General features: G+C 39.5%; 2 protein-coding genes across 2 annotated transcripts in view; one reads left to right on the plus strand and one right to left on the minus strand.

Annotated features, from left to right (window-relative positions):
• Positions 1-32870: 32870 nt before the first annotated feature.
• On the plus strand, positions 32871-106347 carry MAST4 (microtubule associated serine/threonine kinase family member 4). The gene is made up of 26 exons (XM_009884229.1): positions 32871-32958; positions 44178-44247; positions 47412-47432; positions 48184-48262; positions 53044-53201; positions 55187-55262; positions 56659-56868; positions 59882-59983; positions 64053-64185; positions 68424-68491; positions 70886-70971; positions 78117-78325; positions 79057-79195; positions 80717-80849; positions 81562-81727; positions 84766-84867; positions 88844-88966; positions 89211-89323; positions 91770-91897; positions 92000-92226; positions 93650-93850; positions 96674-96903; positions 98729-98851; positions 100608-100744; positions 101442-101623; positions 102464-106347. The coding sequence occupies exons 1-26, from the start codon at positions 32898-32900 to the stop codon at positions 106345-106347; spliced, it is 7161 nt and encodes a 2386-aa protein (XP_009882531.1). The 5' UTR covers positions 32871-32897.
• An 8436-nt stretch (positions 106348-114783) lies between these two features.
• The window catches only part of CD180 (CD180 molecule), a 5123-nt gene continuing 246 nt past the window's right edge, over positions 114784-119660 (minus strand). The window contains exons 2-3 of the mRNA XM_009884230.1: positions 117196-117362; positions 114784-116509 (exon numbers count right to left, since the gene is read on the minus strand). Coding sequence (XP_009882532.1) covers positions 114784-116509; positions 117196-117362 — 1893 coding nt within the window. The remainder of the gene's footprint in view (positions 116510-117195; positions 117363-119660) is intronic.

Raw genomic sequence — 119660 nt, forward strand, 5'->3', positions numbered from 1 at the left:
CCTTTTTTTTTTTTTCACTTTCTTAAAGACACTTTCAGCTTGCTTTCAAATATTTGACCTTTTATCCGGAGCAGATATACTTTATATGGACAACTCAGGATAGCCTACTTTGTTCGGTGTTCTTAAAGAGACAGGTTTGTGTAACTGCTTTTTTAAACAGGCTAGCTGACGTTTGTTAATACAGGAACGGCCTTTTTAGTTTTGTAGCATTTTCAGTATTGTCAAAAGGGGGAAAAGGTTTGGAAATAGTAAATGCTAAGTAAAAGGTAAAGGGTTGTGCCGTCAGTGGACAGAAGACTGATAAGCTTTGACTTCTTAGTCATTTTTTTGTGCCGTGATATCCTTTGCAGTTAAGTGTATGCCTCTATTGCAGGGAGTAGCAAAAGTTTGTGGAAGTTTGTAACTTTGTTCACTAGCACCCCGTATGCCAATTTGAGGCATACCAGTTGTGGTGTTAAATTATGATATGCTTCGTCTGTGAAACTACTTTTGAGTATTAGCTTATGCATTCTTCTGCTGGGTGCAAAGCTGGCAGAAAGCAAGCAGGATAGAGTTCTAGCAGAGGTGGCTGTTCCTAAGCCTTAAGTATTTATGTCCTGATTTTCCTATTTTAACTTTCTGTCATTCAACAGACAAACATTGTTTCCTTTTGAAAAATATCAAGTGGCCTATTTCACATCAATGCAAACCTTTTTCTTCAGTATATGTCTGTTCTTTATGTGTCTAACATGGGGTAACTGTAACTGCTGAGTTACTTTATAATTAATTATTATCCCTCTCTTGTAAATAATTTTTTTACTTTTATGTGGCATCAGCTGAGTGTCCAAATAGGCCTTATGCATTTTTCTGTTGCAAACACGTCTGTGTTTAAAGAGGGGAACGCGCTGGGGCTTTGTCAAATTGTCTTCACTACTCAAGAAGGTTTGCACCTATGTGAAGGCCTAAAAATACCTTTTGTGAAGTGTATGGCTGCACGGTATGTTGAAGAGAGAGATTTGGTAGACTTCACAAGAAGCGTGAAACAAATGTGTACCACTTGCTTTTTTGTTTTCAATATTTGGATGCCTTCCTGCTTTTTAAACACATTTAATACTATACTGGGTTTCTTGAAATATTTGAGAGAATTTTTAAAGCAGCATTGAATACTGTCTTAGCATATTGCGTATACGACATGTCAGTGAACAGTACATACTACAAATGCAATTGTATACCCTCCTTTCTCGGAGTGGTTCTTTCATCTGGATAGGGGAGCTCAGCATCTGCTTCATTGCTGTGCCCAGGGAAAGGCTGACCAGCCTACTTCTTCAGATCTTTTCTTAAAGGTGGACCTGTCCCCTGCACCTCTATACTCCTAGTTCGTCTGCTAATCTAAACGACACATCCCAGAGTGATAAAACTGTCAGAAGAAATAAAACCAATATGGATACTGCAGATTCTCCTAGTTCTGCTACAGAAATGGGCTTGGGTTAATTAAGGTACCAGCTGGGTCTACATGTTCTGAGCTCTATCTTCATCTGGGCTATCTTCACAGGCTCATAGTCAGCCATACACCCAACTGTTACATGAAAAGACTGGAAGAACAGCTGCTTACTTCCCACAGGGTGCCTTCCATTTCTCAAAGAGTGCTGCTGGGTAGTAGTAGCTACTCATGTTTTGTATAGTTTTCCAGGCATTTTAGAGGACCAAAGAGTAGGCTATGTGTAGGCTTGAAGTGAGTCTAGTTCCTGTGGTCTGAATCTCCTGGCTGTGCTTAAGTGAAAGTTTTGGGTCCACTGATTCAAGAGAGTTGTTTGGTTTTTTTAATAGTAACACCTATGAAACTGCTGTCGAGCTAATGACAAGCCTTGGTGCTTCATGAAAACTTTACAAGGAACGTTCACTGTTCTTTCCAGTTGTATCCACCGTTGGCTTTGGGACTTCTTGTCAATGTGAGAGCATTAATTTTAGGTTTTCGATATTTTTGCCTCTTAGGTATGTTCTTTTTGCCTATGCGATAAGGATTTTTGTGGCCTGCTAGGCCCTATTCTTTCTATAAGCACTGTCCTACTGTCATGACACTTGGAATGATAAGAATTGTCTGGTAGTATGAAGAATTTTCTTTCATTGTACAGATTTACTTGATGTAGGCATTTAATTCTGTTTGAGGTTCTAAGAGGTAAAGAATGAAGAGATAGTCTGTTCTCCTTCAGGTTGCAGTGTTGAGCCTGGCAACTAAGTTACAAAATGGACATAAAACTTAGTTTATGGTCTTATTTGCTGACTGAAGTCTTTCATTAAGATTTTTTTTTACTTCTGTTTTCCAACAGTAGACTTAGCTGAATTTCAATTGCAGCAGCTCTTTCAGGGAGTGATATCTGAACAAGAAATGTCCCAGCCCGACTTTCAAGTCATGGAGTGGGTTTTCAGGACTGGTGGGTAGAAAAATTCTCTTCAATTATAAATTGGAGGCATTTGGTATTCAAATCAGTGAGCCTATAAATGACATGGATTACACCATGTGCTTTTACAGAGAGGAAACATGTATACCACCATGTGTTAACCTCTTTTTCTATTGCCATAGGAGTGCGGATCCTTCAGAGTACTTAACTTCAGGTTCCTGCCTGAAATGGCATCATCTGGAGTAGAGAACTAGAGAGAGAGAGGGTGTCTCTGTCTATGTGTGTACATTTATATAGATCAATGTGTAGATTTACCTATGGATAGTGTGCGCACACTTTTTTCATATGGAAAAATCACTAGATACTTTCTGCCTCATTCTGTGCTATGTATAGTTCTCTTCTGCCACTTTTGCTCTTCTGTCTCTGACTTTGTCTGCGTATCTTTTACAAACTTGTCAAGCCAGTGAGTCTTTTTGTGTGTGTGTGCTTGTGTGTGTGCTTTTCTCTTGCTTCTTTGCGGTAGTTGCACTGAAACGATATTTTTGCAATCGTTCTTCCTTTGAGTCAGAGGGTGGTTTTTTTGTTTCCAAAGGCATGGAATTATGAATGCTTGCCCAACCGCTTCTCAGCCAAAGTAGACTCCTGGATGATTTGTGTTGAAACTTCATGTTATTTGTGTACGGTCACTGAAGTGATATTGAGACTTTCCTGATACGGGATTAAAATAGTCATCAATCATCAAGTAGTAATCCATATATTCTAACAGTTCATAACCATTTCTGAAACATTAAAAACAAAGGAAAATTATAACTTTTATTGGAAACTCAGAGAATAGAGTTGTCAAACTTTGCTGTAGTTTTATTACTTTTGGGACAACATGTTTCCTGGAAAATATTGAGCAGGCTTTTTGAACTTCTCCGACCTGGTAGTTTAAGTAGATGCAGTGATTTTAAAGTTGTGATGTAAACTCTTGCTATTGGTTCTTGCATAGATCGTGGGTTTTTTCCCTTTGCCAACATAGTGTTATGTGTAAGTATACTATAAATTTAATACTAGGCATTAAAAGTGGTCCTGCTGGTGACATAAGAAAACCAAGCACTCTTATTAACATAAAAGCAGCCACTGAAATGAACTATAATTGTGTTGATGCCAGCTGAATCTGTCGGTGCTCCAACGTGGGTTATTTTACTTTTGTTACATAGGAGTAAACATCAGTTAAAAGTTTAAAAAGGATTGGTTTTTGCTGTATTTATTATTTTTAATGTATGTTTTGGAGTGTGGTGATTTGAAGAGCTTTCCTTCTTCATTTACCTTAATTCGTACATGCAAGAGAGAGGGAGCTGTTATCCTAATAGATGTTGAATAAGCTTAGAGAGAAGATAGTTATCACAAAACTGGGGGTAGTAAGAAATACGTCTGTGCAGGCTATCTGTGCTTTCAAAACACATTGTAATTGAATATGTTTTGTTAAAAGTTAATCTGTTGGACTAATGATCCCACTGCTTTCTGTGCTACATAGTGAAGTGTTAATGTATCTCGGTGATTATATTTCCTTTCATTCACAGTGAGGGCTGTGTGTTAGGGGGATAGTCTTTCAGTCTCACGTCAAAGTGAATGTGTTGTTTTTATTCTGGTTGGTTTACTTGGCCAGTCTTTTTGTTCAAGCAATTAATGTATTTCAAGTTCTTCTTACAATGTGAATGTTGGCAACAATCACTTTTCTCCAATGAGCCATCATTGTTTCTTAGCTTCAGCCAGACTGGTGAGGATTCATCTGGTCATATTCCTGTTTATTGCTTAGTTTTTACTCTTAAAAAAACCCCATTTTGTTAGAATTAAGTCGAGATCATTAGGATTTGACCAAAGGATCTTATTGTAGAAAACTTGAGGAAAGGCTGGAACATGCTGAAAGAAGCTGTAATTTTTAGTAATTTTTTTTTCACCGTTGTGGTTAATGTCTGCTGTTACACAGGAGAGAGTCTTTGTCTTTCTTACCCAGGGAATCAAAAGGACGGTAGTCCAGAGGTCCCTTCATGAGCTGTGTTAGTTGGGACACATCACATGATGTGGGCACATTACACAGAGATTCAGTCCTCCCACTCTGTTTGAATTGGGCTTACATCTGCTATTGATATTCTGCTGAGCCATTACAGTTCTTGCTGTATTAAAAACTGATACTTCTCAAATGTAATTTTTAAGCACACAGGAGCTCGCTCATGTGATGGTTAATAGTTGCCTCTTCTGCTGCACCTTCTGTCAGACAGCTCCAAACTTTCTATTCCGGTTTGAGGTGAAACAGGACCAATTTTCTGTTCAGTAACTTAACTTTTTAGCTAGGCCTCTACTAACTACTGAAATTAACACCATATTGTGCAGGCACTGTTTACTCTCAGAGTGATAAGACCGATGTTTATAGCTGATGCCAGGGAATGGTATGCGGAGAGGCTCCTGCTTATACTTACTGCTGTAACACCCAAGGCCAGATAGCCGGGTTGTTTGGCCCGTTGGAGGGTCGGAAGCGGAAAAGTGTAAAGGGTTCACACCTGTGGGGGGGAGCGGACAGGACAGGTGACCCAAAACTGACCAGCCGGGTATTCCATCCCATCTGCCTCATGCTCAGTATAAAAGGTGAGGGATCAAAGGGTCAGCTCTCTTTCTTCAGTGGCCGGCATCCGAGGAGGACTCTGTTCATCTGCCTTTGATCCCGATCTGGAATCCAGTTCCCATCAGTCACTGAATCCAGTCTGGGACTTCCCCAGTGCCAGCTGGTGTCGTGATTGTCATCCTGGGAGCTTGATACAGTTTTGTATATATTTCATTATTTCCTTTGTTGTTATTATTAAGTAGTTTAGTTCCTTTTAAGTTGGTTTCTCTCTCTCCCTCCTCCCCTTCAAGAGAGAGATGGGGGAGAGCATCTGTCGCTTGCTCCATTGGCCAGTCTGTCCCAAACCATGACACTTGCAGTAGCAGTAAGCTATGTATCTGCTTGTGTGGCTGTGCGTACTGATTGTTGGGCTTGTCTCTGGTAGTTCTTTGTCAAAGCTGGATGTGGTGGTCAGATACATGGATTGTAGGGTGTGTTCCTTGTGAATTTGTTACACGTGTCAGTATGCATGGCTTACAAAGTAGGAAACATGAGCAGTAATGATTTGGTTAGTAATGAGACATGAAATCATTCAATATTTTGAGCCACTGTTTAGAATATGAAGATACTGCTAGCTGATTTAGGTTGAATATTTTTAATGAAGCTTATTAAATGTGTCACACTAATAATGGTACAAAACTGTTTAAAGTTGCATGCACTTCTTCTGTGCATATTGCCATATTATTTGTAGGCTCTAGACCTGCATCAGGATGTCACATTACATGTGATTAGAAAAAAGTTCAATAGAAGGTAGACTCGTTGCAAGGAATGCTGTGATGGCACCAGGACACATGGCTATGTGCTGTACTATATTTCCCAACCTGAGGGACAACAGAAAGTTTACTTATCTTTGATTCAGCTTTTTTCAACAGGTATGTCACATTCAGTGACACCTCCTGGATTTTCTCTTGGGAACCTTTCAGAGGTTTTCTGCCTCTGAACCTTTGGAAATTCACTAACTGCAGTAATTGTGAAATTTTAAAGCACCCCCCAATAATATGTGGTATTAATATGTAAAATTGTGTCTAGGTATAATATGCAAGTGTCATATATTGGACTCTGAATTTCATCTCATATGGGAGTCTACTGCACAACACTGTGCATAGGCACTTGACTTAATTTTTCATGTGACTTAAATGTACATGGGTAGAGACATTTAAGGAGATCATTCTCACTTAATATACTTGGCATTTTTCTGTCAATTTCTGAGACCACATACTTGTCGGCACTAATGTTTCAGTCCTTTTTTTTTTTTTTGTAGCAGTGCATATTCTATATACTATTGATACATATTAGTATTAGTTAGATCTATTTCAGTAGACTCTTCCACCTCAATAAAGCAGAGATTAAAAAAAAAACCCCACACTTCCAGTGCAGCCTTAAATCTCGTGGTAGGTCAGTTCTGTGATTTTATTTAAAATGCTGAAACCAAATCAAATAGTAGTGAATTAGAAAACTCCTTTTGGCATAGTTCCCAGTAAATATAAGCATATCTCAGAACTACTGTAAACCGGAACAATTCCCAGATTCATCTACCCAATAGAGAGACTTCAGAACTACAAACTGTGCATTATTGGTATTCCTGTGACTGACAGATGAGTACAAAAGTATTGGGGTCATGCCAGAATAAGCATAACAGCTTTTTTACCCTTTCTTTCAGTTAGCAGTAGTCATCCCTAACTACTTGTTTAGGAATAAGGAAAACCGTCATGCTCTATTGTTCTTGAAATATTATAATTCGTATTGTAAGTAGAATCTGTTATTCCCATGAAATACTGGCATGTTCAGTTTGGTGATTAGAAAGTAAAAACTGCTGCAATTTCCTTATCCCACCCATTCTTTTTTCTGCATATGCAGTAATTATGTAGATGTTCTAGCATGTAATAGCCTGCTTTTGATCTCTATCATTTGGCTTTAACCTAGGTTTAAAATCATACGTTAAAGAAAAATTGTTAAAAGGTTACCCACCAGTGGATTTTTTTTTTTTTTTCCCCTCCCTCATGAAAATGGTGAAGATGATGTCAAATGAGGCACTGTTTACTGGTAGGAAAATGGCTATTTATATGTGATCAAAGTGTCTGTCTGTCTCTTCTAACTACACTGGTTTAAAACATAGTTGTTAACTTCCAAATAAATTATGGGGAAAGCAAGGATACATATACTCAAGTTTTATTAAAAAAACCCAGTTTGTGTAAGCATTTACATGTAAGCAATTTTAAAAATATCTGTTAATGCTGGGTAGATTATGGTAGCCCTGTGTAAAGCCACGAGTGGTGATTATTGAAGAAATATTATTCCTAATGCTGCTTAATTTGCTGAAACAATAATGCAAAGTGTTACACGTTGAAAGAATTTAGTTTTAATAAAAATATGTATACCCTCCGTCCTCTTAGCGCTTGATTATGGTATTGTATTGCAGAGTTTAAAATAATTTTTTTCTCTCAAGGCAATCAGGTGGTTGTAAAACACACTTTGTTTCTTTTGTGTGCGTCATTAAGGGAACGCATCAGTCTGAAATTTTTTTTTGTCTGACAAAATTCCTATTTTTTGTTTTCAGGGGACTTGCATGAATGTAAACTTACCTGTTGCAGGGTTGGAGAGGAAGTGTTATCAATATAATTTTTCGTGTTTATTGGTATATATGTATACTCCTGTACAGACTGAAAATACACACACATAAGGGAGCACAGACATTGTATACATAAATACTCAAGCAGTAACTGTAAAGTAATACTTGAGAAGGTGAACGAGATTGATACTATGAGGTTAGTTCAACAATCAGATAAAGTTATTTTTCTTACTTGTGCTTTATTCAAGGGCACATCTTGGCATAAATAGGATAGATGCTTTTCCATCTATGAAGGTGTTTATGCTGTTTATAGTGTGCATTTGTGCTATAGATTTTGCAAATTCCCAAATTACAGCCATTTATAATCTTGTTTCTGGGAAATGTGACTTGTCTTCCCAAATTGAACAAGACTTGGTTCTTTTCAGTCACTGGAAGAAGCGGCTTTATTTCTTTCGATTTTTTTTTTTTTTAACTTGGCTAATTAAAACTGGTATAGTGTTTACATTATGAAATACCATGATGCCTATCTCTTTTTCCCTTAGGAAATAGGGGAAGGATTCTCTTTATAATAACTTCGTGTGTGTGTGTGTGTGTGTGTAGGTAATTCTATGGATATAAGTTTCGTCTAGAGCTCAACTTGAGAGAGCTAATAAATTAAAAGTTACTTTGTTTGAATGCTGGTACTTGTTATCTGTGATTGTTTTAAGTAGCACTGAAGATGTTCATAACTAACAGTAGTGGAGGATAGACTTTATTTTCCCTAGCTGTTTCCCTGCATGCATATGGGAACACTGCGTAGTCAGTCTTCCCTTTCTGGGCTGCTGGGCCTCCATCCTGTATGAGATTTGGCGCAGGCTTCTGAACGGAATCCTGCTTCTCACAAGAGATAGGTTTGCACATGTAGAACAACTTGCAGTGGTTTTTGACCCTTTGCTTTTTTTCATGCATACCCAGGAGAGAGGAGTTAATATAATATTAATTTTATTGAAGCTATCCATCAGAGATGGATTTCTATAAGAAGCCTTTACATTGTTTTTGAAATATATTTAAATATGATGCTTTTATGTATCAGTTTTAAATCCTAAATCTAGCGAAGATGGATACAGTAGTTTGAACTAGCTGAGTTTCCTTTGATAAATCTGAGTATAATGAATCAGCTTCTGATTCAAATTCTTCTTATTCCTGAAATTCTCTTTGGGCCACTGGTATTATCACTTCCTGGATGAGCTGCTGGAATTTTCTGGAAAGTTGTTATATGGAAACCTCAGAAGTAGAAAAGAAAAGAAAGGTAGTCCTAAGAATAGCATATGTTGTAAGTTATGTACTTTAACCCCTAAACCCTCCCCTCCTCAAGTCCAACCCAAACACTAATGAAACATGAGAACTTGTTGGTGTGCCTGATGGATGCACAGAAGTCTCTGTAACTGGGAGGCAGGACCTTCTTTCAGCCAAGAGGTGGTGGCATTCTGGCTAAATGTCCCAGAGACGGCACTGCAGTGGCTGCAAGAAGCATCTCTTGCACTCTGGATAGCTAAAAAAAAGTGAGGGAAGGTGATCCCAAATGGAGTTCAGAAAGTGAATGAAACATGAGAGATGAAAATTTTCCAGGAGGATTGTAGATGTAGTGCTGTGATTTAGTGAGAGGACATGAAACCATAGAAAATGGAGCTTCCCTGATTCTTCTCTTGACAGAATTATTTGTAACAGACACGTCATTTAATTTAAGAATATATAGCTTAATATCAATGAGCCCAGTAATCTAGAGTGAAATTGTGCCTTCAGTCATGGGTGTTTCCTGTTGATTACAGTCCATGCTGACTGAGAGAAGGCAAAAATCTTATCAGACTTTTTAGTTGATAAATATATCTTTACAGATTTAACAAAGTTCAAACATAAACATAATGCACCAATCCTTGATGAACCAGAAGTTAGAAACTGATGATAAGAATAAATCAGACTTATGTTTCTACCAACAGATGCCTTGGTGTTTACCAGAATTTGTTGTCAAGACAGTTTTCATAATGTAAATCAACACACAACTTTTTTATTCCCTTTTATGGAAACTGGAAGGGTCGTGCTTGAGCGTTAACTCATTCATCTGACAATGCTGTTCAGTGAGAAGCCATAATTAAGTAATATACCCTGTGATAATAATGTTAACTCTCTGAGTTAACCAGTAAAAAGTATATTGTGTACATTTGTTTTACAAATACGCTTTTTCAGTGCGTTTAGGCCTGTCTAGCTTGTTCTTATGCAGGGGTATGTCAAGGGAATTTCCATAAGTGCTGTAGTAGTAGAAGTAAAGGCAGTCAGTCAAGTCCAATATGCTCTATTCACCTTGTCTATGAACACCCCACGCAAAAGGATGATTATGTCAGTTCACTGTACCATCAGGTCTTACCAGAACATCTTCCTTTTGCTTCCCCCACAACATGGACAAAGAAAATATGTAACACACTTCATAAGTAAGCTTGTATTTTATTTTTTTTTCTTACCTGAGGCTTGGTGATTTGGCTTCTTCCCTGGCCCTTCTGCCATGTTTTGATGATTGAACTGTTGTGTTTGGAGGCATCTGCTCCCCATCTGTGACCTATGACTAATGAGACAACATGAGTTCTGTTGGGAAATACGCTTCTATCTAGTTTTTTCCCTTACTGCTTGATTGTGCCTCACGTGTACTAGTCTGTCTTGCCAAATGTCAAAATATTATAATTTTTTGCAAGGCTTTGATTTCTATTGGTGGAAGAATTTTCAAAACAAAAAAGAAAGAAACTTCTTCATGTTTATTTTTTTCAGGGTTGAAAATTAGATTTCTTCACTCTTTTTTTTTTTTTTCTTGCGTGTCTTCCTCACACTGCGTTTTTTTCCTTTTCTGTAAAGGAAATGTTTCAAAGGAAATACAAAACATACTCTAGTATATGAATATACTGGGTTATTTTATTAAGTATGCAAATTGTTTGTGTAGGTCAGACCTAAGCATTCAGTATTATCTATAAATTAATACCTTTTAACCATCATGTGCTTCCTTCTTCTGATTCATAAATTACAAGGCAAGAAGAAACCAGTAGGATCACCTACACTGACAGTCTATAGGAAACAAGACACAGAGTAATAGCGTTAGAGATTTAGTAATTTGGCCCTCCCAATCAAGGTAATGTGTTTAACACATTGACAAGTTTGAGAAAACCTGAAAGGTTTGCCACCGTTCTAGTGACTTTTCTTTTGATTCTTGTTGTTCTTGAAGTGAGCTGTTTTTTACCACTACTAATTTATTGCTGATGCTATTGTCTCTCCCACAAACCTTAGTAATGGCCTCAGAGACATTGAACCAGTCTTTTTATAAACACAAAAAAATGTTCTGTACATTCTTTGGGACTGTGACAGCTTAAATCCAGTCCAAGGGTCAACAGATGGATATTAATAGAAGGAAACAATCTGAAGAGACGTCCAAAGGACTGTCTGTGTTTTCTGCCTCAGTTGGTATGGAAAAATGAATTTTCCCTTCAAGTCATACTGAAGGAACAATATCATTGTGTTTTCTAAAAGGCACCTGCCCCAGGAAGTTGGTCTACGGGCCGATAGCATGGTGTGGCTTCTCTGCATGCTGGGAGTGCTTGGCCCAGGTCCCTGTGGGAGTGTTGGGTGTGGGTGGATGGGAGGAGAACATGGGTGGGAGGGAGTCATGTGCTGCTTGTCCCTCTTGGATGGACCAGACTGTCTGGAAAGAGGGAAGTGTGTGGGAGTTGTATGAAGGAACATGTACGGCTGAGGTGCTGCTGGAAGACTGTAGTGCAGTGGGAGGCAAAAGTGAACCATTGTTCTAGTTCATGTAGACTCTAAGAAGTGATCCACAGAGCTGCTCCCAGGTTTCATATTGTAGGTAAATAGATTATTCCAGAACATGGTACAGGAATGAAGTAAAGCGCATGCAGTACAGACAATCAGGTCAGGGTCCAGGAGCTAGAATATCATATGTGGCAGGAACACCCAGTGTATGCTAGAAAATCCAGCACCCTAATGAAGTGAGACGTTACTGAACATAGTTTTAGTACGCGGGTAGTGTATGCATGTAGAATATTAGAATATCTGCCAAGTTTTAGATGATTTGAAGTTACATTTTAAGCATTATTCTTTTTTTACACAAAGGTGTTGCTTTTCTAATAAAAATACACATATTAAACATGCATGTAATAGAAGATACAATGATCTTCATAATTTTGTAATTACCCTATTTTATGGATAAACGTTTGTATGAAAAAACTTTTTTTTAGTTATGGACATTGTTAGTGTCAGAGGAGGGATTAGAATTTCAGAACTGGCTCATTGTTCTGCGTTACGCAGTAACATATAATGCCAAGCAGCCAAAAGCAAGGATGGATAGACAGTTTTCATTCTAGTTTTTGTACACATTTACCGATATTTCACCTGAACAGTTTGTGCGGTAAAAAATAATTTGTTTTCTTGTCTGCAAACTTTGTATTTTTACAAGACCACTTTTCTGATAGATACCAAGATTCAATAAACATAAAACTCATAAACCGTGAGTGGATGACTTCACTTGTCACTAGATGGTAGTCATCCTGAGGGAAAAGGCAGCAAATATTATCAACATAACTATTCAAGATAAGTGAAAACAAGTAGGTATAGTACTTCTACTTCAGATACAGTGGAAGTCCAAGTAGTTAAAATACAATACTTTATAATATGATTTGGAAGGAATGTGGTGCTTTATATTCTTAAGATAAGAAGTGTGCACTATCGATTTTTTGTTTTTAAGGCATTTGTTTTTTTAGTTGTTACTATTTTGAGAACAACTCCCATTAATCTACTGAATTCTGCATTTATTAGGCAATGGATTCGTGTAAGTCCTGTCAAAAGTAAGCGCTACTGCTGCCTCATAAAAATCTTATAGAACAAGGGAAACTGATGTGGAAGGTAAATTTGCTCTTGGCTTTGCCACATCACTACGACTATGAGGGGACCGAAGTAGATTTTGGACCAGTCTCACATTTTTTTCTTCTTCTTGAATCCTCTGTCAGTGGTGTTCACAAGGCATAAGATGTGTTCCAGACAAAAGTGAAGACTGCAGAAATGGGGGGTTTATCCTTTCTGTACATCTCTTCTTCAGGCATACTTCTGCTGTGATGCAAATAGAAACCTTAAATTAGCTAATGAGCTAATGGTCCGGATGAGTAGTAAGGTGATTACTCTTCCTGGTGGCCAGAAAACTGTAGCACACCCTTTTCTGTCACCTTACTTCGTCCACGCCCTATTCTAACCTGTTGGAGATGTTTGTCTCATCTACATGTTATGCCTGGGTTTTTGGACAGTGTAAGCTCTTTCCAGCAGAGGCTGTTTGCTGTGTTCCTATGATGTCTAGAACAATGAGGACTCATAGCACTATTTTATCTATGAGTAATCATGCTTCTCACCACTGGGATCTTTGCATGTTGGACCAAGTGGTTTTATTCTTGAGAGCAGAAAACACGGGGTTTTCTTGTTTATGACAGATCTTCCCTCAAAATAGTTTTTCTTCAGAAGTCTTTGAACAAAGCTGACCTACTCCAGTTTTCCATAGTTTCTGCAAATTGACTTTGTTGCAGCATAAAGGAGGAAGGCTGCAGTCTGAAATCACTGTACTGTTTTGAACAACACCAAGAAAAAAATCCAGTCATCACTTAGTTTTAGATAAAATATAGAGTAAGAACATCTAAAATTGTTATTTATTCCAAAGAGTTTTTCAACCAAAAAGGGCCATTGTGTCTACCTGTAGTGGCATAGTTGGTTTGGTTTTTTTTTTTTTTTGGCTGGGAGGAATATCACATGGCTGTAGGGACATACACAGAAGTACCTACGATTTTCTGTTTTCATACGTCCTTCTAAAAGAAAAAAGATGTAGAAAATAAAAGCTGCAGATTATTTGTTCACATACTTGCTGCATTTTAATATTGGAATAGAAAATGTGTAACAGTGTTAATGTATTTGGTGAGTTTAGGGGTTACTGAGATTTTCAAGTAAGTTCCTAATGTATGATTAATTTAAATTGTTTTGATTTTTTTGAAGTAAGCTGGAAGGCACTTTACTGTAATACTCTTAAGACAATAGTTTTGCTTAAGGCTTACTGGATTTTTTTTTCGCTTCCCTTCTCCCAGCACTGAATTTACGTAATGACAATATTGAACTATACCAAGTACTTTTTCTGTTGAAAGTATTTGTATGTATCTTGAGGGTATGATTTAGTTGCTTGAATGTGAAAATCTAAATTCTAATCTGTACTGTGGCCACACAGTACTTGTTTGCCTCAACAAAATCAGTGAACTTCCATGCTTCTCTTGGCTTAATCAGTGGTGATAACCTTCTGAATAGGTTATCAGTATAATTTACCTACTTTTTATACTTGGCCTGTGATTTGATAAGAATTTCATTTGTTTAACTGGATGATTATGTATTGGTAAATTTAATCTCAAAACATCCCCATTGCTCTTTGTTGTCAGTGGTGATAAGACCTCTTGAATGATTGATTTGTGTATACTTAGTATGTAACAGACCTATTTTTGTTAGTTTGGGTAGTTTTCAGTAGCTTGATTCCATTGAAAGACATGTTGGTTTTAAATTAAGCTATGGTAGAGAAAAGCTTAAGGTAAACCAGGAGTTTGCTTAATACAAATACACTATCAAAATAATTAAACTTCTTCTTTAGTTAGCTTGTTGATATTTTAGAAGAACAACCCAGGACTGAAGAAACCACATTCAGTTGGTCTGGGTTCCTGAATGTTCTGTCGGGTTTTTTGCAAGTGCGTGCTTGACTACCCTTGCATTTACCAAATGCAGTGATCTGTAATGGTCTCACGTGGTTGGCAGCCCAGATTCATCTGCAAAACAGCACTGTGCCCTGCAGCACCATACTGGGGTGTGTGCTTAGCTCTGACTCAGAGATCATCATCATTTCCTGCAGCAGCTAGTTAGCCTAATGCTGCGTAGCCTGAGATGTGTCAAAATCGCAGCACGAGGTGATATGGCTACAGGCATTTGCACTATTAAAGCTAGACTTGTAAAGGATATGACGAGTAGCTTTGTATCACTGCAGCATGATTCCTGTCTCAACCACTGATGAATGACATGTTTCTACTTTTCTACAGTGATAACATGTGCTGGGAGACATTGGTGAATAGGAAGACCAGAATTTGTCCTTTAGAGAGAGTGACTACGTTATCTGTTTTAAAGATACAGCTAATATAACATACTGAATGGTCAGAATATAAAAGCAGGATATTATTTGCCGGAGTTATTACCATAACTTGTTTTTAGAGCCCTGAGTGGGTGATGTTTTAGTGGCTATCCGCTGAGCTGTAATATCAAACATATGGGTATCAGTAATGTAATGTTCAGTCCAGCTTCAGTCTTACAGAAACTCTTGGGAGTTCAGGAGATTTTTGCAAAATGATACTGTACCTCTCCTATGTTAAATACGTATGAAGCTGCTATTGTGTTTGAGTTTGTCTACTGGGGAAAAAAAAAACAATAAAGAAGAATTAAGACAGCAAGGTATGCTATTTCTCTGAAGAATATGAAGAAATAAAGAATGTGTCAATCAGTAAACAGTCTCTGCAATCATGTGAAATCTAATGCAACACTTTGGAAGGAAGAGATGATCAGATTACATTGCTGTTTCACCAGATTGTGGGAGGAAATACGAACTGTTGAATGCTGGTTTACCAATTAGAGTCTTGGTTTTTTTTATTGGTCACTTTTTAAAGTTTCATTATTGTTACTTTTCTGTATCAGCTAAATTTATGCTAGTCACAATGAGGCAAGAGATTATACCTCCCTATAAAAACAAGTCAGAGCTCTGTAATCAATTTGAGCTAGGTTAAGAAAACAATCAGTCACTTTTTAATTGGTCACACACCCATATATACATCAAACTACTTGTCTAGCCCTTCTAAATTGTGTGCTGCCACTACCTGCACAGACTTTCTCGAGGTTTTGAAAGACTGAAAAATCATTTTGATGTAATGTTTAGGTATGCATTTGTGAAAGGCAGATTATTAAAAAGCGTGTGATTATGTTAACATTTGACTTATGTGAATGTTTTATCATTTAATTTATGTCTTCAAAGGTAAAATCTGTTTATATGGGTAGTGGTAATTTTGCAGTTACGATTTCAAGAAGGGATAATCCCAACAACTGTCTTTGCTCTTTTATATTCAAGACATTTGGGGAAGTGACTTTTGCTGACATTATTTTGTCTTTCATATGTATGCCTACATTTCAAGCTGAATGTAGTTGTTTGAGGTTATTTGTAATGATTATTTGAAAAGCTGAGCTAGAGCTTATGTTAATAGAAAGTCTAATGTTTCATTAAACTGAACCAAATTAAAGGTTTGGGGCCTTTATTTTGCAAAATCCAGGAAATTAAGGATTAATGTTCAAACTGTGAGCATGTTCTTCCTTACTACTGACACAGTTAGAAGATCACAGAATGCTACGTGTTGTAGTTCCTCTTGAACCTGTCTCTATGACATCAAATGGACAGTATGTGGAAGTTGTGCCAAAGCAGGTTTTCAGTGGAAGAGAGTAGTTGTGCGTTAAAAGAACTGAATTGATCTTAAATTATAGATTCAACTTTCAGTTCTCTTCCTCCACACTGCTTAAGATGACTGGTAATTTGCGAGACTGCTTTCTATGGTGGAATCACTGGTGTGAATCTCAGAATAATAATGATGACGGTATAACCTCGTGGCAGTACAGCTTACAGAAATGTGTGGGCAGTCTTGTTTTTTAGCTTGTCCACATAAGAGTTAATTGCTAGCATATTAGTATGTCTTAGAGAATTTGAGGAATGTAATGTAATGTGGTGGTACTTCAAGACATAGTTCAGGAAGGGGGGAAATTTGCTCATTGTGGATCCCGTGGTACTGTTTTAATGACAATTCAAGTGTTTCTTAGGTCTAAATCCAATGTAAGTCATAGGGACAAATTCTAGTGCAAAACAGTTGTGGAAGCAAAAAATGTGAGATTTTGTCTAATTTTGCCTGTAAGTGCATTGTTCGTGTCTGAGATAGCAGCCTTTGTGTAATTAACAGTTTGTAAAGAGTGAAGACTTACATAAAATTCCTTTTTTTGTAAGAGAGTTCCATCTCCATTGCCAAAATAGGGCTTGGAACACGAACTTCCAAGAAAATTGCCAAACAAACCCCTAAGCAAAAAATTAAAATCGGCAACAACAAAACCCTACTGAAAACTGGGAGTCTTGAGTCATTGTATGAATCTGGAAGCTAGAGCTTGAAGAATAACTGCACATGCTACATCATACAGTTGTAACAGTTGACAACACACTCACTTTAGTGTGCCTGCAGTCCTGCTTGTATTGGAGCAGATGATGTTTAAACACTTCTAATATAGACGTATGCAGCCCTGTGTTGCGTAGTTTTACAGGCAATATTTCCTGTAGCATCTCAGGCTGTTCTTGTTACTGCCAGCAGCACTGCTAGATCTGGCACCTAGAGCTATTGCTGTTCTTGTCAGGTAGGCTTTCATAGCTGTGGACAGTAAATTAACTGATGTGTTCAAAATTCAAATGTTAACTATAATTATCACTGCTTGCTTTTCTGTCTCCACTGTGGATGTTGCTTTACTAGTAATTTTATGTAGTGCTTCATTCTTGACACACCAGGGTGAATTAAGTCTTCGTTGTGAAATTTTTCATCTTCACAGTATTGGCTCATAGCTATTTACACACTATAAGTCATATCCTTGCACTCGTTTTCTTCCTTTTCTTCTTTCTTCTACACTGAGTCACTGACACTTGCTTTCATGAATTCCCTGTGACCTATTTCTATTTGTGAGCAATTAGTACATTACTTTGGTAGTAAAATACTCCTTTCCTGGTAGGGATATTTTTACAGGGCAAACTATATGCAAAAATCTGTTTTCATAAATTGCTTGTATACTGTGCTGTGTTTAAGATGGATGTAGTCTTTTCTCTGTATTCTTGTGGGATATTGTATCATTGTATAGATTTAAGTCTAGTATGGGAAAGTATACTAGGGATAAAAGTTAATTTTAAATTGTCATTTTGCCTTGTTTCTGTGTTCTTGGATTTTCATGAGAAAATAGGGTGTTATTTGCCACTGAAGGGATCAGGAGAACTATAAATGAGAAGCCAAGGTTACTTGGTCCTGAAAATTCCAAGTTTCACTAAAACATTACTCATGGAAAGAAAGCTGGGTAAAGACAAAGCATGGATGGATTTTGTGGACTAGATTCATTCCTGGAGCTACACTTCATTTCATTAGGTCTGCTTGTAGACTTGTAGTGTTGAATGCATACTGGGGTTTTTTTGCTAGAAAAATGCTACTCATTTTCCAGTTTCACTCAGCAGATTTTCATGAGACATAACCATGTGGATGACTTCAAGGTCAGACTGTGTTATAGTTGTGCTGGGCCACCGTTTGTGGAAAAGAGCTTGAAGTATACTGTTGCAGAGAAGAAAACTTCCCATCTCCCTGGTAATGCATCATCTCTTCTCAGAGCCTGTATGAGAGATTGCAATCCAGTACTATTGTGTTTTGGTCTCCAGAAAACCTATCTTAGATAGGTTAAGGGATTCTGAAGTTGTACAATATTTCTGGTTCAGAGATTTGGATATTTGGATTATTAAAGTGACATAGCATGTCAGGGGGAAGGGAACGTTTGGTGGCATAACATGAATGCTTAATCAGTACTTACTTGGGACAGCCTAGTAATTTGTTTCTGACCTCACTGTTTGAGTAATCCAGTCACTTGAAATATACTCCACTAAAACTTTTTTTAATACTGCACCATGCTATTTTTAATAGTGTAAATGTGCATGTACATATAAGTGTTAGGTCTGTGGCAGCAAACTGAAACACGTAAATCATCTGATCTTTCCTGGCTTGTGTGGTGCTTGATGATTAAGCATTACTTAAAAAAAAAAAAAAAAGAGAGCAAGTGGATGTCAGAGCCTTGTGTTGTCATACCTGCTGATGACTACCCCTGGAGATGTTTGAATTGCTTCACTGGAGATTATTCAGACGTTTCCAATTACCTCACCATGACTTTGCAGCAAAGCAGTGTGATCTGCATGTGTAATAGATTGCCTTCCTCAGTAGGTGTACTGCCGTGTGGAGCTGAAGTTTGCTCCCAGATCTAGTCCACACAGTGGGTTTTGTACAGGGGTAATTATATGATCTATAGCTACTCAGTTAATTTTGCTGATGTAGCTTTGTTAGTACACAATTAGAGTTGAAAAAGACAGTTTGTATTCTCATGGTTTATTTTTGTTTCCATCTGGAAAAATCTGAACCAGTAAAAGACTTCTACTCTATGGTGTAACTATGTCTGTAGAACGGGGAATATGCTCATGTAGCTATACCAGTATAGGTACACAGCTAACTCTTAAGTGTAGATACTGTATATCTAATAAAAAGTTTGTGTTGGGAAGAAGTCATTGATGTAGTTTCCATAGTTTTGTAAATGGTGTCAGCTACGTGCCAGCACATATTTCATTTTTTTTCTATTAAATTTGTCATGAAGTTTTGTTAAGTAAAAAATAATAAACAACAGTTAGTTATATAAGCTCAGTTTTCATCTGGGAAAAAAAAAGACGACTATGCATACAGTTTATTTATATTGGTTATTTGTTGTTTTGCTATTAAAGGGATGTAGCTGTGTTTGGGAACTCTAAGGGCAAAAAGACTAATTTGTCATAGTTCCATATGACTTGCGGGGAATGTCACCTTGCTGGCTGCACGTATGTGTCCGGTGGTGTCTTGATGTTGTGATCATGGAGTGTTTGGTCACTTACATTTCAGCATGACTTTGCAGACAGCCGGTTCCAACTGAACAAACAGCCTCTTCATGAAAGCCGCCATAGCTGGCATTAATTGATATGATGCCCTCTTCGGCAGGCTCAACGGACACCAACAGTTAATGGGCACAGTGAAAGGATTTTTTTTGTTTTCCCCCTCCCTGGGAGAGTAATGCTTCTAGATGCTTAATTATGATTTAATTAAAAAACTTTTGGTCAGCTGACAGTGGGAGGGAAGGAGAACATGGGTCTCAGTAAAGAGAGGGGGTCTTTTGTTTGCAAGCTAAATTTCTGAGCTGCAGTCAATGTGTGCACGCTCAAATGTGGGGCACCGATGGTGCTGCCAGAGGTCTTTGGGAACAAATGTAGTTTTGAGGTTGAATGCCTCCTGCTTAATTGTTTGTATTCAGGCTCGTAACCAGTAAGGGACATAGTTTTCAAACATCCATGTTTTGTCCTAAATAGTGATTTTAATTTTTTTTAAGGTGTTTTCTTTATTTCCTGAGTTCCAATGTATTTCATGCTTAAGTCCCACTTACTACTCATCTTCAAGCAAAAGACAGTACAGAGTATTAGTTGTGATGTGTTTATCACTTGTATGGAAGCTGTGATACTTACATAATATTGCCTCTTGCCTTTTTAAAAAGTTCAGAAATAAAAAGGAACAAGACCATTTTCCTGTTATTTGCATTAATTCATTTGAAGAAAGGGTGCAAACTTATCTCATATTGCTTAGTTTAAAATTAGGCATTTATTACAAATTTTTGACAACTCTCATATATGTAAGAGGAAGGGAGAGGTAAACCACTGCAGTTAATGCCAAAGTGCATATAAGGCATGAAGCTCATTTTTCTCACGTGTCAAATTCTCAGTAGGCAACTGTGCTTCATCGTGTCGGTGCTTTCCAATCAGTGGATGTGTATCCTCACTTCTGGTTCTCAAGAGGTTAAATAATGGCAGTGCTCAGGACTTTCCGGTCTTACTGGGAGAGTGTGTCTGCAGGAGACTAACATCTTTGAATGCTTTTCCCTCCCCCCCCTTTCCCCTGGGCTGCAACAAAAGGAAGTCGGTTTTTGTTGTTGTTTCAGAAACTACTTTCAGAAGCTTTCTACTGAATTAAGTTGCTTAAGGTGCTAGCTTGTGCGGCTATACTATTACACCACTGTTCCAGCTGTTTTTAAAGATCATGTGGCAATTGGGCAGCACGATATGGGAGGGGGAGGCTTGCAGATGCCCCTTCACTAGGAAGCACTCATGTCCCTGCTTCTGTTTTCATAACTGTGTGGAGCATTTGCTTCTTAAGTGCTGACAGGGCTTATGTATTTAGGTGGGATTAACAGTGATTTTGGTGAATACAGGTGAACCCCGCTTATGCCCCTGTGTGTGTAGGCTATCATCTCTTTGATAACTCTGTGTTTTTTCTTGAAAATGTGAAGGTTATAGAAAAGGGAGTTTTGGTGCAAGATGCATCAAGATTTGCTGCGGTAGTATTCATGAACCTTCTTATTCTATTGTCTTATAGCTAAAATTTTAGCCAGTTTTGTTATCATTAAAGTTATTTGGGCTCATTAACCATTGGCATTAACTGAACTTTTGATATAGAGTCTTGTATATGAGCTTTTTGTTGTGTACTTGGCCAGATGGTCGACCTTGGGGATGTTTGTTTATAAGTGTTGAGGATGATTAGTTGAGGAACTTCTAAGACTTTCTCATGGATAATGAGGATTCTATCCTTGAGCCGTATGAGAAAGAACTCCTAATCAAGGAAAGCTAGTATTCTTATTATTCTTGAAATGAAACATCCTGGAGCATACAGACCCTGAAAATGCTACTAATTTACATGTTTTGAAACTTGGCAGAAAAGTGGAAATTGTGAGTGTCGTAAGCTGATCTACCTTCATTATAATACTAAAAATCATGCCCATAGGTCAAAAAGACCCTGGCACAGAGGAATACCTTTCCCCTCAGCATTTGTAATACCTATAACTCAATTGTGCAATCATATGTGAATTACTAACCAATCAAATAGAGATAGGAGGTACTAATATAACAGTGATATTGTAAAATGTGCGTATAAACTGCACGGAGAGTCCTGTTCGGTGTGTATGATTTCTGGAAATACTCCACCTTGCACCCTGGCCAGAATAAAGCAATGTCTTGGGAGAATCAGAACTTTCACTTTTTTGCAGTAACAATTCCACAAGTGATTTTTCGGGTGATGAAGGCTGAGTTCTTGCAGGGGTGCCTCACGCTGAGCTGTGAAGTGGAACTGGGCAGCTCCCCCATGCTGAAGAGCAGCTATGGCAATTCTCTGGCAGACAGCTCTCTTACCACCTCATTAGGAGTCCAGCAAGGTCTGGGGCAACTTCACTGGAACTGTGGGCGAGTGTATCTATGTCATCCAAGACGCTGGAAATATGGTGTGCTTGGTATGCTTATGGCACTTTTTACAGGAGAGATGACGGGCTCTTTGTAATAGACTGGCTGCCATCTCTGCCAGTCATGGTGGAGGTGTCACCAACTAAGTGTCTCCAAACAGAACAGTGGCATTTGAGAGCTGCACTAGCGTCATGCCTTTGCAAAATGTTTGTGTTAAAAATCGCATATGCATCTTTTGGGTCTAAGGCAAAGATTGTCCTCTGAGTAATGCAATTTGAAACAAATCATAGTTGAGTAATTTGCTTACGCTTGTTCTTAAGGCAAAAGATGAGTTGAGGATATTTATGAGAGAAGACAAAGAAAAGTATGTTTTTATAATTTTTTTTTCTTATTTTTCCTTTGAGTGAGTTTACAAATTTGTATTTTAATATCATGTTACTTCTTTCAGATTTTTGTCCTATTAAACTCTATTTTGCTTTTCTCCTGTTTAGTCCTGGTTGTGTAATGCTGTGAAAAAGGTTGCATTGAAGTACTGAATAATGAAATGAGGCTCACTCAACATTTTTCAAAAATTTAGTTCAGTAGTAGTCTATTTTCTATTCTAGCATTCCCTTGCTGTAGATCACCTTCTGCCAGAAGGTTGAAGTTATATACGTACAGGCACACACACGCACCACACATGTGGCTTGCTTTTTGGATGTTATTAGTTACAGATGAGTTATAATCTTTATCTTTTTTGGTGTGCATTAACTAAAAAGTCTGCCATTTTCAGAAGAATCATGACTCAATAAAAGGCAGGAGTCTCCCGGGAATATGCATAAACAATAAGCTAGGAATAATCAAAATATTTTAAGATCCAATACAAGCTATAATTTGCACAATTGTATTTTTAAAATAGGAAAATGAAGACACAGATGGCTTCTAAAGTTTTCAGCAACTTTCTCAATGTCTTAGATCCTTTCTGGCAAGGGAGAGTAGTTATTTAGCAGTTAGTCTGTAGGTGTTTTAGTATCCAGTCAGAAAATAAACAATATGAAAAAGTAGCTTTTAGCTTTAGGATCCTGCCCAAGTAGGAATAAAAAAAAGTTCAGACTTTTTTGTTGCTAGTAGATGTGATCTGGGAATGTCATTTTTCTTCAGTGAGGTGCATTGATCTGGCATTGCCTTACCTGTTCACCCCTTGCATCTTTGGTAGTATTTACTAAAGGCTTAAAGACAACACAGTCCATTTAGACACATTTGGACAACACAACACATGTGCTCCCTCATAGTTTTGGGAGGTTGACAGCTACCAAATTTAGCAAGGGAGGAAAGAAGCAGTTCTGTCTAGACTCACTAGTCTTTCAAGTAAAAATGAATTGTTACTATTTAACTATAGGAGAAAGGAGTCAGGTATAAATATAAATTATTTTAGGGGATAAACCAGAAGAGAACTACTGGGATTGAAAGTGAAACCGTGTAAATTCTGTCTACTTCGGCAGCTCCCAACTTCATACCCTTGAATTTTAGGATATGACTAAATTAGTTGTACTTCTTCAAGATTATTAGGAAAAAAGAGGGGAGGGGGGGTGTTAAAAAAAATAAAATTCTCCAAACTGTCCTAAGAATTGTGGAATAATGTGGGGAGTAATATTTTTAGGAGCTTGTCTTTTAGTGGCTTTTCTCATGGGGAGAGCCTCTGGAGTGCAGTGCGGAGCAGACAGTGTTTCGTGTGATAAAGGATACTGTGTAGACTTTTCTTTTAATAATCCTCTGATTCTTTTTATGTAAAAGTAGCCTTGGCAACATAAATTATTTTGACAGGTACAAACAAATGGTGGTTGAAAAGAAGATGAAGCACAGCTTCTGTAGCAAGAAGCAGAGCAGACTAAATAATTTCTTCTTTCCTTCACCCAACTGGAAATAGATCGGTCATTTTTGAGGTGTCTCCTAGACATCTGCTGAGGCACCAGACTTTCTAGGCATGTATAACCAGGTGATAATTTCCGACCATGGCAGACTTTAACCCTTTGAGACTTTTATGGAGTTTTGACACCATGCACACTCTTGGCCAAGAGAAGCACCCCCATGCTGCTTGGGGAATGCTTTCAACGCTATGAGGAGATCTGTCTGGCTTATGATCCTGGCCCCCTAGTTCCATGATACATGGTGAGTTATGAACAGTGGTGCTTAGAGCTGTGGTTGTTGGGAACAATCATCAGCAAGGAAAAAACAAAGAAAGCCAAGAACTGGTAGGTCTAACTGGAAAACAGAATGAGAAGGCTCAGGAGAAGGTGGACAAGATTTCACTGTGATAGGTGTCTGGGTAAACAAGTCTTCTGTCTGTAGTTTGAAGACACTCCCATGTTTTATCTTAATTCTGAACTATGCTGGCCTCAGTTTCAACTGGAGTTACAGAAAGCTCAGGGTACGTGCTTAGCTCCCTTGCAGTACTGAAATGGCCTGGGGAATTGGCTGCGGTTAGTCCTAGAGTCTGGATGGATGTTGTTCAAAGGAAATATGACTGTAACAGGACCCGTTTGTTTATTGGTTTTGTTTGGGGTTTTTTGAAGGGCTGGACTGGGTAAAAATTGCCAGTAGATGAGCTGCTCTGTTCAGTGTAAGTGTGGAAAAGGCTTTTGCTCTATACATTAGCTTCAGCTGGGGGTGGGAGGATAGGTAAGGAGGAGATCCCCCAGCTACCTTCTTGCCTGAGCCTGACTTCTTGGTGTTGTGACCAACAGCAGCAACCACAAGGCACCAGCCTAGCTCCTAAAATGGGGACAGAGCCAGTGGCAAGCACTGCCTGTGACAGTGTCCATGCTACAGCCTGGCAGACAGCACTCCAGCCTGGGTGGAGTGGAGGGTCTGAAGGGAGCAGCAGCAGTAAATGGCATCCAGCAGCCTCGACTCGCCTCCCTCTGCTCCCCACAATCCCCCAGTTTCTCCCAAGCTGTTAACAATGAGCAAGGGGGCAGAGTGAGAAACATCCTGTCCTCAGCCTGACCACCACAACATGATAAGAAATGTCTGGCTGCATCCTCTTATCCCAAGAGATGCACCCGCACCTTGTAGTCTATAGTCAAAATTTGGAGTGATCCGGCTTAATGGGGAAGTGCTGGGGATGGCCAAGAGCTCAGTGAGACCTGTGTTTTAAATCTCCTGTCTGTGCCGCAGCCTTGATAGGCATGCGCTCCAGTAAATAGGGTATGTCCTGTCTAATGCAAATGGTTTCTGCAAGGTTATCTACCATGAAAGTCAAGGCACTTCATTTGGTTAACATCTACAAACTATTGATGCTTTGATCGGTACTGGGACCTGTATTATTCAACATTTTTGTTGCAGACATGGACAGTGGGGTCGAGCGCACCCTCAGCCAGTTTGCCGATGATACCAAGCTGTTTGGTGAGGTAGACACGCTGGAGGGGAGGGATGCCATCCAGAGGGACCTGGACAGGCTGGAGAGGTGGGCCCAAGCCAACCTCATGCAGTTCAACAAGGCCAAGGGCAAGGTCCTACATCTGGGTCAGGGCAATCCTAAGCACAAATACAGGCTCGGTGGGGAATGGATCGAGAGCAGCCCTGAGGAGAAGGACCTGGGTGTGCTGATTGACCAGAAGCTCAGCATGAGCCAGCAATGTGCGATCACAGCCCAGAAGGCCAACCGTATCCTGGGCTGCATCAGAAGAAGTGTGGCCAGCAGGACAAGGGAGGTGATTCTGCCCCTCTGCTCCACTCTCGTGAGACCCCACCTGGAGTACTGCATCCAGCTCTGGAGTCCTCAACATAAGAAGGACATGGACCTGCTGGAGCGTGTCCAGAGGAGAGCCACAAGGATGATCCGAGGGCTGTAAGGCACTGGAACAGGTTGCCCAGAGAGGTTGTTGAGGCCCCATCCCTGGAGGTGTTCAAGGCCAGGCTGGATGTGGCCTGGGGCCACCTGGTCTGGTGGGAGGTGTCCCTGCCCATGGCAGGGGGGTTGGAACTTGATGATCTTCAAGGTCCTTTGCAACCTAAATCATTCTATGATTCGATGATTCTAGGATCTCACAGGTGTGATGTATGACACTTCTTTTTTTTAAGGTAGCACTTGTTAAATATTGTAAACCCATCACTGTGGCTCCTGATTCTCCCCCCTTCCCCCCAGCCCTGAGATGTTTCTGCCTGTTTTTTGTATCTCCTGAATTATGTATAATAATGGTAATCATACTAAGCAATGATTTAGGCCAGCCCTGTGTATTTTTCCTGTACTTCTGGTACGAGTTTCCTGCTTATCTTTCTATTTTGAAAGAGTAATATTTGCACATCGAGGAATTTAGTTAAATACCTCAGTATGATAGCAAACGTGCTGTTTCCCTAATAACTTGGTTTATGTCCCTTCCCAGAACACAAATGAAATCAAAAAAGAACTTCGAGAAGCAGTGGGATTCAAATGAACCCATCAGCATATTCTCAATAGGTTGTATGATATGAAGACTCAAAAACTGCATTTTGTGGATAATGAAGCAGGATTATGCAGTCGGCTGTTTTTATGATCCTGAGCATTCTTTTTGTCTGTTCTCTGCTGCCTGCTCACTTTGTATGCATTACAGACTTTATCCTGTATATAGCTATTTTATTAATATTGTACCACTATGGAGTTAGTAGTTAGCTTAATACTCTTTTTTTATGTTACATAATTAAATATTTATCTCTATAACAGTTTAAACCTGAATCAGTTGTTTTAGGAAGGAACAGAACAGATAAAAATTCACCATCTTAGTTCTGTAGAAGTAGTTCAGATTTCTCTAAACTCTACTAATTCTGTCATGTGTGAGAAAAAGAAAAAATTATGGATCAAAATTGCTTAGAGTAAAAGTGAGAGCAGTCACTGGAGTTGAATACACAGAACACCTATCTAACTCGCTAGTACAATTGAGAAGGCTTAATGAAGGACCTGTTTATTTGTTTTGTGATACACTGGAGGGATGGAAATTGAGAGGCCTTCTACAGTGCAAGAAGTCTGTCCTTGTGACAGTCTTCCTGAGGTCTGAAGAGCAGTGATTTGGCAGGTATTTTTGCAGTTCTGTGATTTTTTTTTTTGGCAGATATTTTTGCAATGATGCTGTCTTACATGCATTTGAACCGTTCAGGCAGTTCATGCAGAGAGTGATCATGCGTCCAGTTGGTTGCATTTTAAGTTTTATTTTTGCTGTAGATTTTTTTAGAAAGATGAAGAAAAAGGCTGAAGTTTCCTCTTTTGTGTACTTGAGGAAGGATGAAGTTTTGGTGGCACAGTGGCATGCTGGTATGTGGTAGTAATGGCAGGGGAAAAAGGCGTTGAACACAAATGGGTGACTACCTAGAGAGTGCCCTTAGCTTACTGTCCATGCCTACTTGGCCAATAGCTAAAACTGAAAGGCTCACTGTAGTCTTGCAAAGATTCAGGACAAACTCTGCCAAACTAGCACTTCCAGCAGCTGCGTGCTTCATCTTGGTGTGTTGTATTCATTATGTTTTGACAGCACTCTCATCTCTTCAGACTAAAACTGGCCTCACTTAAATTGCCTAAGCTTTGAATACAAAAGATTAAAACCTGACTGCCTACATTACAACAGTTAAAATTTAAATCCCAAGTCCCTTTTTTTCCAGCTCCTTAAGGACTTATATGGAATAATTCCTCACAGAGAGTGGGATGTATAATAAATAGAATGTTTGGCTGTATGTGGAATGTTTCAGATAAAGGATATTATATATATGTCATTATATAAACATTGAAAACACATAGTAAATATGGCATAAAAATAAATATAATATAAAAAGAATATATAAACATTGAAAGCCGTTAAAAGAGCAAAAAGAAAATTACGGGTGTTACCAATGGTATATTTTAATAGCATTCAGATAGTTTGCATGTTTCTCTCAATGATTGTAGCATCTTGAGAATTTACCTACTTCAGTCTAGGAGGTAGCTCTCACAATCGTATACCTTTGCATACTTACTCTTCAATCTCCCTTAGTTACGGGATAGAACAGGGGAGAAACAAATAACACTGAATGGAGCCTGTGGATTTTGCTTGTGTAACCCTAATTCCCCAGTATTCAGAGAGGAACAGAGTTGGTTGATCTTCTTTGATAATGCAATCTAGGTGTGAAACTACTATTAACTGCAGGCCATGTGTTACTTCAGCTTTCTGGATCAGGAGATGCTTCATCAAACACAAGCTTAAAGGCTTGTTTTGACAAGGAAGTCACTGCAGTATCAGTGTGTGTCTTCATGGCAGCTGTTTTTTTGCATTCGTTTGAGTTAATGTCCCACAGAACTTCCCTGGATTGTGGAGAGCTTGGACACACACATCAAACTGCTTTTTAATGCAAAACGATTCTTTTTCTTTAAGAACAAAACAAGAACAAAAAAAAACCGAAAAAACCCCAAGCTAAATTTCTTTAAATGTTTTAATTTTTTTAAGTTGGTGTGTGTACTGTTGACTTTTCAGTGTTGCTGTTCATGAAGATAGTAAATAAGTATGAAGTCATAGGTTAGCTAGCTCCATAACAAGTTAAATATAACTGAAATATAACTTAAGTTTAACTTTCCTGTATAAACAAAGTGGCCACATCTCAAGTCTTGCTAGGGACAGCATGTTCCTCCTGAGGTAGTTTTCAGCTGTGCAGTTTTAACACTGGAGAAATTATAACTAACTTTCCTATCATTAGACCCTTTATGGGAGTGCTGGTCTTGCATTATTAGTCTCTCTTGTGTCTACATGGTTAGGCTTTGCATTCTGGGTATGGCAATGGCGTAATTTCTCTGCATTTCTACTAGCAAATAAAACATTTTGTTTGCAGACTCTCTTAAAATAGAAGTCCCCTTTTAATCTGTACCTTCAGCTAAACTACTGTATTACACTGATACCAAAATTAAGAAGCTGTGTTGCAGAGTAGTGCTGTGCTTAGCATAGCCTGTGAAAGGTGGTGAACTGTCGTAATAGCTTACAGCCAAATCCATCTTCATTACAAGTGTAAATATTAATAATTGAGGATGTTGAAATGAAATCATTATAAATTATTAAAGCAGATGCCAAATTTCCCGTGAAAAGCATGGCAAGTGGTAATCTTTGTCAATATAGCCTTCTTTCCCTTGCTCACACATTAGCCTTCATTGTGAGGAAGAAACTTCCATTTCAGGGCATAAACCTCTTGCAATTTTTGCTGTTTCTTGATTACTCTATCAGGAAACTTGCCTTTAATATTTCAGTTCTTTATGCTGAAATACCGCCTGTACTGTCTGTCCTAGAACAACTTAATTCCTGCTTTAAGTTTTTATTTTATTTAGTGTTTCAAAGAGCTTGTGGAGTGTAGCTGTATGTTAATGGCCATACTGGTACTTTTGTCTTGTGCTTTGCTGGTTTCAATCTAGCAGTTATCATCTCTGCTCAAATGGCTTTTTCCTGATGTGAGAAGAATTGTGGCTTTTTAAGGAGCAAGGTAATAAAGATTTGTGCAACTGAGTTGCATCTTTCAGCCTTTCACCCTTGCTTTGTGAGTAAAAAAGTTGAGCACTTCTTTTGTAGCGTCCTCTATCTGTTTTGTCCTAAGTTCTTCTCATGGGAAGCGTTGATCATCTGTAGTAGCTGTAGGAGAAGTGACTTGGGGTGTAATGTGTTGGGTATGATAGTGGAGTTGGGATGAAGGAGGTGAGACATGGTGAGAAGTCAGGTAAGGGAGGAGAGGTGCGAGTGGGCAGGAGTGTCGGTGGTGGAGAGCAGGAGGTAAGGCAGAACCTGTCTGTGGGTATTTGGAAACCAAATATGAAATTATGAATTGGATTCCAAGATAAGGAACAATGCCAGTAGTCCAGGGCACTGCTGCCGTGGTGTAATGCCAACTACTTCCAGATAGATAGTCATCCACGGCTGCCGCTTTAAGTTGTCGGCAACAGACTAAAGTCCAGGAAGGATCTTCCTGGGGCAGAGAAGACAACAAAGGGTAAAAAATGTAGACTTCCAATTTTCTTCAAGTTTTGTGTGCACCATAAATTTAATTATTGTTTAACATGACTGATTTTTTTTTTCTTTGTTCTCCTCTACTGTCTTCTCCTTGGAAAAAAGATGGTTTTCTGTCTCCTTTTTTTTTTTTTTCAGTGCTCTAAACCCTGTGTCATATCTGCTGCCTGGCTTGCTAGTTTCCTCTCTGTGCCACGCAACCTGATCACAACATGAAATTCAAGGCTTAGAGAATTGCGTTTTCAGAGCGTAGTTCTCTGTGGTTTACCAGGGTTTATGTTTCCCTAAGTTACAATCCCTGTAGACTGTTCCTGTACTGCTATAACTTTCCTGCAGACAAAGAGGCTTTCTTTCAGGGCTGTGTCTTATCAGTTGGTTTATCTTGTCAGATTTGAATGGGAGAGGGATACTTTTATGAGGACAATAGAAGGGGAAAGTTACTTGATGTGTTCAGAGATCGAGGAAAAACGATTTTGTCTGCAGAATGGCTTTAACTTCTGAGATTCTTTTGTATACAGAAGGTTGCCGTTTCAAGGCTAAATACAATCCAGTAAGTAGTGCTTTGATACTTCCTTAGTGTGATTCTGCTTCCCATTTGTGGTGTTCTAGCAGCTTAGATCATCTTTCAGGGTTCCGTGAAGATTTTTTTTTTTTTTTCTCCCTCGCCCACAAAGAGCCTTTTCTATAATAGCATTATTCTGGGGAAGGAGTTGTGTTTCACAGACTATGCAGGTGAATAACATAATTTCAAAATCTTTGTGAAACAGAACTGAAAAAAACAAAGCTACAGTGAGAGCTCTAGGATGGATTTGTCCTTTCATGCAGTGATGCATCTTACCTTACTGGTAAGACAAATAGAGGAGTCTTCATATTTTTATTTTCTGTTTCCTAATAGAACATTTCATTTGAGTATGATAAAAGATAAATTATCCATGCAGCTGCAGCCACATCTGAGCAAATAGCAATTTTTTTTTTATTATTAATGGCAGTTGGGGTGAAGGTTTTCTCATTATGTAAAATCTTGATATTGGAGGTAATGCATCAAATTCCCCAGAAATAATTCTTATAAACAGCCTCCCAAAAAATCAAGATAACTTGGATTAGACATCTTTGATAATGATTTGTGAAAGGTGTTGCGCTAACTTCGCCTGAAGAACGTGAAGTTTGAATTTTAACGTAAAAGTGAATACAAGGCAGTTGGTTATTTACATAGGAAATTCTGGCAAAAGTGATAAAACTCTGAATTTCTACAGATAAGTATTAAAATGTATTCCCTCCTTGTGATCGGAGATGTAGTGATCTTTTAGGTCCAAACTTTAGACACACAAAGCTGCTTTAAAGTCATGTAATGGGGTCTCTTAACTGCAGCCTGCACCACAGGTGCCATAGTGATACCATCGCATCATCATGGATAGATGCAGGCTGTGTGTCCTTTAACAAATGTCTAATGAGTACCAAAAGCTGGATCCAGTTTTAGATTGAGAATTGCAAAGGAACAGTCATTCAAGCTTTTAAAAACAAGCGTAGCAGATAAAGTAAAGGTTGTCATAGTATAGTACAAGAAAAGTTACCAAAAATAGTGACATGTGTCTTAAATAAGTTTTGACTTTTCCAGCGCTCCGAATGTGAATCTTGCAATCATTTTGTGCTTTTTTTCTTACATAGATCTACAGAAGTGATAAGTATGTACTCATGAGTTAAGTCATCATTTAATTGGTTATGATAATTAAGCAATATGGCAAGTCATTGTGCAATTCATGCAAATGAAATTTGCATTTACCTATTAAACAGTTGGGAATGGCTGTCTTGCTGCTTCACAAAGCATTTTTCAAGGGGAGACTGGTCTTAGTGTTTGACCTTTTTTGCATATTGCAGGTATCTTCTATACCGCTTTTATAATCAACATTTCCTCTGCCTTTGTTTTTCTTTTTTATTTTCCTTGTTTTCAGTATTATTTTGGATTACTTTTGCATCTGTTTTACTTAGCTGTTTATGCTATTAAACTCCGTCCTTTCTTTTGAATTGTATTCAACTTACACGTTATCAGGACTAATTAGCCTTGCTTTTTGGCTTTTATATAGAGACCATAATGTTACAAAATTCATTGTTTGATAGATCTTCAAATATAATCTGAATCTGCTTCTGTTGGAAACCTACTGTATTAATGAAATGGTTTTATGTATGAATGTTTCCCCTTCTAGTGCTTTTGAATTTTTCTAAACCTTTATGGAAAAAAAAATTCTGATTGCATTGCTGTAAACATTAGCAAATGCACTTAAGTTTATACACAGTCTGTTTGACTTCAAGATACTATTTTCCTGTTGGGGATTTATGTTTGAGAGAATATTTGTTTATAGTAGAAAGAGGAAAAAAGAAAAAACACTTCTGCCTAACAAATACTTAAAACCTGTATAATGTATTTAAGAAACATATCTCCTTTCTGAAATTTAATGGATGCGTTAATTTACTATTTATCTCACCTAATGATCTTGAGAAGTGGGAAATTAGTGGCTTCGCAGATGAAAAATGTATGAGTAAAAAAAATGCATTCATCTTCTTAGGCATCATCTGTTCATTGACAAAAGGCACAGATGTGAAATTTATCTCAATAATGAGATTTATAATTATTGTATCATCCTCAGATTTATAAATCATTGCTCTTTGTGGCATGTGATTTGGAGCTGCAGTTCATGCAACGGAAATAGGTTTAATCATTGAGTGGTGATTCTAAGCTTGACACTGTTTTTCACATTATGCTTGTATATCTTTGTGTATTGTGAAAAGTGTATGGCAGAGAAACAAGCTCCAGTCAGGGAAGAACATTTTGTAAATGACTCTACAGGGGAATGCTGGTCTTTGCACGGAACGGCAAACGTGCAAGCCTGAAAAGAATCCATGGTGCATTTTCTTTGGAAACTGCTGTCTTTGCCATTATCCAGTATGATAGTAGACTTCCTGGACATGCCTAAAAAAACAAATTAGCTCTGATTTTTAATACGGGACTGGGAAGCAAAGGAACTAAGTAGCAGAATCTCAAAATGTCCGGATGTAAGTGCTGTATTTCTGATGCTAATGTTTTCTCTCCTCTCTTTTTGCCCACAGTTGTAGAACAAGCAACAGGAAGAGTTTGATGGGCAATGGCCAGTCTCCAGCCCTGCCTCGGCCTCATTCACCGCTCTCAGCTCATGCAGGTAATTTTATTTCTATGCTACTACTCCTATTATTAAGTTATTAAAATTTCTATATGAGGAAAGGAAAGCAGGCCAATTCTTTATCCCACTACTCTTCTTTCCACTATTTGTGATAGCAAAAAGTTGCATATCATTCCATCCAAATTTCTGTTATGTTTAGATCCATAAATACTGTGTTAGGGTGAGAAGCAGTCCACAAATACCTAACGTGGATCATGTACCTATTTTTTATTTCCCCACCTGACATTCTAATGCATTTTCTCCCCCACCCCCCACCCCCCCCACCTTCCCTTCCTGGTCCTAGTTCAGCTATAAAATAGCTTGCACACATGGTAAAGGTAGTGGAATCATTGAGTAGGGTTTTATATGCTATTCCTAGTGCTTCTGATCCCTAGGATTTGTGGTGTTAGGCCCATTGTTGGCAATTTCTGTGCTTCACTTTACACAGCAACAAATTGATGATAATTTTGTTTTGCTTCTGAACCACTTCAAGATTTAATGAAAGTCCATAAATAAATATTTTATTGATAATGATGGTCTTCATTTTAAAAAGCAACATTTTTAGCATATCAAAACACATTTCCTCAAAGGTTTATTGTCTCTTTATGGGTTTTGGGCATTGGCTGTAACAACATGCCAAAATGAAAGCCCCCCACCACTTCCTGTGTTGTCAATGACACTGAATACTTTGGAGAACTGTTCTCAGATGGATGCTAAAAGAGAAGGTGCAGAGTTGCAGTTGAATTTTTGAAGAAGATGGTGAGTGTAGTAAGGCATTTCCAGTTTTCTTGTGGAAGCAACATTATAAGAGAAAATACGGTGGTGGATTTTGCTTTGAGCAGCAGGCTATCCACAACCAGGAATCCAGACAGTGTGAAGATTTGTGAAGACTTAAGGCAGCAGAGCATTTAAAGAAAAATATGGTGAAGACTATTTTAAAACTGAAATGTTGAAATGTATGGGATCCCTTTCTGGATCCCCCAACTGCAGAAGTTGCCATTTGGAACAGGGGATCTGTGGTCACCATATAAAGAGGCTTTAGTTGTGCTGTGCTGACTTGATGCGAGCAATAGCAATGCCTGGTGTGAGAACTAGCACGTCTTCTGCTATGAGTGACTATAGCATCTGTTTGGAAAGTGATGGCTTAGACCAATGATGCCTAACAGTCTTCAGAAGTATGGAGTGACCAGCGTGCATTAACCGGGACTTGAATATACATAGTGTATTTAATAAATGCCAAAGAGTTCCTGTCTGGCAGTGGATTTGTGCTTTCAGCAAGTTGCTTCATCTTTTTGAATCAATTTCTCAAACCATAAAAGGGGAATAAAACTGCTGATGTCAACAGCTGTTGACAAGTGCCTGTGAAGGTGGAAAACTGATACTGTAAGGATTAAGAACAGCATAAGCTGTTCTTTTCCTTAACCTCAGCAGTATGTACTGTGTATTCAAAAACCTATTGTGGAAATTTGGCAACTTCTTCAGTTACCCAGGATACAGTAGGTTCTCTTAATGCTGATACATTCTCCCAAGGTATGTGTGCCGAACACTTCAGCAGCACTACAGAATCTCATATATGTGATGAAAATTTGCATGTCTATGGCTGGCTCTGTTATTAGCTTGCCTCTGCATAGTTAATTACAGTAAATATTCACGCGACCATTGGCTCCTACCTCAGCTGGCTAGTGTGCCTAGGCTAGTCCCCTGAAGGGGCAGTTTGAAGTTAAAGTGTGCTCAGAGTCACCCTTGAGAGGTTTTCTGCTTTGTCTAGTGATCAGTTAGGTACTGCCTGGAGTTTACTTGGTAGGTGAAATTTTTCTTTTTCATTTTTAATTTGTACTTTGAATAACTGTGAATGTCATCCCAATTCACACAAATGCAAATTTTGTGGTTAAAAGCACAGCAAAGCCACACAAGTTACGAATTTCCATCTACATATACAGTAGGAGTTCAGCATGTTAAGTGTTTAATGTATATAAATACTTGGTAACATCGATCTTAATAGACATAGTGGATTTTTAGTGATGTTGAGTTCTTGTGTTGTCAGAGCCAGCAAGTCTTAACTACACTGGTGTCTGCACACTGAACTTGCCTACCTGCTCTCTATGGTGACCTGTACTGGAGGCCTGGTTTCTTGTGAAGTGCAACAGAGGAGTGTCACAAGGGACAGCATGTGCTGTACAGCCTCTTGGGTTTATTCCTGTTGGCAGTCCTTGGCTGTGAGGGATTACTCTAAGTCAGAGAGGACTCTTAAGTCTCAGAGGGACTGGAGATGACCCTCTTTAACACCTTCACATCTTTCTTATTAGTGTTTACTGTTGGGGGAGGAAACAATAGAAGCAGAAGAGGCAGAGGGGAAACAAAATAGTTTCCAGTCCTAGAGGAGGATGGAGCTAAATGTGCAGCAAAGTATTGGGTTATTCATTGGACTATCCTTGGCTGAAACATGGTAGTAGCATGTATTTTTTGCAAATATGTGCCAGTGAGATTGTGCAGAATATGGAGGACATTGGAGAGATCCTGCTTTAGAAAAGTTTTTCTTGCGTATTGTCAGAGTTCAGTTTCATGCAAGGAATCTGCCCAGGTGAGTTCAGGTGCAACGGGTTAGGCTGCTTGGATGCTAACAGCTAATGTACCTTCACATGACATTGCACAGTTGTTTGCCACTGGGCTGTCAAGGGAAAAGACTGATTCTTGGATCTGCCTTTCAAGGGGCTGAGTCTAACTGATAATATAGCTGAGAACTGGAGCTATTGAGGACTCTTTCTAAGGACAGGTGGGATCGAAACATTTAGCTCCTTCATGTCGCACCTTTTGATGGGTCATTCTTTTCTCACTCAGTTATGTGCAGCAGTCACCCTGACTGTAGGAGAGAGAGGTTGCAGCAAACCCAGGCTGTCAGCTTTCCTAGCTTCATTCAGTCCTGTTTCATCTTCTCAGCATCTTTATACATGCATTGGCAGCTATTCTCTTTCCACTTCTCTCCTGTTTCTGTTGTGTCTGTCTCCATTACCTTGCTTCCTCCTCCAGAAAAAGCCTAAAATGCTTCTGTGAGCCTTTAAAGAAATCAAAAGCACCTGTGAAGACATGTGGGCTCTGAGAGTTCCACTCTACTACATGCTCTAGTCCTCTCTCTTACCTTCCACGTTCCTTTGGGGACCTCACGGACTCTGTTCAAAATACAGAATTTTCTTCGGGTTCTGGAGCAAGGAGAGCTAATTGGTCCTTTGTAGTACTTCAGTAGGAAGTTGAGCTATTTTGAGTGTAGAGAGTCAGAACATGTTCATCTGTCATCCAGCTGGGGCGTGGCTCAAGTAGAAGTCTGTCTTGTTTTTCCCCTTTCAAATGTGACTTGAAACACAAGTTTGGGACTTACTTTAATATGCTTGGACACGGAGATGTATACTTAATAGCATTTTAGGCCAGAAATTATGATACTCAATTATTTCTGTCCATATGCTGCAAGATTACATTTTACTATCTCTTCATGTCTCAGAAAGTTAACTGAACTTGTCAGGCTGACATCAGATTGCCCTGCCATGGCCTATCTTCTGACATAGTTTTAAGAACAATCACTTTTGCTTCAAGGTGAGAGATAGGAAGGGAGATCTGAGGCAGCTTTCAAGGTCTGTACATACTCTGGACATACAAAACCCACTTTGCTGTGGTTTTGGAAAGGAAGTGCGCAGAGGTTCCTTGTTGGGCACCTTCCTGATTGCATGAAACAGGAAAATGAAGGACATAACCTGCTGTGGTTTGAGGAATTCAAATGGAAAGATGGATAGATTATGCATGACACTGATTGATTGCTCACGCCTTTTAGAAACCATTTTGGCTTCTGGTTTTGTACTATCAGTGCTTTTCTGCCAGATAGGCTTCTCTTAGGTACAGCATCTACTCTGCTCCCTACTGGCAGGATACTCCAGCCATCTCTGGGTGGAGCCTGCTGTTGCCCTTACTGAAAGTAGTTCCATTGGATGCTCTTATTTAAGTGGACTAGGTTCTTGACTTCATGTTTGTACCATCTTAGTTGTTATTGCGGGTCCTTATCTCTTTATTATAGGCTATTCAAGCTGAAAGGAATCAAGATGGACAGGCTCTTCGAAATCCATCCAGAGGGATCGATTTCTATTAATTATCATCTTGGTAATCTTTAGAGTTATCCTGCGCCCTTCTTTTGTGGTCCTAATAAGATTCTTGGCGTTGCTTGGGAAGTCAGTGCCTCAGAGGTATCTGAAGTCAGTATTTTCGTCCCTTGTGAGGACACCCTTGGATCTACAAACAACCTGTACCCTGCTACATTAATTCATTGATTATTGGGACAACAGGGAAAATAAATACTTAGTTACCTTTGCCTGTATCTCATACCTGCAGTGAGTTTTATTTGGTCCACTAGTTTAGGCTGTTGGTTTTTTTTTCCCCAAGACCTCACATCTCTGAGGGCAAAAGAGTGCTATGCATCCTCTGTGTCAGTTGAAGCACGGTGCGTGAAGGCATGTTATGAGTCTCAAGGTGGAGCTCTCTTAGTCAAGAGTGCATTGCATTAGCACTCATGCCAATATCCTTAGCTTTGCTCAAGAATGTTTTCATCTTTGCTATCTGCAGATATCTGCAGAGGTCTGGCTGTACCTTCGGAAAAAATGTGCCATTACTTCAGACCTCCTGAAGAGCTCAGGTTGGTGCTAGGTAATCGTAACAATCTGGATTGGAGTTAGCCAAAACAGATTGGATGTGAATATTGCTCTATTTAGCAGAAAAGCTTCTTGAATGTAATCATAATTCTTCAAGGTGCATTTTAGACCCACATTCTTCCTCGTAGTCCTGTTTTTCTCCCAGATGCAGTCTGAACTGAAGGCACTGGCTGTTCTCTGGTTTAGATAGACAGTCTTTGAGGAGGATGAGTGGTCCAAGCTTAGAATGGTGATATTTGCCCCATATAAGAAAGTCATACAGAGGTTTCAGGCAGATTTTCTTCCCCCCTCCCCAGTTTTCATTGTTTGCTGTGGAGGTAATAGAGGGTTGTTCCTACTCAGGAGTCTTTTGTTAATCTTTACAGAGGCAAGCTGAATTGGACAAACACTGAATATTTCCATAAGGCTTTTTAACCATTAGCCTTACCATCTCAGTGATTCTCAGATTCATGTGGTAGGATGGGAGGGAGCTTGGGAGGATGGTAGGATGCTTGGGAAGTACACAGAGAGGTGTATAGGGCCTGAGACAGGGTTAAAAAGGGGATAGGAAAAAGACAATATATACAGCAGATACATAATATATCTTTTATATGCATTAATTACTAATACAATACACGTAATGCCCTTTTCCTCTGCGCAGAACCTGTAGCTACCTGTGGAAATAATTTGTGTTTGTGGAAAGTCAGATTTTAGTTTGCAGCTTAAGTCTCCCACTATGGCTTATGCATACATTTAAAGATCACAAAAGATTTCAAGAATAATACCAGCTTCCACTACGTAGTCTTTCACTTCCTTGTGAAAATAGAATACAAATCTATACCAGGTCATTTCTTGGGGTGCAAACCTTCATCATTATTAGTAACTGTCTTAGGTTAGTTGTTTGGACATCCTTTGCCTTTAGTGTCCTGTTTGGAAGCTGTTAAACCTACTGAAAGTTCCTTTTAATTTTTGCATGAACTGTGGGTACATTCAGAATTATGGGGAGCGAAGGGTTGCAGCATCAGCTTGGACAACATCTGGTGCCCTGGTCATTAATGGGCTTTTCCAGCTGACTGCCTGCTGCTGCGTAGGCAGGTCATCTGCACCACCCAGCCTGCAAAGTGCATGATTATAATTTCAGCAAGTCAGGGCATTCAGGTGTCCCCACCTCAGTAGTCACAGGAGCTTGTTCCTGTGGGTGATGCTAACCCCTAATGATTAATAGTCACATGTGGTGCTGTTTCATTGTATCTGCTGTAGGAACAAGATTTAGGTATTAGGAGCAGCGCTGTAGATCTTACTTGGCGGTATTAGAGTAAAATGTTTCAGTGCTGGGACAGGAATTGCAAGATAAGTAGGAAATTGTTTAAAGGGAAGAAGACGGGGGTTGTGCTAAAATGAGAAATATTTTGAAGTGGGAGTGGAGGTTATCAGTAGAGCCCTCAGGTTTTGGTGTTGTGGCCAAACCTTTTTAATCTTCTCATAAGTGACATTGGCATAAAATTGCTCTAGCTGATGTAAATTTGGAAGACATCGAGTATGAAACAGCTTTGGGAAACTGTTGAAATGACTGAATGATCTTGAGGACTTGAATAAAAGAAGTATAAAGTTACATAGCAACATGCATTATTTTGTGCTGGAAGACCAGTAACAGAAATGTCTGCTGTAAGCTGTGGACTCATCTATCATAAGGAATTTAGGGAAGGACCTGGCTGCATTTTCTGGATTGGATGATGTTTGCAAGGACAAGTCTAGTGTATCTTTGAAAATCAAATCTCCAAAGATGTATAGGGGAAGTAATTTTCAGTTGAATTTGGGAAGATTTCATGCCACTGTACAATGTCCTGATTAGATATCGTCTGGGATACTGTGTGCTTTTATGGTTGTACATGGTCAGATGGGATCATGCGAGAAGCTGGTAGGCTAGAATGTGAGAGCTTTTTGTGTAAGACTATTCCTTGCTCGCCTTACCAACAGGAAGACTAAACAGCCTGTATTATCTTCTAAATCAGTCAGAGGTGTTTTCTTCATGGAATGGGAAGGGAAGTACATGCTGACCATATATACCAGGACGTGAGAGTTCCTGAAGCATCATTCACTAAGCATGGCAGGGACAAACATGATGTTTCCCGTTGGATTCAACAAATTTATGAATGGGATTACATGATGCAGTTGCCTAAAGCAAAATTTAAGGCGAAGGAGGTCTTAGCTCCACTTGTAATCCTTTCTCTAGGATTTTTTAGGTCCGCCTGGACCTTTCTAGGCAGGTACTGTTAGCATATTGACTGCTAATATTCTGCTCTCACTACATTAGGATTTACTGCCTGCCTTAGGTAGTTTTGTTTATAGATGTACTTCAGCTAGCTACACAGGAGTATAGAAATGAACAAAGCTGTTTCCACCGTATATTTTAGTTGCGTTAGGCTTTGAATCACATTGGAGGCATTTGTGTGTGTGCATCAAGTTTAGTTAGTTTCCCTAGATTTTTAACTTTAATCCTGTGGTTTTTGTCTTGAGATAGGTGATAATGAGTACTGGCTTACTACAGTGTACTTGAAGCAAAAAAGAATTCTTTTCATGTGCAGCTTCTCTACTGTTCTGCTTTAGCTGCAGTCTGCATTGACTAGATTTTGGGGAAAGGAGGGCTAGGTTTGTAAATGAACAAAGCCTTAGTGTGTTTTCATGGTGAAATACGGGAAAGCTGAAAGCTAAAGATTAAAGCAGGGTTCTGAATATAATTTTTAAAAAGAAAACACCTTTAAAGAAAGGAAAATAATACACTATTTCAATTATTCTGACTGTTGTCACATGTATAGTAGTACATGTTTTGCTAAAATAAAACTTTTTATTCTGTCTTGCTTTTGAGTAAAGTAGAACTGTTATAGCCATTTCAGAGCATCTCCTACTGGTTTAGGGACAGGAGAGGAAAGCGTAAGTGGTAAGTTACATGCAGATACAACCGACTTTTAAATTAAATTGCATTAGAATGTAGAACTGCCAGTATTTTAGTAGTAGTCAGAACATGCAAAGAATCCTAGCAAATGGATTTAAGGAGCGTGCAAACCTTCCTTGCTGTTACTGGGGAAAGTTGTTTGCTGGTGTGAAGCATAATTAATCCAGGTTTTGAAATAGCTTGAGCTCCTCACCTCTGAGTCAATCTGAGTGAAAAGCACCTGCAGAAGTATTCAAAATGATTCTGTTGCCCACCTGTGTTTTCTGCTGACTGGCACTGTTTGTGATAGTATGAAAGTCAGACCTGTAACTGTTTGTGGATGGTTTCTTGTGTGTTGTTCACTTCACAGTGTGGGTTCACCACCAAGTAAAGTGACACAGAGGAACGTGTGACCCATTGTTATATTATATTACTGTGGTGCTGATGTACTGTGATTCATTTTAAAAGACCATCAAATAATGACATCAAGACTTCAAGCTGGATTTGTCTTTGATCCATCAGAATTTGGGATAACAATTGTCATTAATCTGTTATTCTCTCAGTACTAACAGAAATCTTTGCATCTGAAACTCTTTATTTGTAAGTAGGCAGCTATTAAAAATACATTAATAACACAGTGACTGTAACATATGCCTTTTTAAAAGATTTAAAACATCTTCCCGCTGTGGCAGACACAGGACTTCTTGAAGCTACTTACAAAACAATCCCAATTTAATTAGTCTCAATATAGTTTTCTTAACAATAGCTGCTTGCAAAATGAGCTACCCTATGTGTAGTCATGAGGTAGGGTATTGTTTTGGTGTGTTGGTTGCCCATGCGATTTGTCTCCCAGAGGATGCTGGAGTTAATTACTTACCTAATGCTGGACCACCAGTCAGGTTTACTTTAGCAGGTCAGAAACATCAACCGTAATCTCAGCAGCATAGACATACTCTAGGACTAAAATGTACAACAGCCAATAGATCACAAAGAACAGCAGGATTTGACTAATAAGCAAGCACTGCACATATGGACAGAGAATTAACTGGCACTGGTTTTTATTTGAAAGTCTCCCAGGTATTGACTTGCAGATGGGTGGATGAGTGCCATGATGGATAAAGGTCACGTATAGGACTCTGCTTCTAACCTATCTTGCTTTTCTGGAACACCACACCTAAAATCCATAATAGCACTAGCTGTTCCTCCAGTCATTTGGGGTTTGGATTTTCATCCTCTATTTCCAGGCTTGTCTGAGTTCTTAGACTTCTAGATAAACCCTCAGGGTTTAGTATCCAGGTATTATGTATGTGGCTTTACCAGTTTTGTTATTTTAAAAGCTCTTTTGCTATTGGAAATTTGTTTTCCTAATAGCAGGATCTGATGCTCTTCCTGAGTAAGACTTTGACTTCTTCAGGTTTTCTCTGTAAGGAAGTGACCTTTGATTCTAGCAAGGTAGCCTGCAGCATTGTGACTCCTCAAGCTATAAAATTACTGCATTCTTCCACCATATTTTTTGCTTCTATGTGAAGTTTACACATGTGTTCTGACTAACTAATGGAGAGTTAGGCATGTCCTTGATGTGTGTTAAATATGTGTATATATCCATGTATAACTTTAAAATAGCTATCAAAGGAAAGGGATTTGTTTACAAACCCCCATATGCTGGTTTGTCAAATTATTTCTTGTCAAAAGATGTTTACATCTTGTTGCATTAAGCCTAATTCTCTGGTTTTCTGCCAGAGATTGAGGTAGCTTCTTTATCTTTTTTTGGTCTTATCTAAGTCCACGAACACTCCAAATTAAGCTGATATTTTTCCAGTGCAGTAGCTAAAGTTTGTACCCATGTTTTTATCTGCATAGTGTTACAATTTTTTTTACCTTATCTTTATTAAGTAAGCTGTCATAGCAGCAAAAGAAATCCAGTTAGCTGTTAAATTAAACGAACTGTTGCTCATAGTAATTTGGTGTTTGCAGTTCATGCAGGACAAGAATAAATTGTGTTGGTCACCAAATAAAGATTCAAATCTGTGCCAAATGTGTAGCTTCTTGCCTTCCCCTTCAGGGAACAAAAATTCTTACCACCTTGCAATTACTGAGGCCCTCAGAAGTGCCTGAAGGGTAATGAAGAAGCTGGGGTCTTGAGGGGGAGGAGAGAATGTCAGAAGGACATAATTCAGCTGTGGTAGATAAATGGGAAAAAAAAAGTTGGAGGTATTGGCCAGCGAGAGTGGAATCCTTGTCTCTTGGGACCGTGGGAAGAGCAGCTGCAAAGATGTGATTTAAGCAGAGCTCAAAAAGCATCTTGCTTCTGTTTCTAGGAAAAAAAAAAAAAAAAAAAGGCAGGGGTGTGTGTGTTCTCTGCATTTGCTACCTGATGGCTCCATGATCATGCTTTCTTGTATAGAATTAATGGGATCTGTTAAGGACATCACTGTGATAAATTTTTGAATTAACATTGCATTTGAGTAGAGATCTAGGCCACTTAAAGTCCTTTTAAGTACACACTCTTTTGTACTGGCTTTTTCACATGCAGGTAGTAATTTTCTCCTCAGAAATTAAATTTTTATTCTAACTGGGTACATAGAAGCTTTTTTTATCTGTTGCTTAATGTTGTGGACTCATTTTTGGCCAAAAATAAAATGCTACAACAAATACATTATGTTTTCTTTAATGTATTGTTGTTGCAGCCTGTTCGCTATTTAAGGAAAGATTGATTTTTAGATGTATGCCAGTGCTACTTTAAATCAAACCCTTTTAGCTTTTGGTGGTTTTGTTTGTTTGTTCAGGGTTTTTTTGTTGTTGTTTTGGTTTTGTTTTGCGGTGTTTTGTTTTTTTTTTTTTTTCAGGGGTCGTCTTTATTTTTTTTCTTCGGGTACTGTGTCTCCTCTAGTTGTAGGTGCTTAGGGGTAGAGGTGGCAGGAGCGGCTTTTGGCAGCTGCCTTCTTTCTGCACTTGTGCTTGTCAGCAGGAGCTCGAGTGCTTTAATATGAAGAAGTAACAGACCCTAAAGTTACAACCTGTTCACAATGTGCAGTTGCTTCTTGTCATCACAGAGGATGGTCACCTTTCCATGCTTTGGTCTAACAAAACTAAGGGAAAAACATTTCAGTGTGTTTTGTCTGCTTGTTTGTTTTGGAGCTTGGGAAAAAAAAAAATTACAATGAAAAAATCACAATAAAATTCCTGTGGAAATGCTGTAGACACTTTGTATAAGGGCTAAATCACGTTGATTATGATTTTTCTATCTTTCAAATGTTTTGTGTGATTTTTTTTTTAAGAAAAAGCCACGCCTTTGACATTAAAAATATGTTTATTTCAAGCTAATATACTGTTTTTTTCAATTTTAATTCTCAAATTTGAGAATTCTAAAATTAAAGGGCTAAATAGAGGTTTTTCTATGAATTATAAAATCCGATAACTAAAAATCAAATATAAATGAAATGTGAGTTGAAATAAGACTCTGTTTCACAGTTTATTTTCTCAGAGACTGTGAGAGAAGAAATTGGTTTCTAACCTGCCTGGAAATGCTTGGATTAGTATGTCTGAATGTTTTTAGTTGGTTGGTTTTTTGTTTGTTTTTTTTCTCTAATAATTATTTTTTTGTGTATCACCTCCAACAGGAAACAGTCCTCAGGATAGCCCTAGGAATTTTTCTCCCAGTGCCTCAGCCCACTTTTCTTTTGCACGAAGGTAAGAGGTTGTTGTAGTATGCAGCATGCATTTTGCATAGAGGAAGTGTTGCTGAACTCAGATATTAAAAGATGATTGCAAATACATCTGTCAGGTCTATCACATAGAATGACAAGTGTTATCTCACTTATGAACACTTTCCTAAACCTCAATTGCAACAAAGTTGTACTGGATGATTGATACAATGCAATCATACCTTTTTGAATTTAAAAAAAAATACATATTTTTTTAAATGACATAATTATAGTACATCTATTTCAGACACACTCTCCTCATCCAGTGAGATATGGGGAAATTTTAAGCTACATCTGCAATTTTTGTGTTTGGTTGTTTTTTTTTCTTGACATTGAAAGAAGTGTATCTCTTAAAGAGCACTATTATAGAGGTCCTGAGTTCATGTCCTGATTTTACTGGCAGCAGGGATACCATCCCCATACCTTTAATACCGACCTTCACCTGTTTCACTATCTATACCACTGAGACAGTGAGCTCTGTCATAAAAGTGTTGTAAGGATGAATTAATGCTAGTAGAATTTTTGAAGATCTAAAGTGAATTTGAAGTCATCTATGAAGTAAATTATTATTAAATGAACTGTAACCAAAGTTGATAGCATATCCTGGGAGACTGCCTGTTCGTGCCAGTGTGGTTCCCTGTCACTTAACACCTTGTCAGCCTACCTCAAATAAGTTCATTAAGTCTAAGCCTGGTAGGCAGAGTTCATATGTTGACCCAAGAACATATACACAAAAAATGAAATAGGAATGCTGTGGCTTTCTTTGTCATTAAATAGTGCCAGACGTGTAACTGTTGCATTTGCAATGAGACGGCACTTGCCACTGTGGTTTTACTTCCTTCAATTTGGGAGTTCAGTAAAGTAGTACACAAGCTCTCAAGAGTAAGTGCAAGGAAATGGCTTATCTCTTTTTAAAAGCTGCAAAGGAGAGAAAACTTCACTTGTGTATTTATTTTATCTGAATCTAATTCATTTGTGATAGTAGATCTTGTCAATCTTTCTAATAGCATGATGTCACTTCTTTAATCAACACCTTAAAGTTGAGTGTTTCTTTTGCATTTACTTCCTCTTGGTAGTATCTTTAAAAAAAGGAAAGTTATGTCTTCATAGGTTACTTTTGTTTGTGAGCATATTTTCAGAAAGATTCATTAAATCCAGAAATAGCTTATAATGGAGTAAGCATATGTGAAAGACCAAGCATAACTTAGAAATACAGCAGGCAGGAAGTAGTTTTCCTTTCCCACCCATAGTCAAGAGAAAGTTTAAATCATTGTTTTTTGCAAACCTTAAAATTCAGGAGGAAAAAGTGAATTTCTTTACCAGTGTTCCATTTGGATTTTGATCATTTTTAGAGCCCTGTAATGGGCTCTAAATAAATTCTTCAATTAAAGGAACACTAACACAAGAAGTTTCTGTGATTTCAAAATATTTCACCACTTCAGGTGGACTCAGGGAACTTCATTAGAGGAATTTTCTGTGAAAGCTGATTTTGTTCTATGTTTATAGTGAAAATGCCTGATGACACTTAAGTTTAGAACAGCATTAATGTAAAATTTTCATATGAATTTGGTATGTGTCTTGTGGTTGTCTTCATATAACCTGTGATAGGATGCATTTTGGTAGTAAAATGACTTGTGGTTAATGAGAGCAGTTCTCAGACTTGTGACTTTATAACTTTTCTGTTATGTTTTGTAAATTTACTGGTGATACAAAGGATGGGAAGGACAGTGTGTGTGTGATAGAGAAGGCTGAGGGAGCAGAGGCAAGTTGATATAAGTGTATTGATACTCCTTTTCCATCCACTGCCCCCAAGTCAGTGGGGATATCAAAAAGCTAGGGAAGCGTGAGGAAGGGAGGGAAATGCAAAGGAAGTGGTTTGGAAGCCTCCTGTGGGAAAGGAGGGCTTCCCAGCATAGCTGTTTCTGTCCTTGAGTCATCAGCTGCTGGCAGTGCCACGGAACAGTGGCAGTAGGAAGGTGGCCCTCCTCCATGCTGCCAGCCGGTGCACCAGGCTGTAGGCAGCCTTCCCCCAGGCCCTCATCAATGAGCAGGAGCATCACCTTCCTCTGCCCACATCTGGTGGGGTGATCAGTACCCAGGAATAGCCTGTGTCTCTGGTAGGCACTACTTAGGCCTCTTGTGCTGGTACATGCAAGTCCAGCATCTACAAGCCCATGGGTAGGTGGTAGATCCTGCTTTCCAGAGCTACTGGGAGGTGGGTAGGACTGCACTGTAGGGCAAAGACAAGCGGTGTATGAGAGTCCAGGGGAAAATGCTGTAGGGACTTCCTACCCTTTTTTTTCCCTTCTTCCCTCATGGATTCCTCCTATTTTCCCATCTTTGCTTCCCAGATAACTTTCCTTGATATCCCATCCCCACCCTTGATGGCCCTTCTGTGTGAGAATTGCTGTGTGATGCAGGAACCCTGTTCAATATGAGGTATTCACTGAGGAGGTACTTTCTGTCTCACAGCTGCAGAATATATGGGTCTCACCCATATTTAAATACCTTCCAAGTTCTTGTTCTTTCAACTGTCAACATATTTAGCTTGGGCACCTGAGCCAAAACGAAGGAAAAACTCCTTTTGGAATTGTTCATTTGTCTGGAGATAGCTCATGCATACCTGCGGGAAGGGGAGAAGGGAGGAGAATTAATGAGTTAAAAACAAAATTTTGGAGGAGGAGGAATTTTTTTCCAGAGTTCAGTCTTTGAAACAGTCAGCAGTCCCTCTTAACACATGTTCTCTTTGTATTTTAACAGTAATTATGTACTGTAGTTTCTTTTCTCACACTTTATGTATTCAGAGTCCCAGAGACTTGGGTTGAAGCTTGTGGATCAATAAATGGGAATAGGAAATAAGGCATTAGAATGGAGAGAAGCAAGGGGGTTTTGAGATCGTTAGCTTGAAGGGTAGGGAAGCTGCATCGAGAGGTTTAACATTCCTGATTTGGCATGACTTCTGTTCTCTTTTGTGGAATTATACTTTTTCTGTAAATCTGACTTGAGAGATGATATTTGTACTGGCTGTAAAACAGAGCTTCAGTTCTCCTTTCCCCCACTATCATATTGTTTGTTAATAAAAACCTGTCCTGTTATTTATTTATGTATTACTTTGCTTTTTTTAACATATTTGATACAATTGTACTCCAGTCATGGGCACCGAAATGACAGGTAAGTGTTGCCTCCTCAAAAACCCAAACACAGCTCCCATAGTTGTTTTTCGGTTTGTCACTTTGAATGTTCAAGTTCCATATTGTCAGTGTGTAGCTAACCTCAAGCGTTGAAGAACAGAAATTGGTTTTGGTTATGATTTTTTTTTTTTTTTATTATTATTCTGAGTAAGCATGATTTTTGCTGCAAAATTATTTTTCCTGATTTACATATCTAACATTTAATAAGTTTGGTTTTATGCAATCATTCTTTGCAGCTATTTGACATTAGCCTGCTAGTTTGCTGGTATCCTGTACTGATGTCACTTAAGACGGTGCTACACTTGTATTTCAAGCAGACTGTGGTGGTTATTCTGTGGTTCAGACCATTGTGTGTGCATTTGTTCACAAGTTTTTAATTTTCTTCTCATTAATATTCTTCTGATGGACCTGGGAGTTGAGAAGACTCCCTGTGGCCCATTTATATGTGTATTAGTGAGACACCAGTTCTATGGAGCTGTTCGTTCACTTTCTGATTGTTTTCTCTCATAGATTTTTAACTAGAAAAACAGACTAAAAAAAATAATCTGTAAGCCTAAGTCATCCTTGCTGAATGCTTGTTTATTGTGGTCCCCTGTGAAAGTTTACTCTTTATTAAAACCCCAGTTTGTATCATGCTTTTGGAATGCAGTTTTACACAGTAATACTTCCACAGATGTTTTTTATATTAGGATACTGCAGTGTTCATTTGACTAACCTAGGTTTCACAACAGGACTGATGGTCGCCGCTGGTCTTTGGCTTCTCTCCCTTCTTCTGGCTATGGTACAAATACGCCCAGCTCAACTGTTTCTGTAAGTACCCACTTGGCTGTGCTGATTGCTATTCCATGCCTTATGTTCCCAAACGTAGCTTGTTTCCCTTAGGAGAAGGCAATGTAGGTTTTGTTACTGTTGATAGACTTTGAATTAATATGGGATACAAAACTGCTTTACTTCACTGAAATAGAAGAAAACTAAGCAATGTGTGCTTTGCTTAGAGCTATTTTCTGGCAGCGAGTGGTGTTTAACTGCCCCCTTTTCATCTATGGTCAGTAGAAGGGGCGGCATACTGCCTTAACTATATGGTAGTTAGATATCAAGCCTTGAGTGAGGCTGCCTTGATAAGGAAAAGCAGTAGAGGCCACTCTATGACATGGTTCATCCATCTTAGGTTAGACTGCTATCTTATGGTGGGATGAATCATGCATTTTCCTGTCTTTTTTCTTTGGTGATAGTGAGATGTTAGTGCATGATAATAGGTTAGATATTTAGCATTTTAGATGGCTACAGTTAGAATAGAAGAATCCTTTGGAATACATGATAAGATACGTGTAAATCTAAATTGTTAATTTTTGCCTGCTAGAGCAATCTTTTTGATACGATTTTGTATCAGCCCCCCTGCCATGCAAGTATCATCTGACTCGTGATGTGCATGAGATCCTGCTTCAATACTTAGGAGTTAAGCAGTGGGAGAAGTATGAATCTGTATTTTTGCACCTTATGCACACATCTATACTAGAGAGGAAGTACCAAGTCCTGTTACAACATGGAACTGAGCTGTCCGTTGTGATAGTCACACCTGAGAGACTGGTGAGATAGAGCTGTGGAGAAGGCCTGCTTTGGAAATAGCAAGTAGTTGGCATTTTGACAGTTACATTACATCTTCTGCAGTAAAGGGATTGGTCCTTGTAGATCCAACTATGACTCTTCAAATTATTTTTTTTGTTTTGTATCTTCAGCCTTTTTTTTCTTTTAACCTTAAGTGTTGCAACATTAAAAAAGCACTTTTTCTCTTCCCCTGGATGTGTTCCGTTTCTCTTGTGAAATAGTTGAGTTCCACATCCTATACACTGATGAAATGCGAAGGTTTTACGTTATGATCACCTCATTTTATTTTTGTCCACAAAGGCTTCTGGAAAGTCAAGTCAATTCTGGCTGATTTCAAACCAAGTTGAGGGCTTTCTTGTGTCTTAAGAACTGTTCCTCAGCAGCACTGATTTTTGACCTCTGCTTTCCTTCCTGTGTAGATCTTACTTTTGCCAAGCAAGTTGCTTGGTTTCACAGTAATTGCCTAACCACTTTACATAGTGCATGTTTGTACACCTCTCATTATAACTAGATCAAATATGCTGTGCTCTTCACTTAAAATATATTGACGTAAAGGAGGTTACATCAGATAATAAGTAATTGCCATAGCAACCCCATCATTGTTAAAAGAAACAGGGTTGTGCTAGAAAGGAAATGAAAAGCTGTGTCAGAAACATATCAAAACACAGTTTTAATTTTCAGTGTGTACTCATGATTTTTCTTTGACATATTCTTCAATTTTAAAATGGTAATTCCAGTTCATATACTTCTTTCCCACTTAAGTTTACTAACTACTGTATACGTGCTGGAATGTGGGGCAGTTTTACATCATTTTTGCATTTCTTATGAAAAAATACAGTGCTGTCATTTATGGACTCACATATCTTAACCTCTGTAATCAGTTGTTATCCCTTGATTTTTCCTGACTAGATCACATCATGTGAATATTAAAATTGATGTTTTCCCTAGCATTGAAGAGTTTCTGACTTTTGGAAAGAAACCTGTTTTTCCAATAAATAAGTCTGAATTTTGTTGAAGAAACCAGCAGTAGAGAATTTCATGCCATGTATTTTTTTATGGTTAGGTTTGTTTCATTTCCTCAAGAATTCTCTGCTGCTGGTGAGCCCTGCAAAAGCACTGGGACAACCTCTGAATTTTAAATTTTGCCACTATTTCTTTACTTGTTAGTAGATATGCTTTTCACTTTATTTTTTTTTTTTTTTACCCACTGGATGATACATGTGAATCAGAAAATGAAAACTGGAAGTGTTCCCATCTAATTGGTTTCATGTACTTTTTCAGCATCTGAAACAGCCAGCACTATGCAACCTCCTCCTCCACATTCTTACAAATTCTTAGAGCCAGTGAGACACCTTTTCATACACAATAGCCTAAGTGTACATACAGAAAACTCCTTTTTTCAGTGCTGGATAAATTATACCAGAGATGTATCAACTGGAGATCAGAAGCAGTTTTTACACATCACAATATAGCACAACTTTGATCTTTACAAGCAATTGAAAGTCAAAGCAGGGGCAGAAGAGTCTGTGTTAATCACGATTATGCTCAAGTGAGTGTGGCTCACCATTTCTTGTTAGCCTGTTTTTTCTTTTTTAATATATATACACCAGTTTTCACAGCCAAGTTGAAATTAAATGAAAGTATTTCCTGCTAAGATTATTCGACTGAAAAGAAACTGTGTTGTATACTAGCAAAGTTGGATCAGATTGTGGCAGTTATGAGATGCAGTTGAGCTGATTGTCTGAGTTTGGGGTTACATTAGCTGGTGTTTGCTGCAAATTTCCCTTTCTGTGTTGGAAGAACAGTTAGCATTGCCATGATGCACTGTAGTTGTGCATATTAAAATATGTTGACTCTTCTGTGGTTATTGGAGCAGCTATTCTAGAATGCTAGGAGAGCTAATTTTTTTAAGTTTTGCTGTGAGAATTTGGATTTGTACAGAAATCGGAATCCAAACCTCCAAGAAATTGCAGTCTGTGCCTGTGATGGTCCTGATACAGCTAAGAGTTGTTAGCAAAAGGAAGATTCTCACTTTAATCCTATTGGATCTAGACTCTGTGACACCTGATATGAGGAAAAGTGTGATATGGGTTATTGTCCTCCTGATCTTCCCAGAATCCCCTGAAGCTGAAGAGGTAGAGATTGATTTCATAGAAATAGCCATCTGCGATGGTCTGTATTGAGAAATTTTCCTCTGCTATAGTATCTTTTATCTTATGGAGAGTGGCTGTAGGAAATATGCCTTGAGGTTAACTGCAGCTAGCTGCCATAGTGTGAAATAAGGAAGAACTCACCTATGCTGTGTGCTGAATTATGCATGGTAATGTGCTAAGGGTGAATTTCATAAATGAGTTACTCTGACTTGACAAGTTACTACCTATCACGTAAACTGTGGCAAGTTCTTGGTGTGCATGCTTCTTAGCCTGCAGCAAAGCAAGGCAATGCAGTCTTGCTAACTTTAACTTCTTCTGATGTGATGCAGCCTTCCCATGTAAACCAGTCATGTGCGAGTTAACCCTTCCCAGCAGTGGGTTTTGTTCTTTTTTGCTTTTAGGAGATGACTTCATGAGATCTAGTGTGATAAGTAGTCTTTTCTTGAGTTCCTAGGAATTAGGATATATTCAGCCTTTACCACACAAGTTGCCAGGAAATTATGAAGACAGTCTAGTTTCTGTCATCCATGCCAGCCTGGATATTACCTGCTGACCTTAGCAATGTAGGGCAATGTTTGTACAGTATGAGGGTTTATTGATTTCCCTCACTAGGGATGATATAGCAAAGAAGCACTTACTGTGTTGGCTTCCCATAAAAGAGCAGCCAGGCAGGGGCCTTGGTGTCCTATATGAGAAGGCAGATTAGAATAATAATGTGCGCACAATTGGCGTATAGAAGAAACTAATGTTCTTGAAAAAGTCAGCTGCAGACTGAGAGCTTCAGAACGATGTACAAGTTTTTGGACTTCTTCCCCTCCGCAGGTAAAATAAAGGAAACGTATGCACGATACCAGCAGTTTTGTGCAGTCATACAAGCATACTTGTGAACGAGCTATCTTGGAAACTAGTTTTGGTACCAGAAACAGTGAAGCATTTCTCTGTCTACACTTGTCAGTCCAGCTTAGCAAGGCCAATGCATTGAACTATGTACATGTTCTTTACAAGGACAGGAAGTCCAGGCTCAGAAGTAGTTTTACAGTTCTACCTCCAAACATTTAGTGTGGCTCAGATAGCTAGCCGTGCTGTGTAAAAGACAGCAAAATATGGTAGTATGATATCTGCACCGCTTTAAGTAGTGCGGCTTTATACATGCAGTTTTGCAAGGCACTTTTGCAATTTTGTGGTAGTGCTTCCAATTTCATACCTGTCTGTATCTTCCAGTTTTATATGAAGTGGATGGTTTGAGTATAATGCCTTTCACTTTTGTCAGCCGTAGAACCTATCTTGATAAATTCTTAAGTTCTTTCATTTCGAGTGTACAGGGTTTTATAAGAAAATAGTGTATGAATTTTTCAGCAAGAATTTAGATTATATTTCATTTTCTTTTAAAAAGCATCAATAATGTCTTAAATATGGAGAGTGAAGTACTTTCATTATGTAGATTTACAATTTGTTGTGGCAGTAAGTTGTACTCTATGGTTATTATACTTACTCTATCCTACTCAAACAATTTTCAGCAGATCCTGTTTTAACTATTCCTACATATTAGTGTGTATTACTGACATTAGATATTATTTTTGCCTTAGAGGAAATTTGAACTTTTGAAATGCAATGACTCTTCTGGTACTGAAGTAGGGTTTTTTATACTTACTCTATATTTACCTCATTAAGTTGAGACTAATAATTTATTTTATTCTTTTAAATCAGTAGCCAGGCGTGGGAAACAGTAACCATAATTTTTAAATCAAACGGCTTTATTCATCAGCACTAAATATGGTCTTGAAAATGTTTTTTCACTCTGATAGAACCTTGTGTTCTGTTCTGCTCTTGCAGTCATCCTGCTCATCCCAGGAGAAGCTACACCAGTTACCATACCAACCGACACCTGATGAACTACATTTTTTGTCTAAACATTTCTGTACCACTGAGAGCATTGCCAGTGATAACAGGTGCAGGACCACTGCAATGCGCCCTCGGTCCCGAAGTCTCAGGTGAGTTTGTCTATCTGGAAATAGGGGTTGGATCTAAATTCACATATTCTGGAGCATCGTAGTTTTGTACACTGGGGACATTCACTATTCTTGAAATTGCTGAAGTATAATACAAGTATGCATCTGAGGCTGAATTATGAATAGTCCTTTTAAATTCTTGCTACTGGTTTTCATCATAGCTTTCTTCAGTGGTTAAAATTGTAAGCTAGGTATTAATGAAGGCAACTAACCCACATGAACTGTCTTGATGAGCTAGTCATTATTGATCTGACTGTAGCTCTGGTTCTCTTCCAGAGTCCAAACTGTTCACAGAATAATGTCTGCATTTGCAAAACTATTTTGAAATGTATTTCTATCGTAGAGCTATCTGGAAAGAAATGTAATAAAGAACAAATAGCTGAGGGGGGGAGGGCTATGCACTCGTTTATTTTCTTTAACCAAAATGAACTTCAGTTTCTTGTTTCCCAAAGCCTAGGCCTCTGCATTTCATATGTAGTGGCCATTTGTGTAAGATGTGTTTTATCCAATATCAGTTCTAAACTGTCAGAATAGTTTAGATTTGGAAAATGCAGATGAACTTATGGGTAAGTTTTCAAGAACTGAAAGGGGGGAAAAAAAGTATATTTCTAATAGCCATATTGATATTTTCAAAAGTTTAAAATAGTTTCACAGGTATACAAATCTTAAGGATTGAGTTTTTTAGTGCAATATATTTTAACTCTGCTTTTTTCTTATTTTAAAATCTGTGTCGACTATTGTGACAAATGTAGTTGCTACCTACATGAAACTGTACAACCATTACCAAGAAAAAAATCCCTTTTCTTCATTAGAAGATTACAGATTGAAGCTGTATTGTATTTATTGCCACATCTTTAATTTCAATTCCTGTTATGCTTTTAACACTTAAAGCCTTCCATCTGAACTCACAGAATGTGTACAAATGCTCCAGGAAAGAAACAAGAGCAAAACATTTTCAGGAAGGGGATTATGCTGCAGAAGTGTTGTGATGAAGTTATGTACCCACCCTGTCCTCAGTGGATGTGCCTGTGGATGTCCGTAACGGATTGTCCGTATCAGTTAAAGGACCCACCATTGTGCTATCTTGGGACAAATTTTGGTGTTCAATTTTGCCTGTTGAAAAAGCCAAAAGCCAGTTCTTCTGCTCATGCAAGAAACCCCTATGAGCATGGTGCGATAAAGTCACTCCTAGAAGACAGCATTCCCTTTGTTGGGGTCTTTTTACTGCTTCACATCTTTTACACCAGTCTGAATGGGCCAGTGTCACCAGCCCAGGAAAATCAGATGGAGAGTTTTCAAAGGAATTTATAATGGACAGTAAGGCTCATGATAGCAAAAAACAGTTTTGTAGGTTAGCTGAGGCTATGGATACCTTTTTGGATTGTTTTCCTGCAAGTCTCGTGCTTTTCTTACATGCGCAGTACACCAGCATTGATGGAACTCATGCATATGTATGGCGTTATTTGTCGGAAGTTGCTGCCTTTATCTGCTCTTCAGATTGAAAATAGATTGTTTTGATTTTTGTTTTAGTGATCTTTAAAAAAAAAAAAAGTCATCTCACTCTTAACTTTTTCACTTGGAGCTAACAGAGTTCTTGGTCAAGTCTTGCTATTTTGGTAGTATGCAACCTTCAAAAGGGCAGGTACAGCCATAATTGACGGTTAAATATATCTGTCTTGCCCTTCTGCAAAAAAAGGTGATGTTCACAAGTGTTGCAAAACTGCCTGTATCCTGGAGCATAGTTATAAACTAAGAAAATAGCATAGCAGTTAGATGTCAAACACATGAAATAGTCTTCAGGGCCTGGTCAGAAATAGCAGAAAAGAACCAAGTGTACCACTGATGAGAGAATGTACCTTTCCAATGAAGCCTATGTGGACTTTTTGTTGCAAATAAACTGTACAAAAATATAATAATTGTAGTTCATGCTGAGACAAGTTTAAAGGGATAATTTGCTTTGCTTACAGCCCCGGACGTTCTCCTGCCTGCTGTGACAATGAAATAATTATGATGAACCATGTCTACAAAGAAAGGTTCCCAAAGGTAATGAATTATCTTTAAGATACCCGGTATCTAAATTGATAGGCTACATAGGTTTTAAGTAAGTGGTGGTTTTGTTATGGGAACTAATGATCCAACCCTGTAATGGCTTTCATAAAGCATCACCAAGCTCCTATTACAAAGATAAAATCACAATAAAGAAAGTCCCTGCTGAGAACTGGACATTCATTTGGCAAAGCTGCTGAACTGGTTTCGAGATGAATCATGCTGGTAATATATTCTGCTGATTAGAAGCCAATGGTACATTCAATTTCAATAGGTGTGTACTTGGGGCAAATGTATACTGAATTAGTAAACAAAAAATAGTTTCTGTTGCCAAATGTTGTGCAGCATCTGCTGATATACCTACAAATTCTTTCCTTTGCTAGCATTTATTCCTTTTCCCAAACACTCATTATATATGTATTTTATTTGTGAAGATCAATACACAGTTGTGGGGGTTTGACTACAAGATACTCATGAGGACACATTGCTGTTGTGTCCAGAGGTCTGAGACACAAACGACTTCCTAGGTGCAGGTGTGTAGCTCAGAGTGCTGCGCTTTCGGTTGCTCCTAGGATTTTGATGACCCCTGGAAAAAAACATAAAGTAAAACTGATACCGTTCCAAAAAGTGCCTAAAAAACAGAAGACATTTCTTCATCTTTCTTTGGAGAAATATGAACAGAGATTTATCAGCATTTGCAGAGCAATTGAGCAGCAATCTGAAGCATGGAACAACCCACTCAGTGTTTGAGATATGAACTAGGAACTAGGGGATTACTTTTTAATAATAAAGGTATCTTTAAAGGTTTTTTTAAGCATCTGCAGTTTTGTGAGAACCAGACAGTAAAACAGACACATCTAGCAACCTGCAGACATACCTGTGAGCTTGTGGTGCTTTTAATCAGTCAATGTTTATTCAAACTTTGACCAGTGAAATACTTCCGTGGTATAACCTGTATGAAAGGAAGGAAGATATTCTGGTCTGTAGTACCTGCGTTTTTAGCAGAACAAAGGAGACCCCTTGTGAGCTCTCTTTTTCTTTTTTTAATTATTTTGAACTTGGACTTAAAGTTCTACAGTCATGTGTGTTCCTTCAGTCCTGTTTAGTGCTTATCACAAGATTAATGCACAGTTAGTCACCAGTAGCAGACAAAGGTGAGGATCTGCGTAGTGGAACACTGATGCAGTTGCTTTTCTGGACTGGTAACGCGGGGAAACATTGTCTGTCACTTTGCCATTGTGTTTGCTTGCTTTTTTGCTTCAATCACTTTACACAGTCCAGTTTAGGTAACTTTTTAGGCAGTACAGAAATGTTGCAGAATCAGAAATGAGCTTTGAGGCTGTTAGTTTTATGTAAAGCCGTTACAATGTATCGTGTATGTGTTTGTCTACAGGCAACAGCTCAGATGGAAGAGAGGCTTCAGGACATTATAACAAATCATTCTCCAGAGAATGTCCTGCCCCTGGCAGATGGAGTGCTCAGCTTTACCCACCATCAGATCACAGAACTGGCTCGAGATTGTTTGGATAAATCCCGCCAGGGCCTTATCACATCACGATACTTCCTTGAATTACAGCAGAAATTAGACAAATTGCTGCAGGAGGTATGAGCCATGAGACTGCTGTTATGTTTTCTTGAAAAATTGATTAAATCTGTTTGCCTAAGAATTGTTGTCTTGAAATAATCATGGCTGTTCACTCAAATAATTGTCAAAGTGGTATTCATAGCAGTTTTAGTCTACTTAGTGACCGCTACAAAGATTATAAGGCATCCTAATATACTAGTCTGGAATAGATGGATCGTAGAGATTTTAGAAACAGCAGCATTTTGTCATGCAGTGCAAGTTGTAAATTGCTTACAAATGCATGTGCAATAAGCCCTAAATGAGGAGGCTTGCTATTCCGTTTACTGTGGATAAATGAGGAAACATACACACTTTCCACTTTATCAACCCTGCTAATTGCCTGCTGTGTTGAGAAAGCAGACAGCAACCCTTAATTTTCTATTAGCTAGAGGTTATTTAATTATTTAAATATTTATAATATTCCTTTCATAATTAACATTATTTCTGTTAATAAACAGTTTATTTCTAAAAGTGTTGAAACTTCCATAGACTAATCAGCTAAATGAATTAAGAACTTGGAACTTGACAAAATAAATGCGCCGTGACATAAGTCACTGCAGTTTATGAATGTATCATTTTTAAAACAATGAGTACAGCATGTAATGTACTCATTTGTTTGTGTGGGATTAGATAGCACATTATGAACCAAAGTTAATGTGATAGACTGGCAGATTTGATATTGACTTGAAATTTTCCAACTGAGAGGTTAAGATATGATGCCTGCTTAATTTATGTCTTGTCTTCTGCTTTCCTTTGAATGCAGGAGTAGTTGCTAGAGGTTTTGGTTGAATTGTTTTTTTTGTCCTATGCTGAGTTTTTGTTAACTTCTTTTCAGTAAATAGGTTTCCTGTAATTACTGTATTTTGAACTCTTTCTCTTCATAAAGCAATGCAAAACTTAAGACATCGGTGATATATTTCTGGATTATTGAAACCCTGTTTTTTGTGCAGAGAAAATACATAGAGTTTGTGTACTAATCAAAAGGAAGTTTGAACTAGTGACCTTCTTGTGAAATGCTTACATTTTTATGATGCCAAAGTGCAGGCGGAGTTGGCTAGTTGACTAGAGATGTCTGACTGTGAATTATGTATGGTAGTGATAGTGTCAAAATACAAGGAAACATGTCTAAGCTAAGATTCACTGAACCACTGTTAACAAACACTGCTAATCCCTGTTAACAATATATCCCTTAAAATGGCTACACGTTAAGTAGAGTTTAGAGTACTCATTCACTTAACACCCTTTTAAAAAACCTCCTCCAAGTTATTCTCTCATCTGTGTATAAAGCAATGTGTTATTGAAGAAAAAAAAAAATACACATTTTTGTCATGTTCTATGATGGTGATTCTTTATTTTGTAAAAATTTACTGTTCTGCAAAAACATAATACCTTAAAAATATTCAGACTTAACTTTTGAGTCAACTGCGTAATCCCTGTTGACAGTAAGAAAACATTCTCTTTGAACAACTTGGTTATGGGCACTCAGTTTTGCTTTAGATTCATGTGATTCATTTGTTGTTAATTCCCATCTGCAATGTTCAGTAGAAAGCTGCATCTCCTACTGCTGCTTGACATGTTGTGATTACTTTGCATAACGAGGGGAAGACTCCCTTGAGGTTAGAGCAGAGTCGTTCAACCAATGTATTTATAATTCTAAGGCTAAGGTCAGGTGGACCTGAATGCTTTCCTGCTTCATTCCTCTTAAACATAACACATTATGTTTTTGTTCTTTTGTTCCCATATGCACCTGAGTTTTCACAAAACTGTACGAAGTGCTTAAATTTTGCAGGTGATTAACATAGACAGGTGTTTGGGTTTTTTTACAAAAGAGTTTTCTTCGGCTTTGTTGATAGTGTGCAGAACAAATTCTTATGTCCAATTAAGGGTCTTCTGAAACCTATTGCAAAATGCTAGGTCATGTTTGTGCTTTTTTCTTTTTTCCTTCTTTAAAATTTAAACTTCACAGATTAATTCTTCTCAGGTGTTTTTTAAAATTGTAGTGCTTATATTAAGAGCAATATGTAGCTTCATATTTTCATAGGGCTTTTTTACTTCAAAAAATCTAAGATATATATTGTATGAAAAGTACTTATTTGTTAATCACTTTTTAAATGTTAGTTTCTTAATTCTCTTTGTGGTTTTGAATAAGCAAGAGATGATGAAGAACTTAAGTCTACAGTTTCTACTATTCAGAACAAAAAAAATGCTTTGGTATTTGACTGAAAGGCTATTAATATATTGTAATCAGAAGGAAAATGATACAGTTTCTTGCATTCATTAGCATCCTTAAATTATATAGTTTTTTTTGGTGGAGGGGAACATTCGAAACAAATGCAGTTCAGACCATTGTGCAAATGTTATCAAACTTTCTAGAAGTATTTTTTTGTATGTATTCTTTTATAGCATTCCCCTCCACTTTGTTATAATCTTTGTAGGCCTGTTTTTTGTTGTCTTCCTTTCTACGTGCACCTTTATATGGAAGCTCTCTGCACGTATAGTTTTATATATATTTATGTAATTTTAGTATGATGTATGACCATAGAAAATCAGTATCAATTTAGCATTGATGTTGCTTATGTTTATTAACATATTATTAAGGTTACTTAGGTCAGTTTTCATTTAATCCTAAAATTATTAACAAATTGAGACACAACTATACATGTAGAAAGAGACATGTTGCATTGGAATGTAGTCAGTCCCTTTTGCAAAACTGTTTTTTAAAAAAGTTTAAAAAAAAGTAGGTATTCTGTCCATTGTAGGTACTTCTATTTTGTTGTTACAGTGTTAGAATTATACAAATGGGGTTACTTCAATTTAAAATTACAGCATTGCTCAAATCCTTGTTATTTCTGCTGGCATCTTGAAACTGATGTGCTGTTTGTCTCAAGCACATGCTTCAAACACTCAAAGGTGTTCCAGATATCACACAGACTTTCCTGAGTAATGCATCGAATGTGATTTGTTTTGTTACCACTTTATTTTTATCTTTTAGGCTCAAGAGCGATCAGAAAGTGGAGAAATGGCATTTATTAAGCAACTTGTCCGAAAAATCCTGATAGTTATTGCTCGTCCTGCTCGCTTACTGGAATGCCTGGTAAGGTCACGCTTACTATGAGTAGGTTTTTCACTTGTTAGTGTGGGAAGGTTTCTGGCTTAGTATTTAAGGCCCTTTACAATCATTTTTTGAAACATATCAAACACTGGGGTAGATCTTCATTGTTCGTGGGATCCTTTCTGCTTTTATTTCAGGAACATGGGACTGGCAGGGACCTCCTGCAGTTGTGTTTGGTTCCCTGCTATTGCAAGTACTATATTATAGAGTCCCTTTCATCAACTGAGAAAGCTCCAGTTCAAAACCAGTTGGATTTTTCTGTTGTTCTGTTAGACGTTGCTATTGCTTGGAAAGACTGTTCCAGAGTCCTAATTGCTTGGTGTTTTTTCCCGTTGTTGTTGTTCTTAGCAGTTTCATAATTTTGTTTCACTCAAGAACTGCCAGAGCTATAAGCAGTTTGCAGTCAGCTCTACAGTACCTGATACGGTAGGAACAACAGCAGAGGGATTAGGGTATGTGGATATACAGATAGTTGGACTCATACTGGGGACCAGAAGGAGCAGAAGAGTTAACTTATTTATGCATGCCCATAGCACTGATGTTGCCAGACTGGGCTATCTAGTGCGAGGCCATGTGGGCGTGTTTCTGCTTTGCCTGCCCATGCTGTGGGAGCTGGGGTGGCTCAGGTGCGGGAAGTTGCTCCTACGCACAGAGCCAATGTGCTTCAGTTGTTCAGTGGAACTAATAAACCCTCGCAGAACACAGTGTACTCAGGAGGGTGGTGTAGACACCCAAATACCATGTAAGAGCCAGCCTGAGTCCCATAGGCCTGGCAGGCAGCCCGAGCTGACTTTGTTGAGCCACTGTGCTTGCCAATAGCAGGATCACAGTGTTGATGCTACATACAGCTATTTGAGGCTGGCAAGACTTATGTGGAAGCCACTAACCTGCTGCTAGACTCAAGTTATGCCTGAAAGTGTCATAACTGCATTTGCATGGCACTGAATCTGAGCTAGTAAGTCTTTCCAACCTGATTTTGGCTCTGTGCTGTGTCTCGTCATCTGTGGCACAGTTAATCCACAACCTGGCTCATTTAGCCCTGGGCATTTTGAGAGCTGCCTCTGTTTTGTTTTGGAAACACCATGTCTGTGTTCCCAGTTGCAGTTTGTTCATGATTTGCAGTTCAGAAGGAATCTAAAATAAGGTATGTGCTCTGAATCAGCATGAAAAAGATGTTTAAAAAAAAAAAAGGCAGGCTTTAGGGAAGAGGGTGCCTTAGCACGTCCTGCCTCTGCCAGTGAATCCAAACCTGAGCTACTCCTTCACCCCGAACCCTGAAATGCTTATTCTGTATCTAGTGTGATCTCCCTGCTCCGTTCCCAGGGTTCAAATATCTTTCTCCAGCTCTTCGCCCAATGTCTCATATCTTGTTTTCCCTTTGATCTGCATCCTTCTCTATCATCACGCATCAAAACATGCCCTTAAATACATCCTGTGGGCTTGACAGACCAAGGCTTCTTTACCACACTTTGCCCTTCCCTTCCATGCTTGCTGGTTCTCTCCCATCTGCTCCTGCCCCCCCCAGGACTATCACTGTCGTTTAGCTTTTTAATTCAAGTTCTCATTTGCCCATTAGTTCATTCTCCCTGAATGCTAAGTTTTATAACTAGCTGGTCCAAATCTCCATTCACTTAGTTCTCAGTTTCTGCCCCTGGGTTTTTATCCTAGGCTACTTGCTTTGTTTACCACACTTCAAGCAGAGAGCTGTTGTGCATCCTGTATCCCTCTTTTTGCTGGGCCTCCTGATGAAGTGGAAGGGCAGTGTTGCAAGACCAGGAGATGACTGTGTCTCTTAGTTGAGAGTTTTTTTGCACAGTATGTTTCTAGAAGCGGGTAGCTTGAACAAATTTAGGCATACTGTCACGAAACAATACATTTCTTATGCAAGAAGGTGTTAAAACTACTCCATTAATGTCAGTGGAATCATATAATCTCACAGAAACAATACTGTTGTTCTTCCATAGCCTGCCTCTGGAAACTTTTGAATAATATTGGCTGATATTTTAGAATGTCTGTCTGAAGTAGATACTAGGTATGAAAGACTTCAGCCTCTGTAAGAAAGTTCAGAGCATTGTAGGAAATAAATCCAGCACTTCTGTCATGAGGCATTCAGATACCATGCAGTAATGCTGTCAGTTTTCTGATGGTGATCTTTGCTCAGGTGTCACATGGTATGTGAATTCCTGTTTTTATTCGCTTGTTAACCATATGAATAAAGCTTTTTCAGTTTCATACATGCCAAGAGCTACTGCCAAATACTGATAGATTTTTATCCATTTGTGCATGGAAAATGAAACACAGGATTGGAAGATTAGGAAATAAATTTGTTGCTTCTAATTATTTGCATGTGTGTATGTATATATGTGCGCATGTGTATATTTAGATAGATATATATACACACGTATTCACATGATTAAAAGTATCTGTTTTGAAATTACCTTGACTTAACTAGATAGTGGAGGAGAAGTTGTACATCTGCCACGGCAGCAGGTAAGGAGAAGATGATGTTTTCATGATGAAGGTGGATAGGAGGTGTTGGCACACAGTATCATGTCATCGTGTCCTTCAGTGCCAAGGAGTAACATATAAGAGATACAGCTGGGGACAGCATGTCAGATGAGGAGAGTAAGGCTAAAAGAGAATCTAATGCTTAATTACTGTATTCAAATGTTTAGGCAGTTCAGCAGTATCCTGAGACTTTGAGTTAAATAAGCGAATTTGAGCAGTTCACGGGCTTGTGGTAAATCCTTTGGAGTACACTGGAGATGATGGAAGTTATTTCATGACAAAAGAAAAACTGAGATTGTTTCCACAAGACTGAAAATTCCGAAGACATTTCATTTGACACACTACAACTCTTCCTGGTAGCCACAGCAGTTTGGATGCTTCCAAAATGAACATGATACCTGATTTCTCAAGCTATCTTCCAGGCTGGGACGTTGAGTTCCCAAGTCCTGGGTAGCCTGAGACAGGAGCCTTGTGACCCAGCCCGCAGATTAAAGCCGCATGGAGTTATGGCAGGCCACAAAATGACTGGTAGGGAAGCTAAGCAGCTCAGCAGTCTGCCTGGTTTCTGCAGATGTTTTTCACAGAACTGACTTACTCCAGCAGAAAGTCTGTTTTGTTACATCAATATTTCATGACTCTGACTGGCTCTCACTCTATTAAGCATTGCACATGTTGTGATATATGGTTGGCACAAACGTCTTGAAGAATGTAATAGCTATGTGGGAGATGCTATGGTATGAATTCATACTGGTAGAGAAAGTATTTAAAAAAAAAATACAACCTTTTAATAAACTTCCTTGTTCCTTTCAATGTTTCCCTCTTTTTATCATCAATGAAGGTAGTAAAATAAATGTATTTCCAAGGGCCTTGGGGTATAGGCAGGGTTTTGAGCTTCTATTTGTTTGTTCCTTTTTGAGGCTTGCCTTTTAGGCATGGTATAAATGATAGTAATACAGTTGGTTCCCAAAGGAGGATGTTTCATTTCTAGATTTGGAACAATTGGATCAATGAAGTTCAAACGTTGTTTTCAGCAACTTATGATTTTGTCTTTGTTCTAAAGTTAGTGATTTATTTAATTGTTTTTTTTCCATAAAGCTTAGTGCATATATATTGATTAAAAATACTTCAAAATTTAATTTAGAAGTAAAAGTGGAGAGCAGTATATTTACATAGTTTCCTTATTTCAGTAGTGGATTTTTATACGCAAGCAACTGCAGGAAGATAATCTTCTGTATGTGAAATCTTATCACTACTGGTTGTAGGTCATTTCACTCTGAATATTATGGGAAGTTTTGAGGCCAAAGAGCTTACTAGTCTTAGAAAGTAGTACTCAAATAATGGTGTGAAATTTCATTGCTTACAGCATGTTACATTGTATCAGAGTTGTAATAGAATAATAGACTACTAGTAATAGAATAAAGAGGTATTGTTTTTAATAAGGGCAATGTCAAATATTTGCAATAGAAGAAGCAAAGGAAGTTTTTATGTTGGGCTTTAAGAATTCAGTTTCTAGAGAGAATGATGGCGATTCTTTTTCTTCCAGGAATTTGATCCCGAAGAGTTTTACTATCTTTTGGAAGCGGCTGAAGGCCATGCTAAAGAGGGGCAGGGCATTAAAACAGACATCCCTCGATATATTATTAGCCAGCTGGGCTTAAATAAAGATCCTCTGGAAGGTGAGTGCATCTGCCAGTCCGGCTGTAGGCTCCTAGATTCTTCCTTCTTGATGTGTCTAATCATTCTGTTAATCTGTGTGTACCTGAAAAGGGTCAAAGTAAAGATGGTAGCAGAACAAGCATTTGTTAACCCTCACAGTTCTCTTACAAGCTCAAAGGCATTAAAAGGGCCATCTGAGATTTTTCTGTTGTGAACGTCACTTACAAATACGCTGTGTCAATGGTACTCGTCATCTTCTTCCAGCCTGGCAGTGCAACTTCCTTATTTCAGCTCTAGCCTAAATGAACTGGTATAATTTGATGGCTGCTGGTATCCAACCATAGGTATAAATGAAACTGGGCTGAGCTGTTATTTGCCCTTCAGTGCCCCCTGACTCCCCCATCTTAGAGTCCTTGAGAACAGTATCTCCCATTCCTATTAAAAATGCAAAGATTTATTTTTCTGGGTAGTTTGTGTGTCCATGTTGAGGACTCTTGTAGGGAGAACTTGGGTTCCAATGGAGGTATTGTCATTGCATTTTTTTTTTTGCCTGATTTTTTTTCTAAGGACAGTGTTGGGAAGACTGAAGTTACTTCTCTCTCCTAACTAGACCATCTTCTCTTCCCTCCTGAGACCAAGTTCTATCACTGGTGACAAATGGAAATTGATTCATTGCGTTCAGTGCTAGTCCTGCAATTTGGAAAAATTGGCAGAAATGCCATCATTGGAAAATGAGTCTAGCTAGTGCCTTTTAGCTTGCCTTCTGTGTTACGACCCAGGACAAGAGGGACCTCTAGTAAAGGATGTGATAACACAAAAGAATAGCAAAAAACTGTGACAAACTTTTTTTTTAACCAGTTCTCATGATGCAAGATCACATTTTCTTAAATCAAAGGAGCAGATACTGTGCATGAAAAGAAAATTCTTTTTTGTTCAACTTCAGCAGCTTGTGAAGTTCAGCACTGCCAGATGTTGTCAGGAATTTTGTTAGATCCAATTCAATTAGATTGGATATTGTTACAGATGCTATTAATGTTATCAGATTTAAAGAAAGTCAAGCCTATTACTAGTCTGCTTCCTATTTTCACAGAAGAACTTCTTTATCCAAATTTAGTATTATTTTTATCTGAGATATAGATTAAAGCAGCTTTGATGCTTTTTGTTTGGATTTGGAGTGCAGCAAGGATGTCAGACAAATTGGGGAAATGTACATAAATATTGTTTTCCATGTGGTACTGGAAAAAATCAAGAAGTAGCTTAATTCTCTGCAATATAAAGATGTGTCTGCTGGATTTGGAGAGCTGTTGGTCTAGCTTAGACTGATAATTCATAAATTCTTCACTGATAAAGTATGCAAGGTTTAATTTGGAGTGTGGGTTGATGGTTTAATATTATTGACCCTGGTTCTGCCACTTGAACCTTATCTCTGACTCTTTCTGGCCACTTGAATAAATGTGTTCCTCAGCGTAAGTCAAGAATCTGACACTATCTAAGTTTAATAAAATCTTCGAATTTTTTTAGTTTATTGTAAGAGAGGTCTAGAAATAAATGCTATATACAAATAAAGGACACTGTTTTCTCAGGTGAAATATTTATTTTATGTGAGTGTACTTCATCTAGGACACATCTTGTAATTACATTTCATAAATTGAATGTTAATGAATGTAACATTTTGAAGAATTCCAGGATAATTGAAATGTGTTTTTTTCAGGGGGAAAAAATGAGCTGTGTGTTATTTCAGAAAATACTGAGGGGTGTATGATGTACGGATTACTGATTATTTTTTTTTTTTTGTTCAAGTGGAGATTTGGGCAGTTGAATTATTTTGTATCATTTTAAAGGTTAATGTACATATAGATTTATGATCAAATAATTCAGGCCATCTGATTTGTATTAATGCTTTCCTGCCTCCCTACAAAAAGTTATATTTATGAGCAGTATAAATCACTGTGCAATGACTTCTTAAATGATCTGGTTTGGTTTTAAATCGGTGCCTCTATATACAAGGGTATTTCCTAAGCAAAAATAAGAGAACGGCACTCTAAGTTTATGCCGTGGAATAATCGTTTACAAAGAGAATTATTTGGAAACACTGTATTCATTGCTATAAAAAAAAAATTGTGAAGATCATCCTCCTGAGAGAGCTTTAAATTCCTTGTATGCAAACCCAGAAAATATTTTAAAATATTTAAATAGCAGAAGAAGCAAAACTTTCAAAACAAACAAAACCCACCTCAGTAACACCACTTACCCTGCAATACAGGATTGTATTTTTAACTAATTTTGTCTGCAACGTTTGTAAATGTTCATGCAAAAGATTTTTCTTCCTCTGCAGAGAAAAGCAACCTACTTCTTTAGACCTCTCTCTACTTATCTCCTTTGTTTGCTGCCATAGCTGTAGTGTCCTTTCTTTGAGTGAAATGATGCATGCATTACTTGGAGATAATGCTAGATAAATTTATACTGTACTGAAAGCAATACCACAACAGATTCATCATTTAGCAGAGACTGGTGGCTGCGTTTCTGAAGAGTTCCCCAGGGAGAAATTTTTCCCCATGGTTTTTAAATTACCATCTTTACCTTTTTGAATCATGAGTCTTCAGAAATGGTTTAAATCAATGAAAGAAAAAGGGCAGATGTTTAATGGTATTTAGATGAGTTTTAAAAATCTCTTCAGGCATTGCAAAATGGTTCCGTAGCTCCCTGTTTTGAAAGCTGACTTTTTGTTCCGTTCCATTACTACCTACTGCTTGCAAATAATATTTATTTCTCAGATAATGGTTATTTTGCAAAAGTTCTGTTTAAAAATGGCTCATTTTAATTTGCTATTTATGAAAATAGTATCAGTTGAGAAGGCTGTCAAAGTATATTATTCTAGCTTGCTTGGTTCTCACCCATATATTAAAGGTTTCATCAACTCTTCTATTATAAAACCCCACGTTCACGAAACTGTGACTTTTGACAGGGAAATCCAGTCCAGTTCTGAGTTCGGTCTATATCATTTTAGCCTAAGCTCTTTTCTTTTTTCTTTCTTTTTTTTTTTTGAGATTTGTTTGTTCTCAGTGGAGATGTTTTTCTCTGTTTATTGACTTCAGAATTTTTGGAATGTTTTTAGCTTTTCTAACAGTGTAAAGATAATTTTGTTTTTTGGAGTGACACTTTCATTACTTCTGATTCTAACACTTTACAAATGTTGTGTTTTGGATAGTGATTACAAATGCGAGTTATTCCTTAAATCTTTACCTGTTCCAACAGAAAAATATCTGTGTAGTTAATTTGCTCTTAATGATTAGAGTGTCATGCAGAATTTCACTTGTGATAGTCACTTATTATACAGAAAAACTCAATTTAGGTATTCTAGGTGAATATTCAGTTATTTTTCATAGATTCAGTTGACAGTCCTGAGATAAAAATGCACCTCACAATTTGAAGTGGTCTTATCTCTGATCCCCAGCAGATAATTAAGATAAAATGTGCGTCTTTGGCTATGTGGAGTATATAATTAACTATATATATTATTAAAGTAATACTAAGCTTCCCAGGGTCTTTTCAGCTACCAGCTGTCCTGTTTAGCTTTTATTACCTGGATGAAAGTTACTGGGCTGCTGAAGAGCAGGATAGCCTTAGGAGCTCTGCAGCATACTTCGACCCTGGCAGAGACAAGCAGATCAAGTTGTAGACTCCCAAAATCTTAGTTTCCCAAAGAAGTCATCTGTATTAGTGACTCCATAAACAGTAAATTTCTAAGAAAATTACTTTTAGCTTGTTCTATTAAGCATATCAGCATTTCAGTGTAGAAGATGCAACCTATTTGGAGTCCATCTGTGTCTAAACTAGAAGCTTTTAGCTTTGTGTAGGAGCCCAAGAAGAATGGGGCCTACGATTAACCCCTCAAGGGCTGAGATCCTCACGAGTTTTAGCAGATGAGTGCTGTCTTTCCCTTAATGCTTATATCTCACGTGGATCTCAGAATTTCCACATCTCAGCAGTGGTAACGTTATTGCTCTTCACTGCTCCATAGCTGTTTGAATTCTTCAGTGGAAGATTACCTAGGCATTGAATAGCAGGTCTTCATCTTCCAGATGGGATTTTTTTCTATATGCTTGGTGATACCCTAAAAGTTATTTGGCAAATACTACAGATAGGACTGCATGTTTATTAAGTATTCCAGAAAAGTGTGACTTCTTGGATTTTATGTGCTTCATTTAGTTTTGTATTTGCTGTAGTTTACAACGAAGTTTCTAATCTTTCTTTCCAGAAATAGCTGAGCTAGCTAACTGTGACAGTGGGACAGCAGAAACTCTGGAAGCAGATGAATCAATAAATGTAAGTTATCCTGTTCGTGCGTTTGCTGAACCTGAGCAAGGAAAAATAAATGTGTTGTGTTTCTTCTGGCCCTGCCCTGTTATATTTTCTCCTGGTATGTGTAAACAGATTTAATAGAACAGTGGTTACTCCTCAGACTAACTGTGGTGCTCAGCAGCCAGAAAGCTCACAAAAGTATTACAACAAAACTTTCTACCTATTTTCCTAGGTGTTGCAGTATCTTTATCTTCCACAAAGCTAGTGTTCACCATGTGGCAATTGTTTCACCACAAAATCCACATCTGCTTCCTTTATTTCTGTTTGTTTAGTGTATTTATTTCTCTTTTAGAAGGATTTTTAAACTGTTTCATAAAAAATGCAGTATTTAAAACAGATTTTAAAACAGTCCATGTGCAGAGGCAGCTAGTGATCAAACTGAGAGCCTCTGGACAGATCCAGCAAAGAAGAAAGAAATGAACAAGTTAGCAAATAGTCTGGATTCAGAAAATTTGTTTGCAGTCTGGAAGATTGTGCATTGTTCTTCTGAATCTGTGTTAGAAAATATTTGTCTGCAATAACGGGTATCTTACGGTAGTATTTTGTCAGATGCTTGTTCAGGTTGGCAAAAGAAATACACGTTGGAGGAGTCAGTTGGGCTGAATATTGAGGGCTTAAATGCTCTCAAATTCTTGTTTTTTAAAGTTGGTTCTTATACCTTGGATTTCAGTGAACAGAGTAGGTAGAGTTCTAACAATATAGTGTCAGTTTTCAGTGCAAGTGGATAGAAAAAGCAGATGCAATTTTACGGGATGCATAAGTAATTCAATGGTACTTTACAGGTATTTACAATGTTAGAGTTTAAAATACAGGCATAGGATATCTGTTAAACTAGTTCTAATATGCTACAGGAAAGACATCATCCTCTGGTACGTGTCATATATCTTGAGATAATTTCTGCCTTTCTGGCAAAATGTCACCTATAAATGCTTCCAGAGTTGTGACATGAAGTGTGTTTCTTATTTGCTGCTTTTGTTCATGTGCATTTAAAATACTGTGTTAGACCTGAGCAGTATTTAGTGGAAGGGTACTGACAATTAGAGAAAAGACAGAAAGAATAACTAAAGACTTACAAGAAGTGCTGAAGTCCTTAGGAGCATCTAACGTGCAAACTGACTTAGCAATGGCTAAGAAATTGCAATTGTAAAGTTATTTGTGTTGTGCAAATGTTGAAGAAATACAGGAAGGATAATGAGTCTAATAAAGGGATGTAAGTAGGGGTGGTGATGAAATGAAATCAGTGGAAAAAAAATACAGGGTGAATATTTGGAAACATTTTCTCAAAGTGTAGCTGTGGAATAAACACACATGGGAAGTGACAGGAAGCACAACTTAAAAGTAAAGTACAGGACCATTCAGAATCGTCACAAATACACAGTTAGGAAGAATCCTGTACTGGCAGGCAAGTGGACTAAACAGTTTAATAAATTACCTCTCTCTGCTCCTGTGTAGTTCATTATATTAATATATTCACTAATCTTCTTGCACTGGATTTTCTTTAGCAAGCATTTAATTGAAAATGTTCCAACCAGGTCTACTTTCAACGTTAACTATTACCAAACTGCCTGGATAGGGATCATAGAACTCCTTGGAGATTTGGAAAACATCTTGAAAAGAATCTTGTGGGTTTGGAATACTGAATTTACAGTCTTGTGCCCTCATCATCCCCCCTGGACCTCAATTCTAATTCACACTTATATCTTCAAGATTAATTAAAAGTTAAAGCTAGAAAAAAGGTTGTGCAGTACTCGGGGCTACTCCATTTTGAAAATGTTCTGACATACAAGTGGGAGAAAGTGACTTCTGTAATGGTAGAATTACTACATTTATCTCCCATATTTTTCTCTTTCATTTTGTGTCTCTTTTCACAGTCTGTCCTAAGTTATATCACAGTTTCTCCTAACATTATTTCAAAATGTGCAGAAGTTTCTTTGAATGAATGAGAGCTCATCTACATTTTGATAGCCTCTACGAGGCTGTACTACCAGGGTCAGATTTACTAAAATGGGAAGGCAATGGCGAACAAGTACCTGGTGGGATTCACAGAAGTCTGTAACTCCGGATAGGAATTGCCAGTAACTCCTTTATCGGAAGCCTTCGTGCCTGTTCCTTGTAGCCTGTGCATGTAGATAAGTGGACAGATAGCTGTGATGTGACAGATACCTTTTTGATGAAAAAGCAGCTTTACTTCAGGAGTCCCTTTGGTCCCTCTCTGTGCTATCTGTGTGGCTAACTGACCAGAGCTTTTAGCTGGTTCATCAGGGTGTGACAGCCTGGTGATAGTTGGGTTTTTATTTTTCCCTGATTTTGAAAAAAGTACTGTATTAACTTTGTTCTTTCTCCTCTTTTACTTTGAAGAGCTCTAATACCTCACTGAAGCTGCAGAGGAAACCTCGGGAAAGTGATTTTGAAACAATTAAACTGATTAGTAATGGAGCTTATGGGTGAGTAATCCATGAGTGCGACAGCTCTTTTGCATTTTATTTTTGCTTAACTTCCCATTATTTCTTATTGCAAGGATGTTTATGTGAGGGAGTTTGTTTGCACTGCTGCTTTTCTCATTCTGCTTTCCCGTTTTGTTGCTAATATTTGAAGTTCATAAGAAAAACTTTTTTGAAAGCCTGCTAGGTAATAATGAATTACTGTGTGCTGCAGTAAATTAAAATACTGGATATTACATCACACAGATTTTTCAGAAGTAGGTATCATGTAATGCCAAAGATGAAATCTGAATAAATCAAAAGGCAGATTAAAAGCCACCTTTATAATACTGGAAACAGCCTGTGCTTATGCAGATGTGAAACAGAATAAAACTGCATCTGTAGGGGGACACATTGTTAAAAACAAGTGCTCACTTGACCTAAAAATATTGGTGAAGTACAAACGAATTTCCTTAAGTAGGGCGAAACTGTTTTGTTGCTTCTCCGTGGACACTCTTCTATCGTCAAGTTTTAACCAGTTAGCTTTTAAGGAATTGCTGTTACTTGGTTGGTTCCTGGGTACTTGGAAAATGCACAGCTTACTGCCTAGTGGTATGTGAGTCATCTGGAGATACGCTTGAAGACCAAGAGAAAATTATGTTGGCCTGGGTCTTAAATGAACACAAAATATTTTCTGAAAGTACTGTGCAGGGATTGTGTCTATTGGCAGGCAGAAGTCTGTCTTCAGTCACCTTTGCTGATGAGATACTATCTCCTAGACCCTTGCTTGGCTCTTTCTCTGCACTGAAATGTATCAAGGCAGGAATCGTTGGTCTATGCAACCTGCAGGACTAGGAGGGGTGTATTGGTTCAAAAAAGAGGTTTCTGTCTTGAGGTGAGGGGCCCATTGCCAAATTGGATGGGATCACAGCACAGCAGTGGGGAGGGCTGTGCTGCTTTCCAGCACAGACCCCATTAGACTGGCTGTACTCTGGGATACCTCTGCTTGAGGTAGGAAGCAGCAGCGATCTGATAGGACTGAGCACTCTTTCAAGAGACCTTGGACATAGAAGAGAAAGCACGTTCAATCTACCTACTGGAGTTTTGCATGCCGTTTTAATGGCCTGAAGCTGATGGGCACAGTAATACTCTCTGATCATATTTAGCTAAAGGTATCCCTGCACTCTGGGACAGGAGGCATTTAGTACTGCCTAGCTGGTCATGGTAGCTTGTGTGGAGGCTATTGCTTGTGTCCAGACCTGCTTACATAGCTTAGCAAAAAGCCTGAAGGAAATAGCATAATTCGCATTAAAGTTACGTAAATATCCAAATACAGCTGCTCAGTAGTCAACTTCTGCACAATTCATTTTCTGAGAATTTCTCCCTAGGCAAACTCATTACTTACTGAATGTCAGTTTCCCCCAATTACTCCAGTACTTCAAAAGCCTTTCTTCCACCAGTTAGCAGTAGCTGCTGCTCACATCCCTGGCTGTATCCCTTTCTCGTTCCCTTGGCAAGTGATTAGTCCCCTCCATTCCTCCTTTCATCTCCTACCCAGTCTCCTCTTTGTCTTACTGGAGGAGGTTAAGAACAACTGTGTGGGGTGGGTCCCTGTCAGAGAAAAGGGTGTCTGAGTCACTAGACCTGCCCAGCTTCCCAGCAGTTTCAGGATGCTGAGGGATGGGGAGAGGAGGGAGCAGCTGCGGAAGGACATGCGGCAACCAGCAGTGTGAGTCTGGCTACCTGCAGTGAGAGGTTTGGTAGACCTATGGCTCTTGCTTCATAAGTGTTACAGTCAGAAGGAGGCTTGATGAGCCATTAAGAAGTACAGACTGGAGACAACTGTCCATTTGAAACCAGAGACAAGTAAGGATGAAAATGCTGGAAAAGAAAGTATGAAAAGCCATGGCTTTCTATGGCACATACAATGCAGGCATGTAGGATTTTTTTTTCCTCATGTTTGTGGCAGGGAAAATCAATATTTATGAAACACCTTTTTAATGCCAATAATATGCAAAATTGGGAATATAAATGTTATAAAGATTGGGTAAGACCCTGATAAATTTATGAGGAAAAGAAGAGCTGATAGAGGATGAACAGCTTGGAGTGTATCCAGATTCTGAATGAATCATTGTTGTCTTTAGCAAATGTTAAAACAGGAGTAGGCTGGCAGGTTGTACTGTGGTAGTATTAGAAGTGGAAATTGAAAATCTCATCAGTTTAGTAAAGTGCTATTACTTCCATCCTTAAGCAAACAATAACAAAGTAGATTTTGTTGGTTTAGATTTTTGTTTTACATTTTTACTCCATAGAAGAAAAATTAAGAACAAGACAGAAAACAGGTACAGCCCCTTACTAATCAATGTAGAGGGAAAGGAACACACTCAGTGAACTGTGAGACAATAAACTTTTAAAAGTATTTGCTTACTTTTAGACATGATTCTTAGCACCTGGTCACTTCCCCCCACCTACTGTGAGTTGAGAAGGCTTGTGCTCCTAAATTCTCTAGGATATCACTTTTTCACAACTATCTGTATGCTTGAAGGTCTCCACTGTGGTATGTCAGATGAGTGTGACTAATACCGACAGACCATTTTTTGATCTTTGTTTTTTTTCTGTTGGCACCCAGTGCAGTTTAAAGGGGAACACATCACGATAACCTAAATGTTCTTTAACCCATGTACAAAATGGAGTGTAATAATGCAATAATACCTGTTCCGTCTGTGAATACAAAGCAGTAAACTGTCCCATAGGCATTTATTGCAGTTTATTTATAAGTAGCTGAAATAAAAGTTGTTGTTATGCTACAAGGATTATTTTTTTCTCTTCTATGTTTTTCAAGACCATTATTTTTTTTTAAATAACCTAAATACATGTGAATTCTGCCTGGGCTTCATTGATTTACTTTCAAAAATATGTCAGTGGGCATATTTTGTGATCTGACATTAAACATTCAGTATGCTATTGTAATATTATTATTTATTTTGAGGTTATAATGGAGGGTTTAATTCTGAACCAATCTTAAAAAAAGATGTACATTCTGCTGTCTTTGATTTTGCTGTGGTGGTTTTGCCTTCGTTAGTGAAATGGAAAGCTTTGATTGCTTGACAGGGTAATTGCTGGTCTTGGCACACTGTAGCAGAGATTTGTCAGATATGTTAAACTTGATGAGTTTAAATATAAACTATTGGTTTTATGAAGGTTTGAGTAAATGTCTTAGCAGTTCTCTGCTCTTAATTGATTGGGTAAACTCATTTGTAGTGCAATTAAATGACTGTATAGTAGATGAGGTGTATCAGGCTTTTGGGAATGCCTAGGAATATACAAGAAGTTAAACAAGCTGTGAATCAGTAAACATGTAGGATGCTAGCCAAGTCATTAATGGTTTCACAAGCTGTCTCTCTGACTTTTTTCAGCCAGCCAAAACTTTTCATACTTCCAAATTTTAAACTTCTACTGCAATCACAGCAACATTTTTCCGTATTCCAGCTTGCAAGACATAGTAGTAGTCTGCTCTTCAAGTTAGCTTCAGCCTGGTTTACCGAACCAGCTCAACAAAATAAAGACTACATTTGATTTCAGGAAAGCGAGATGTTAGTTCGGTTGCTCCTCACTAATGTATAACTGTATCTGCTTAAAGCAAGTACACGATACCACTTCTGCGCCCGCCTGGACTGCTTTTAGTTCTACAAGGATGGTAATATCAATATGTACATGATATACTGGCCAATGGTGGTGTTTGATAAATTTCAAAACTCAGGCCACGTTGGCTTGAGCAGCTGCTGCCCCTAACCTGTGAGTACTCATTCCTGTCCCTTCTCCACTTGGCTGACAGTACTTGCTCATGTGTAGTTGCACTGGGAATGGGACTAAGAAAGTTACCCAGCTGCAGAGTAACTCCCTGTCAAGTAATTCATATCAGCCTGGCAGCCACCAGTTCAGAAGTGGAAGACGATAGGGTCAAGTGTGGCTTTACCAGTTCAGAAGTGGAAGACGATAGGGTCAAGTGTGGCTTTGTGTGTTCACTTAAGTAGCACCACCTCTGAATGGACCGCAGGTCTAATAAGCTGTATTCCTTTCCTTCTTTTCTGTTTACCCGTGTGGGTCACTGGTCTATACAGTGTAAGAGGCTTTGATTCCTAGAAGCCCATAGCTTTGAAGAGCAGTTTAGAAAGTAGAGGTTGGCAGTTTGTATGCTAGGGATTTTATATTCATCATTCATTGTGGGCTTACTCAAAATGATGAACTTTGAACTCAAGCACTTTATTGCCCTCCACTGAGCCTCCCTTCCCAGAACAGCATAGGCCAAGTGCCTTATCTTTCATCTGTAGCTAATATATGTGTGATGATCTAATATTGTCAGCTAATGCAATCATCTTGGTGGTAGAGAAAGGTTGTTACTGTGTTGAAGGTCTTGAATTCTGCCCTTCCTGAATGTGCAGGAGCAAACTGGTGAGGAGCTCAATTTCTCAAGTGTTTCTTTTGCAAATACAGAACAGTTTACCCATAGGAAATCTGACAGCAGCTTCATCATTTTGCGTCTGTGTTTACTACCTCCTATAAAGATAGAAGACGTTCCTACTGTTAAATATGGAGAGGTGGTTTTATTAGTTACAATTTGTGACATATTGGAACAACTAGGACTACTACCAGTTGTGAGAGAAGGATCATAGCCATCGTATTCTCTTCTTCAGATGGCCAGCTTCTCATTTGCTTCTAGGCAGACTAGGATAAGTCTGAAATACTGCTGAGAGGAGGTTGTGCATGTTGTCCTGGGTCTTGGAAGACCCGCAGCATGCTGGATACTCTTATTCCTGCACTATTCTGCAGGAGTAACGTGCTGTTGGCTAGGGAACAGTTTTCTTTGTAAAGCGTAAATGCTGTTGTCTGGGGTTACTGTGATCAGAGGAAGTGAATAAGTGATGTTAGGGGGTTTTATGTGTTGAAGATCATTTAATAGCACTTTATATAGCGTAAACAGTGTATGCACATGTAAACACAAGAGAAACAATTGTGTTGCAATTGTCTCGTGAGTCCAGTACACTTGAACTAAACAGATTTTTTTCTGAGGAATTGTAGGTAACTGAATCCTAGTGGAAAGTTACACAATTACCTGCCTGTGACTAAGACAAGAATGAAATTTAGAGAGCTGGGGAAGTATAGCCAGCATGTCCCTCAAATCTACTGGATAGTCCTTAGAACTTACTGTTTTTTCATCTTTAAATATGGTAGTAGTGACCTTACAGATCCACATGATCTGCAGAGGAGATTTACTAAGATGCTGTAATAATATGCTCTGGTTAATGTCTGTCTTTCAAGAGTTCATCTTGGCATACTGCCCAAATTAAAACTCTGAGAAAGATCTCTATGCTGAGTCCTCGGGCAGTCCTCAGTTCATTCCTATAACTTCATTTTTCTTGAAGGATTGCAGCTTCGTGCACATGAAGGACTCACTTTTCTGCGTGCCAGGAGTACCTAAGGGGACGGAAATAGGGAAAAGGAAAGATGAAATTACAGGAGATTAAGAAGCTAAGACTGACTGAGAGGAGATAGCAACAAAAGAGAGAGGAAAACTAGAATGTAGGGGAAAGAAAAGCAAAGGAAAAGAGTTGTAATGAAGGGGTGGAGAGAGAAGTGAGTATGAGGGGAGCGGTAGGAAGAGGTGCAGGAGGACAAAAGGCGTGAAGCCAGGAGGGAGGAGTAGTGGAGCTGAATAATTCAGTCTTTATTCCAGCTTGGGAGGGGCAGAAGGGAGTGAGACTTAGTAGGAGGCATGAAGGGTGGGGTTTGTCATGGGTTTTGCCCAAGGTGGTTTTCCCCGACTTTCGTAATGGTGTAATGTCTTCTACCTGCTCTGTGCTTAGACAAGAACAACGGATTAATGAAAGCATTTGGAATCAGTAAGAGAAACTTTCTTGTCTAGAAAAAGTTTTTCCTTCACAAAGGAAAGCAGAAACGTGTTGATTTTTTCAGTGCCTGTAACTTCAGTAGCTGTGGGAAGATCATAGAAATAGTAAGTCAAGAACTGCTTTTTATGTTTAAATAAATAATTGTGTGCTGATAATTGGACCTCGTGGGGACAACAAATTGAATTTAAAAACTACATAATTGAGTCCCATCCCCCCCATTTTTCTCCTTTTAGTCCTTTCTTTCCAAAAATACTCACTGCTACTGTAATTATATACTGGAGATGCTATAAGCATTCAATGCCACAAAGTGTATTTCAAGTAAGGCAAGCATTTTAAGGATTTGCCTCAAGGGATTTTGAGAAATGCAGCAGTAATGTCCTGTGTCAGTGTTTCACGGCAGGGTGATTCCTTCTCCTGAGCCTTGAGAGAAAGAGGGCTAGTCCACGTGAGGTTTTCTTTCACTTTGCTTCCCTCACTACCTTGACCTTAACCAACCAAGCTTACAGGAAACTTTGTACCTAGTACCCCAGTAGAAATTCTGCATGTCAAGATACATCTTAATCCCAATACTGCCATGTGGTTAACACAGTGATCTTTGTTTTGGATTACCTACTGGTGACCTGCCCCTGATATGGATCAATGCTGATGTCAGGGACTGAACCAAGAACAGAAGATTGTGCACCTGGCGATGAGGGAACCACCCCGTCGGGCAACTTCTGAGCCCTTCATGAGAAACCTGTGACATGTTTTAAAATCCCCTTGATGGAGTCTGAGTCATAATTACGTGACAGCACATTTAGAGAATAAGCATTTGTCAGAATGATTTATAACACTGTGCCATAGCTGGGTTTTGTATATAATCCTTTGTTGATGGAAACGCCCAAAATCTGCCTGAGCTGGGAGCATTTGCTATACCTGTTGGGGGGAAGGGGGCATTTGCTGTATCTGTTGTTTGCATTGGTGGTGTAGGGGGAGTAGTGGTGGTTGTGGGGAGAGAGGGAGCTGTTGGGTTTTTAGTTTGTGTACTAATATATGTTGACTGAGGCTCATCCTGGTTATGAAACAAAATGAGGTTTGTAGCCATTCTGTAATGTGAAAGGCAAGTCAACTACATTAAATTAAAAACATGTGTTAATATATTTTTTAAAAAACTGCATATGAATTATCTATTTGTTTAATTGTAAAAAAAAAAGTATTTTAAAATACATTTGTAGTAGTTACTCAGACCTTTTTTTTTCTCCCCCGTTTGAACTTCTTCAGTGCGGTTTATTTTGTGAGACACAAAGAAACCAGACAAAGATTTGCCATGAAGAAAATTAATAAGCAGAATCTCATCCTCCGAAACCAGATCCAACAGGCCTTTGTCGAGCGTGATATCCTGACATTTGCAGAAAATCCATTTGTTGTGAGCATGTATTGCTCCTTTGAAACAAGACGTCATTTATGCATGGTCATGGAATATGTAGAAGGTAAAATGTTTGTTCTGTTTTAGAGGAAGAAGAGAGTTTTCTTAGAGCAAGAAAGAAAAGTAACCCATATGGTACTTGCATTAGAAAGGCTCCCTGTGTGTCCTCTGTACTCTGGCAATACAGATTTAGGATCTAAATCCAACAACAAGGTGGCTTTTTTCCCAGTCATTATCTCCCAGTGAGAGCTTGTAAGACACTTGTACTCCAGCTATAATAGGAAATAACTGCTCTTTGAATAAGTTACTTGTAGACTGTAATTGCAAGCATCTTAGTGTTCAAAGTTCATGTGGAAATGCTGTTTGCTTTTCTGGAGTCCAAATTTTCGTTAGCGCATGTTGGGGTATTTGTAATAGTTCTTTTTATGAAGAAAGAGGGAAGAGGAAGCAATTCGAAAAGATGCTGATGCTGAAGGAGACCAGTGGACAGAGGCAGTGCAAGATGAAATATGCTGTGGGCTGTGGTTGTGTGGGCTGGTTTTTTTTTTGCCCTCCCTCCCTTTCTTTTTAAAAATAGCAGCACAGATTTTATTGGTTTCCAGCTGAACCCTTGTACTCCCAGCTTCATGCAGTTTCCAGTACAGTAGTTGGTGTGGTTACATGTTCAGTTTAATCATCTGACTGCAAAACAAAAGTTTATGACTACAGTCTGTGTCTCTTTCTGCAGCATGTATGGATTATACCAATACACCTGAATTTGTAGTGTCAAGTGGAACATTTGTCCTGTTTCCACAGGTGGAGACTGTGCTACTTTGATGAAGAATATGGGTCCCTTACCTGTAGACATGGCAAGGATGTATTTTGCAGAGACTGTTCTGGCCTTGGAATACCTTCATAATTATGGAATTGTACACAGGGATTTGAAACCAGACAAGTATGTATATAGAATATAACCAAAAGAGGACTTCAGAATTGTTAGATAAAATATGAACTTGCTTTGAATGGTTTTGAAATGTGTTTTTTTTTTTTTTTTTTTACATCATGAATGTTACATAGATGCGTGATTTCGGTACAAAATTTGAGTTTTCATTATCTGCAGTTATAGAAAATGCGTTTTTTCCAAAAGAGCTCTTAGACTCTTCCATCTTAAAGACAGAGATTTTTATCAGAGTAGCTAAAAAAAACCAAAACCAAACATATTTACTCTTCTGGCTGAAATGCAGGGAAATGCATTTTGGTCATTAGGAAAAGATCTTTCAAAGTATGCTTAAAACACTTTAATACAAAGTATCGTCAACTTGCAGGTATTTGCATATACGAAGACAAGATTGATCATATTGGGAAATCTTCCCCATTGCATGCTTTTTGGTTATTTTCAATATTTAGAAAGTTTATTTATTTAGTTGCGTTCAGTTCTGGGCTCCCCAGTTCAAGAAAGACAGGGATCTGCTGGAGAAGATCCAGCAAAGGGCGACGAAGATGATTAGGGGATTAGAACATCTCTCATATGAGGAAAGGCTGAGGGACTTGGGTCTCTTTAGTCTAGAGAAAAGAAGACTGAGGGGGTGTCTTATTAACGCTTATAAATACTTAAAGGGAGGATGCCGGGGGATGGGAACAGTCTTTTTTCAGTGGTGCCCAGTGATAGGACAAGGGGTAATGGGCACAAGCTTGAACATAGGAAGTTCCATCTTAACATGAGGAGGAACTTTTTTACTTTGAGGGTAGTGGAGCACTGGCACAGGCTGTCCAGAGAGGTTGTGGAGTCTCCCACTCTGGAGACATTCAAAACCCACCTGGACGCTGTCCTGTGCAACCTGATGTAGGTGACCCTGCTCTGGTGGGGGGGGTTGGACTAGATGATCTCCAGAGGTCCCTTCCAACCCTGACCATTCTGTGATTTAGAAATACGATATTGCACCTATACATGTAAACAGCATTATAGTAAGTAGCTACAGTAATAAGTATGGCTGTTACATCTTTCACATTTAAAAAAAAAAAAAAAAAAAAAAAAAGAACTGGAGTCACGTCTGATACCTCAGGCCAGTGTGGTATTAGCTGCTAACTAACTTAATACGTGAGTTTTTTTAAAATGAATGACCCAGCTTGTTACAGACAGAAAATGCTCCTCTCACTTCAAAAGTGACATTTGTTCTATTCTAAGTCTTTCTGATGGTGACTCTTTCTTTTTCTTCAAAGCATCTAGCATTTGGCTCTCAGTACTCCTCTGGTTCTGTAAGATGTTGTGCAATTGCATATAATTGTTTACATCTGATAATAATAGTAACAAATGTAAGACTGTCAGATTTTAACCTTATTTTGTACCTGTTTAAATTGCTTTTTAAGCTGTCTTTACATTTCTTGCAGTGCTAATGAAACATTTTCCTCCAAGTATAATAATAAACACATACCGTTGAATTATATCATAGTAACTTCAGATCATTCTAATTTTCAGTTTATTGGTAACATCCATGGGCCATATAAAGCTTACAGACTTTGGTCTGTCAAAGGTGGGGCTAATGAGTTTGACTACCAATCTCTATGAGGGTCACATTGAGAAGGATGCCAGAGAATTCCTTGACAAACAAGTAAGACACAGCCTTTTTCATTTCTACATTAAGTGTTCAAATGAAGTGATGTTTTGCCAGCAGAATGTACCATAATACTGTATAAACTGTTGTTATTTATGCGTTGGTGTTCCCATTGTTTGTCAGTTGCTTTTACTGATGGCCTGCAGGTTATTCCAGGCTTTTTTCTTTCTACATTAGGATCTATTAGTAAGATGAACAACCTCATTGTTTGCAAATGAATCTATAAGATAGACAAATGGGAAACTGTTTTTATAAGGAATTCCCAAGTCTCAGCAGAGTGCTTGTGGAGCTCATGATGCATTGTACAACCAAGGGTGCTAAAATCCTTTCTATGGCCCATTTCCCTTTAAGCATGCCTCATTACCATTGCTCACAATCTGTTCGCTGTAGAAGTTACTTAAGATAAAACCATCACAACTTTCATGTAAAAATAAGTATATGCTTAAGTTAAATAAAATATTTGCCATGATGGACACCCATGCACAAAGCAAACTGTCCTTTACATGAGAGATAGCAAGTGTTGATTATGATACCTGTAAATCTAGCTAGCTCATTCTAAAAACATTAGCTGTTAGGCACACTCAGCAAACTAAAACCTGCTGAATTCCATTTTTTGATGCTTCCATATTATTTTACATTTCAGGAATCATAAATGATATGACAGCTCAATTAGACTTGTTTTACATTGTGCTTCTTTGTTTTCTTTCAGGTTTGTGGTACACCTGAATACATAGCTCCTGAAGTGATACTGAGACAGGGTTATGGAAAACCAGTGGACTGGTGGGCTATGGGAATTATCCTTTATGAATTTCTTGTTGGGTGTGTGCCATTCTTTGGAGATACACCAGAAGAGCTGTTTGGACAAGTAATCAGTGGTGAGGATCGTCACAAAAATACCAGACTTCTTAGCTTGCTGTGAAACATTTCAATTTCTGTTAATAGTAAAAGATATTTACAACTTCACTGATAGACTAGGTTTTCCAGCTAGTTTTGCTCAAAGAAACACCATTATCATAGTATTGTAATACACAATTTGCTGTCAAAGCAGTAAGAATATATTTCGATTAAAAGCTGAACTTACTGTATATTGCTGCTAAGTACGGAAATGCAGTAATGTCAGATATGATGGTTAAGCTGCACTGTTGGAGAAAGAAAAGCTGTATTAGTACAAAAGTACTGCCACTATAGTACAGTGATTTCAGTCTTTAGTAAAGAAATTATACCAGCAAAGAAATGGTTAACATAAATTTGCATAAATGGGAAAATGCCTCATGGCACAGTGAAGAAATTAACAAAGATGTAATAAAACCCTAAAACAAATGTCTCCCAAATAATAAATAATGAGAAAGAGAAGGAAACAAATTCAATTCGCAGATTGTTAATGATTTCATTGGTGATTGTTGTAGTGTAATGTTATTTCTGTAGCAGCTGTTCCTCTTCCATTTAAAATTCAATAACCTTTTAGATCTTAACCTGCAAGCTGACCCTAAGTATTGTTATGTGGCTTGTGGCAAAACTGAATGATAATTAAACAGAATTGTTTACTATCCTACCTGCTGTTTCCGTAAATTTCCCGGATGCATACATGTAGAGGGCCTCTATTTATGCCAAAAGTTTGACAGAATGGCATCTCTGTTACTGAGTATTTCCCAGTCTGTTTTGTGGTCTGCTTAAAAGATCCACTAGCTTAAAAATAAAAACCAACCCAAAACCAAACAACAAACCACCATCAAAAACCAAGCATACAAACACCCGACAGAAACAAAACTAACTTCACCTCTGATTCCTTATTCTCTGAGAAAGCAGCAAATCCCCTTTTGTACTTATGGAGACACTCTTGTTACTGTCTTGCTTCCCTCCATCTCTGAAGTTGAAAGCCAGACTTATTTGTAAACTGTAATGAAATGGATTTGTGAGTTGCATCTAGTGTATGACCTCTTTATACAACATCCTAGCTGTTCATGGATTTATAACCATGTTGTTTTCTGATGTGATACACCGAGGCCTGAGTGGCAAGGAGAATCAACTGTTTAATTAACACAAGCAGCAAATGCTGGTTTTGTTCTGGATGCCTCATGGCTGCGATGCATATTCATGCTTTATTTTCCAAATTAGATTTAAACTGCAGTGGAAGCTGCAGGCAGGCAAACATGGAAATAACTCATGTTTTTATTGCATTTCCAGACACATGCACATGTGTTTTTATCTTTATCCTCTCTGGCTAGGAGAAGGAGAGAGGGAAGAGTCGAAAATTAATGACAAAATTTGCACTGTAGACTTTTATTTTGCACGTGGTATTAATTTTGTGTTTTGTAAAACAAATAGTCATGTGTTACAATCTAACTTACACTTGATGTAAATAACCTTCTGTTTGAAAGTGTCCATTTATCTTCCAGAAACTATATGTAGAAGCGTATGCTTGTAAACCTTATCTATTCCCACTCACTCTCCAAGACTGCTAGTCAGCTTAGTTTCTTGTTTTGACGTTGACTTGTCAGTTTCTTCTTTCATTTTGAGTATCTTTACTTACTGAAATCATTTACTGTCAGTATCTACAGGAGAACTCTCTTGTTGGATAAGTTTCCTGGGCTTGGTTACAAGGGCTGTGGTGCCCTTGTATTCAACTGTAAAAGCTGTGTTAAAGAACACAAACTATAGCCTAGATCTTTATTCCAGTTTCTGTGGGTGAAATCTATACTCTATTTGAAAATCTACTTTAAAATCTTGTCCCCTCATTTTACCTCGCTCCTTCGTCATTGTAGGTTGCCTTTGCTGCCGCCAAGTTGTATGAGTACAACTGTGGGAGGCGTCAGGGTAAACTTAGGTGCCTAAAATGATTGGGGTTAAAAATAATGCTCCAGAAACAGGTTATATTTTGTGCCTGTTTATTTCAGTACTTTTCCTTAAACTCTGGAATGCAAAGATTGAACTTGTGTGTAGCTTTTGATGATTACTTCTCCACTAATGATCATTTTGAAGGAAAAGTCTAGATCGTATAATGACAATGAAATCCTTAACAGCCTTCTGTATTTCCTGAGCTCATAGCATTCTGTTGCTCTGATGCCAAAATCCTTGTACCTCCCAAGAAACTTCTGCAGAGTTTTGTCTAAACCTGCAATGTGTTATGTTTGTGAAGGCAACTTCTGCTAAAAATCAGACAAAACTTGTGTAAGCTGTTATGAAGTTCATGTTCATATTGAAACTGGCACGCAATTTTCCATTGTTTAATTTAAATGAAAGTTTGCCAGAGTTTTTATTCAGCCTTACCTGAATACAGCAGGGTTTAATATCTTGATTGCATGATTTAGGCCCAACTTGCTATGAAGTGCAAAAGCCTTAGTAGTGTAGGAGTCAGTAGGGTGAGGTGGTTTTCCTCTGAAGTACAGGATACTTGGGAAAAATACTGCATTGGCATGTATCTCTCTAGAGCAGAGTCTGATACCTTGTCCCTTAGTCATGGGAGTAATGACTTTAGTGAGTCTAATAGCATTAGAGAAGGATTACAGGTGTGACCAGTGCCTGCTGGTCAGGTCATCTGTGTACATTTTGACAGCAGTTTCCATGGAACAGAACTGAAATTTAAACCATGATTTTGGGGAGGCAGGGAGAAGGGACAGCATACAAGTTGTGCTAATATTTTGCAATAATTTTCCATGAGCCAAGCATTCCTGTATTCTGTTGTTAAACGCTGTTTTGGGTTAAAGGATACTTCTGAGGAAAACGGGAACATAACAATATGTTTATGGAGTCTGTACACAGAATATAAAAATTGGAAGTAACTTGTGTGCAACAGAGAGCTACTTGAAAAAGTTGCCTTAACTCTGACTTTACTGCTAGCTCGCTACAAGAGCTTTCATACAGTTTCTGCTGAATGTTGGGATCAGACTTCAGTAACAACTTTCTGTTTTGCTAGATGAAATCAACTGGCCTGAAAAGGATGAAGCACCACCTCCAGATGCCCAGGATCTGATTACGCTGCTGCTCAGGCAGAATCCTTTGGAAAGACTGGGAACAGGTTAGGAGGCACTATTTTAAATTGTTAGTGCGCTAGAAACAGCTTCTATATTCAGCATTGGGAGCTTTTGTTCACCTGTTTATTTTGCCCGGGAAACATATGTCAGGGCATCTAGCATGACAACAAGCCATTATAGCAGAGGGTATTTTATATATTCAGACCGGTAATATGAGCTTAACAAGATGATGACTGTCCTTTTTTTTTTTTTTTTTTTTGAGTTTACACGTGGTTATTTGCATTTACTCTTCTCTTAATTTGATAAATAAAACAAATTTCTCGAAGACACAGTTAATCATTGGACAGGATTCGTTCGTGAATACAGTATTAAATAACTAAACATAGAAACAGAGAAGGGGAATCAATACACAACTGATGCTTCCTTCTTCAGGAGTATCATAGCCTGGCAAATTATTTCCTCCAGAATTTAGGGTGGGTGATGAGTACTCCAACTAATTATTCAGAAATGACTGTCTGAGAATGTGTTGTGGAAGTTCTTGTCATTCTCATTCAGCAAGCACTGCTGCCTCTTGTGAAAAGGAATAAAACCAAAAGTGTGAATGTTAAGTAGGTAAATGGCTATCGGTGAGAACACAAGCTGCCAGCTTATTCTACTGTGGTCATTCAGTGCTGTGTTCGTTCCATTTAGAGAGAAAAACCTGGCATGTGGTATTAGGAGCAGTGGGCCTACATAGGCTGGTGAAAGCACTGTGCATTTATGTGGTGGAGTTTTTGTTAGCCGATGGAGCAGGATTTATTTGGGAATTTGGGTGAGAGGCAGTAATGAAGAATATTGCACATGATTTTTACAGTGTTAATGTATGGGAACCCTAGTCACTGACTGCCATCGCACTGGGATGTCAGCACTATGTAAACACAGCAAAAAAGGCCCCCTGCATAAAAGAGACTGAATGTAAAGGTATAGTCGTCTTTGCCATGAACACTGTATGCCATGAATTTAAATACATTGGGGATGCTAAGGAAACCAAGTGGCAAGTTGAGTCAGCATGAGAGTACTTGGAAAACTGCTGGCAAAACTGAGTCCAGTGGTCAGATTGTGCTGCATGTTTTTAAAGCTAGAACAAAAAGGAGCTTTAGGAATCAGTTCACAACTGGCCTAACTGCAGCCGCTATGTGAGTATAACCCAGACCCCAAGTACTATTGACAGTCCCAAATGACAGGTCACCTTTTGGGACATGGTGTGACTGGGATGAGTGAACTGCATGTCCCTTGCTCCCTGAGTGTCTAGGATCTCTGTGAACAGCCCTTAGACTTCACTGTAGCTGATGGTGTGGAGTAAGTGGTATCCAGCAAAGTTTGTTCTTCTCCCTTGCACCGTGTTGAACAAGTTAAGAGTGAGGGGTTGTCATGCCCCAGTCAGCTTTTCCACTTGCTGCCTGCTTCGTCTGCTGCAAAGGACACTGTTGCCAAAGGCAAAATGAAGAGCCACAGCTAGTTCCATTCCCTTGTTTTGAATATACTGCTTTCAGGCATGGTTGTTGCATTGCCAGGATGCTTTTTCCGGTAAACACTGTTAATTCAGGGCTGTCACCCTGTGAGAGGCTGGATCAGAAGCAAATTGCAAATTCTGCCTCTTTTGCTGCAGCTGGTTGAGAAAGTGAATTGGCTAAAATGAGGCTGGCTTAACTACTGTAATGGTCAGTGCTGCTGCATGGAGCACCTCTGCAGCTTGTTTATGGGCTGATTTCTTTCAACTGTTCGTGGTCTGTCAAGAGCTGGCAGTCTGGAGGAAGAAACCTGGCAGCAGTTTCTTTGAAACACAGAGGGGTGTTCAGAAATGGTAACAAAGATTTTTTTTGTCAGAAGCAACTCCCAGAAATGGAGGCTGCAATGTGACAGGTCCCAGGGGGGCACTGGAAAATAGCACAGTTTATCCCAGGCTCCACCATGCATTTCAAATGTCAGCCCTATCTGTTTAATACGTATTAGCTAGCTGAATAACACTCCGTGAAAATTGTAATTTTGTATTTGCTCAGGAGACCCGAGTGGCATGGTCAAGTTGAAGCAAGAGATAGATACGGTATTTGTTTTGAAGAAGGAAAGTGACAGAAAAAAGACCTCTTTGGGTTGAAGTGTCTGATACCAATCAAGAATTATAGAATCCTGACATGATATCCAATTATTGTGCTCAGAGAATTGTTTGTTTCTTGGCTGATGACTTAAAATTAGATGTGATTTTGGTTTCCTTTGGGAAGATTTGGCTTTTATGAATTTGTCCTTGCTGCAGTCAGAAAAGCAAAGAACCCAACCTAGGAATCTTGACACACTGACTTACAGACTAACCCTGGAGACTTCACACCTTTCCTATGGCTTTTTCCTGACTTAGCCTTGACATAGGGAAGTATACATACTGTATCAATATGGTGGGTTGACTTTGGCTGGCCACCAGGTGCCCACCAAGCTGCTCCATCACTCCCCCTCCTCAACTGAACAGGGCCACCCCCCCTTCTTCCTGGGCTCAACTTCACTCCCAGTTTCTCTACCTCCTCCCCTTGAGTGGTGGCGGGGGGGATGGGGAATGGGGGCTGTGGTCAGTTCATCACACATTGTCTCTGCCACTCCTTCTTCCTCACCTCACACTCATCCCCTGCTACAGCTTGGGATCCCACCCACAGGAGACAGTTCTCCACAAACTACTCCAGCGTGGATGCTTTCGACAGAGAGCAGTCCTTCAGGAACAGACTACTCCAGCCTGGGTCCCTCACGGGGTCACAAGTCCTGCCAGCAAACCTGCTTCAGCGTGGGCTCCTCTCTCCATGGGGCCACAGGTCCTGCCAGGAGCCTGCTCCACCACAGGCTTTCCATGAGTTCACAGCCACCTTTGGGCATGCAGCTGTTCTGGTGTGGGGTCCTCCATTGGCTGCAGGTGGATATCTGCTCTACTGTGCACCTCCATGGGCTGCAGGGGGACAGCCTGCCTCACCATGGTCTTCACCACGAGCTGCAGGGGAATCTCTGCTCAGGTGCCTGGAGCGCCTCCTCCTCCTCCTCCACTGACCTTTGTGTCTGTAGAGTTGTTTCTCTCGTATGTTCTCACACATGTCTCCCAGCTGCTGTTGTGCAGCAGTTTTTTACCCTTTTGTAAACATGTTATCACAGAGGCGCTACCATTGTTGCTGATGGGCTCAGCCTTGGCTAGTGAGGAGTCCATCTTGGAGCCAGCTGCCATAGGCTCTGTCAGACATAAGGGAAGCTTCTAGCACCTTCTCACTGAAGCCGCCCCTGCAGCCTTCCCGCTACCAAGGCCATGCCATGTAAACCCAATACAATCAAGTTGGCACTAGCTCTTGCTGCTGCAGGTTACCTGTTCAGATTTTTGAATTAGACTGATGCTTATTGATATCCTCACTCACCTCCCCAGGACAAAAATTCCAGTATTTCATTGTGTTCTTACAGTTGTTTCTTAACTTGAAACTAGTGTCATTGTTTAACTTACATTATAAAAAATAGGCAGTAATCATAAGAAGATAAATGATAAGTAGTTTCCTATAGAATTGTGTATTACTGCCATAAAACACCAAAAGGAGCTCCTGATCAGCAATGGTATTTTCATTGAGCAACTATTAAGAATCTTTCTTCATTACTCTCTGACTTGTACTTACTCAGCTAGTAGCACTTATTTATATTTTGATGACTACTTCTGCTACATCTGATGCTTCTGACTAATGTGTAGAGGACTGATAATAATTAGTATACCCAGAAAAATAGAAATGTTAAAAGGGGAAAGATGATAAAACAATGCTACCACTGTTAAAGAAATGGCAACAACAAAACAGGGACAGGGAGGTGCTCTGACAGGTTTAGGAGATCATAATGGAAACGGGTAGTAAATGTTCCTGCCTACAGTGATGGCTGTGCCTTTCCATGATAATTTGCATTTTTTGGCCAGGGGGTTAGTTGAAGTAATGTCAGAGGATTTGGTATAATTAGCTCAGTGTTTTTCTCTGGCTCCCCCAGGTGGTGCATATGAAGTAAAACAGCATCAGTTCTTCAGGAGCCTTGACTGGAATAGTCTGCTGAGGCAGAAAGCAGAATTTATTCCTCAGTTGGAGTCTGAAGATGACACAAGTTATTTTGACAGTAGGTGTTTGATGGTATTTAAAAAATGTGATGAATGCCTTGTTTAAATAATCACTGCCTTTGACTTTTGCTTACTGCTTTGAAAATCTGCTTTAGCAGAACCACTGTCAGCTTGCAGTTTCACTGGTGGTTTGACATTTCTGCAGAAATAATCTTAAGAATAAAGTTTCACTTTTAGTTACTATTAAAGCTTGGTACCCATTATTCCTGATAAATTAAAATACTTTCTTTCCCTTGTCTGTAGCTCGTTCTGAGAAATATCACCATATGGAAACTGAGGAAGAAGATGATACCAATGATGAAGATTTTAATTTGGAGATAAGACAGTTTTCATCATGTTCACACAGATTTTCAAAAGTAAGTAAAAATTGCTGTAATGTTAGTATGTAATGTGTACACAAACATTTTGCTGCTTTTTTAGAGTTTGGAAATGTTAGATATGGAAGAGATATATAGGGCATTGTTTCCTTAAGAAATGCTACCTGAAATTGAGCAAGAATGAAATGAATGCTATCGAATCAAAACTTTCTTATCGAATCCTCCCATGTTATTTCTTGCATCCTTGAGAAGGTAATAGAAAATTCTATAAATAGATTGTTATTTCTGTAGAAAATACATGGTAATGTAAGAGAAAGATTAGGGAATTTAGAATCCCCTCAAGGGAGGTGATTCTGCGCCTCTGCTCCGCTCTCAGGAGACCCCACCTGGAGTACTGTGTCCAGCTCTGGAGCCCCCAACATAAGAAGGACATGGACCTGTTGGAGTGAGTCCAGAGGAGGGCCATGAAGATGACCAGAGCACCTCACCTATGAATACAGGCTGAGAGAGTTGGTGTTGTTCAGCCTGGAGAAGACAAGACTCCAGGGAAACCTTATTGCGACCTTTCAGTATCTGAAGGGGGCCTACAAGAAAGCTGGAGAGGGACTTTTTAGTAGAGCAGGTAGCGACAGGACAAGGGGTAATGGCTTCAAACTGGCAGAAGGTAGATTTAGATTAGATATCAGGAAGAAATGTTTCACTCTGAGGGTGGTGAGACACTGGAACAGGTTTCCCGGAGAAGTTGTGTATGCCCCGTCCCTGGAAGTGTTCAAGGCCAGGCTGGATGGGGCTTTGAACAACCTGGTCTAGTGGGAGGTGTCCCTGCCCATGGCAGGAGGCTTAGAACTAGATGAACCTTCCAACCTAAACCATTCTGTGGTTCTGTGAAACTAAACATGTGTTCCTTACATTGGTTTCCTTGTACAAAGTTTGCGTGTTGCTTCAGTTGTGTCCTGGGTATCTTGCAGGTGATGGTGTAACAAAGATTACAGTACTAGCTTATAGTAGCTATTAATTAAATGACATTAGACTGAAGGGAGAAAGCAAAGTAGTGGTTAGCATGGGATTTGGTCAAGGAGAGATGTGGATTTGAGGGAGTGATTTGAATGCTGTGAATTAAAGGTAAAGCTAACTGTCCAAAGGGTAGTATACTTTAGTAGTTGAGATGAGAGCTAATTATTGCTGGACAAGGGATGCCAGTAGGAGCACAGTGGACATGCTGAGGAAATACTGTGGAGGGTAAATTGGCCGGAAATAATGGAAGTGGAATGCTAATGAACATGCTTTTAGTCTTAACGTGGCATCCAGCGGTGATTTTCAAAAGAAGTGTTTAAAGGTATTTGGAAAGTCTGTGTTTGTATCTTGTTTGTCCTGAGTTATGTTTTAAGGAGTTGGTGGATCTTACGCTGGGTCTGCAGTACCACATATGTATTGCATCTCTGATAGCGTGGAAGAGGAGAGACAGGAATCGTGGATGTAGTTATCCTCGTTCTTTGTAAACTCCTTATTTTGACTTTGTTTCAAATTCAGATACTGGTAAATGGTGCAGTCTCTTTAGAGATAACTTGGACAAGAGGCAATGGGCACAAACTGAAACACAAGAACGTCTGTCTGAAGACAACAGTTTCTTACTGTGAGAGTGATCGAGCACTGGCACAGCTGTCCAGAGAGGTTGTGGAGTCTCCATCCTTGGAGGTCTTCAAAAGCCACCAGGACAGGGTCCTGAGCAACCAGCTCTAAGTGACCCTGCTTGTGCAGAGAGGTTGGACAACATGACCTGGAGAGGTCCCTTCTGACCTTATTTTGTGAACTTCTGTCCTTCTGAAAGCTCTGTACCACAGTAATAGTTTGGTTTGTTAATGCTGTTGTGTCATTGTGTATCTAGCTGTGCCTCTTAGGCTGTAGAATATACAGATGACAATTCCTGTGTGCCGTTTGTCAGCTAAGAAAACAACAGACTTCCAATGATCAGGGTTTATTTTTTCAAAGTCTGTTAGCCAAGTAATTTATTCTTAACTTCAAAGTCAATTCAGGTTAATTTTTCTGCTTCCGCCACCTGACTGGTAGATACTAAGTCAGTATCTTACGGTTAGGGCTTTTTTACCTTGATTTGCTTTATGTTTGTGATTTAATCCAAGATACACCTTAATCCTGAGACCTAGAGACTCCAAGGCTGTGGATTTTGTTTGTATTTTCTTGGTTAACACAGTGAAATGGGAAGAAAGCTGATGAATTTGTAATGAGAATAGGCATTATTTGTGACCCTGTATATGAGGAGCCAAGAAAGCAAAATAGGAAAGCATTTTAAGAACAAAAACTCTTGGAAATTTAAAAAAACTCAAGAAGTTTAAAGTCTGCACTCTGAAATACTGTATAAGCATTTAGAACATGCAGAGTCCAGCCTGAAATGCACTTTCTTGCATCCCTTTTTATATCAAATGTGTTGTGACAAGTTGAGGTTTTTCTGCTTTTTTGTCTGTAACAGGTTTTTAGTAGCATAGATCGAGTCACTCAAACGCAAGGTGAAGAAAAAGAAGATGCAGGAGACAAAACAAAAAGTGTGACGTTGCCTTCTGTGGAATCTTTAAGCTGGAGTTCAGAATATTCTGAAATGTAAGTAGGAGGTGGTGCTGGAAGTGGTTCATGTCCTGCTTGTCAGGTAGCAGGCCTCCTTATCTCAATAACTGCATGAGAGTTTCCTTATTTTTAATGCAGACAACAAATATCTACATCTATCTCCTCTGACACTGAGAGGCAGCGACACAGTTCTGGTTTGCTTCCGAAGTTGGCCATATCAGCTGAAGGAGAACAGGATGATTCCACCAGCTTAGTGGGACTCCAGGAGGAACAGGACAAGCCTACGTTTGTGAGCGAGGAAATAGTGCAAGATGAACCTGAAGTAACCACTCCAGCAAGTACAATCAGCAGCTCCACGCTGTCAGGTAATTCACAGTGGTTCTCTTGACTGATTGCATTAGAAACAGTTGTGAACGTTTTTTGTTTAGCAGTAGCATTCATGAATTTAGAAGTCCTGTATTTCAGAACTGCTTTAAAACAAAACATCCCATGAGGGGTCCGGTTTGGGATCAGGCTCAAGCTAATAAAATCTCATGAAAATATGTGTGGGAAAGTTTCAACATTTTTGGAAATGCCAACATTTGATGTCACCCCACTGACTGTAGTATCTTGCTGGTTTTGTACTTTCAGAGGAGAATTTTATGTAACTGTTGGAAGAGCTGATACTTAACACAGATCGAGGCTTATCCATATATAGGTCCCAGTTACCTTCGCTACACATTCACCTGTCTTCAGCTTATTTCTCTTTTGTACCTCACTGAATTTTCTCAAGATACCCTTTTCTGGTCTCATACCCCTCATTTCCCATGTAGTCCACATATTCCTCCCCCTTCCTCCTCTCCATTTCTGGGAAAATACATTTCTTCAGCATCATCCGTCTAAGACTTTGACTATCCTGTACGCCAAGTCTCGCTCACTTCCCCCAGTGCCATGTTATGTTGTTGGCATTAGCACAGTAGTCACGGTGATGGCTCAAAGCATCTGATCCTCTTCTGTCACTTGTCAATTACAATTAAGAGTAATTTCATTTTTCTGTGGTCCATTAGCAGCAGGATATGCAGTGATCTTAAAGGAATACTAGGAATTACTGCTATATCTTTAAAGAGGCAACCTACCCTTGGTGTGTGTTTCATAAGGTCATGCAACTTTCTTGTGACATCTTTGAGTTTTTGAAGGAATCCCATGCAGGTTGTGCATGTGCCACCAGGCCTTTACGGTTTGTTTCATTGTTTGAAATATTGTTGTCCTTCCTTCATTTAGTATTGTGGAAGTTTGTTACCTATAGTAGACTAATACCAATGTGGATGTAATAGTGAGTTTAGTGGTGCCAGGTATCTTTCTCCTGTGTGGTAGAAAACCACCCAAAGAAAAAAAGCAAAAGATAATAATGAAAAATAAAATTATACTTAATGTTTTAATGATTTTGGAAAAGTTGTTAAGCTGATAGCAGCTTAGGTAGGATTGGAGCCTTTCATTTACTTTAGAAGGAGTTCACATGAAAAATAAATGTATCTTTAAGTTGTCTTAAGGTATGTGCTTCATATTGAGATACCAGACTTGCTTCAGCTTTTTTCTCTTATTTTACTTTAGCCAGTGACTAGGAAAACCTGTTGTTCCAATTAATTCTTATAACTTTTATGCATCCTGTAAGTCTGGAAGAAATATTCATTGTAATGTTGTTTTATGAACTTGTTAACAGAAAGAAAAATTTCTATCTCACAATTGTACCATTTCCCCCCCCGACCCCCAGTTTTCCCTCAATGTGTTTATCCCTTCTTCTTTGTACAGTTGGCAGTTTTTCAGAGCACTTAGATCAGATAAATGGAAGAAGTGAGAGTGTGGACAGTACAGATAACTCCTCGAAGCCACCCAGTGAAGTCACATCTCACATGGCTCGTCAGCGATTAGAAAGCACAGAGAAAAAGAAGATCGCTGGAAAAGTCACAAAGTCCCTTTCTGCAAGTGCTTTGTCCCTCATGATCCCAGGAGGTACAGATAAATCTTCTTGTTTGAAGTGTTGTGATTTATGCATACTTGATGGTTTATGATGTAAATGCAAGATTTTGGAGTCTAGAATGGATACTGTGTCGCACCTTTTTGTTTTTCTTCTTGTTCACCTGTGTTACTAGGTGGTGCAGTCTCATTACTGAGTTACAATGGTCCCATTACAGCTGAGGGACCTTCTCTGACAGGCGAAAATGTAGCTTAGTGGTGACTACTTGGTGTTTCATTGGCATCAGGATGCAGGCTTCAGTCCTTGGCCCATCCTACCGTAGGGGTATAGCTTAAGTTTTAATTAACTCACTGTGTACAGCTCCAAGAATAGCTGTTTGTTACAGCAGCACGTTCAGCCTGACTAGTTCTCTCCCATCTCACATAAGGAAATATGATAAACCAGAGAGAAGGGTCACAAAAGTAGAAATTGCATGTAGGTTCCTGTTTGTACTACACTGGCTTACACAGAGTGCTCAAAATTTGAAGACAGAAGTATTGCTGTAAGTAAGTGGAAGTATAACAGTAGTACTGAGTGTTGCCAGGTGAAGCATTGGTGCTTTGCTTTTTAGTGGTTCAGAGTCAAAGTCCAAATTTCCCAAACTTTGAGGGATTTCTTCCAGAAGTGGGATTACATCTCAGCTTTGCACACTGGCCATATGCTGCTTTTAGACTTTAGGTGTAGTATTTAAGTATCTGCTGGTCTGATAACATAACCCTGCACTTGCTCCATAAGTTCAAAGGTAGCTTTGATAGTAACTTCATCAGGTTGCTTTGAGTCCTCAGGCTAGTGTAGAATTGTACAGTGTTGAAGAGTTGGTCCTGGCTTTTCTCTTAGGCTTCAACCGTCTTTGGGTTGTAAAGCACGTATGCCTTAGGTGCTCCTTAGTACCTTGGTGAGCAAACACTGCTGTTGGCTTGTGTTGTTTTGGAGACTTTGGAGAGGTGAAGGACCCATCTGTTCCCAATTACTGCAGGATTTGCCTCATGTTTTCTACCTTTCTTCACCATACAGTTTTAAGAACAGTATAGGCTTCCTATGCGGTACCTGTAATTCCAGCAGGTAACCATGAAGATTTTTAATGAGATAAGTCAAGAGGAAAATGTTGAGTCTCAGTTAAAGAGGAGTACTTTGCCCCTGCTTGAATGAGGACAACCAGGTGACAATGAAAAGAATACTTCATATTTCTGTGGTGCTGTCCAAAAGTGAATGATTGTTCTCACCAAATGCTTGAGAGATGAAGATGACTTAAGTTTTACAATGAGAAAAATAATGACCGTGTGCTCAGTCTGTTCAGGGCAGTGTTGACACTGAAAACTGTAGGTGGCTTGCAAACACTCTGGGCTTGTTCCTTGTGTAGGCTCTTTCTTCCAAATAATATTTCTGTCCCATATGTCATGGTTTTTTGGTATACCTCTGTAATGGTTAGCATTATGGTTATTTTTTCTGCTTGTAGAGGGCCTGTAGTGCATGCTAATTATTGAGATTAGCTGTCACAGGAGCATGATACATGTGTGGCACAGCCAAGTAACACTCAGGATTTATTCATCAGTTTGTATTCTAGTCGTTCTTTCACAGCTATTGAGTAAGAATCACTAAGTTCAGAGATTATATATACTGAGTTAGTGTGCTCATTAAATGATGGTTTTCTTTCAGTTTGATCTCAGCATCATTCTATAAAATCCAAACTTAGCTTTACCTACACCTAAAAATGTTGTCATTATGTCTATATCAACCAAAATCTTGTTAGCTGTACCTAATACTGTCCAAAAAACCTACCTTACTCATATTTATCCATAAAATAAATGACAGCAACATACAGCCTGTGTTCCTGACCTGAGTCACGTAGCTGAGAGTCACAGGATGTGTCCCACATGCAGCAGAAGGCAGAGATCAGGGGATCTGAGCACATTTCAGAGCCAGAGGTTGACAGTGACAGCCCCCTTGGGGCTTGGTTGTTCTGTGAGATTTCAGCGTACTGATCTCTGGGAGCCTCTGGTGACTTGCATCCAGGGAGGAGTGCTGCTGCTGTCATAGTGTATCTGCCCCCTCGTGACATGGCTTGGCACGGATACCAAACCTGGAATCTTTCTGAAGTTCATTCCTTTGCAGAGCTGTCACCCTGTTACAGTCACCAAAGTGTGTTTTACACTGCTGCAATTGTGTTTACATTTGCACAAACATGAGCACATAGTGCTTTCAAAAAAATGAAATAAAACAAAGTGGTAATTGACATTGTTGCAAGAAATTCTTGTGGTCTCACACGATGTAGCAGAATGTAGAAATGGAAGCTTGGTACAAGCATTGAATTAGTGTCCTATGTACCAACTAGATACTGTGGTTTAATTACAGTAGTCTTTATCTGTATCTATATATAACTGAAACCAAAAAATCAACTAGCACTTTGTTTAGCACTGCTGGATGATTTGGGGGATAGTTTTTGGTGTACTCACAATAACATCTACTACCAAACTCTGATTTTCTTTTGATGAGTGTTTGTTAGGAAGACGCTGATAATTGTTCTTTCAAAGTTAGCAATGAGTGTGTTTCCTATCTAAAAGGAAAAACATCTAAAAAATTAACCTTCGCATTAAAATATACAGTTTATGCTAGAAGTAAAGATATTTAGTTCTAAGACCTGTTTGTTAGTTAAACTTCTCATTCACTAAGATACACACAAATTGAGGAGAGAGTGCTTATGCAAAGACAATAAAATATTTTGACACAAAAGTGTCATAAAACTAAGCAAATTCCTTGTTCTGTGTCTGTATTTGTGTGTGCTCAGAATGTACTCTAATAGGCAGATTTTTTTCTTCTAGATGTGTTTGGTGTTTCTCCTTTGGGAAGTCCTATGTCTCCTCATTCCCTGTCATCTGATCTTTCATCCTCCCGAGATTCATCTCCAAGCCGTGATTCATCAATTGCTGTTGCAAGTCCTCATCAACCAATAGTAATTCACAGTTCAGGAAAAAAGTATGGCTTCACCATCAGAGCAATCAGGGTTTACGTGGGTGACAGCGATGTCTACACTGTGCACCATATTGTTTGGGTAAGATAACACAGTTTTTTGTGTATATGCAGTCACAGAAAACTGTAATAATGTGTTTGCTTTTGAGTTTTGTACCTATGGTACCTGTTTGTTGACAGTTACTGTGTAAATTGTGATGTTGTGCCAAACAATTTCCTTAGAATGAAATTCATCCATGTACACAAGACCAGTATTGGCTGTAGGGACAACACAAGCCACCTTTGGCAGAAGAGGTACCTACATACGATGTTGACCTTCTGCATGGGTTACTTTCGCTTTTGGCAAGTTTGGCAATTGTGAACAGCCATGTCTGAAGTTGAGAGTACTGTGGCTTAGAAAACCAGAGGTTTTGTGCAGCCCCTTTTGATTGAGGGCAGGATCTGCAAAACTAGGAAATTGTGAACAGAAATATTTGAAATATACATGGAGTCTATTAAACTGTGTCAATTCCAGGATTCATGAAAGTCAACAGTATTTTACTAGACACAAGTAGCCTGATTTCAAGTACTGACTTTCTTTTGTGTAGAAATGTGTAAATCACTTGGAATTGTGAATACCTTTGAGGATTCTATGGCACAGGAAAAAGACTGACTGTTTTGCATAAACTATGTATTCTTCATCTTCTGTTCACTACTCATTTGAACGAAGTAGGAGACAGGCTAAAGGAAAGGACAGCAGTTCTTGCATTTCATTGGTTATCAACCTCGTTAATTGTAAAATAAATATATACCTATTTGTAAATTTATATGTATATTTATTTCATAATTGAGGCTGATAACAAATTATATATCATTTATATATTATACGTACATAAATATTGTGTGTGTATAAACTAATATATTTCAACTACTTTAAAATAATTTTGAAAAATTTATTACAAATTTATCAAAAGCTTTGAAGTTTTGTGTCATGCTTTGTTCTAAACATGTATTGTAGGTTTTGAAGTAGCCATGCTACTGGAATGGTAGTGTATTACCTATTCTTCATTCATGTTGTTTACCTCTCAGACCTCTTAATCTGTCAAGAGCATTGAATCTGGAGAATAGGGTACATTTGATTGATAATGGAATAAATCAAAAAGTTGGATTTCTTGCCACTGTCGTAGCATCACATCAGTGAAAGCAAAGGGAAAAATTGGTACACTGCAGTCAAAGTGAAGCCTTGGCTTTTTTTTTCAAAACACTATAGGTTTGTTGGGTTTTTTTAGCACTGTAGGCTTCAGTAGTGGCTATATGACTTAAAATTCCTTAAAAGTTCCATTTTAAAATATAATAAATTTTTCAAGCCACCTTCAGAATAATTTGCAGTTCAGTTTTTTTGGTCCTTCGTCACCTTTGTGCTGCACTGTTCCCTCTAATGGGCAGCCTGGTGAATTTGATCCAAAAGAATACAATCCTTAACTATGCGGTGGAGTTAACTTTTATCATGATTAGGGTACTGTGTGTGACCATTGCCTTAATTACATCAGTATTTCTCAATGTTGGATGCTAAAAAAGTTCATTCAATTCTGAAATTTTGCCATGGGGATTGAAATCACCACTACTTTATTATGCATGAAAACTGCCCTGCCATACAGAGCTTACTTAATACCAGTGGCAACAATCGGTTTCAGTGAGCTTTGAAACCATTCCAGGTGCTGTGTAGGTATGAAGTTTGAGTAAGTAGTTGATGATAAAATGGCTGGTCTGTTTTTTCCTCTTTCTTTTATATAATTTAATATCTGTTAGTTTTCTTCATTGCTAACTGGTTTTGTAGGAAGAGTTCATTAAACAAAGTCTGCTTTTGAAAGTATGAAGGTTAAACAGGAATCCATTTTGTGTATATTCTCTTTGTCTCTGATTTCCAGAATGTGGAAGAAGGGGGTGCAGCTTACCAAGTGGGTCTAAAAGCTGGAGACCTGATCACTCATATCAACGGAGAGCCAGTGCATGGTCTTGTTCATACGGAAGTCATTGAGTTGTTGTTAAAGGTAACTCTTGAACAGCTGGGATACAAAGCACTTGCTGGTTTCACCAAGGATTGAGGGGTTGTTTGTTTCCTTCAGAGATGAGTTATCAGATTTTGCAGTTGTTCAAGTACTATTGCACAGATATGGAGAAAGGTCAATGACTTCATCTTGCTATGATTTCAGTTCCTCTGCAATAAGCTGGCACTGCTGCTGAGCTAGCTGAAGTACATTTGAGGCACTGACACAAAGAAATGCCTCTTGCTTCTCAAAAACTTGACATTTTCAAACACTTTCTTGAATTCCTCCATCTTGATCAGGTAATTCAGGCTTTTGATGGTGATGCTACTTCTCGTTTTCTCCTTTTAAAGTGAAATCCATGAGGAAAAGTGGAAACAAGAACATGAACTATTTTCTTGCCTAATGTACAGGAACTTGCCTTTCATAATCTTAAGGCGCAAGAAGTTTATGTCTCTTCTATAGCTAGGCACGTCCCACAGAGTTTCTTTGCTTAATGAAGTTCTGATCCTGGAGTTGGATTTTTTGTGAATAATCTATCACATTTTTCTCCTGTGGAGTTTTCCAAGGTCTATCCTATCACAAAATTACATTTTTTCCTTAAAAACAAACAGACAAAAACCCCAACTTCTAGTTCAGTAGTGTCCTAGCTTTTCATATTGCTCATCATATTGCAGTTTTTATGTAATCTTTTCAGCACAGACTAGTGTAAGTCAGAATTATTTTTGACAGCTGTATATTTACTTCCTATATTACTGACAATTTATGATGTTGTATGCAGAGCTTGGCCTGTCAAAGGGAGTAGTCAGTTACAGAAGAAGATTGGAAAACAATGAAGTAATGGGGAAATATAAAGAGCTGAGCAAAGATGCAGAGTACACTTTTCCTTAAGTCTTTATCTTCCTTCTATGAAACCAGGAGGAACTTCCAAGTTTTCCAATTTCGCAAGAAACGTCTAAGAGAAAATTCTGCGATTTTAGGCAGTTGGGTGTGCAGTTGTTTTCTGTCCGATAGAGAAAAAGAGGAACATGACAACCCTGCATACTGCTTACTAGATTAAACTCAAGAGATTGTTGTTTATCCAAATGTGCTGTATCATAAATTAATTTGGGCTCTTGGAATTCCTTTGAAAATAAGTACACTGTAGTGTTATACAGTGCTGGGCAGGAGGTATGGATTTTAAAACATAATTTAGATATTTTCAGTTGGCTTTATTTACTCAGTCATCTGTTCATGCAAACGGTCATAAAAACCTGAACTTAATGTTATTTGTTATCTCTTTTGAACAAGATAAAAGGATTCTTTGGGATAGGTAATGAAGATTAAGAGTTCTCCATTTCATAATTGTAATCGTTGGTATCTTGAGACGTGAATGGCCAGTGAATTGTCCACTGTGCAGTGACGTCTGTGCTTTGTGGGGAAATGGGATATTTCTGTAGAAGCTTTCATCTTGAAAATTGCAGTCTTGGTCAATCCTTGGTCTCCTTCTGCCTAGCCACAATTATTGGAATTTCTCCATGTCCCAAAGCTGGAACAGAGGAAGCTTAGGAAATTTGCCAGAATTTAAGAATTTTGAGAAGTTTAGAATCATTGTTTATCTTACGTAAATTAGCCTGGCAATGTCTGCACAGGGCTCCCTACACTGCCAGCTCTTACTGTGATGCTGGAGCTCTGTCTCGTTGCATTCACGTTTGTGGTGTAGCTTCAATATAAGGCAAAGTCGTATTACTCATGCCTAAAGGTTCCTCCTCCATTTTGGCAGAGTGGCAACAAAGTCTCAGTCACGACAACCCCTTTTGAAAATACTTCCATCAAGACAGGACCTGCCAGGCGAAACAGCTACAGAAGCCGAATGGTCAGGCGCAGCAAGAAAACCAAGAAGAAAGAGAGTTTAGAGAGGTGAGTAAGCCTTTTGTTTCATGGTGAATATGTTTCCTTGTGTGTTTGTATACATAACAATTAATTTAAAGTATGAAGTTAATACAGTTCTCTCTCTTGTCTTGTATGTCTTTTTACCTTATTCTATGGGATCCTTCAGTTGTAACATGTCCTTCCAGTCCTGTTTTGCCTAAACTAGATCTGTTAAAATAACCCCTAAAAATTTGGCATGGCACACAGAGGATATGGGTAAGAAAGTGAAAAACTGAGGTTTTATCTTAATTTGGTTTAAGTATATATTTTTCTACTTGTTTAATTGAACTTTCTAGTGCTAAGTTTATGGGCATTTTTAGTTTGATAAGTTCATGTTTATTTTGTAAATACATCGCTAGTACTTTATAGATATTTCTTCAGTTTTGGTGGGCTCTTAAGGAAGATTTATACTCATAAGGAGCTAACTGTTCTTCTGAAATATAGTGAGTAAATTTTAGTACAAATAGATTTAGTTACAATATCTATCCCACCTATTAGCAAATAAGGATATTTTCTGAACTTCACATTCTGCAGTGTGATTTGCCTTCATGTAAACATAAATAGTTGCTTGTCTTGAAGGTAATGGGAGAGGGAATTGATGTCAGCTTGCAAGAGTTTTGCCTGTGGTAATAGTATCTTTTGTGTATCTTTACTTCTGATTAATCCTGTGCTCTTCTCACACTAGGAGAAGATCTCTTTTTAAAAAGCTGGCCAAGCAACCCTCTCCTCTTCTTCACACCAGCAGAAGTTTCTCCTGCCTGAACCGATCGCTTTCATCAGGGGAGAGCTTGCCTGGGTCTCCAACCCACAGCTTATCTCCTAGATCACCTACCCCAAGCTACCGCTCTACTCCTGATTTTCCATCTGGTGAGTGTTAAGGAGTGGAGGGCAGAGGAAAAGGACTTGAAGTGTATTCTACTTCTTGTGAGCCCCCCAAATCTGTTGCAGTCTGCTAAGAGTAGTCAGTTTTGACAAGCATAATCATTGAACAGCTGGTTTCTGTCTGGAAACAGGAAAAAGACTCTTGATGCAAAATCAAAGGTGTTTTCATGATACAGAAGCACCTAAAAAAGGAACTGTCTGGTAGGTTTGTCCCAGAGTTTAAATCCAAGTCCAATGGCTACAAGTAGAATAATAAACCACCTCAATTTGGAGTAAAAGATATAATCTTGCCTAAGAGAAGCTGATTGATAAAAGAATGAAACTGAGGAAAAAGGTGCTGTATAATGGAACTATCATGGGCACTCAAGAATGCAGATATATTGCTGAAAAGATTGGCTGGATGCTGAAATATGTATCTTTCTGGCTCCTAAAAGCCTGCCTCTTTTTCGTGTTATACTTCTGTCATGATTTTAGTGTGTACTAAAAGTGGCTGTTGGAAAGCATTTGAAAAATTTGGAAAGCATTGATCATTGCTTTGAGGTGGCAGAAAGCATTAGCTATTCTATTTAAATAGAAGGAATCAATAACTTAAAGGGGATAAAGGAACAGAGGGGGAAAGGGAGAAACAGCAATATAATTGGAATAACGAGGGGTTTACAGCCCAGTCACTCAAAACATTCCAAACTTCAGAACACTGTGGCAGCAGATGGCACGTAGGCCTTTTGGACTGGTGAAAGTCCTGTGTCTTACTGAGGATTTAGACAAGATTCAAAAAATCTCGCTAATCTTATGTTTGTTTGGTTTGGTTGTTTGTTCTTTTTGTAGGTACTAACTCTTCCCAGAGTAGCTCCCCTAGTTCAAGTGCTCCCAATTCTCCAGCTGGTTCAGGACACATAAGACCCAGCACTCTTCATGGCTTGGGTCCAAAGCTTGGTGGGCAAAGATACAGATCAGGAAGACGCAAATCGGCTGGCAGCATTCCTCTGTCTCCTCTTGCACGAACACCTTCTCCAACACCTCAACCAACATCTCCTCAGCGATCTCCATCACCATTGCTAGGACATTCAATTGGAAATACAAAAATAGCTCAGTCTTTTCCTAGCAAAATGCACTCCCCTCCAACTATTGTAAGGCATATTGTTAGGCCAAAGAGTGCAGAGCCACCAAGATCTCCACTGTTAAAGAGAGTCCAATCTGAAGAGAAACTTGCACCATCTTATGGCAGTGATAAGAAACACTTATGTTCACGAAAACACAGTCTGGAAGTGACGCAGGAAGAAGTGAATAGAGAATTGTCCCAAAGGGACGTGACTCTTCAGAGCTTGGAGGAGAACGTATGTGACGTGCCATCACTCACGCGAGTTAGGCCTGCAGAGCAGGGCTGCTTGAAACGACCCATCTCCCGAAAATTAGGTAGGCAAGAATCTATTGATGAGCTGGACAGAGAGAAGCTGAAGGTCAAGATAGTTATGAAAAAGCAAGATTTTCCTGAAAAAGCAAATGCTGCTATACATGAACCTGGTAGCGAACCAGAAAGTACAAATACATTAAGACTGGAAGAAAGAGACAAAAAGGCATTCCAGAAGGTATTAGAAAGATCAAATCAGTTTGAAACAAAAATTGTTGCTTTGGAGACCCAGTCAGCTGGTGGCATACTCAAAGACACCCTTCAAAAGAATGCAAACTTGAGATCAAATGATGGTGTTGCTTTAGATGCACAGATACTGTGTCATGGGCCTCCACCTAATGAAATCAGTCCTATTTCTTATGACTTTAAAAGAATTTCTCCTCCGTGTACACTGCAAGATGTGCTACCTCAGTCTTCTGACAGGATGTTAAACGGAAAGGGAGAAAACACAGATAAAAATGTACCAACAAAAGAATTTGTCAAATTTGAAAGATTAGATGGTAAACTTGCAAATATTGATTATCTTAGAAAGAAAATGTCCATTGAAGAAAAAGATGACAGTGTCTGTCCAGTGCTAAAACCCAAATTGACATCAAATGTTCATGAATGCCTTCAACTTAATACAGGCAGACCCATAAACATACAGCAGGACTCCACTGCAGTTGCTGATGGTAGAGCATTTATCAGCAGTACACATGCTGCTCAGATTAACTCGGTTTCTTTTGTTCCTCTCAAGACCTTGAATGGCCGAGCAGACATGAGTGTGGAAAAATCAGCCCTTATTTCCACTGAGGCTCCTGTCAGAAAAAGTCCATCAGAATATAAACTTGATGGGAGGTCTGTTTCCTGTCTGAAGCCAATAGAAGGCACACTAGACATTGCCTTACTTTCTGGGCCACAGGCTTCGAAGACTGAACTGCCTTTGTGCGTGCTGCCAGAAGGACAGAGCACCAGCAGTGATGGGGGATCTCCTAAATGCCCAGCACCACAAGGGAGTGGCAGGAAGGCAGAGCTGGCCTGTCAGAAAGAGCAGTTGTTAAGCTATTCAAAATCTGTCAAAGTCAAAGTATCAGAGCCTCAAGTTCTGCAAACAAGCAAGACTTCTCCAATTCCACCAGTCATCCCTGTGGCTGCAGAAGTAGTGACAGAGAAAAAGGTTTCTGGTCCAGCTACTAAAGGCCATATTTCTGTTATGGAAGCTGTTCAAAAGAAAGACACCTCCTCTTCAAAACAGAAGGACAATTCAGTGGAGGTAAAGTCTTGTGTTATTCAAAGTCAGAGCGTTAAAACTACTCAAACACACTCCAAACTTCCTGCTGTTCAAAGTACTCCTGAGAAAGCTGTAGGAAAAGAGAAGCAAATACAAAAGGAGTTGCCTGCCAAACAGCCAGTAGCCCAGCGAAGTTGTGAGCCTATCCCTGCAAAGGTGGAGGTGATCAGGGAGTCATCTCTGAAGGTATCTTCTTCTGATGTCCTGATAACTGGCTTCTCCAAAAGCAATGAAAAAACTTGCGCAGATTTTGCCATTCCACCTCAGATGCAAGGAAAAATACAGGCAGCTGGCCCCAAGGCACAACCGAAGGATGGCAGAGAAGCACTGAAACAGCTAGGCAAAGATGATAGCAGTGCTGCTAGTAGTTTTGTGGAAAGGGACATAACCAAGCAGAAAGTTCTCAGTGAGTCTAAGAGAGTTATTGCAGAGTCAAAGAGTGAAGCTCTTCCATCCAAACGGCCCATGCAACCCTCAGTAGATTGTGATCCTAAAAATGAGAAGTCTGCTCTGGTTTCCTCTGTGCAGAAGGACAATGCCAAAGATTTAGGGAAGAAAGATCAGAAACAGCTCACTGACATAAGGCCTCAAACTACTGAGAGCGAACGGTCCAGCCAAGTTCCTTGGCAGCAACTTAATGTTTCAGGCTCCCCTGCTGTGAGAGACACTGTAAGCAGAAACTCTGCTGTAGATGTTCATGTAGGTGTTCAGGAACATGTGAAGCCTGCTGCCACCTATGTGGAAAGCAACAGTAATAAACACAGGCCAGTCTCTGATACGAGTTCCTCTAAGTCTAAGTACTTGGATAAACAGACATTGTCACAAAAACCAGGCACTCCAACCATAAAAGAAAAAGAAACTGTTATTCAGGTGTCTGTCAGCTCCCGGAAAGATGGGAAACATGCCAGTAAAAATGTGCTAGATGCCCTTTCTTCTGTTTCAGGCTCTTTGAGAAAAACTAGCAATGAATATGTGCAGGCTGAAAGGTCTGTGAGTTTGGAGCATGGCTCAGTAGTTGCCATCCAGATGAGCAGCATCACTTCTGACACCAAACCCAAATCCTATGCTGTCAGCACGGTACCAGCAGGCCCGGAGGGTTCTAAGCAGATGCAGGTGCAAGAACCAGCAGGCTTGGGGGAATCTGCCAATCAAAAGCAACTTCAGCTCAGTGAAAAAGAAACCACGTCTCCAAAGTTTTCCACTGTGAAAGACTGTCTCTTGCTGAACAAACAGGCAGACAGAATTCCTAGTAACCAGATGATGTCTGCAGACAAAAAACCCGAAGGAAAAATATGCACTGATGCACTTTATGTTCAGCTTGACAGTGGGAAAGTAGAGCCTATCCTTTGCCTTCCAAACTGCGATGCCAGAGGGAAAGGAGCAGAAAAAGCAACCGCAAGTAGCAAAAGCTCTCAAGATTCAAAAGGGAAAGGACAAGTTAATCAAAAACAGCCAGAGGATGCAAACAAGCAGATTGCAATAAAACATTTGTCAGCTGCCAGCGGACAGAGTTCTTGTCGTGTGGCTGCAGCACCAGGAAAGCCACTAGCTTGTTCAACCAATTTCTCTGAATGTAGACAAGAAGTATCTGTTCTGTCTTCAGCGAAGAATGATGCATCTTCAGCAAAGGTTAAAGCAGTCTCACCTGAGTTTACCGCAACCTGCAAGGAGCTAAATAAGAAAAGCACCTCTTCTGCAGGGAGCGGTAAGGCAGAAATGACTAAAAGTGTTTCACTGATGGCCTTGCACAGTGCTGCTGCTGTAGTAGAAGCCCACCACCCTGGTTCAAACCTCGGGGGGAAACCTGGAAATCAAGAAAAGTCTTTTTTCGTTAACACTGTGGATGTAAAGGGGAGAGATGCCGCTCAGGCTCAGCAGTCTGCTTCAAGAAAACAGAATGTAAGTAAAGAGTTATCCAGGTCAGCAACCACACCTGACCGCCCTAATGCACTTTCTAATGACAAAGACGCAGCTCGGCAGCGGCGAGGAAAGGAAGCTTCACGGAGCAGTCCTCACAAAAAATCCTGTTAACTGTAAGACCTGGCAGGTGTGAATTCAAGATGAGCTGAAACAAAGTCAATATATTGGACTGCCTTTAAACCAGCACTGTGTTGTGTCTTTGTGCAGCAAAGCTTTCATGTCACTGACAGAAAAATATAGGGGATATGTAAAAAGAGGACTTTTTTTTCAAAATGCCTTCCCAATTGTAACCGGTAAAACTGTTACCATATAGTATTTGTACAAAAATACCTTTACAGCTGAGAGCTGTGAAAGAAAAGATTTCCTCTGTAAATACCTAGCAATGTGTTTGGGGTTTGAATGTAGCATATATATACTTTGCTGCTGATTGCTTTGTTTACTCTCCTCTTTTTTAAGATAGTTGCTTTGCCACTTATTTGCCATACTCAAATATGAAACTGAATTATTAAAACTCAGACCTGGCATGGACGTGCACAAGCATTGGTCTGACTGGAAAACAAAACCAGGCCACATTTTTACTTACTAAAAAGCCTAGCTAGAGGTTAAAAAAATACTAGTACAGAATAAATATGGGGACTTATTGTGAGTTTTTACATGTATTTTTAATAATCCAATTTTGATAGTACTGTACCTGGCTGACTGCTTCACCAGATCTAACACAAGACCTAACTGCATCTCCCTACCGCACAAAGCCTGTCTCTTAGAGTAGGTGTCATTAAAGCTATGGGAGGACTACTTGGTTATCGGGGCGTCCCAGCAAGAGTCATGTTCTGTGGTGAAATGGAGGTTCTCATCTTGTCTATTGGGAGTGTGTTCTGTGACCTTCACCTCAGACAAGTCTGAGATTCTGAAGCACATGCCATGTGCTCAGTTTTTGCTGCAATCCTCTCGAGTTCCTTGAGTTTTGTAAATTCAGGCCCTTACAGTGTGAGGCACAAGTATAAGCACATGACTTGCAGTACTGGTATGTTCATCCCTGGTTTTTAATACATTTAGAGAATACATATTATCATGGCATATAGGTCTGCATAACTAGCTTCATACAGCTGTAGCTTTTTTCTATTTTGCAACAAGTGGGGTAAAAAGGAAAAAAGCAATTTCAGTATCATACTTAAAAGTTCAGAACATGCGATACATTTTAATACATAGCTGGGGCCTTATGTTGTAGACTTAACTTGCTGTTTTTAGCAAGTAGTTCTGGGTTTCACATTCATTTCTAAATGCATTGAGTAGCTCCATACATTTCATAACATAATCTTTTTATTTGTATGCAAAAAAGTAACTACTGTAATTATAAAAGAAGCATTTTGTAACAGGAACTTGTTGGAGCTATTTGGTGCTAGAATGTGACTGTCTTTTTACTTTTGCTAAGCCTTATTTAAATTTTGTATACTGTGGAACATGTAGACTTTGATCATTTTAGTGTGGAGGTATTTAGTTTGTTTTGAAGGATGAAAGGTGAGATTTGAAACATGTACAAAAGCACTACAAAGTACCCTTGCGAATAAGTGTTCTTTTAATGATGGGGATCAATAGGATGGTGGTTTAGCTTATTTCTGTTACATGTACCCACAGCAGAGCTAGGCCCCTACCTGTTTCATCAGGGCTTACAGATTGTCTTTCTGTCTCAAAAGCTAAAAAATTGTTCATAAAAGCACAGTGTGAGCTTGACTTGGAGGTTTGTATGACAACTGACAGTGTGCAGAATTCATTTCCCTCTGGTGAAAATTTTAGTATACTGATTAGTTGAGTTGGATTACAGCAAACCTGTCACGGAAAGGTAATGTCACAAACAAGTCCTTCTGATTTTTCATGTGGCACTAGAACATTAATACTGCCTTTGATGTGTTTACAGAAGAGCTAGTGAGCAATGGATAATACTTTTTGAGCAGTTTTAAAGATAAAATGGTCTTGACATTTACAGTTCATCTGTGCTTTGGCAGTTACTACAAATGAACGCTAATGCACTTCAAAACAACATTTCTGTCTGGGAGGTATTTCCTAGTTTACAGTCTTCTGCATTATTTTTAACTATCCTCTTGTTTCCTTTAAAGCACATCTAGCTATTTGTTTACAGTATACTTTTATGTATATTTTGTATAGTTCATTATCACTTCTGACACAGAAGTTCTTTGCATTTTGGAAGTGTAACAGTGCTTAAGCTTGTGTTAATGTAGTACCTGTTGGTTGGTGTTTACCTTATCAGTGAGCTGTTAGAGATCCTCCTGCCTGTGTTCTACTTGGTCAGTCTTTATGTGATTGTAGGCCTGATGTGTTCTTTTGTAGACTTCCTGCTGTAGATTCCTCAGCTTACAAAAAAAAAAAAAAAGAAAAAAAGAAAAAAATTGTTAGGGTCTGTGCAATAAAGTGTTTGCAGTCTTATTTTCTCCAAGAAACTCCTTATGGATGTCATAATTGTTGTATATTGAACACGATTATTTATACTTATGCAGTTGCATAATATGGAAAATAAAAATTCAGCATGAAACACTGTTGTGTTAGCATTTTTCCTTGAACTGCTTTTACTCCTGTAACTTACAGCACATTTCTGCTCTACTCAGAGGCAGGCAGTTAGTTGGTTGGATTTTTTTTTTCTCTGGGGCCAGCTCAGTGTACCCCTTAAGGCACATGCTGGCTGAGGATTTTGCGTGAGGAAATGCATCTGGAGACAGAGGAGGTCTGCATAGCTGAGCATCTTGTCTTAGGCAGTGGCTGGAACCACTGTTCTGATGTTGGATAGGTAGGCACACAGTGATGATGGACAACATATCCCAACTGGTAGCTAACAATGGCAGTAGGCTGTAATGTGACATTTAAATCTTTCCTCCAAAACATGTATGACAATTAATTACAATAGGTCAGTATGTTTTTGTGTACCTTCTCAAAATACCCAATCTTTATTGTATTGGTTTTTTTATTCACACTAGATTTTCAGCCTTAACGTAATTCCTGGAGCATGTGCAAATGTAACTTTTTCTTCAGTTTTGAAATCTCTACTCCTTGAATGTCATCTCCCTTCATTCTTTTTTTCTTATAATAGAAGATAGAGGCAGTGAACCAGACAGGGGAGATGGAGCGCAGCACCTTAGTATCCAGTGGCCTCTTTGATCAAGGAAAATGCTTTTGGCAGGAGGAGCAACGGGGCAGGATTATTGCTCCCCTGATTTTCATCTTTCCAATTCTTGCAGAGGGACATTGTCTATTAAAATACACATCTTTCCTGTGCCATTGCCAGTAGCTCTGCACAGCTGGTTGGCAGCAACTGTTGGTCCGGCGGGAGGGGTATTTTTGTTCACAGTTTACTGCTGCATTTTTTTTCTGTTTGTTGTTTTTTTTTTCTTTTTCCCCTCTGTACAAAACCATGTGCAGCACAAGGCAGCCTGCAAAATTGGTGCACTGGCAAGGGGCGTGGTGAGTTGAGGAGGGGAGAGCAGGATCCGGCAGCTCAGGGGGAGGAAATTACTAGAGTTGAGGACTGACTCTGGGTCTAACTGCTGTCCCTGCTGTGCTGTCTCTGGCTGTGGGCAGCAGCAGTCACCTCTGCCTGGGGACGTGTAGAAACCTGCATGGCCAGAGTGAGTCTGCATAGTGTTCAGGGCCAGGGGAAAGGGGTGGTATAAAGGGTTTGTGTTGAGGAAGAAACTGGGAGAGAAAGGTTACCAGTATTGTATCTGGCATGGCCTGTCATACTCACTTCTGATGTAAGAAGAGACTGCGCCTTGCCTGGGATGAGAATGCTTTCATGGTCTGAAAGGGAAAGGTGAACTCCCTTCTTCAGCACTGAACTCCCAGTTTGCTATGCTCCCTTAGACCTCATATTTTTCTCTTAAGTAGTTTGCAAGACTTAGCAGGGATGTCAAGCTTGGATTGGATGGTAGCTCAGATGTCAGCTAAGAAAGAGTAAGTTACAGGACAGGAAGATTTTAGAGGGTATATGGATGCGTGTCCCAGTTCATGGCTTGGGTTAGTGATAGTTTTACTTTTCACTGGCTATGGTATAGTATTGGATTACCATTGAGCAGCTCAATCTCCCAGACATCTGTCAAGGATGGAGTTGAACAAACAGGGTAGGAAGCAACGCTACAGGTTGTGGTTCAAGCTGCAAAGAGTTGGGAGCATGAGGAAGAGTGGAGAAGGCTGCAGAGTAGAAGACCGTAACAACATAGGCAAGTTCTAGTGCACAGTAAGACCTTCTAAATGCAGGTGTGAATTAGATACAGAGGCAAGAGAATGTCAGAGAGATTCACTGGAGATGGATGTCATCTGCTGGTGGGAGAGAAGAAACTCCATCGTGCTTGCAGGACTAGGAGGTGTGGTGTGAGAGAGTGGTTGGGAAGGGATCTCACCTGCTCTTTTTCCAGGTACAGACAGAATTAGTGAATGAAAGTTCTTAAAAGGTGTATCATTGACATTAGGATAGTTTTTTTAAGTTAACAGATTTCGAAATTGGCCTCCTCAACCATCCTGTTCAGAGTAAAACTCTCTTTCAAAAATTAACTTGAATCTTACCGATAGTGTTTTGTTTAAGCGCAGTTGGGGAGGGAAGAATTTGGTTCTGTGTTTTGGTTTGTCCAATTGAAATAAAGATAAGTGCTTACCTGTCTCTGAAATGTGACTCATTAGCTAAGAGCTGCTCAAGCTTCTTCTCTGTGTAATACTGATAACATCCTCTATTTTGCAGTTTTGTGTTGTACTTCAGTGACATCTGCAGCCCAGGAGCCAGAATGGTGTTGAAGTTCAATCCGGTTAGGCACCATTCACCTCAAGCAATTCCCTTGTTGTCTCTATGTGCCAGCTCCCCTGCTGTATTTGAAAAATTAAGAGATTAAAGGCCTGACCGGAAACCAAGGACTACATCAGAGCAGAGCTTCACTGGGTAAACAAATTGTATAAAGAAAAATAAATCTACTGTCTCTTTCCATTTGTATTCTTGCTAAGTTAATCCCAGAAGACTAAACCTTTGGACTTCAAAAAGTTTTAATATGTAATCTGGGCATTTTAGTGTATTATAGCCATATATAAATTTTCCTTGCGGATAATCAGTCCCCATGTTTAGGATTTGTGCAACCTGAAACACAGAATGTATGCTGTTTGGCACTGTTGTTTACACGGTGTCCTATGAATAGTGTTTTGCAGGTGAGTAAGAAAGCAGAGATGACACTGTAATGTAAATCAAGAAAATAAAAATGACAACAGATTAAGATAATGGTCAGCAAAAAAAAAAAAGTTGTGTAGAGGGAAAGGGGATGGGTCACAGGAAACTCTGTACTTAATACTCTGTGTAAATATATACCACGCAGGAACACAACTTCGCCTTTTCAGACCGACTGAAGGGTACGTGTGAGTCTACACCATGATGCTGGGTAGCGTTTCAGAAACTAGTGGTGTTTAATCCAGAACTAGTGGTGTTCTCTCCAAAGGAAGAGGCATTTCAGAAAGCATCAGCCCAACATGCAGCTTTTCCTTCAAGTTGCTGATATGTCGCTGATGGGGCTTTGAGCAACGTGGTCTAGTGGGAGGTGTCCCTGCCCATGGCAGGGGGGTTGGAACTTGGATCTTCGAGGTCCCTTCCAACCTAAACCATTCTATGATTCTGTATTTGTGAATCTCCTGCAGTTATTACCCAATACTTGCAGCAATTTTCTTTGTGCCTATCCCAAGCTATGAACTGTGTCATGCTCCCTTTTAACTTCGATATTTTTCTATCATTTACAAGGGAAACAGTAGAAGAAGCAGATCTCTCTTGGTTGGTGCACACACTGGCATTCATGCTGGATTGTTAGATAATGCGATTGTCGGAGGTTGCTTGTTTAACCAGTGGGATTTGCAGAGAGGGGAAAATGCACCTTGAACCCTGGGCTGACTTTCAGGTCCATCCCCGCCTTGCTCCCAAGGATGAGTCAGAGAGTCCTCACCTCAGGCATCATGGCTTTTTTGGTGACGTTCTTTCCCTTAGAGCAGTCCTTGCAGAAGGCCTCGTCTGATGCAGGCAGCCTGTGCAAGCTTAGGTGTTCTCCAGCTGGGCAGTGGGAGCACAGTGCCTGCGGACAGGGTCAGGAGGAGGTTTCTGTGCAGAGCGTGTCAGCAGCTGCAGAAACAGGGAATACAGATCAGAGATAAAGTGTTGTGAGGAGAGGCAACATCCTGATACCTAAAATCTGGGAGTGTTCATAGGCAACTGGAGAAGAAACATCAAACATCTCTCCCTGTGCACCCTTGGGCAGCACATGGCTACAAAGGCAGGAGGAGGAGAAACTGCGGGGTGAGGCAGGCAGCATATGTGATGTGAAGGCATCTAAAATCTGCAAGAGTCTATATTGTGTTAGTTGGAGGGTAAAGGGGGCTTTTCGAATGAGACTTATTTCTTACTTGAGAAGACCAATCAGGGTTTCTTGTCAGCAGTGTTTTCAGAAATGAGCAAAAACTTTCTAGTTCAGGAGAGATCTTTGAAATCTTAGCTACTCAGCATGTTGCAGAGGAAAACGTTGAGGAAATGCCTTTGGGGCAGGAGCTGAAGCTGAATGTGGAATCTCACATGGAAAGTGTTGAGAGAGAACTCGCCTTCCACGGCTCAGTGAACAACCGCAGCTCCTGGCTTAACACTATGGGGAGCCTTGCTGGGGGAGGGCGAGACTCCACGTGGTGCATGCTCCGCTGTGGAGACAAAAGGCTCATACCCTCTGAGAAGGTTCTGTCTGTATGTCAAGGCTAGTCTGTTATTAAAGCACTAGTGCCATAAACCACGCTATGGTAACACAGGGCAGATGAGTAGGCATGGCAAGGTCTCATCAGACCCTTGGTCAAATGCGGCCAGCATGTTGAGGGAGGTCATCCTCCCCCTCTACTCTGCCCTGATGAGATTGCATCTGGAGTACCATGTCCAGTTCTGGGATCCCCAGTCCAAGAAGGACAGGGAACTGCTGGAGAGGGTCCAGCAGAGGGCAACAAAGATGATTAGGGGACTGGAACATCTTTCTTATGAGGAAAGGCTGAGGGACTGGGGTCTCTTTAGTCTGGAGAAAAGAAGACTGAGGGGGGATCTTATCAAAGGTTATAAATACTTAAAGGGAGGGTGCCAGGGGGATGGGAACAGTCTTTTTTCAGTGGTGCCCAGTGATAGGACAAGAGGTAACGGGCACAAACTTGAACATAGGAAGTTCCACCTAAACATGAGGAGGGACTTCTTTACTTTGAGGGTGGCAGAGCACTGGCACAGGCTGCCCAGAGAGATGGTGGAGTCTCCCACTCTGGAGACATTCAAAACCCGCCTGGACGCCGTCCTGTGCAATCTGTTGTAGGTGACCCTGCTCTGGCAGAGGGGTTGGAGTAGATGATCTCCAGAGGTCCCTTCCAACCCTGACCATTCTGTGATTCTGTACATATTCTGTCTTGCCACTGGATTTATCCACATGTGATGGCAGAAAAATGGATTTGGTTGTTTAGAAAAAGTCTGTCTGTCTTTTTTCCTGCCTAGCTGTTGCCAATCCTGTTGGCACGAACAGACTGACTTCACTCCAGGCACACATGCCAGGAGCAACATGAAGCAGCTGTCAGCAGAAGGAGCACCCGTGGGATGAGGTTGCTGCTCCCCACTGTGCCACCCCCTTTGCAGTCTCTAGTTTTCTCTCCTGGGCTGCTGCTGGAGTAAACAGTCCACTCCGGGCTGCCACAGGAAAGTCTCATAGCTGTTGGCAATGTTTTTTTGCCCTGTGTGAGCAAGCTTAGTGCCAAGCACCTGCAGATTCTTGACCAAGTCTACAAGTTTTATGGTTAAAGCTGAAATTGTTGCTAGTCTCTGCTTCCTATGGAGTCTAGTAAGTAGTACAGGAACAGAGCCTGCCTGAAGTCGAGAGATGGACAGACTGATGTTCAATGGCCAGGAACTTTCTAAAGACCAAAAATATTTTAAAGACATTGGAGAGATGATATGGGTTGTTGCTGTCAGCCCTGCAGGAGTGGGTGTTATGTGACTATGAATGTTGTGCCTGCTCTTCACAGAAAGTTTTTTGTTTTTTCTTTTTAGTGGAGTGGGGGGCACTACTGTCAGCTCTTAAACAACTTTGTTTTTCAAGGGCATTTGGGGGTTTGGTTTGGTTGGTTTTGGGATTTGTTTTGTTTTGGTTTTATTGGGAGTAGAGGTGGTGGTGGTGGTGGTGGTTTGCTTTTCTGTCTTTTAAAGAGAACGAGGGTTGCATTTTGGCCCTTGGATTTTCCCTTTACAAGTGCATTAGCTGTAGTAGCTGGGACACCACAGCTAATGTTGAGATGAACTGGGATTTCTCTACAAGAGAAGTTATTCATGTTCAAGGCTTAGGTCATAGTTTATTTTTACAGTTCTCAAATAATTTTTTTTCATTACTTTTCTAAAGGTTATAATACAAATGAGAAGGGTATTACAAAAGTTAAGAAAATATAGGTCACAGACAGTAAGTTGTCTTTCATCTTAATGCAGCTGCTGTACATCTTTTCCGTACTGCTATCATAAACTTATATTTGCTGGTAATTTCGCTTGAAATAGCAAGTACCCCAAATGAAGATGGCACCACAGGATAAAATAGCCAGGACAACTGCAATGATTCCTGCCGTGTTGATCCCACAGGAGAGCGAGACAGTGGCCAGCTGAGCCCCAGCTAGCAATTTGGGTTCAGAGCATCTCGTTCCTTCAGGGTCTTCAATTTTATCCAGATTCTGCTTGTACCAGGTGATTAAACCAATATTGGAGCAGGTGCAGTCCAGAGGGTTGTAACTTAAATTGATTACACAGTGGCCAGCTAGGGACTCTAGCTTGTCACGTGGTACAATACGGATCCTGTTGTGGGCAAAATTGAGATAGATGCTCTTGAGGTTTGCAAATGCATCTGTGCTGAATGCAATAAGCTTGTTGCGGCTCAGATCAACATGCCGTAACTTCTTGAGGCTGTGAAATGCTTGGCCACCTATTGCTGTCAGTTCACAGGATGATAATATTAGCGCCTCTAAATTGGATAGCTCTTGGAACAGTTTGTCCTTTGGTATGATCCCTGACTCAAAGTTATTTTGACTAAGGTCCAAGAGCATGAGGTTTTCCAAACCTTGAAAGAGATGCTGGATGCTAGTATTAATGTGGGAGAAGGAAAGATTCAGCACTTGCAAGAGGTGCAAATTTCGGAAAGGACCCTGTGAAGTGTTGATATGAAGAGGAGTGAAAGCTAGGTCCAGCAGCTCCAGGTTAACACTGTCCTTGATAAGCACATCTTGGAGGTGGAGCTTTATGTTGTGGCTCAGGTTCAGGTACCGAAGACTGCTCAAACCGCTCAGTGCTTTGTTACAGCAATCAAAGCTTTCAATACGACTTTTACTTAAATCAAGATGTTGAAGCTTTGCCAGGTTCTTCAAACACCCTGAGCCCAGCTGCAGGATCTGCAAGTTCCCCTTGATGTGGAGGTGGGTGAGGGAGGGAAAGGCAGCCGAGCTGATGTTGCAGAGGTGCTCGAAGGAGTTCGCGTTGAGAACTAACTCTGTTAGGGAGCTCATGCCACTGATGCCAGGGGGCAACGCGCTGATGTGGGTTTGAGTTAGGTCCAGCTTTTGGAGCCTGGTCAAGCACTGAAACGTGTTGGCGTTCAGGTTTCTGAAGTGCCGTAGCTGCAGATAGAGATACTTGACAGAGATATTACAGATGCCTTGTAAAACATTTGGGCTTATGTAGGGCTCCTTTTCCATGCCGTGAAATGTTCCCAGCCAGAGGGTCTGGGCTGTGGAGTTCTGTATGCCCACCAGGACCCCAGGGATGTCAGCACAGCCCCCGAAGTCTAAACTGTAGAAGTGGGACTGGAAAGCTCCAGGTTCAATGTATAGAATGTCATTGCCTTTAAAGATGAGAGTTATATTGCTGGTCTTCTGCAGAACGCGGACGTCTTCTGCTGTGATTGCTTTTATGTTGTTCATTTGAAAGTCAAGGTATTTGAGGTTCTGAGTGGGAAAGTTGGGAGGAAGCTGCAGCGAAGAGATGTGGTTGCTGCCCAAGATGAGGGTATCCAAGCTGTCCAGATTTGCCATTGGAATAAAGGACATACTGGTTATTCCCGTCTGCGTTAAGACTAGCTGCTTCAGGGACTGTGGGCCAGCAAACGCTGTGTCAGACAGAAACATGAGCAGGTTTCCTGTCAGCACGATTGTCTTCAGATGCTTGTTGCTGTGAAAGGCGCCATCATACACCCAGTTGATCTGACACCTTGAGAAAGCAACAGAAACCAGCGTCAGTGGCCTGTCTTGCACAACTCTGTCAGTGTAAGTGATAACCCAAACCACGTTTCATATCTGTAAGGACTCATGATGAGTTGCCTTCACCAATATAAAACTGCCTGTTTTTTCCAGTGATGCTTGCCTGGTATTTGTAAGCTCACATTGAAATACAAGGTCCTGGTGAGAAGAAGAACCTGCCCTGAAATGATTGGTGCGTGGAAGCATTTGTAGAAGTCAGGGAGACATGAAGTTTTTAGTGCCCAGCTTGATAAAATGCAAATCTCTCTTTTTTTTTTTTTTTAATAGAAAAAGCTGGGCATTTACAAGGACCAAACCTGCCCTTCTCTAGGGTTTACAGAACAATATCTTTATAGAAAATTGAATGAAAAAATTGCTCTAGTGACTTTGCTGTCACTACTGTCTTAGCGGCAGTAATACACGGAAAACACGTATTTCAGCCCCTGTTCTTCAAATGATTGTCACCAGAGGAGAAGCCTAGATGTTACCCAAGTGTATCAATCTCTGCTGAGCAAAATACTTCACAGCCATCTGCGAGTGCTGGTGGTGGTTTCCCTGTGAAGGCAGGGAGGTGCTGCTCTGGTGCACTCCAGAAGCTGGCTTCAGGCAAGGGGTTTGACTGACCTGATGTGCAGAAGTGAGGATGGTCTCCCGTACCTTGTCAAGTCCAAGTAGAGAAGAGATTTCAGCTTAGAGAAGGTTGAATTCTGGAGGGAAGGGAGCACGTTGAAGCTGAAGTCGAGGATTTCGGTTGTGACAGGTAGTTTTTCAGGAATCTCCCCCAGTCCTAAACCTTCACAGCTATAGCTTTTATTTACTGTAATCTGTGGGAAGTAGATAGTGAAACTGGAAGAGTTATGTACTGTAAATATAAATGGGAAACTATGGCACTAAAAACAAAAACCAAACAAAAAACCAACCAACCAAACAAAAAACCCAACAAACAAACAAAAAAAACAAAATACCAAGCACAAACCAAACAGAATTTTGAATATTTAAAAACATAGCGGCCAGAACCCTAGAAAGCCTTAGTGCAGGCTTGCAATACACAACCCTGGGGTTTTGTGGAGTGTGTTTTTAAAATGAACACCTTGAATCTCTCTTGTACTAATTTGAAGTGTGTCTCATCTGTAGTACTCTTATCAAAGTTAGCACATATGAGGATTGTTTACTCTTCTGGATGAATTATTAATCTTTAAGAAAGAATCCCCACAAGGTAGTTTTAAATTCTGAATTTCATGAGTCTTGTAACAAAGCTTATTCTAAGAGAAGTCTTAAGAAAACCTTGCAGAGCAGAGGTAAAAAAAAAAAAAAAAAAAGCAGGTCTGGGAATGTTTCTAGAAGGAACATGTCCACATTAATTGGATCTGAACTGCAGCTGCACACTGAAGTGAGAAGATGATGGGCAGGTTTAGCTCAGCTAGACAAAGATGCTATCTGATGCGCTGAGTCTTTAAAATTTCTATGAAGCTTTTTCAGTTTAACTGAAAATAAATCGATCTGTTACGTAGAGAAGACTACTCTGTGGATACCGGGGAAATCCATTAAATGTGGCTTGACCTGCCTTTGCCTGGTGATTGCATGAAAGTCAACCAGAGCCTGGGACTATGGCATGTGGGGAAACGCTGCCCCGGAATAACCTGCAGCATCCGCTTGAGGCAGTGGAGATGCTCAGAGCATCGCACTTGTCCCAGCTGCCAAGCTGCGATGGGCTGCATGGGCACAGCCGGCGCAGTGCCACCCACCTCCTCGCCCAGCCCCGCTCCCAGAGAAAGGCCTGGGTGTTACAGGACCATCCTGGGAGGGACGGGGCCCCCGGGGCCACGTGGGAGCTGCAGCTTTGGCAATACCCTGCCGGGAAGCTCGGAGACTTTCTGCTTGCAGGGAAGTAAAAGCGTGCATTGCAAAGTTGCCCAATCTGAGCGTTTTAATGAGATTCAAAGCTATTCTACCAGCCCAAGGGAAGCAAGCACGGGTGGTGGGATGCCCAGTGGGAAATGCATTGGAGCCTGGGGTCTGTGACGAACAGAGGGCAGTGCAGCTGTGCACCCTGTGGGGCAGGAGCACGTGGCTCAACAGGGTTTTGTTGGGGCACAAATGAGCCCTGGGGAGCTGTGAGTGACGTTCGGGTCTTTCCATCCACATGGAACCGTGAGTGAGAGCAAACCACGTCTCTGCCTGTCTGCAGCTCAGGAGAGGCAGGTGGGCAGTGGCAGTACTCGGTGACCGCGCTGGAGGGGAAAGAGCAATGTTTGTTGCAAGCTACAAGATGAACACAGCGAACACTTTTTTTCCAGCCAGCTGACCTCGTACCTGCCACAGCACGGGGGCTCCAGCCTAGAAGCACCAAAATAATACAGCACTGGTAACTATAGAAATGGCAACTTAGAAAAGCTGATGCGTTCAACACTGACAAGCAAAGAACTACTGTGACACGTAGTTTAGACAGATTAAAAAATGTTTAGCTGTCACTATAAATGAGAACAGTGTCTGTTTTCCCACTCAAATAAGTGAGCGAGTAAACTTTCTCTTTACACTTCAGGGCATGGACCAGCTTTCACAGGGAGCTGAGCAGCAACCATCCCCTGGGGCATCCCGGAGAGTGACTCAGAGTGCTCAGGGATTTGTACATTTAATTCAGTGAGAAATTTGCTATTGCCCCCAAATGCGTGCTCTGTAGGCTGGGTTTCCATAGTGCTTTGTCCCTCAATCAAAATCCTTACCTTTTTTTTTTTTTTTTTTTCCAAACCTTTGGTCCCACTTTAAAAAAAAAAATAAAAATCCAGGGGCCTTTTCCCTTGCCCCTGGAAAAACCCTGGTACTTTCTTCCTATTCTCATGTGATATTATTGCACATCGACCAAACAACAAATAGAGACACCGTCATCCCACCATTCTGTACAAATTCCTGTATGGACAGTGCAAACATGAGACAAAAATCCTTGTATCTGTCCTCTGTATAGCTTTGATATCTGCTAAGCATCCCAGTGAAGCTTCATTGTCCTCGCACCACTCTGGGAGGTGAAGCAGGGTGCTGGTTTGACAGGCTCCCAAAGTCCCCACCAGTGACAGGAGAGCACATGAAGGTGCAGGGATGCATGGGTGTGAGGAGGAGCTGGGGGG

Source organism: Charadrius vociferus, unplaced genomic scaffold (assembly GCF_000708025.1).
Source record: "Charadrius vociferus isolate BGI_N301 unplaced genomic scaffold, ASM70802v2 scaffold183, whole genome shotgun sequence".
In the NCBI taxonomy this organism is placed as follows: domain Eukaryota; kingdom Metazoa; phylum Chordata; class Aves; order Charadriiformes; family Charadriidae; genus Charadrius; species Charadrius vociferus.

Coding starts and splice junctions, on each gene's coding strand:
- MAST4 (XM_009884229.1), top strand. CDS start 32,898: ATGGGCAATGGCCAGTCTCCAGCCCTGCCTCGGCCTCATTCACCGCTC. Junction 55,263..56,658: donor ACAAAGAAAGGTTCCCAAAG/GTAATGAATTAT, acceptor GTTTGTCTACAG/GCAACAGCTCAGATGGAAGA. Junction 84,868..88,843: donor TTTGGAAAGACTGGGAACAG/GTTAGGAGGCAC, acceptor TGGCTCCCCCAG/GTGGTGCATATGAAGTAAAA.